The 129,179-nt window shown below is 35.2% G+C and overlaps 6 protein-coding genes and 1 pseudogene across 7 annotated transcripts; all 7 read right to left on the reverse strand.

Moving 5' to 3' along the window:
* Positions 1–9,074: 9,074 nt before the first annotated feature.
* On the reverse strand, positions 9,075–10,782 carry LOC110629448 (probable mannitol dehydrogenase). The gene is made up of 5 exons (XM_021776420.2): positions 10,621–10,782; positions 10,397–10,510; positions 9,792–10,305; positions 9,543–9,696; positions 9,075–9,456 (listed from the first exon to the last, which is right to left on the reverse strand). The coding sequence occupies exons 1-5, from the start codon at positions 10,719–10,721 to the stop codon at positions 9,251–9,253; spliced, it is 1,089 nt and encodes a 362-aa protein (XP_021632112.1). The 5' UTR covers positions 10,722–10,782; the 3' UTR covers positions 9,075–9,250.
* Positions 10,783–15,754: 4,972 nt separating this feature from the next.
* On the reverse strand, positions 15,755–17,374 carry LOC110630354 (probable mannitol dehydrogenase). Of its 2 annotated transcripts, XM_021777808.2 has the most exons (5): positions 17,183–17,374; positions 16,965–17,078; positions 16,360–16,873; positions 16,099–16,252; positions 15,755–16,013 (listed from the first exon to the last, which is right to left on the reverse strand). In XM_021777808.2, the coding sequence occupies exons 1-5, from the start codon at positions 17,281–17,283 to the stop codon at positions 15,808–15,810; spliced, it is 1,089 nt and encodes a 362-aa protein (XP_021633500.1). In that variant the 5' UTR covers positions 17,284–17,374; the 3' UTR covers positions 15,755–15,807. The 2 variants fall into 2 exon arrangements, with proteins under 2 accessions (XP_021633500.1, XP_043805835.1); XM_043949900.1 differs by lacking the exon at positions 16,099–16,252 and having other exon boundaries at positions 15,848–16,013.
* Positions 17,375–20,248: 2,874 nt separating this feature from the next.
* On the reverse strand, positions 20,249–22,529 carry LOC110629839 (probable mannitol dehydrogenase). Its single transcript, XM_021776993.2, has 5 exons — positions 22,359–22,529; positions 22,142–22,255; positions 20,957–21,470; positions 20,716–20,869; positions 20,249–20,632 (listed from the first exon to the last, which is right to left on the reverse strand). Exons 1-5 carry the CDS (start codon positions 22,448–22,450, stop codon positions 20,406–20,408), a joined length of 1,101 nt encoding a protein of 366 aa, XP_021632685.1. The 5' UTR covers positions 22,451–22,529; the 3' UTR covers positions 20,249–20,405.
* Positions 22,530–27,630: 5,101 nt separating this feature from the next.
* Positions 27,631–30,202, reverse strand: LOC110629837 (probable mannitol dehydrogenase). Its single transcript, XM_021776992.2, has 5 exons — positions 30,007–30,202; positions 29,790–29,903; positions 28,343–28,856; positions 28,071–28,224; positions 27,631–27,983 (listed from the first exon to the last, which is right to left on the reverse strand). Exons 1-5 carry the CDS (start codon positions 30,105–30,107, stop codon positions 27,763–27,765), a joined length of 1,104 nt encoding a protein of 367 aa, XP_021632684.1. The 5' UTR covers positions 30,108–30,202; the 3' UTR covers positions 27,631–27,762.
* Positions 30,203–40,500: 10,298 nt separating this feature from the next.
* LOC122721623 lies at positions 40,501–41,817 on the reverse strand (annotated as a pseudogene).
* A 3,508-nt stretch (positions 41,818–45,325) lies between these two features.
* On the reverse strand, positions 45,326–46,486 carry LOC122721518 (uncharacterized mitochondrial protein AtMg00810-like). The gene has a single exon (XM_043949372.1). The coding sequence runs from the start codon at positions 46,484–46,486 to the stop codon at positions 45,326–45,328; it is 1,161 nt and encodes a 386-aa protein (XP_043805307.1).
* A 9,797-nt stretch (positions 46,487–56,283) lies between these two features.
* Positions 56,284–97,034, reverse strand: LOC110629266 (probable rhamnogalacturonate lyase C). Its single transcript, XM_021776177.1, has 20 exons — positions 96,939–97,034; positions 96,802–96,841; positions 96,585–96,675; positions 96,390–96,506; positions 96,065–96,188; positions 90,847–90,960; positions 90,496–90,617; positions 90,311–90,361; positions 90,101–90,220; positions 89,840–89,959; positions 89,630–89,765; positions 89,365–89,535; positions 89,122–89,277; positions 87,617–87,723; positions 87,394–87,475; positions 87,171–87,312; positions 86,884–87,043; positions 86,627–86,743; positions 57,694–57,820; positions 56,284–56,535 (listed from the first exon to the last, which is right to left on the reverse strand). The coding sequence occupies exons 1-20, from the start codon at positions 97,032–97,034 to the stop codon at positions 56,284–56,286; spliced, it is 2,445 nt and encodes an 814-aa protein (XP_021631869.1).
* Positions 97,035–129,179: the final 32,145 nt, after the last annotated feature.

A 129,179-nucleotide genomic window follows, 5' to 3' on the forward strand; every position in this document is an offset into this window, starting at 1 on the left:
ATAAGCCAAAACCATCAAAACTAGCTTAAACCTCACTTGCTCTTTCCCAATCATGCATACACTCCCCCACATGCATAAACTAGCTCAACACTTCACCATTACATCACATAAACATACATTGGGCATAAAACTCTCAAAAATCCTAACATGCATATCTACCCATACTCAACCATTAAAACTTCATAGAACCTCATTAAAACACAAGGAAAGCAAAGATCTACACTTACCTCTTGAAGATCGAGGGTTGTGTGATCTCTAACTCGGAGGTGTGGAGAATCCAAGCTCCAAAAGCTCCAAGCTCCCAAAACTTCGATCTAAGCTTTAAAACTCTTCAAAATAACCATGGAACTCATGAAAACATGAAGGAGATGAAGGAAAAACAAGAAAACGGCCAAGGGAGGACAAAAACTCACCTGAGCTCGAGAATGGGGAGAAAACTCGCCCATTTCCGATCTGAGGGCCCTTTATAGGTGGCCTGGTCGAAGACCTTCGGCAGCCTAACGTGCCCCCTAAACTCATGCATGTTCGGCAGCCGAACTTGACTTTCGGCGGCCGAACCTTGGCTCGTTCAAACAAGACTTTCGGAGGCCAAAGGTGCTCCCGAAGCCTTTCCATGTTCGGCGACCGAACTTCACTTTCGGCGGCCGAACCTGGCAAATGCCTCCTTGGTCTTTCCTTTTCACAACTCAATTCTTTTCCATTTAAAACCATGAAATCAAGTAAAAACAATTTAGAAAACACATTATACCCCCCTAAAAGCCTCTGGCATCTTCAAAAATTCCAGATTCCAATGGAGATTCTGCCGGAAGGTCATAATTCCAATGCCGGAATCTAGCCGGGTATTACAGTTCCTCTGACTGATCTGCTTCTACCCAGATCCAAAGACCTTCTAGGGTCTCTCACTGCTCTTTCTCTGCCAGACCTACTAGACATTGCCCTAGGCAATGCTGGAGGACGGGCGCTCGTGCCCTCATCCTCAGGTGGTACTCCAGTCAATCTGGCTGATCGACGAGTTCCTCTCATCCTGTTTTCTGAAAACAGTACACATCACATAAACATTAGCATCATATGGTTCATGTGGGCACACATGAACCCCCATCACACATCATAGCATATCATTCATATCATAGCGTTTCACATCATCATGTAAGACAGGACTCCACATCCTATCCTAGTGGACATGACCTTTCCTACTGTGCTTGACCTTCTATAACATCTATGAGCCCGACACTCTAGGTCCGACCATATGAACCTAGGGCTCTGATACCATTCTGTAACGACCCGAAAATCGGACCACTACCGGCGCTAGGATCCAGATCGGCTTAAGGCCGCCGGGACCCGTAGCAAGCCTGACATGCAACCTGTAAACCTGTTTAATCCCATACATGATCAACAAACATACATAAAAATTTAAAACTTTTCTTTCATACATTCTATCAAACGCCAAACTCAACCTGTGCATGCACTGAACATATACATAATCATGAACTTGACCCCTCTGTGGGATCTCATCACTGCCCCCAATGGGTGGCAATACATGTGTTGAGTTAGCTAAACATGGACATCAATAACATTAAGATCATGATTCAAAAGGGATTACATCATGCCATGGTCAAGTACACTTCTAACCTCAATATCATTACATTACATATCTATACATCATTATACAATCTGTCATGTCCACATTCTAACTATTACATACATAAGACTTCATTACTCTTCTTGACTTCTCTGTCTAACCCGCACCTGCAAACCTGGGGAATTTGGGAGAGGGGTGAGCTACTAGAGCCCAGTGAGCAGAATAGTAAAGCATTTAAAAACATATGATAACATGAAATGCATCACATCACAACTAATCATATCAAGGATGAACTTGTTACCATGTAGCCCTCTACATAATCCAATCATGCCAGGGGCATAGTGCAGGCCACACCTGGTCTTTCTCTTATACATAACATAACATAACATACATAATCCATGATGCCGGGGGCGTAGTGCAGGCCACACCCGGTCTTTCTCTTACATAGTGCCAGGGGCGTAGTGCAGGCCACACCTGGACTTCCATATCATATCATCATGTCATAACATATGAGGGCTAATGGATCATTCAACATTCATCCACATCAACAACATATTATGCAATGCAACATATTTGTGATTTCTAATGCAAGCATCCTAAAATATCACATGGCATCCGTGATGCATGAACATGCTCAAAACTGATTTATTTATTTAAAAGCATAAGAGTCATTCCACTCACCTCTGGCTAGCTCTGACACTGACAGAAACAGCTGACTCACTGCTGGGGTCCTCAGTTCCTCGGGTCCAAACCTACACAGGTGGACTCAAATGAGGGACCAACATACTAGAACATAACTCTAAAATCATCCCCCAAAAACCCCCTAAAACATCTCAAAACATCCATGCAAAACATGCAAAGAAAGGCTGGACAGGGCACTTTCGGCGGCAGGTTCGGCGGCCGAAAGTCCCTCCAGAGCTGAAAGTCAGGCAGGTTCGGCGGCACCTTCGGCGGCCGAAACTCCCAGACAGAGGCGAAACTCATGCATGTTCAGCGGCACTTTCGGCGGCCGAAACTCCCAGACAGAGACGAAAGTCTCCTTTCGGGGGCAAGCTTCGGCAGCCGAAAGGCCTGCCTCCCCAGCCATGTTCGGCGGCCGAAAGTTCCTTCGGCTGCCGAACCTGGTTTCTGCCAAAGGGCAGAAACTTGGCTCTTTTATGCACATTTGCCTCCCACAACTTCCAATCATGCATATAACTCATCCAAAACCTGCAAATATACATACATTGGCTCCTAGGGGCTTCAAACTAACTTAAACCCCAACTACAACACACAACAACAACACAAATCCAACATACATGCTCAAAACATAACATTAACTCAAAAACCTAACTATGAGCTAAACATGCATTCTACCCCATAGATCTTGCATAAAACTTTCTTTAAACATGAAATGAGCTTAAGATCGGCTCTTACCTCTTGAAGATCGAGAGAGAGACGTCCTAAACTCGGAGGTGGGAGATTTTGAGTTCTTGAACCTCAAAGCTCCAAAACTTGCTCAAATCTCTTCAAAACGACATAAACCTTGTTAAAACATGAAGGATTGAAGGAAAATCATCAAAAACGAACCATGGAGGAGCAAGAACTCACCGTGGCCGAAAATGGGGAGAAAACTCGCCCGTTTCGGCCATGGAGCTCTTATATAGGGGGCTGGCCAGTTCACGTTCGGGGGCCGAACGTGCCCCCACATCTCATGCATGTTCGGCGGCCGAACATGAGGTTCGGCGGCCGAACATGAGGTTCGGCGGCCGAACCTGGTTTCTTTCAAACCAAACTTTCGGAGGCCAAAAGTGCTCCCAAAACCTATCCACGTTCGGCGGCCGAACATGACTTTCGGCGGCCGAACCTGATAAAGGTTCCATGGTCTTTTTCATTTGAAAACTCAAATTCATTCTTACTTAAAAATCATTAAAACATGAAAACATTTGTGAAAATATGATTCTACCCTACTAGAGGCTTCCGACATCCGAGATTCCACCGGACGGTAGGAATTTCGATACCGGAGTCTAGCCGGGTATTACAATATATAAATTTGAATTTATTTCTTTTATAATATTAATTTGAACCTATTTAATGAGACTGTTCACAAGTCTGTTCACAAATTTACTCATAAACTAAAAAAACGAGTCGAGCTTACGAGCCGAATACTATAGAATTTAAATTAAACTAACTCGTTTAGAAATCAAATCAATTATAATCAAAATTTTATCAAATCAAAACTCGAATAACTTATGAATGGTTTTGTTTAGATTTAAATCTATAGTAATAAACTATACATGGATTTAAATGGATTCTATGTACTTCTATTAAATTTTACATCAATTTCCCATGAAGTCAAGAAGATATGAATATGATCAAATGGAGATCAGTATTTTAAAGCATCCGTAATTTCTTTTTCATCTCTTTCCTTTTGTTCATCCGCACACCATATAGAAATCCAATCTTTTACAACTAGGACTGTGCAATTGGTCGGTTCGGTTCCGAACCGAACTGAAAAAATCGAAAATCGAAATATAAAAATATTAAAAATCGAAAAAATCGATTATAAAAATATAATCGAACCGAATCAAACCGATAAAAATCGGTTCGATTCGGTTCGGTTCGATTTAAACCGAAATCTGTAACTTTTTTTAATTTTCTGCTTTTAATTTCAGTAGAATAATTTAATAAATATTTCACATAAATTTATCAATAAATATTATTTGAATACATAATAATAATAATACTTAAAAAATTCATAAAAATCCATGTAAAATTTTAAAATATATATAAAATCAGTATTTTTATGTATAAAATCGATTTTTCGGTTATTTAATACGTTTAAACCGAATCGAACTGAAAACCGAATAAATTGAAAAATACTAACCGAACCGAACTGAACCTTCCGATTAACCGAACCATTAAACCGAAATTGATCGATTCAGTTCGATTTTTCGGTTCAGACCGATTTATGCTCTCCCCTATTTACAACCCTGTTTAAAATATAATTTTTGTAAAAAAAAAATCTATTAATAAAATTCAATTTATTTTCATTAATAAAAAAATTATTTGTTTAAAATATATTTTAAAGTAATAAAATTCAATTGTATTTTTATATTTCAAATAAATTAATAAGAGTTTCAAATTAATTTATTCACTTTATTATTCTTATTATTTTAAAACTAAATATAAATATTTATTTTATAAATAATAATCATTTTTATCATGAAAATTTTTTGGAAAACCATTATTAATATTCTTCACATATTTAAAATTTAAACTTTACATATTTCTATTCATTAAAAAATATAAATTAAAATGGTTTCTCCTTTTTTTTAAATTAATATAATAATATAATTAATTTTTAATATCAATTATAAATATATTAAATATTAATACCAATATTAAATAAAATTATTTTTTTAAAAGAATAAATAAAAAATCAAAGAATAAATGAAAAGGAAAAAAGAGTTTTTAAAGTTTAAATTCCTAAGTGATATATTTAGAAATTCTAATTCTAATAATAAAAATTTATTAAATCATAATTCCAAATGCAATGTTGATAGCGAGAGAAAATTTAATAGTGAAAACTAAAAACTATTTGCACTCCGAGGCTTAGCCTGGTGGAAAGTGTATCCTTGTAGCGTTGTGAGGTCAAAGGTTCGACTCCCCCACCCCTATTTCAAAAAAAAAAAACTAAAAACTATTTGAATTCTTTTATCTCTCTATTTGTCATAATTCATTTTATAAATAAAGATTTTAAATTAATTTTAATTATATTAAATTTTAATTTTTTAAAATAAAAAACTTTTAAATTAAAAAGAAATAAATTTTTTTATTTCATATAAGAAATTGCGCTGGAATATTAATAAAGGAGAAAAAAAATAAAGTTATCAGGGAATTTCTAAACTAATTTTACTATATTTTATTAATTACAATTTAATTGTTATCTAAAAATATTTAATTTAATTATTTAATTATATTAATAATCTATTTAAACATAAATTAATTAAAGAAATCTTTAATTAAATTTTATTATGGAAGGTTTTTTAATATTTAGATTCTATTTATTTAAATTTTACTATAATTTAAATTATTTTTAAAAAACAATTATAACTTAAACAAAGAAATCTACACTATATATAAAAATGGGAAGAAAAAAGAGAATATTAAAACTTTCTAAACTATCTTTATTATATTTTATTAATTATAATTTAATTATTATTTAAAAAATTTTAATTTAATTATTTAATTATATTAATATTTTATTTAAATTTAAATTAATTGAAAAAAATATCTTAACATTTAAATTATAATTTATTAAATTTCATCATTGAAGAATTCTCCTAACATTTAAATTATTTGTATTGAAATTTTATCATACATTAAACTATTTTTTTTAAAATAATTACAATTTTTTATTTAAAATTTTTTATTAATTATATTATTAGTCTATTTAAACTTAAGTTGAAGAAATTCTTAATTAAAATTTATTATAGAAGATTTTTTAATATTTAAATTTTACTGTAAGTTAAATTATTTTTAAAAAACAATAATAACTTAGAGAAAGAAATTCATATGTAAAAATATAAAAATTAGTATCTTAAATTGAGAATGAAAATTTGATGATGTATCATATTTATAAATAAAATAAAAATTATTGAATTAAATAATAATTTAATTCACTTATTATAATTAATAAATTCATATTTTTTATTATTTTTTATTTTACATATAATTTATGTATATTATATATAAAAATAGAAAGAGAGGAGAATATTAGAATTGTGAATAATGTTTCAATATTATTTATTTATTTACTATGTTTTAAATTTAAAAATAAATAATAATTTTATTATTTAAATAATTTTAAATTAATAAATTATTCCTATATCACATAAAACAGTTTTAAATATTTATCATTTAAAATTAATGCATGTTTAAATTTCTTAGTTATGAGTTTAATTAATTTTATTTATTAATTATGTAAGATAATTATTAAAAATTAATAATTTTGATAACATTTAAATTAATTTTTTTAGAATTTACTTATTAAAATAATTATCATAATAAAATATTAGATTTAAATTGTTAATTTTTGAGTTTAATTAATTTCATTTGGTAATTAATTAATATTTAAATATATTTTAATAATTATTATCTTAAATTTTTAACCTTAATGTATTTTGTATATTTAAATGTTTGATATTTTTTTAACATGTCTACCATTAAATTTATAGGTTTTGATTCATATATATATATATATATATATATATATATATAATAATAATAATAATAATAATAATTAAAATAATGAAAATTTTAGATATGATTATGAAAATAAAAAAACTTAAATATGATTTAAAAATATAAAATTAATTATCATAATATTAAAATAATAAATAATAAATTTAAATTTAAAAGATAAAAATGATAAAATATACAAAATAATTATCAACAAATTAATGATTTAAAAATAAATATTAGTAATTTTATTATTTTTTAAATATTAAAAAAATAAAAATATTTTAAAAAATATCTTATTATCTATTTTTTAAATTATATTTTTAATCACACAAACAAATATATATTAAAATAACATAATTTTAATATGACTTTTTTTTTTAGTATTAAAAATTGTAACAGTAAAATCTAAGACCAGATTTACTCAGATATATTTACAACCAAACTAAATCTAGTGATCTTTATTCCCCATAAAAAATTATAAAATATCATACTAAAAAATTCAAAAAAACTTCTTCATAGCTTCTGAAATTACAAATTTATTATAATCTTCATTTAGAGTAGAAAATACTTATAATACTATATGAGTGAAATTAATTTCTAATATTATTAATTTTAAATTAAGGGAATTAAATTAATTATTATAATAAAAATAATTTATTGAATATAATAAAATTTAATATTTAAAAAGTTTAAATATAAATCTATATTATGTAATCTACATTTATCTAATTAGTTACTAAGTATATAATTAAAATTTAAATAGACAATGATTTTATTATTTAAATTAATTGAAAGTTAATAAAATTTAAAATTTGTACATATTTAAATTTATGAGAGGATGGTAATTTTATAATTGAAATTAAAATTTAAAATTAGATAATAATTTCATTATTTAAATACTATTAATAAAAATTTATAAAAGCAAGTAGCTTTTCTATTATATTTTTTCTTCTTCAGGAGTTGTGCTTTAACAAGGTTTTATATTATTATAATCAATGGTTTTTTTTTTTTTTTCAGTGAAATTGAAATTTGAAATTATGAAAAAACCTTTTTTCTACTACAAAGATAAGAAATGTCATTAGTAATCGAGGTGATCATTTGGTCGGTTCGATTTAAAATTAAATCGAATTAAATAAATTAAAAATTAAAATTTTAGTATTTATGAAAATCGAACCGAATCGATTTTAATCAGAAATTGAATCAAACCGAACCAGTCTGATTCGGTTCGATTCGATTCTGTTTGATCGATTTTATTTTTAATAAATTTTTTTATTTTTTACACTTTATTTTTAATATTTTAAAATTTAATTAAAATATTTTAATCTTAATATGATTTAATTTCTCTATGTTATTAAAAATAACATATTATTATTCCTAATCAGTTCGGTTTAATTTTTTTAATTTTTTTCTAATTAAAATCGAACCGAACTGAAATAACTAAAATTTCTGAAATTAAAAATCGAATCGAACCGAATTAAATAAAAAATCAAACTGAATTTTTAAATTAATTCAGTTCGATCAGTTTTTTCAATTTAAACTAAATACTGCGCACCCCTAATTAGTAGAGACCTACGATCCGAAACAGTTCCAACTCAAATAAACCTGACTTGGAAAAAAAAAATTGTTGGAGGTCCAAAAATAAATTAATACACAAGACTCAAGGCCCACGCCATCTAAATCCCAAGGGATAGAAGAGTCCAGAAACTCCAAGAGTAGCATCGCAGCTAGTGGGATTGGTCCGCCGGTTGAAAAATAAAAAAAAAATTCACTTAGAGCCTCTAAAAGCCAATAAAACCAAAAAACCACCTTCGTGGCTACTAAAAGGGATCTTATCAATGCCTCGATTTCAAGAAAAGCAGCTTAGAAGGTCAGCCCTCCATGCAAGCAACAACAATTTTAGGACTTTAGGTACAACAGATTTAGCCATTAGAAAAAGCCAATTGATTCAAAAAAGTTCAATATTTATTTATATTTATCTTTTAATTTTAATTTTTTAATTTTAATTTAATTTACTTAATTTTTATATTTTAATAAATTTTAGTTAATTTTTAAATTTTTAAATTTAATAATCTACGTAATAATTTAATTGTTTCAGTTGACATGTCACGTGAATTTTTATAATTATTTTTTAATTAATCAATTCATAAAAAAATTTAATATTTATATTATTTTATATTTTATATACACCCATCCTTCCGGATGGCTCAAGTGAGAGGACTCCTATTCCTGAAAGGGGTAAGGAATAATCGATTGGAGTGACAGCAAAAGAGAACCTAGAACTCTCTCTAGGCTAAACTAGAGAGAAAACTTTATTCATTAAAATCCATTTTATTACAAATTGATACTCATGACTCATAATTCTTTCAAAAAAAGATACTTATTCTCATAATAATAGACTGCAAAATTCTAGAACCTATTTCACTAGCTATGTCAAATTAAAGAAATTCAGCTGCTGCATTGGATTGTATTGCCAATGTCAATAACAAATCGGTATCTAACATCAGCTTTCAGCATGCGCTCCATTGCAGTGTTCACATAATCCATCGAGATCACTTCAACATCCGACTTAATGCCGTGTTTTGCTGCAAAATCAATCATTTCTTGCGTCTCCTTCATTCCTCCGATACAACTACCACCCACCACCTTCCTCCCTGCACTCATTCAATAGTCACCTATCAGATTTTGTTTTGGTAAATTATGAGTGAGAAACAAAGGATAGAAATTGTCAATTCATTACCCATTAACAAGGCAAAAGCTGGGAGCTCAAGTGGCTTCTCTGGGGCTCCAACCAAAATCAGCTTTCCATGCGACTTCAATAAAGCAAGCAATGGAAGAAGAGGGTGTATTGCAGATACTGTGTCAATTATTCCATCCATTGTCCCCGTCGCAACCTTTGTATCATAAAAATTCCAACAAATTTTAACAAGAGTCATATTAAGATTGATTTCAAAATTGTAAAATTTCAAGTAAAAATCAAAGTTTATACCTTCATTTGATCTTGGTCACGACTGACCAAAAATGAATCGGCACCAAGACGCTCAATAGCCTCCTGCTTCTTGTTGGGTGAAGTGCTGATCACAGTGACCTTAGCTCCCATGGCTTTGGCAAACTTCACAGCCATGTGACCAAGCCCACCAAGGCCAACTACACCTACATGCAAACCAGGTTTGTCAAGCCCATAATATTTCAAGGGGCTATACACTGTGATCCCAGCACAAAGGAGAGGAGCAGTTGCATCAAGAGGCATGTTGTCTGGAATTCGAACAATGAAGTGCTCATCGGCAACCATGGTGTCGGAGTAGCCACCGTATGTGATGGTTCCGTCATAGTACTTGGCATTATAAGTAAGAATCATTTCTGGGCAATAATTTTCAAGATTGTTTGTGCAATTATCGCAGGAATGGCATGATCCCACCATGCAGCCCACACCCACTTTATCTCCCACCTTGAATTTTGCCACCTTGCTCCCCACTTCTGTCACCACTCCCACAATCTCATGCCTGCATTTCCATGCATATTCAGCATACAAACTCCATTGAAGCATCAAATTAATAGTGAAATTCCTCTAATATATATCATCAAAAAACATACCCAGGAACAAGAGGATAAATAGAATTGCCCCATTCATTCTTGACCATGTGAAGATCTGAGTGGCACATCCCACAGTACAGGACTTTAAAAGAAACGTCTTTCTCTCCTGTTGCTCTGCAGACAATATATTTCTATCAGATAAAGAACTGGGTATACTTTTCATTCTCAGAGATTCAAGAAAAAGAGAAACATTCATGGAAATATAAGAAGCAGAAGAATGGAACCTCCTGGAGAATTTGAAGGGAGAGAGGACGCCAGATTGGTCTCTAGCAGCCCATCCGAATGCCTCCTTGGGATGCTCTTCTTCTGGCAATTTGGCTACCATGTTTTCTCTTTTACAAACTTAGATTTAAAGCTTGAAACTTTTGTTGATGGATGAAGGAGGTACGTGCCAATCTGTGTATTTATATAGAGTGGAAATCGGAACAAAGCTGGTATTTGCTCAGTGATGACGTAATAAGTGAGTTTTATTTGATCTGTAATTACGTATTAGCTGACAATAATACGCGTAAAAAGAAGAAAATTGAAAAAAAAAAATTTCAAAAGAAAATTGCCAAACGCATTTTCCTCAATTTTGGCAAGTCCAACACAGTTTTTTTTTCTTGAGTTTCACATTCTTTTTTTTTTTTTAACTGTTGACAATGCCAACTAAAATGACTTAAAATTTATTGATTACATATCTTTTAATTTCTTCTCTTTTTTTTTTTTCTGTCATTTATATAATTTTTTATTCATTATGAAAAAAAAATAATAATAAAATTAAAAATTAACGAATTTGACTTTTATATATGTGAATGTCTGCTGGATGGTTCCAGAAAAGCGGCGACAGCGGACATGGACGTGTGAATGTAATTGGAAACAAGTGTACCATTTATGTGGTGGGTCATAGCAAAGGTCTTCTCCGGTGACGCCTGTGGACCTATGCTTCTAGGAATAATGTCGACCACAACTCCCAAAAATATTTTTTTTAAATTTTCTTTTACGACGTCGGATAAAATTTTAAAATTCATATACAACAGATTACATTATATTAGAGAAAGTTCATACTTTCAAACTTTAGAAAAAATTATTGAACGCAACCGTTATATTATACATTATATATACTTTTAATATATATATATATATATATGGATTTTATATAAATAATTATAAATAAAATATATTTAAAATGAAAATTTTGACATTAAAATTAAATTATCATATAAATTAATTCAAAATAAAATAAAATATAAAAAATGTAAACTATATATACATATTATGCAAGGAAAGAAATAAATTATTTCACATAAAACTTATAAAATTAATTTGGTAACCTATAAATGCTAATAGCTGGAATTTACGCTAATAATTTGAATATAATATTATTTTCCCTCATTATTTTTTTAATTAGGCAAATTTATCTTTCTATTATTTCTTATTATCATTATTACATTTTAAGATTTAGATAATATAAAAATAATGAACCTTCATAATATTTCTTTTTTGAAATTTAAATTTTATTAATTTAATCTAAAAAGTAATTAATTTTATAAATTGAAATATGTGAATTATGTAAAATTAATATATAAGTACTTATTTTATAAATAAGTATATTAAATTAATCCGCTTAATAAAATTTATATGGAAAATAATTGCATGTATAGATTATTTGACTGATGATTATATAAGTAATATTTTGACTTAAAATAAATAAATAATTTTATATTTCATATATTAAATATTAAATGAGAGATTTGTGATGAAGAGATAGATATTAATTATACTGAAAATTATGTATCGAAAGATTAAATTAAATTATTTTTAATATTTGTTTTATATATTGCTAGATAATATTTTTTATTTTTAAATTAATTAATTAATTATATTTATTGTAAATATATTTAAAACTTAATTATTAGGTATAGAATTAAATCAAAATACTCTTTTATTTACAACCGAAAAAATGGTTAATAAATTAATAGTTCTATTTTCTGTAAATTATAATTGTGGAAAGAAATTAAGGGCCAACCAAGACAGCAATTTATGATTATTATTGGCATACTTGCCAATCAACGAATTTGGCAGCTCAATAATCTTTTATGGGCACCAACCAATACCTTTTTTTTCCCCCAATTTTAGCATAATTAAATAAATTAAAAAATATTATATGAATTTACAAATTAAATTTAATCGCTGTACACCGCTCTTGAAGACCTTGAATTGAACTAAATAATCATTATCGTACTGGAACTAAAAAAAAAAATTATTATTATTAAAAAAAATATAATTTTTCATGATGGAAAACACCATAGATGCATGAGAATTTTAAAAAATATGCAGTGAGTTATAACTGTAAATTAGGATTATTTGATAAAATTTGATAAGTTGATAAACAGTCCCACCCATAGAAAAAAAAAATTGGATGACCGACTTCTAATTAAGATTCAGATGATCATTATACTCGGAACAAAAAGAAAAGATCCGGTCTTATGACATGTCGGCTTTAAATCGTACAGACTCATTCTCTCAGGGTAAGTCTCCATAAGGAAGTTATCATTAAACAACTACATTCCAGTAGATCCCTTTACGCTTGTAATCATGAGATTCTCTACCAATTAGCCGATAAAGATCCCTTACCAAACAGGCTGGCTACATCATCACCGAATTATCAGAAAATACTATATTTATTTTCATTTTTTTATAATATAAAATGGGAACGACCACAGAGGTAAATGTACGCTATTATCTCATACTAATACTCTAGATTTTCAACAATTCTTTACTCCCGTCTTGTTTTTCAGTTTACTAACTTAAGTGTTAGAGTGGCTGCTGTAGGTGCCAACCATCTCATTTTCTCCTTCTTGCAAGTCTAGCTAATCACAGTACAGCTCTAGTCCAGCTACATCACAATTTTAGTTCTAGCAATATCATTGATTCTGCTGTGGGAGTATCCATTTAATTCTCTTTGTTCATTTGAATTAAAAATCAGTCTCTTATCCTTTTTTCTTTTAGAAGAAAATCTCTCTTTTATCTTTAATGGCCGACAATTCATGAGTTGCTACCGATAATGATGTTATCATTTTTTCACTATTAATAGTGGATAAAACACGACCTCTATAGTCGCTGAAGCAGATTTCAACAATTTGAGCATTGAGCAAATACTTTAGTACATAAGAAGGTTATAGATTATGTTCGAGCAATACAAAGCTCGAGAAGAGGTGTTACTTGCGGCTCACAGGGGAAGGGAAGAATTCTTCAAAGGTACCCCAGAGACTCGGATGGAGGCAGTCCAAATATGGTCTAAAAGGAAGGACAAGTTCAAGGAAGGAGAGTCATCAGATGATGTTCTCCAAGACCTGGCTGAAAGCTAGGACGGCTGCCCAAAGGTGCCAGGAAGGATAGAAAGAGGACAAAAGGACGGATCAGAAGGAAGACCAAAAGCCAAAGAAGAAAGGGTATGAGGAAGACTACAGAAGTTACCCGATTTGCCGAGATAAGAATGACCGAGATAAGTATAAGAAATATATCTCATTGAACGACTCACGAACACATATACTAATATGAATTAGGAAAATAACAAAAGAATCAGGTGGCCTTTCGAACTCAACCCTCAAAAAACTAGAAAACAAGATAAATTTATCAAAGATTTAGTAGAAGTACAACTAAGAAGTGTAAAATTATACTATATTTATTTTATAAATAGTTTACACTATCAATCGTGGTGCTAATTGATCTACGATAAATAGTAGAGTTTCCATTCGAGGTTCAACATATAACAATAATTCCAATAACCATTATTAATATTTTGACTAAAGTGATTTAGTTAGAGTATCCTACATTACAAATGAAGAGAACAATACTCTTCAAGTATGAGTGATTTAATTTAATTCAAAATATTGATATCAGATCTCACAAGCATTATAATTTAATAAATGTCAATAATCAACGAAGCTCAGATGAATATGAATCGTTTATTTTTGCTTTTCAAGCTGAACAAGTAGTTTATATCTCTTATCCCAACATAAGAAGGGAAAAGGTGGACTAGTATACAATATGTAAAGTGAAGTTTAAATATGTTATCATATGATGCCTAAGTCAAATTTGATAAATCTAAATGTCAAATTTAGCATTTCAAGATGAAAAGGCATAAGTGTTTCAAATTGATACACATTTACAATGTTAAGTTGAAAATTTAGATCATCCATATAGTAAATCATTAGATCTTAAAACTATTGAAGAAGAGAGACAAGTTATATCTAAGTTCTTCAACAGAAAATAAAGATAAACTCGTGAAATATGATAATGACAGTGATAATAAATAAATACTATCATAATATTTATTAGAAATTTACTATCGATGATTTTTTATATTACATTTGTAATTATTGATTTTTAAAAATATTTAGAGGTAGAAAATTTTTCAATAAATATATGTAATTCGAATATAGAATTCTTTTGATATTTCAAGGTGAGTCCTTAACATCGTAATTATTTTCATCAATTTGCTTTAATTATCAGGAAATTGATACAAGAAATGTGGTGTGAAGGAATTATATTGTCATTTACTGTTAATTTTTTTTTAAATTCAATTAGTCCACTCAGTTATAGTTATGATAAATTGAAAAAAATTTAATTTTATTATTTAAAATTTAAAATTTTAAAAATAAATATAAATTTTCATAAATAATTAAATTTTTTTATTCAATAGACGGTTTAAAAAAAAATTCACATGCTGTGAAAATTTATAAACTTTTAGATTTTTTATTTAATAAGTCTTAATATTATTATATTAATACTTTTTTTTTTCAGTGAAATTGCAACTAGAAATTAAAAAAAATACCATTATTACAGATACTCATGTCTGATAATCAGGAGAGCATTCGGTCGGTTCGGTTCAAAATCGAACTGAACTGAATAAATCAAAAATCGAAATTTTAGTGTTTATAAAAATCGAATCGAACCGATTTTAGTCAGAAACCGAATCGAACCGAACCGGTCTGATTCGGTTCGATTTGATCGGTTTCGATTTTTAATAATTTTTTTATTTTTTACACTTTATTTTTAATATTTTAAAATTTAATTAAAATATTTTAATTTTAACATAATTTAATTTCTCTATATTATTGAAAAAATATATTATTATCACTAATCGGTTCGGTTCGGTTTTTTCAATTTTTTTCTAATTAAAACCGAATAAAACCAAAATAACCGAAATTTTTAAAATTAAAAATCAAATCAAACTGAATTATATAAAAAATTAAATTAAAATTTTAAATCAATTTAATTTCATGAATTTTTTTATTTTAAACCGAATATTGCTATTGCTTATGAATAATTCTTTCACAAAAAAAAGATACATCATGTCTCATAGTCTAATAATAGACTGCAAAATCCTCGAACATATTTTATTGGGCATGTGAAATTAAATAAATTTAATGGCTAGAATTGACTGTATTGCCAATGTCAATCACAAATCGGTATCTAACATCAGCTTTTAGCATGCGCTCCATTGCAGTGTTTACGTACTCCAATGGAATCACTTCAATATCAGACTTAATGCTGTGTTTGGCTGCAAAATCAATCATTTCTTGCGTCTCTTTCATTCCTCCAATACAACTACCACCCACCATCTTCCTTCCTGCAATCAATCAATAATCACCTGTTAGCTTTTGTTTTAGTAAATTGTGTGTGAGAAATAAGGATGGAGATCGTCAATGCATTACCCATTAACAAGGAAAAAGCTGGGAGCTCAAGTGGTTTCTCTGGGGCTCCAACCAAAATCAGCTTTCCATGTGACTTCAATAGACCAAGCAATGGAACAAAAGGGTGCATTGCAGATACTGTATCAATTATTCCATCCATTGTCCCCATTGCAACCTTTGTATTATAACAATGGCAGCAAATTTTAACAATAATCATGTTGAAATCAATTTCAAAGAATGTGAATTTTCAGGTAAACAATCAATCTAAGCATAAGTTTATACCTTCATTTGATCTTGGTCATGACTGACCAAAAATGAATCAGCACCAAGACACTCAATAGCCTGCTGCTTCTTGTTGGGTGAGGTGCTGATCACAGTGACCTTAGCTCCCATAGCTTTGGCAAATTTCACTGCCATGTGACCAAGCCCACCAAGGCCAACTACGCCTACATGCGTGCCAGGTTTGTCGAGCCCATAATATTTCAAGGGGCTATATACTGTAATCCCAGCGCAAAGGAGAGGAGCAGTTGCATCAAGAGGCATGTTATCTGGGATACGAACAATGAAGTGCTCATCGGCAACCATGGTATCGGAATAGCCGCCGTATGTGATAGTTCCGTCATAGTACTTGGCACCATAGGTAAGAATCAGTTGTGGGCAATAATTTTCAAGATTATTTGTGCAATTATCGCAGGAATGGCATGATCCCACCAGGCAGCCCACACCCACTTTGTCTCCCACCTTGAATTTTTCCACCTTGCTCCCCACTTCTGTCACCACTCCCACAATCTCATGCCTGCATTTCCATGCAAATTCAGCATACAAACTCCATTGAAGCAGCAAATTAATAATGAAATTCCTCTGGCATATATTATTAAAACGCATACCCAGGAACAAGAGGGTAAATGGAATTGGCCCATTCATTCTTGACCATGTGAAGATCTGAGTGGCACATCCCACAATATAGGACTTTAAACGAAACGTCTTTCTCTCCTGTTGCTCTGCAGAAAAGATATTTCTATCAGATCAAGAACTGAGTTATAGTTTTTATTATCAGAGATTCAAGAAAAAGAGAAAAAGATTCATGAAAGAAGAAGAATTGAACCTCCTGGAGAACTTGAAGGGAGAGAGAACACCAGATTGGTCTCTAGCAGCCCATCCGAATGCCGCCTTGGGATGCTCTTCTTCTGGCAATTTGGCTACCATTTTTCTCCTTTGCAAACTTAGATCTGAAGCTTGAATCTTTTGTTAATGGGTGAAGATGGTATGCGCCAATCTCTGCATATATAGAGTGGAAATCGGATCAAAGCTGGTATTTGCTCACACTGATGACGTAATAAGTGAGCTTAAAGAAAAGAAGAAATTGAAAAAAAAATAATAAAAAGAATTTCAAAAGAAAATAGCCAATCAAATTCTTCCACTATTTTGGCAAGTCGAATAAAGTTCTTTTCTTTTTTTGGGCAAATCCATTACAGTTTTTTCCTCTTAGTTCACATGCAATCTTTTTTTTTTTTTTTTTTTTTTTTCGCCTTGTCATTTCATGCAACACAAAAATAGGCAAGTAGGGACATGTTGTTCTTCAGTTAGATGTACGAGCAAAGCATACAACAGTAGAATAATAGCCTTTCCTAGAATATATCATGGTGAAATGGGTTTGCTTTGGGCCGGCATTTATTTAAAATCAAATTAAATTAATTAAATTAAAAATTAAAATTAAAATTAAAATTTTAAAAAGTGAATCTAATTGAATTTAAAAGGAAATTAATTTAAATCAAATAGGTTAATTTAGTTTAATTTAATTTAAATGATTAAATTTTTTAATAAAATTTTTATTTTAATATTTTAATTACAATAGAAGAATATCAATTTTAATTAGGATTTAATCTCCCTATATTATTAAAATGACATAATATTATTAACTAAATAATTTAATTTAATTTTATCAAATTTTTTTATGATAAAAATTAAACTGAATTAAAATAATTAATTTTTTTAAAAATTAAAATCAAATCATATTAAACTAAAAAAATATAAAATCGAATCAAAATTTTAAATTAATTTAGGTCTGTCGATTATTTCAATTTGAATTGAATATTATAATCCTTTTATTAAAAATTGAATTAATTTAATTATGCTATATATTTCTATTATATTATATTTTCTTAGAATATTAAATTTCAGCTTTTTATCTAATTTTATTATTGAAAAATAATAAATAAACTTTAATTTATCTATATTTAAGAGTGTGAATGGTGTTTTTTCCATTTATTTAATTTTATTTAAATTTTTAATAATAATTTATGGAAAAATAATAAATTCTTTTTATAATAAAACTCATACATATAAAATTAATTTTCAATATTCCCAAAGTGGATTCTTTTACCTTCTACGGTTTTCTTTCCTTTTTTACCTTTTTACTCCACACCTTGTATTTGGTAACCTATAAATAATAATAGCTGGATTTTTATGCTTATACTTTGAAAATAATTTTATTTTCCTTATTAGTTTATCTTTCCTTTATTATTATTATTATTATTATTATTATTATTATTAGAGTTTAGACAATATAGAAATAATAAATTCTCATAATATTTTTTAATTTAAAATTCTATTAACTAAATTTAAAAATATTTTAATAAATCAAACCATAACTAAATTTCTAGTGTTATCAAAACGGATTGTTCAGTCCGACTTAACTTGCAAGAACTCAATTCTAAAATAAATTGTTAAAAAGTAAATTTTTAACATTCAAAGTGCTATTCGACATTCAAATCCGTACAGATATTCTATTTTTTTAAAATTAAATTAAAATTAAAAAAAATAATTAAATTCATTCGATTAACTAAAATTTTATATTATATAAATTATTATATAAATGAATAAAAATATTATAATCAATAAATAAATTTTAATTTTTTTTAATTCAATCACTATAATTACCTACACTATAATTACTTACGATTCACGGCACATGAACTGATATTAATATAAAAAATAATAAAAAAAATCATAATTTTAACAACGTACGCAATTTAAAACCCTCAAATAAATAATTAAAATTTACGTGTTAAAATTATTTAAATAACAAAATAAACTTATTAAAAACTATACAAAATAAAAAAATTCAATTAATATCATTTTTTAAAAATTAATAATATTTAAATTTTATTTAAAAATTAAGTTTAATCCAATATATGCTGACTCGATATCAAAATGAGCTAGATGAAAAAATACTCATTTTAAAAATAAATTTTAAATTTCTTGTTTAAATTCGAAAAATATATGGGTGATTCCGAACACTATTCTTGATAAGGCATTCTTAAATTCTCATTCCTAAAACTTAAAATCTTAAGTAAAAGACACGAAGTAATATTAAAATGAAAAATGTTAAAAATAGAATTAAAAGTTCTAATTAAAATGAGGCTAATATATGAAATGAATATTATAGCAAAACTATGAATAATTATATTAATTTACGGCGAATCCAATTCTAACTCTAATTCAGTTTTTGCGAAAAAAACATGTATATAATCATTAACAAGTTAGCTAAATTTAAATAAATTATCCATATCAAAATTGATAGCGGTAACACAAATTCTCATAATATTATTATTTCTCTAATTTATTTATATATCGGCAATAACAATAAAAGATAAAATAGAGAATATTATCTAACTAAATTTATTAAATATCTCAAAAAATAAAGAAATATTTTTTCTTTTAAGTAAAAAGTATTTTTCACTTAAGCGAATGGTTTACGTTGTTATGTTATTAGTTTAACGGTAAAACATTTTATTGTAGCCTAAAAAAAATTTCAAAATAAAAGCCGAAAAGTGAAAATTAATTATTACCAAGTAATGAAATATAATTTTGTTTGTGAGTAATGTGTTTTTATACTAAAATTATCATATAGAAATATATATGGAGTGAAATGACGAATATAAAGATGATAGTAAACATTTACGTGTAAATTAATAAATAAATTTAGTAATAAATTATAAATTTCCGTTGCAATATTTAAAAAACACGGCCTTTCCCTTTAGAATTTATGGTGAATTTTTAATTATTATTAATTTAGCAATGAATTGGAAAATCCGACGCTAATTAAAGAATGCCTACGAAATTTTAATTCATTTCAATCAAAATTACTATTTAGAATTAACAAGCCAAATAGCCAACAAATTATAGGATCTTAAATTATCTCTTATTAATCATTTGAGAATATAAAGCAAACAACACTTAAACATCAAGTGCTTCCCATGATAGTTGAGCCAGAAATGGCTTTATTGTTCACAAGATTCAGCAAAGATAGAATTGGATACTCTCCTTCAAGGCTTAGAAGCAGCAGCAGCAGCAGCAGCAGCCAAGGTGTTTCCAATGTCAATAACAAATCGATATTTAACATCACCTTTAGCCAAACGCTCCATTGCTTGGTTCAGATAATCAATTGGGACAACCTCAATATCAGCTGTTATGTTGTGTTTGGCTGCAAAATCAATCATCTCTTGTGTTTCCTTCATTCCTCCCATGGCACTCCCAGCAACAAGCCTCCTTCCTGTTTTGCACTTCTTACCTCTAATTAATACTCCATTAATGCAGAATATTTACTAAGTAATATATATATATGTTATTAATTACCGGCAATCAGAGGAAATATAGGTAGCTCGAGAGGCTTTGCTGGAGCACCAACCAATACAAGCTTCCCTTCAGTCTTCAACAATCCCAGTAATGGCAAAATGGGATGAACTGCAGCCACTGTATCTAGGATTCCATCAAATGTTCCCATTGCCGCCTACACGTCACAATCACTTGTTAATTAAAAAAAACTTGCACATATTGCTGAAAAAAAAAGAACGGAGCATTATGTACAGATAGCTACCTGCATTTGGGCCTGGTCACGGCTAACCAAAAATGAGTCAGCACCGAGTTGGGTGAGTGCATCTTGTTGCTTGTCAGGAGATGTGCTAATCACAGTGACTTTAGCCCCTAAAGCCTTGGCAAATTTAACAGCCACATGACCAAGTCCACCTAGTCCAACAACGCCGACATGCTTACCAGGTTCTGCTAATCCATAATGCTTCAAGGGACTGTAAACTGTGATCCCAGCACAAAGGAGAGGAGCCCCAGCATCAAGTGGCAAATTTGCTGGGAAATTAACAATGTAACGCTGATCAGCGACCATGTGGTCTGAGTAGCCTCCGTAAGTGATTGTCCCATCATGGTAAATGGAATTGTAAGTGAATATCATTTTCGGACAGTAATTTTCAAGGTCTCTATTGCAGTTGTCGCAGGAATGACATGCACCCACCAAGCACCCTACGCCAACTTTGTCTCCTACCTTCACCTTCTTCACCTTGCTCCCTACTTCTGTTACTTCCCCTACAATTTCATGCCTGCTTATCGAATGCAATTTACTTCAATTAAATGGGATTTTGTTATTGTAATAGATTAAAATTAAATTATATTCGCACCTATTTAATTCATTAAAAAATAAAATATTTTTAATAAATATTTATTCTCTATATAAAAATTAAATTACTGATCTAATTTAAAAAAAAAAACCAATCAACCCTTATCGGTTGTTTAGACATTAACTTGCTGAGCCTGAGATGTGATACTTTCTTAACCGAAATAAAAACTGTCCCTCCCTTAATTTCCTGCTGCAATTTGATTTCCCCCTTTTTTGCTAAATTTTGTCTCTTTGTGGGCCTACACTTTATCTCTCTTATCTGCTTCCACTTAAATTCATTAATGTCATTGCAATTTTCAAGAAATTTCAAGCCTCAATTTATTTTCCAAATTAATTTTACTGATACCATTATATATAAATTTATTAATTTTTTTATTTTCTAAATTGAACTAAGTAATGAAAACAAATTAATTTGTATAAAAAATTAAAGATAAATAAACACTTATTTTAATTTTTTTTATTCAAAAATTCATAAAAGACAAAGAAGACTGATAAACAAACGTTAGATCTACCAAAAAAAAACTCAATTAATTTAATTTATTTTTAATAAATAAAATTATTCATAATAAAGGGGATATATAATTATGAACTCACCCTGGAACCATTGGGTAAACAGAGAAACCCCAATCATTCTTCAAGTTGTGAAGGTCACTATGGCAAATTCCACAGTACAAAACCTTAAATCTTACGTCTTCATCACCAGTATCTCTGCAGACAAGAGCATGATCATCATGATAATTAATATCCATCATCTAGCTAATTAAATAATTAAAAATTCAAAAGAAATTAATTAAAAAAATCATATAATAACCTTCTTGAGAAAAGGAAGGGAGAAAGATGACCAGATTCATCTCTAGCTGCCCATCCAAAGGCTTTCACTGGGTGTTCTTCTTCTGGTGCCATAGCTTTTGCTCTTTGGAAACTCTGTGAGATGAGAGAGAAAAGATCTACCCGAAGAAGAGGACTGAATTGAAGTGGACTGCACACTCATTGAAGTAGTGCCTATATAATGTTATTCTCATGTCCCACGACGATTGACTAATAATTATATTCTTAAAAATTTTGCTAAAATTATATATTTACTTTATTATCCGTTTACAAAAACTTTTAAAAAAATAATGTATAATTTGAAATTCAAATTAAAATGACATAGAGCAATTAAATTTAAATTTTACAATAAATTTGAACTGAATCTAATTTTTTGCTCGTATAATAAAAATTCAAAATAAGTTTTCAAAAAGAAAATTTCGAGACGTATAACTTTTAAACGTATAATAAGGTCACAAGTCTCGTTCTAAAATTTGTTATATAAATTCTATAGTTTAAAAGTTAATTTTACATTTTAATTATTTTTTCTTGATATTTTAGATACTTTTATAAGTTTACATATTAAAGTTTTGTTTCTATTATAAATAATCTCTCTTAATTATTTAGAAATTGACTTTTACAATTTTTGAATAATTTTAATAAAACTGTTAGTTTTTCAATTTATTTTTATACCATCTTAACTAAACGATATTAATTAAAACTCTTGACAGACTCTAATTAATATTTTATCATAAAAATTCTTCCAATTTTTTATGCATATATCACCTAACTTTCATCCTCCATTCTTGCCATTTTCATTATTATGATCCAATTTGATCAATTCAATCGATTTAATTAAAAATAAAATTATAATTCTATTACAATCTCTTTTACTTATAAATTGTTTGATGAAATGCTTTGAAAATATATAAAATGTTTATATATTTTAAAAAATTTTGTTTGCTAACTTATTTTGTTTTGATCAAATAATGGTAAAAATATTTGATTAATTTAATTATATTGATATTGAAAGTTTACTTTTTATATTTTTTACTAACACTAAAATTATTATATTATTTTTATTAATTAAAAAATAGATATTCCATTTGTATTAATATTTTAAAATATCTATTAATTAATATTTTCACTCGTTTTAATAGTTAAATATTATAAATAAATTTAAAATGTTTCTGATATTTGGAACTAATTAGAAATTTTTTTAAAAATTTAAGAGATTAATTAATAAATTTTTAAAAATTATAAAAATTAATTAGTAAAATATTTAACAATAAAATTAATAGAAAAGTTAATTTGTATATTTTTAAAATATTAAATATATTTTTAAAAAATGAGTTTTTCATTACGATTAATTTTTTAAAATGTCAAAGACCAAATAGTAATTTTCTTTTTCTTTTAAATGCATGCGCCATCTTATTTAAAATTTCAGTGGAATTGATTGTTAAAAATTTATTAATTTTTTTCGAAAAATTTATTAATTTTTTAATATTTTAAATTACTTAATTAAAATTTAACTCTTTATAAATATTTAATATTTATTTTTTAAAATTAATATTTATACTTTTAATCTATATAAATATAATAATATGTATTATTTAGTTTTTATAATTCTAAATATTTATATTATTTAATTAAATTAAAATATATTAATTAATACTTTTTTAACATGAAAAATAAAAAGTTTGATTTAATAAAATAAAAAGATATTTTAATTAAATATTTTAAAATAAAAATAAATGAATAATTTTTTTTAAAAAATTTAAAGACTTCACACTAATTCTCCTTTTTATATTTAAATGGACAGATTAAAATGTGATTTTGAACAAAATCAAACCAACCGATAATCATGGGTTGCAACGTCATAATTGTGGGGCCCAGATAATGCTGTCAGATATTGGACAAAGGTGATGGCTAAAAGCCTGTAAATTATAGCCACCAACATTTATGCTAATGGAAAATTATTATTTAGTGATGTAATTAATTTTTTAATTTAAAAAATATATTAAAATATTTTTAATATATTAAAAAATTTATTAATTCATTTTTTTATTAATTTTAATCATTAAATATTATAAAAAATTAAAATTTTCTTAATACGATAAATTAATTAATAATTTTTTTAAATATATAAGAATTAATTAATAAATTTTTTAAAATTATAAAAATTAAAGAGTAAAATATTTAAAAAAATTAATGAAATAGACTTTTAAAATATTAATAATGTTTTAATATATTTTTTAATTTTTATTTTAATATATTTTTTAAAATTAAAATATAATTAAAATTTTTTTTATATTATAGAAATTGAGTAATAATTTTTGTTTATGCTGATAATGGATGGATGGATGGATGGATGGATGAATGAGTTAATTACTGTTGGGATAACGTGAAAGAAAACTTCTGTTACTTCTCGCCTTTTCAATATATATGCTCAAAATGAAAAATTGTAACTAATATAACTAAAGAGATAATTGTAAAATAAAAAAACACCTAAATTTTATTAATTTTAATAATTATATCTTATTTTTTAAAAAAAATATATTCTAAAAGTTAATTTTTTAATTCTGTTTAATTTTTTAATTTGTTTCAATTTATTTATAATTTTAAATAATACATTTTTGAGAAACTGTAATTCATTTTTCAATATTTTTCATCAATAATTATAAATTTTTATCTCGTTATATATTATAAATATTATAAAGAAAATTATAATTTTCAATTTTCTAAATATAATGTCCGCATCATAATAAAATATCAGAAAATAAGTTACCAACTTTTCAAATTTTTTCATTTAAAATTACAAATAAATTGAATTGAATTTAAAAATTAAATTAAATTAAAAAATTAATTTTGAATATATTTATTAAGAAAAAGAATTTAGAGTATTATTATTATTAAATTATATTAAAATATTAATTTAGAGACCGACTAAAATTACAATGTGATATTTATATAAAATTATTCACTTGAGGAAGAGAGTAGCTACGACTCATTAATTATTATTTAATTTATTAAATTTTCCTTAAATATAAAATTTTTAAACATCTTTTACGGAAAAATTGACGTTATATACTTTAGATTAGTAAACTCCATAGGATAAAAAAAAACTTTATTTTATATTAGAATATCTTTTGATTAAGGATTTTATTTTTTACATTATAAATTATTATAATTATATTTAATTTTATTTTATTTTCAAAATAATTTTTCATTAATTATTATTTTTATAAATAAATATTCAAAACATCTCTTGATATCATAACTTTATTTCTATTAAAATAGAGTATATTTATTTAATTTTACTTGTATTCATTCATTTTTATATTTATGATGTAACTTTTTATATTCATTGTTATAGTTTATTAATTATTTTTTATTTTACTTATCATTTACCTATTTTATACTCCAATTATAAATCAGTTTTATGTTGTGGGTTTTATTTACTAATTCAATATTGTTTAGATTTAGATATATTTAATAATCACATTAATGAGTAATTAGTAAAAAAATATAACTACACATTTAATCGTGATGTAATACAATAATCGCTAAAAAAAGTTATGAGCTGTTATCATAAGACAAGGTTACGTGATGAGAGTTTGATAAGTCAATATGTAATTTTATCAGTGAAAAGGAAGATCCAGATATCATAGCACTCGATTTTTCATCAAGACTCGGCCTTCCCTGAAGAGAACGAGTATTCACATAAAATTATCATTAGCCGGTATAATCTGGTAGATTCTCATTACGCCTGTAATTACAGATCAATTAGTCGGTGTGTTCTTTATCAATTAGTCTACATCCGCCGGAGTTTTAAAAAATATTATAGTTAACTCTATCTTTTTATGGTATAAAAGTTAATGATCATAAAAATAAAAGTACGCAATTTCTACACAAATACTCTTAAGTTCTAAACAATTCATTATTATTTTTTTCAGTTTACTGACTTGATCGTTGGAGTGTCTGCCGTAGATACTAACCACCTAACGCTCTCTTTCTTGCAGATTGACTAATTACAGTATAGTTTCATTTCGACCACATCATTTAGTTTTACTGTCGGGAATTCTATTAAATTCTTTCTATTCAGTTGGATTAAAATCGGTCTCTTATCTTCTTTCTCTTAAAAAAAAAACCTTACATTTTCTTTTTCTTGAAATGATGGATAATTTACGAGAATAAGTAGCTACAATCTATTATATTTTTTAATAATAATTATTATTATACATATATCATAATAAGATAAAATAAGTAGCTAGTTTTTGGGAGAAAAAAAAAGAGAGCGAAGAAAATGAGGAGAAAAAATTGAGAGAATGTGAAGAAAATTAGAGGAAAAGAAAAGGAGAGTAGAGATAAAATGAGTTAAAGGTTAAGCAAATGAGAGAAAATATTAAATGCATGAAGAAAAAAAGAAAGAAATAATGAGTGAAAGGATAAAAAGAAAAGAGATATTAATTATTTATGCACAACAAATTTAGCAACAGAATCTGTTGGAAAATCCATTGCTAATAAAAAAATTTTGGTTATGAAATTTTATTTCAAAAAAATTTTGCTACTAAACATGCTTAATTCATTTTAATCAAATTGCTTTTTAAAATTTAATAAATCATAAAATATGAATTTTACCGAGATTTAGACACGTGCTTCTAATCATTTGACTACGACTTAAAGAACTCATTTTACTCAATCGGGCTCTATTATGCACGATCTATCGAGGATCAGGTCGAATATTAACACCCTTGATTTAATTATTCTATAAGATAAGACACCAATCTCCTTTTCTCTATATTTGTACAGAATTTTAAATGTATGTGTGCAAATAGTTCTGATATGGCGTGTATATTAAAAGGAGTATGAGTTTAACCGACTCAAAATTAATCGGCCATTAATGGATCGTCTTAAAAACCAACTAAAAATGCAATTGTCTTGTTAAAAGAGATATATTGTAGATGTACTACATAATTTACCCTTGTTGAATGAAAATAAAGATCATATTTTTCATCTTTCAACATTCTATTTGCAGATATGTAACCTTAGCTGCTCCAAACATAATACCCAGCTCCCTTTTACTTATTTACAATCTTCATTTGCTATCCCCTTCTGCTGAGCCCAGTTCATTGGCTCCTCCAAAATCAAACCTTCAAAGCCAAGTGTCACAGTATCATAACATCCGGATCTCAACCTCGTTAATTAGAATTAATATGCCAAATGTCCAACAAATTATAGGTTCTTAAATTATCTCTTCATTATTTCAGAACACATGAAAAAAAGATTTTCCCATAAGCAAACAACACTTTGAACATTTAAACATCAAATGCCTCTCATGATAATTAAGCCAGAAATGTCTTTATTGTTCACAAGATTCAGCAAGTGTCGAAATTGGATCTTATTCTTCAAGGCTCAGAAGCAGTAGCAGCAGAAGCCAAGGTGTTTCCAATATCAACAACAAATCGATATTTAACATCACCTTTAGCCAAACGCTCCATTGCTTGGTTCACATAATCAACTGGGATAACTTCAATGTCAGCTGTTATATTGTGTTGGGCTGCAAAATCAATCATCTCTTGTGTCTCCTTCATTCCTCCCATGGCACTCCCAGCAACAATCTTCCTTCCTGTTTTTCACTTATCATCTCTAATTAATACTCCATATCAACGCAAAATATTTATTAAGTATACATATGCATTATTAATTAAATTACCAGTAATCAAAGGAAACACAGGTAGCTCGAGAGGTTTTGCTGGAGCACCAACCAATACAAGCTTCCCATCAGTCTTCAACAATCCAAGTAATGGCAAAAGGGGATGAACTGCAGCCACTGTATCTAGGATTCCATCAAATGTCCCCATTGCCGCCTACGCGTTGCAGTTTATAAGTGAAAAATCCAACTTGAAACCTTAAGTACGTCAGGCAATTCTTGTTAAATGAATTAGTACCGAGTTGAAGAACATAGCATTATGTATAGATAATAACCTGCATTTGGGCCTGGTCACGGCTAACCAAAAATGAATCAGCACCGAGTTGGGTGAGTGCATCTTGTTGCTTGTCAGGTGTTGTGCTAATCACAGTGACTTTAGCTCCTAAAGCCTTGGCAAATTTAACAGCCACATGACCAAGACCACCTAGTCCAACAACGCCAACATGCTTACCAGGTTCTGCTAATCCATAATATTTCAATGGACTGTAAACTGTAATCCCAGCACAAAGGAGAGGAGCACCAGCATCAAGTTGCATATTTTCTGGGAATTTAACAATGTAACGCTGATCAGTGACCATGTGGTCTGAGTAGCCTCCATAAGTGATTGTACCATCGTGGTAAACGGAACTGTAAGTGAGTATCATTTTCGGACAGTAATTTTCAAGGTCTCTGTTGCAGTTGTCGCAGGAATGACATGCACCCACTATGCACCCTACGCCAACTTTGTCTCCCACATTCACCTTCTTCACCTTGCTCCCTACTTCTGTTACTTCCCCTACAATTTCATGCCTGCTTATCGAAATGGGATTTTACTATTACAAGCAATTCCAGCATTTAAGAAAAAAGAAAATTTATATGATATTAAAACTGATTTCAAATGGATTTTATTTATAAAATCAAATAATTGCTATTATTGAGAAATTTTTATCTAGATATCACCTTTCAATTTAAATTTTAACTAATTTTATTTTATAGAGATGCTACGTAGCTATTAAAAAAAGATAATCTATAATTTAATCCATAAAATTTAATGAAACAATAATATATTTAAAATATAAATCATTGGGTCTTTACAATTTAGAAAAATTAAAAAATAATCCATATAAAATGAAATTCTTTTATTTCATATATAATTTAATTCATATATTTTTTACACCCAACGATATAATCTCTATAACATAAAAATGGATTTGGCATTTTTAATACATAATTAAATTATTAAGATTTTTTTTTTATAAAAGTTATGAGATTGTATCTGTGTCTTCACTCCTATCTAAATTGGTATTCAATTTAAAATAATTTATAAATTAAAAATATAATTAATTCAATAATTTGTATTATCTCAAAATTAATGCAGACCCCAACTCTATTTGTATATTATCTCTTGATGCAGGTTTGGAAGCCCAAAATACTAATTTTAATTTTATTATTTAAAAAAAATGGTTTAAAAATATTGGAAAGAGTAAAAGCATTAGTAAAGCTAAAGCTAAATAAACATTTACTTTCATTTTTTTATTTTTAAAAAATCATTAAAAGATAAAGAAGATTGGTAAACAAATGTTAGATCTAAAAAAAAAAAGTTTGATTTATTTTTAATAAATAAAACTCTTCATAACAAAAGGTCCATATGATTATGAAATTTGAGAAAAATCAAATCTCCTTATATTTTATATTACGAATTTATATGAATCTAGTTTGGACAAAAATTTCCGATCAACTCACCCGGGAACAAGAGGGTAAACGGAAAAACCCCAGTCATTCTTCAAGTAGTGAAGATCAGTATGGCAAATCCCACAGTACAAAACCTTAAATCTTACGTCTTCATCACCAGTATCTCTGCAGAGAAGAACATGATCATCATGATAATTAATATCCATCATCTAGCTAATTAAATGATTAAAACTCAAAAGAAATTAATTAAGAAAAATAATATAATAACCTTCTTGAGAAAAGGAAGGGAGAAAGATGACCAGATTCATCTCTAGCTGCCCATCCAAAGGCTTTCACTGGGTGTTCTTCTTCTGGTGACAGCTTCGCCATAGCTTTTGCTCTTTGGAAACTCTGTGAGATGAGAGAGAAGAGATCTTGCCGATGAATAGTAACTTTCTCAAACGATGAAGAGGACTGAAGTGGGCTGCACACATTCATAGAAGCAGTGCTTATATAATATTTATACGGACTAAAAAAAATAGTTAAATTAATAATTATTATGAATGATATCAAAAAAATCCCAAAATTTTTTATTTTTATAATTATACCCTTAAATTTTTAATTAAAAATAAAAAATTTATTTACTATTACATTTTATATCCCATTCACTATTAAATAGTAACAGAAAAAATATTGTCATTTTTTTCATTTCTTTTTTTTTTTAATCGGATGTACTCAACTGATAAATTAATTAATAATTTTTTTTATAATTTATAAAGTTAATAATCAAATTAATATAAAAAAATTAATTTATAAATCTTAAAAATTTAAATTTATCTACATGAGGCATACGAGGATGATCCAAAGTGAGAGTATTCCAATCATCCCTTATATCCATTCGTATTTCTAGACCGAAAACATCCGTTTCCGCTAATAAACGCTTTATATTTAAGAGTTACATCAGTTAGATTTTGCCTGCTAATAAAAGCTCAAAGAAAATAAAAATGTCTGAAAACTCGCATCCCACAAATTAAAGGATTGTCCAAAAGCGGACACTGGTCCATGCTGGATTGCTATGTCATAATTGTAGAACCGAGGTGAGGTCCCACAAGGTGGGTGGTTGAATGATGCTGTCAGATATTCGACAAAGGTGATGAGCTAAGAGGCCTGTAAATTATCGCCACCTTTAGTTATGCTAATAATGGATGAGTTAATTATTATGCAAGTGGGGAAGCACACAAGGTTGGATATGACCCGCTAACAGTTCCCCCTTTTTATGGGAGTTTTAAAACTTTAATTTTTATATTTTATCTTTTTTAAAAAAAGAAACCAATTAGAAATAATTTAGTTAATATTTCTTTATTTTTAAGATACAGAGAATAGAAAGGTTTTAATATCTCTAATTACTTATTTTAAAACTTTATAATTGAGTGACTTACAGCTTGCTGTATAGTTTACTAATTATTATTTAATTTATCCATGGGATGGCAATGTATAAATTACATTTAATAATTTTTTTTTTCATGTAAAAATACATTACAAGGCTGCAATTGCAATAGACTAAGTTATTAAAATATTGATAAGTCTAAAAAAACAATAATATAATCATACTAGAAGTCGTAAAAACAACTCAGTAGCTAGATCAGCAAAACGCTTAGCCAATTTTAAAATCCAAAAAAAAGTAAACATTGAAAAAAAACCTAATAGAAAAATATAATATTCACAGTAAAACTAATATTTTAAGGTGGAAAAGAGTTACAGCTAGTAAAAGTGTCATATAAAAGCGAAAAATTAGTTTCACATTCAATTGCAGGCAAGCTAACTTGGAAAGCTCAAATAACCGCCTCAAGGATAGCATGAGCTTCTCTAGCAATAACGAAAGAGCACTAAACTGTCTTGAAAAAACCATGAATAACCAGATCCGAGCTATTAGTAGCAATAACTTCTATAACAGCCATAGACAACTGATCCTACCAAGCAATATCATAATTTAATTTGATTATACCATAGGAAGGAGGATGCAAACTAATAGGAAGAGGCGTTGAAGGAGGGGCAACCAAAACACTGCTAAACTGAAATTGCTAAAGATCCATCGACGTATGATGCGTAATAAGAACATAATTAGGCTGAAGATTATCAAAGATACACCTATTATGAGCTTTCCAAATATGTCATAATGTGACAACCAGTAGAGATAACAAATGAGATTCAACACCAGGTGCTTTTGAATGCACCAATACCTCATCCCACCATTGTAGAAAATTGGAAAAACCCACAATAGAGGGCTTATAACCTGATGGACTAACAAACCATATAGCTCGAGCAAAATTACAAAAGAAAAACATATGCTCTAGGGTCTTAGACTGAGAATGACACATTAGACAAGTTGGTACAGCGATAAGGTGGCGACTCACCGAATTAGCATAAACGGACAAAGCATTATGAAGACATCGCCAAAGAAAAAAATGTATACTTCTCCAGATGCGGGAGTGAAGAGAAAAGGAAGGAGAATGATGAGAAGCATTGTGTTGTAAGAAAATGATATCCGGTATGAACAAAATATTGCCCATTTCTTGTAAAATGCCAAACCTAAGAATCTCGGGTACCAAAAGGAGAAACTGGAATGAACAAAATAATAGGGACCTGAGATGCAGGAAATAATTAGCGTACTAATTGCTAATTCCAGGAAAGACTCTAGTGATCAATTAAATCTGCCACTTTTGTGATAACAACAGATCATTGAGCAGGTTGAGGAATAATAAAATTAGAAACTAGGGGGACTCAAGGGTCAATCCAAAGCTGAGTATCAGTACTATCACTAATATTCAACTGAGCACCTTGACGAAGAACATCTCGACCCACCAACATATTTTGCCAAATTCAAGAATTGCCTCTTTTAGGGGCAGCCTACCAAAAAGATGAATGAGGAAAATAAATCCCCTTCAATAAACGAGCCCATAGACTGTCCTGATTATGAAGAAGATGCTAATACTGTTTGGCTAAACAGACAAAATTAAATTTTTTTAAAATTATAAAAACCTAAATTAACCACCCCTAGACTTTGAAGAACATGATCTTTGCCAAATAACACAATGTAATTTACACTGGTGCACATCACCACCCAACTAGAATTGTGAAAGTAAGTCATTCATAAAAACAAACGGCTGCTTAGGATACAAAAATAAAGACATAGAATAGGAAGGGATGACAAATAAAATTGACTGAACCATGATAGCCCTGCCTGCCTAGGAAAGTAACAATTGCTTTCATATTTGAATCTTAGAATGAATTCTATCAAGTGCAAAGGACAAAAGATGCTGGCGTGAATGACCTAAGAAAACTAGTAAACCAAGTATTTACAGGACGAGGACTAATGGGCGTCGAAACCACCAAAAATAAATTCCTGCTTTAAAATAAAACTTGTGATAATGGTAAGCAGGGTCGATCCCACAGAGACTGGTAAATAGATTAATTCTATTGAATAAAATAAAATAAAATAAAATAAAATGGGGAGGATGGAATGTAGAGGAATAAATAAATTCAATTTAAAAGAAGAAACAATTTAAATTTAAAAGAGAGAATCAAGATGAGACACATTCAGTTAAAGGAATAATTTTAGTTTCAGTTTTTATAGGTTGATCACAGATACAAAATAATCTCAATTTAATTATTGATAAACTAGTTATAGATATCGAAAACGCTTCAAGTATCCAATCCTTTCTTAATTTTAAACTAGTTAAGAGACGCTCGTTAACTAGCTCTAACTCTTGGACAACCGTAGGAGACACTCCTAGAATTTAATCCGATTATTGCATTAAGAATTAAAAAGACCTGATTCTAACTAACAAACGCGAGACGCTCAATTCATTTAAGTTAGATTATATTATTCCTTAGAAAGGCCTTACGCAACCTAATTCACTACTTATTTTAATTTAATTAAACAATTATTAATTAACCTGAATAGTAATCTACCATTTTATCAATTGAGCAATGGTCCTTTAATGCAATAACCCACAGAATGATATTAAGCAATAAACACAGGAATAATAGAAATATCAATAATTGAAAAAACTATAAAATCACATAAATCTCACAACCGATTGAACTGGAACTTTAATTATCCTTGAACTGAAACTTTAATTATCCTTTAACTGAAAAGAAGAAATTTAGCCACACATGTTCATAGCTAAAAATAGGAGATGAAAGATAAGATGAGATGTCAGATACATCAAAATACCCCCTTCTTATAGTGCTAAGAGTCATAAATACAAGTAGCTAAAATCAAAAATCAAAATCGAGTACAGCTTGGCAGATGAGAGTTATCTGTTTGATTCCCGGATTTAAAGCTGGACTCTGTTCGTCAAGTATGTTTATACCCATAACGTAGTCCATAATACAGCTTATCTGGAAATTAAACTTTAAATATAACTCTGTCCCTTATCCTTCTATGAATTTGATTGTGTCCACTTTTAATCTCAGAATGTGGATTTCAAATTGAATTTTTCTCTTGTTATTCTCCAATCCTACGAAGATAACAAAATTTAAACGAATCAATTTGTTTTAAATGAAATTAAACTCAATATCTAAGTATTTTGTAATATTAAAGCTGCATAATTGTGCATATTATCAAGGACATTTCTTGCATATGAAAATTTTCAAAGATATCGTGTTTGAGAGCTGGAGGTGTATGCTTACTAAAGAAGACATGGGACTTCTGGAAATTAATCGCCTATCCAGAAGCTTGTGTATAAGATTGAAGAATGCCAGAAAGAGTATTTGATTTCTACCTTGTAGCACAAGCAAAACGTAAAGTGTCATCCGTAAATAATACATCAAGAAGAATAGGAGAAGAACGAGCCACATTAATACCCGTAATAAGTCCTTGCTCATGAGTAGATGATAATAAATAAGAGAGAACCTAGATAGTAAAGAGAAACAAGTAAGGTGACAAAGGATCTCCTTGCCTGATACCACGAGACGCCTGAAAAGAGGTAGTACGGGATCCATTAAGCAACACAAAAAAACTAACTGTAGAGACACATTGAATAACCAACTGAACCCACTGCGAGTCGAAGCCCATCTGTAATAAAACCTTGCAAAGGAAACACTAGTCTACCTAATCATAAGCTTTATACATGTCCAACTTTAGGGCTAGTATTTGCAACTTGCTATTCAAAACCTTGAGATGATGAACAAAATTCATGAGCGATAACCAGATTGTCCTGTATAGCCAGGCATGGAATAAAAGCAGATTGATCAGCCGAAATCAAAATAGATATCCATGGCTTCAAACGATTCACCAACATTTTAGCAGTAACTTTATAAGTAAAATTGCATAAGCTAATGGGTCAAAAATGTGAATACCAATTAGATTAGAACATTTAGGAGTGAGGACAATATTGGTATGATTAGTCTCTCGAACAAAAAAAACAGACTCATAAAAACTACGAACAAGTAAGCATAGAGACTGGCCCACAATATCCCAATTGTGTTGATAAAAGATGCAAGAAAAACTATCTAGTCCTGGAGCTTTGCCACCTCCCAACTGAAAACAACCTTATTAATCTCTTCATTTGTAATGGGAAGCAATAAAGCCTGATTAATATCAGGAGTGACCAAAGAAGGGACCAAGGCGAGAACATGATTTGTATGAAGCAGAGTGCCAACAGTGAAAATCTTGAAAAAATAGTTACAAATAAAAGCTTAGAGATCATCCTCATTATCCAACCATTGTCTTGAATCATTTTGAAGCTGAGCAATAGGATTATATTGACAACGGTGAACGGTAGACAGGTGAAAAAATTTGGTATTGCAATCCCCTTCCTGCAACCATTGAATTCGAGACTTTCCAATGCAGCTCCTCACATTGCCAGAGCACACTTAATTAAGAGAGCAAGACTGCTTCAATACTGGCATTATAAGGATGAAAAGCCAGACTGTAGAGATCCTGCAATTTACATTAAATATCCTGCACACGAAAAGATTCTTTACGAAAAATAGAATGGTGCCAGGAGCTCAAGGAAAAGCGACATGATTGCAACCGACACATTAAAGAAACATCGCAGAACCACAAGATTGAACAGACCAAGCTTGTTGAACAATGTGCGACAAATGGGGATGCGTCAACCACTTATGTTCAAAATAAAATAGAAATGAGAGTCTGACCATACCACTAGAAAGGTACAAAAGCAAAGGCCGATGACCAGAAGCCAAAAAGTCCCTATGCAATAACTGGGCTCAAGGAAGACAAGCTAGCCAATCAGTGGACACAAGAGCTCGTTCCAGACGCTAAAGAATAGCCTAATGCCCAAATCTCTTATTAAAACAAGTATAATCAAGTCCATTGTAAGGTAGCTCAAGTAAAGCCCAAGAATTGATAAAATCCTTAAAATTTGCAACTTGAGAGAAACGTACCACATTGCCACCAAGCTTATCAATTAAGCTATGAATAGCATTAAAATTACCAATACAACACCAAGTAAGAGAGAGATAGGCATGCAATTGTGTCAAATCATGCCATAATAAATCTTTAGAGCCTGGAATATGATAACTATATACAAAAGTAAGATGCCATTTTATTTCAGAGTCAACCATTTGTACAATATAGTTGATAAAATGTTAGGATGTCAAGGTGTAAGAGAAATGGATTCATTCCATCAAAGGGATAAACTACCTACTCTACCCATTGAATCTACAAAAAGAGAAAACGGGTAACCACACTGACGTTATAACCTACACATATATTTACAATGTTGCTTAGTTTCCATAAGAAACACCAAAAACGATTTATATTTATATAACAGCTCCTTAAAACCCTTACCTGTTAGGGCCTGTCCAATGCCCTGACAATTCCAAACTAAGGTAGTCATGGTACCTCTGGTGCTTTTGGCTAGCCACTCCAGCCTCAAAAGAGCTACCAATAAAAGTAATAGTGATGATAGCATCAGCCAAAAAACCTCGGACTGGTTGACAAAGCATTCTCCAAAATCGCAAACACGATGATCCAAGTATGAAGAGGACCCATCGATGAGACCTTTATAGAAAATAGGCAACCAAGCAGATAATGGGGAAGAGCTAGTAGTATTTAAAATCGTCTCAATTTGTGATATGGAAAGGCCCATTTAAAATATTCTCTGGCTGCAACAGATTACTAGCCAAATGGATCAAACAATCAAAAGGACGAGGTTCAAGCAGAGAAGGTCCAAAACCGGTTCTTCCAATAAAAAAGGATGAAATGGAGTCTTGAAGTCTCTAGATTTAGGTAGAGTTTCTCCAGAAGTCTCCAGATTCCAAAAGTAGTCTTTTCATAGATCACTTTTTTGAGAATCTGATCCGAGAGACACAAAACTACCAAGTTCCTGGCCTTTCTACTCCGTTCTCTTCTTGAACATTTGACCGGCTGCTCAATCTCTTTCTCTTTGAATCTTGCTTCTTAATTCGAGGTGATGATTGAAGCAGCCCCCAGAAGATTCCGTGGTTTCAGGAGTTAAAGAAAGAATTATTTTCTAGACTGAAGTTTTGATTTCTTTGATTCATTCTCTTCCTCAAGATTCCATGTTTCTGGATCATCATTAAGAGCATCTTGCAGCTCCAGGATCTTGAGACTCATCTCGATCTTTTCCTTCCAAAGCATGAAATCTCCTTTCTCATCAAACTTCTCAACATCAAGTTTCTATATCGTCGACGCCATTCCTTTCTCAACCAGACTTCAAGAAACCTAACTGGTGACAAACTTCCCTACTCATAAACCTTGCTCTAATACCACTTGTTATTACTTTGATACTGTAACTCCGATCTCCGGTGAGCGACGTAACATAAAATAAGAAAATAAAGAAAAGAAAGAGGAAAAATAGAGAAAAAGAAGAACACAGATAGTTTTCCAAGTTCAGATTGATCTTTTGAGAGGATCGTCCTACATCTCGGAAGAGGGAATACTTTATTTACGAAGAGTTACAGTGAGAGAGAGAACAACCACACATAAGCACAAACTTGATTACAGATTAACAAAAATAGCAGAGAAAAACAACAATCATAGCGCTTTTTCAATTTACACATTTTTTAAAACAAACGGACATCTGCTCTTTAAATAACAGTTTCAACGATCTTGGTCCCCTAATGTAAAAGACTGAAAAACCAGTAAGATCTTTTAAATGAAGGCGGGAAAACAAAATGCCATAGTTTCTTTTAATCCTTTTCAGACGTTCTGAACACTTTAAGAAATCTGTGCATTAGACCTTCTGAATACTTTGAAAGAATCTATGCACTTTGAGCTTCCGCATTGAGGCTACTTTCGCCCTCCAACCTTCTAGGCTTCCAAGTTCTCCAAGCCTTAGCGAGTCTTCGAGCCTCCAGACTTTCCTTTCTGCCTTGCAAGTTTCCGAGTATCTGAGCTCTCTTGGACAATTGGCGTGCCTTGATGAGCATCCGGCCTCTACCAGTCCTGCGAGCATCTCGGGCACTCCAACCCTTCTCTCATCAAGTCTGCCTTACTCGGCCTTGCTTCCATTAGATAAGTTGGCCCTTCCTTTTAGTAGGTTTGTCCTTCAGTAAATCACTCCGTCAATAGGTTGTCATATCTCGTCTAACCATCTACCAAGCCATTTACTAGTCGTTTAATTTCTCTTTCTGTTTTTACTCAGAAGTTTCGAGCTCTTTTAAAGAATTCGAGTATCAGTCCTACACTTATCCTTCACATTGTGGACGCTATTAAGCTCATAATTTCAAGAAAAATTAAATAATAATTAAGCTAATTTAGTTATAATTAGTTTTGAGTTAAAATATACATTAAATTAATATAAAATATCATTTATAATGAGTGCATATTCATTGCACCACCTCCGCTCAATGCAATATTCGAAAAAAATTGAGTTAAATCTTAAACTCTTAATTTATTTTTTTATTTTTAATTTTATTATAACAAATATAAAAAAAAATTAAATGAGTTAATAGTTAATCTCATTTTCAATATTAAATTAAATAACATGAAAGAAAAAAAAATTTTTTGTACATATAAAGTTAAAGAGTTGGAGTTATATATTATGGGGTAATAATTAACCTCATTTAGGTATAATTAATTTTTGATTTAATACTTTGAATGAGTGTATATTCTTCTTTTTAATATAACATTTAAAATAATGCACTCATAGATTTAATTTGATAGTAAGTGCATCTGAATAAATCTGAGAGGTCTCAGATTCTACTCTTCCAATCTCCAATCCCGATTTAAAAAAAATCATCTAAAATAAATATTATATTATATTAAATGAGTTAAATTTTACTTTCAATTTTTTTAATTCTCATTTCATTATATCAAATAAAACTTAATGGGTTAATAGTAAATCTCATCTTCAATATTAAACTAAATATCATAAAAAAAAAATTTTATTTTATGCCATTGGTACCTGGTTAAAGGGATTATATAATACGAACCTAATAGTTAACCTCATTTAGTTTTGATTGATTTTAAATTAAAATTTATATGAGGTTAATACATTACCCCTAATTAGTACATATTCATTTCACTGTCTTTTCCTATTCCACATTCAAGTTAAATAAGTTAAATTTTAATCTCTCAATTTTTTTATTTTTTATTTTATTATATAAAATATGAAAAAAAGTTAATAAGTTAATAGTTAATATTAAATTTGATTCAAAAAAAAATAGTTAATATTAAATTTAATATTGAACCAAATATCTTGAATTTTTTTTTAAAAGTTAAGTATATACACAATTAATCGTTAAATTTATTTTGTTAACTCTTTCTGTATAAAAGAATATACCACTAACCACTAATTTTATTTTAATAATTCATACAAAACATAACCTCTCTATATATATGGGAGTCTTACTCTCTCCATTAATACGATTCTTGCTTTTCTATTTCGGGTGAATATTAATCGATCTTAATCAATAAATTAAATGAAAAAGTGAAATAATTAAAATTTTTTAATTTAATTTTTTAGTTAATAGATTTACTCTCACTTATTATTTAAAAAAATTAATTTTTTAATTTAATTTAATTTATTTAAAACTTTGTATATACACGCATATCAAAGTTTAAAAACCTAAAAGGCTAACACTTGATTTCTATCCCGAAATCTAACGCTCTCTTTCAACTTATGCTTTGCCTTTTTATTAAAAAGGTGGAGAAAAAAAAAAAAAAATCTTCATGAGGTGGGTTTAATTTTTTTTTTTTTTTTTTTTTTTGAATCAAAGTAGAGATTTTTTTGCGAACATGGCAAAAGACCACCGCAATCCGTCTATGTAACCTGCCGAAAACCCTTCCGTCGGTTACAAAGGTGGAAGGGTACTTGAGTTTTTTTTTTTTGATTGATGGCTGGAAGCTTTCTGTCAGCCATTAATCAGTTTGCCGCAGGTTTATATATTCTTATTACTTTTATATAAATAGCTAATTAAATATACTTATATGTTTTTATAATAATACTTATACCTTTTTTTGTATATTACATATGAAATAAATAAAATATAAAATGTTATTTAATTATTAAAATTTTAAAGTAGAAATTAATCTTTTAAATAATATAATTTTATGTAATTTCTTAAACTAACAATTATAAAACTAAAAGGATTCTAGAAATTTTCAAGAGTAATCGGTTTTAGATGTAGTTTAGATTTTTTTAATATAAATTTGAATTGAATTTAAGAGGAATTTAAACTTATTAAACTAGTTTAAATTTAAATAAGATAATTTTTGTGAATACCCTATACCACTCCCATCCCTAATTTGGCAGCTTGGAAATGTGAAGACATTGAGAGGTAGTCTTCAAGCTTTTGTTGCAGACAAGGTATTTCCAACGTTGATGAGAAATCGGTATCTAACATCTCCTTTAGCGAGACGTTCCATAGCAGTGTTCACATAATCCATAGATATAACCTCAACCTCTGCTGTAATTTTATGTTTTGCTGCAAAATCTACCATCTCTTGCGTCTCCAGCTTCATTCTTCCAATGCCACTCTTCCTTCCTACGTTAATATTTTTTTTGCATGTTTTATTACCTCTGAGAGACCAGGGCAAGCATAAATCTTGCAAAGAAGGAAATTAAGGAAGATGTCTTTATATACTGACCTAGCAATTGAAGGACAGGTAGCTCTAGTGGCTTGTTTGGTGCACCCACCATGACAAGTTTCCCATGGGACTTCAATAAACCAATCACAGGCATGATAGAATGAAAATCTGATACTGTGTCAATAACACCGTCCATTGTATCCATAGCTGCCTATGAAAATCCATCAATGAATGAACTAATTAGTATTATGAACTACAATATAATTTTCTTCATATTTTCTTCCAAGGAAATAGCTCCTTAATGGACAGCTAATTCATAATATTTCAAGGCACTGTAAACCGTGATCCCAGCGCAGAGTAGAGGAGCACTAGCATCCAGTGGCATGTTTTCTGGGAAACGATCAACACCATGTGGTCGGAGTAACCTCCATAGGTGAGCGTTCCGTCGGCGTAAATGGAAGTGCAGGTGTATATCACTTTTGGACAGTAATTTTCAAGGTCATTTTTGCAGTTCTTGCAAGAATGTCATGCACCCACCATGCACCCTACCCCCACCTTATCTCCCACTTTAACTTTGTTCACTTTTCTCCCAATTTCTGCTACCTCTCCTACAATTTCATGCCTGCATGCAGTCGAGGAAAATTTTCTCAAATTAATTTAGTGAAAATGATCTGAGTTGGTTGACATACTAACTGCTTTAATAATTGTTTCATAGTGTATGAAATCAAAATTCAAATTCAGATCATTTTCATCTCTTAATTTTAAAAATTTCAGCAGTTAGAAAGGATCTATCTTACCCAGGAATCAAAGGAAAAATAGAGAAGCCCCAATAGTTCTTGATGATATGAAGATCAGAGTGGCAAATCCCACAATACAGAACCTTAAATCTCACATCTTCTTCACCAGTTTCCCTACACATTCAAGCACAAATTAATCAAATAGAAAATATCTTTGAATTGAAAGAAAGGCATATAATAATTAATTACCTCCTAGAGAATTTGAAAGGAGAGAGATGACCAGTTGAGTCCCTTGCTCCCACCCAAAGGCGTGCACTTCTTCTGGGAACTTTGCCATATCTTTTAGAGGATGGGAAAGCGAGAGCTTAGAGAAGACAAAATTTCTAAAGAAATAAGAAAAGACAGACCATGAAACAGTCAAACCGAAAATTGACCCAAATAACTTTTGGATCCAATTTCCACTTGATTCAAAATGGTTAACCTAAGTTATTTAATAGTTTTATGCTAAATATTATATACAATTTTGATTTGCCGTAAACCGCCGATGTAGGATTCTGTCTGCTTTCCGAAGCAGACAGCTGATCGTTACATTCTCCTCTACTAAATTTGCGACTCACTCCTTTGGGCCTGGGTATGCGCTAGGCCATACGTGGGTGTCGGTATTGCCTGCAAACAAGCTTGTTAGCCCCCTCTCCACCTTTACCTCTCGATTCGACGTTGAAAAAAATCTTGGGCTTGGTGGGCCCAGTGTGTTAGGGTCCTAGAATCCCAGGGATCAAAACTATAATTTTTCAACAGTAGAGTTTTTGAAAAATAATATTGAGATAAATTAGTATAAAATATTAGTAACCTAAAGGTCGTGTAAGATATTTGAAATTCCTTTTAGATTATTTATTTAGGGGTGTGTGTTATCTGAGACATATTGATATCTCCTCCTACCACAAGCCAAGTTGTTCCTAAGGCTCTTTAGGGGAGAGTGACTTGTCGGCAACCAGCAGGGGCTTGGCTCAATTGGCTACCGTAGGCTTATGAAGATTCTGAGATGTGTCTTCACTCCTTGTAGACCGTCCCCCTGTCTATAAGGGAGGTGAGAATTATTATAACGATGGTATCGATGATAATGTATAATTACTATTTTGCCATTGGAATAAAATAAGTAGCTTGTTCATGAATTCTCATGTTCAGTTCTTATTTCTTGTGCCTACTATGAGACTTCTTATTGAATACTGTCTGTTGACTTCGTTGTTCGCTTATATAACCTTGATTAATCAGGGTGTTCATATTCACAGAATATCGGGGGATCCTGAAGGCTGACTTGGCTTGAAGGTGTTTAAACTAAGTGCCGCAGGGTTCCAGGCAAGGGCTAAAAAATAGGATACAATTCGTTAAATCAGGACCGAACCCTCGAGTATTGTGGTTCGCTAGTAGCTCGGGCGACTCCACCTCGTCTCACACGGGTAGCCCTTTCCTCGCAGGCCCACTAGCTCTGCACAATTTGTCTGACCCAGGGTGGCTCTGATACCAATTGAAACAATCTGGCCCAAACTGATCCAAATAACTTTTGGATCCACTTTCCATTTGGTCCAAAATGGTTAACCCAAGTTATTTGGTAGTTTCGTGCTAGCTATTATATACAATTTCAATTTACCATAATCCGCTAATGTGGGACGTCTTCCACATCCCAAGCAGCTGACCGTTACATTCTACCCCGCTAAATTTGCGACGTCCTTGTCGCCACTGAATCGAATACAGTTGCTAAATCAGGACCGAACCTTTAGGTATTGTGGTTCGCTAGTATCTCGGACGGCTCCACCTCGTCTCACACAGGTAGAATCGAATATGATTGCTAAATCAGGACTGAACCTTTAGGTATTGTGGTTCGCCAGTATCTCGAGCGATTCCACCTCGTCTCATATGGGTAGCCCTTTCCTCACAGTCTCACTAGCTCTGCATAATTTGTCTGATCCAAGGTGGCTTTAATACCAATTGAAATAACTTTTGTGGGATTCTTTTCCAAGCAGGCAGCCCGCTAATTTTGTGACTTCCTTGTCGCAACTGAATCGAATACAATTGCTAAATCAAGACCAAACCCTTAGGTATTGTAATTCGCTAGTACCTCGGGCGGCTCCACCTCGTCTCACACGGGTAGCCCTGGCCCACTAGCTCTTCTCAATTTGTCAGACCATGGTGGCTCTAATACCAATTGAAATAAATTTTAGACCCACTTTTCACTTGACCCAAAATGTACTGATTTCGATTTGCAGTAAACCGTCGATATGAAATTTTTTTCAAGCAGGCAGCTAGCTTTCACACTCTCTTTTTTTGGGCCGATTTCGATTTGCCGTAAACTGTCGATATGGAATTATTTTCCAAGCAGGTAGCTGGTTTTCACACTCTCTTCTGCTAAATTCAAATCAAAATCTGTCAATGTGGAATTCTTTCCCAAGCAATCAGCTGGAGGTCCAAAATATTTAACTCAAATTATTTAATAATTTTGTACTAATTATTATATATAATTTCAATTTACGTGGACGTGGAAAGTCTGTGCATGCAGCTGAGGGTCTCCTTGATAGATATGAATGAGAGTTCAAAAGCAACAAGAAAAGACAGCATTTGAATCGTGGACAGGCAATAAGAAAATGGCGTTGAAAACCTTAGATAATTAATGTATTGCTGTTGGCAATGCCATTGTGGACAGGCAATAAGAAAATGGCGTTGAAAACCTTAGATAATTAATGTATTGCTGTTGGCAATGCCATTGGCTTAATCAAATTGGTATAATATTATATTATACCTTTATGCCTCCGCATTTAAATTATACGAATTATATAAAAAAAATTACTATTTAATTTATGTGATATAAAAAAATTCACTAATTAATCCATTGATTTTAAAAAATATATTATAACATTGCTAAAAAATTTTAAAAATCTATTAATTAATCCCTCCCTCAACTTTAGCTATTAAGTCTTATTAAAAAATTTCAAATATTCTTAATATGAACGAACTAATTAGTAGACATTTTTATAAAATTGAGAAATCAACTAATAAATTTTCTCTTACTATAGAGACTAAATAGTAAAATATTTAATAGATAAAACTAATAAAAAGACTAATTAGTATATTTTTAATAATTTAAGAACACTTTAATATATTTTTTTCAAAATAGAAAAAAACTAAATAATAAAATTTCTTGTAAAAAAGTCTAAATTACCTTAATATTTATAATTTATAATTTTTCGTTTATTTTTCAATTTCAAAAATATTTTTTAACAAGTAAAAATAAAAATGCAACATGAAGAAGTTTTGAGTTTTTTTAATAAAATAAAAAATAAAAAACCTCAATGATAACCAATGTACCCTAAAAATATGATTTATCAATTAAGTTACATGGGTTCACAAGCAAATGGCATAAATAGCCTTGTATTATCTACCTCCTTATTTCATGTTTGTCTAATTTGTAGGTTAAAGGAAAACTCATCTGGATAGATTCTATATGGTTTATACCCTAAATATTAGGGTTTCATGCCAGCATTTTGTATCCATGTAAATCAGGTCTATACAAAAATTATCTTCTCTTTTTTATCCCAATTAGCATCACCCATTCACAATTCCTGTTCAAGAACGAGAGAGAGAGAGAGAAAACATATTGTTTTTTTTATTTCAGAGAGAAAAATATCGCTACACATGTTCTGGAAGCTTGTAGCTTCCTTATAAACTAAATAACAGCTCGTGCACGTCATGTGCAAAGAGATCCAACACATCTGTCCTAAAACGACATAGTTTAAACAATATACATATGCAAACTGAAACAACACAAACGATGTAGTTTTGACACCCCCTCCTCAAGTTGAAGCTAGTAAAGGCAAAAGGTTCAACTTGTGAGTGAGATTACTATGACGACATGCAGGCAAGGCTTTTGTAAAAATGTCTGCCAACTGTTCTTCAGTGGGAAGATAATGAGGCAGTATGAATCCCTGCTGAAGCTGATCTCTGACCAGGTGGCAATCTATTTCGATGTGTTTGGTACGTTCGTGAAACACCGGGTTCGCAGCTATGTGCATGGCCGCCTTGCTGTCACAGTGCAGTGGGATTGGCAATGGGACAGTAACCTGCAAATCCTGCAAAATGTAGCTAATCCAGAGGAGCTCACATACTGTGTTAGCCATGGCACGATACTCAGCCTCAGCAGAGGATTTAGAAACAGTAGGTTGTTTCTTAGTCTTCCAAGAGATAAGGCAAGGTCCCAAATATATACAATAACCAGAAAGTGACTTTCTGGAATAGGTACAAGCAGCCCAATCAGAGTCACAATATGCATTTAGTGACATATCAACACTTACAGGAAAATAAAGGCCTTGATATAAGGACCCTTTAAGATAACGAAGCACATGTAAAGCAGCCTCCCAATGGGGCTTTTGGGGCATGCTCATAAACTGGCTTAAGTGCTGGAAATCATAGCAAATATCAGGCCTTGTGAGATTAATGTAAAGCAATCTGCCAAGGAGCCTTCTATACAGGTCACGTGTATTAAAAGGCTCCCCTGTATCAGGAGATAAGTGTAAACCTTGAGGTAAAGGGCAGGAGGCAGGCTTACAATTAAACATGCCTGCATCCTTCAATACATCTGAAATATATTTAGTTTGACTAATGAAGGTTGCTTGATTGGATCTAGCAATCTCTAGACCCAAAAAATATTTCATGGGTCCCAAATCTTTAATAGTAAACTTCGAGTGTAAAGCAAGCTTGCACTTAGTTATAGCATCAATAGAGTTTCCAGTGAGAATGATATCATCAACATAGACAAGTAATATCAAAGTTAAAGTTCCAGTATGTTGTGTAAACAAGCAGTGATCATGGGGAGATTGCACAAAGCCTAAATTTTTTAGAAAGCTGGTGAATTCAATGTTCCATTGCCTAGAGGTTTGTTTAAGCCCATATAAAGATTTTTTTAGCAAACAAAAATCCCTTGGCTGGGCTTTGTGATATCCTTGTGGAGGTGTCATGTACACCTCCTCATCCAAATATCAATGCAAAAAGGCATTATTTATGTCTAGTTGAAAAATTGGCCACTGTCTAAAGGTGGCAAGTGCAATAAAAATTCTCACAGTGGTAAGTTTGGCCACAGGAGAAAATCTGTCCTTATAATCCAGGCCCTCTATTTGGTTGTATCCTTTAGCTACCAGCCTGGCCTTATACTTTTCTACATCCCCATTTGGTTTAAACTTCACTTTATAGACCCACTTACAGCCTATTGCTTTCTTACCCTTAGGCAGGCTAGTAAGAACCCATGTGTTATTGCTTTCCAAGGCCTGAAGCTCTTGCTTCATGGCCTCTACCCATTGTGCATCCTTGGATGCTTGAGTATAGGTACTAGGCTCAGTAATTTTGTTAACATTACAAATATAAGACTTATGCATAGGATGAAAAAACATAGAGGACGTTTCTAAAGAGTTAACATAGTCTTTCATCCAGGCAGGGGCCTTTCTTGGCCTTTGCATCCTTCTAATGGAAGGGCAATTTTGAAGATCCTCACTGGTGTGACTGGGAGGTGAGGAATCTGGAACTACTTTATCATCCTCAACCACAGGAAGAGGAACTACAGGTCTTTCTATCATATCAGTCCCTTGAAAGGGAAAGATATTTTCATGGAAAATGACATCCCTACTCACAAAGAAAGACTTATCATTCATGCTATACAATTTATAGGCTTTGTGTGTGTTAGCATAACCTATCATTACAGCTTTAACAACTCTTTCTTGAAATTTATCCTTTTATGTTCCCACAGAGGTTGCAAAGCATAAACAGCCAAATTTTCTCAAATGAGAGTAGTTAGGTGACGTCCCATAGAGTCTCTCATAGGGAGTGGTCCAATCAAAATGTTTCATGGGCATTCTATTTATCAGGTAAGTGGCAGTAAGAATGCATTCTGACCAGAATTCAATGGGAACATGTGATTGCATTTTCAATGCTCTGGCAGTATCAAGAATGTGTCTATGTTTCCTTTCCACAACCCCATTTTCTTGTGGGGTGTATGGGCAGGATCTTTGGTGTATTATCCCTTTGTTCATAAGCAAAGATCTATAATTGTGACTTAGAAATTCTTTCCCATTATCAGTTCTAATGACCTTAATGGCAGTATCAAATTGGTTCTCTACCATATGAATGAAGTGTTTAGTTAAGCTAAAAGTTTGACCTTTTAAGTGCATCATGAAAGTCCAGACAGCCCTACTATAGTCGTCTACAATTGTGAGAAAAAATTTAGCTCCAGTAATAGAACTGGTCTTATAAGGTCCCCATATATCGATGTGTATTAATTCAAAAGGTCTTGAAGCCAAGGTATAACTTCTGGGAAAGGGTAATCTCGCCTGCTTTGCTAGAGGACATACAGGACAACATTGCATAGACTCATTGCTCATATTCATCCCTTTAATGTGTTTGAGCTTACTAACAGATGCATGTCCTAGTCTATCATGCATGTCATTCATTGTTACTACACAATTATGTGCTTGTTCATATTGCATTGAGCATTCTTTATTTAATTCCATTAGAGAAAGAGTACTATTTATAAAGCTGTAAAGACCAGCATTAGATTTCATGATCTCAAGTAAGCAATGTCTGATATCAGAATGAGAAAAGCTCATCTGGTTTAGTCTGAAAAGACCTCTCTATTTCTTGCCTATGGCCACCACCTTCTTATTCAGTGGGTCCTGTATGAGGCAGTAATGATGACATATCATTATACAGTAGCCATGGCTACTTATTAATTGACTAACAGAGATCAGATTATACTGAAAGTGAGGCACATATAAGACATCATCTAGAAACAATTTCCCAAAAAGATTTACCTTTCCAGATTGAGAAACCTGAGTTGTTTTTCCATCTGGAAAGCAAATAGATATGTGCTTGTGTGATGATTGTAGAGTAGTGAAGAGAGTACTATCTGAACACATGTGGTTTGTGGCTCCAGTGTCTAAGATCCAACTAACATTGTTGTGCACTTGTGCATTACATGGCTCATAGATAGTAGATTTACCTGCAAAGTCCATGAAGTGTGGTTCTGGTCCATGAGATGTGCTTGGGCCAAGAACTCCTTTCCCCTTTGCAAGTTGGGAGACTTCTTGTTTCAGGGAACTCAGCATAGAAGACAATTCAAGTATTCTATTTAATGTATCCAGATATTCCAGAGGACTGTTCTCTTCTGGCTTATTTCCATCAATAGCAGCCATAATTTTGGTGCTTCTAAAACCTTTGACCGGTTGTGTCCCAGCCTTGCTCTTACCCTTGAACCAATCAGGGTACCCAATCAACTTGAAACACTCTTCCCGGGTGTGACCATTCATGTTACAGAAGGTGCAATGTCCCTTCTTATTTTCAGACCTTCTTGGTCTATTTAGGTTTTCAGATTGAGTTTTGTTTAGTAAGGCAAGGATTTAGTGTTGTCATTCATTGCTCCTAAGATTTCCCTTTGAGACTCAAACTTCACTACCATAGAGTAAGCTTTGTTTACTGTTGGCAGAGGATCCATCCCTAACACTTGGTCCCTTACAGACCCAAAGACTTCGTTCAGACTCATTAGGAATTGCATGAGCTTATTTCTGTTGGCTATGTCAGCTATAGCCCTAGATGCTCCACAGGTATAGGTTGGGAGCGTTTCTACTGACCCAAGTTCATCCCATAACCTCTTCAACTTAGTGAAGTAGACAGACACAGATGCATTTTCCTGAGATATAAGAGAGATCTTCCTGTGCAACTCATAGATCATAGGTCCGTTGCACTCTCCAAATCTCTCACAGATCTCTAACTAGAGATCTCTGGCAGAGGCAGTGTATATGAAGCCATCAACCAACTCCTTAGAGATGGAGTTAAGGATCCAAGATGTGACTATGAAGTCACATCTTTTCCACTGTTCATAGTTCTCAGAACCCTTACTATTTGCCGAAGTTGTGCCTTCGATAAAACCTAATTTCATCTTGGCACTTAGGGCTATTCTAATAGCCCTGCTCCAAGATCTGAAATTAGAATCTACGAGAGGAGCAGAGACCAGACTCATACCTGGATGGTCGGAGGTTTGAAGACTCAGCAGATCTTCCATCCCAGCATTGGCGATCTGCGCTTTCTCGGGTGGTCCCGTCGCCTTCTGATCGTTACTACTGCTTCCTCGCTCCGCCATCATCAGATCTTTCAAAGGAGCAGAGGATCGCCTTCATGCAACCAGCAACGCGCCGGCGTGAGCTAGAAACCTAGCTCTGATACCATGTTCAAGAATGAGAGAGAGAGAGAAAACATATTGTTTTTTTTATTTCAGAGAGAAAAATATCGTTACACATGTTCTGGAAGCTTGTAGCTTCCTTATAAACTAAATAACAGCTCGTGCACGTCATGTGCAAAGAGATCCAACACATCTGTCCTAAAACGACATAGTTTAAACAATATACATATGCAAACTGAAACAACACAAACGATGTAATTTTGACAATTCCAACTTCAAATATTAAAGAAAAAGTTAGTAAAAATCTTACATATCATATTTCAAATTTTACTTGTCATATTTTTTTTAATAAAATAACAAAATCATTACTATCAATGACTTTATTATTTAATAAAAATTCAGAATTTAGTAAGAAGAATTTGTAGTATAATCAATAATAAGATATTTTTTTTTACAATACATGGCTAATTTGTAATTTAATTATTATAATTTGTATTAATTAAAGCGTTTAATAGGTTATAATTTTAGTTTAAGAGTTTGATATACTAATTCCAAATAATAGAAGAGAATAAGCATGTCTGATCAGTGTAGAGCATTTAAGTTGGTTTACTAAGATAAGTGACCTCCAAATTTTGTTGATTATAAAACTTGAATTTTGGATATATTTTTTATGAGTTGAATTTTCATGTTGCCATTCGAATTGGAGGAAGAACAAGAGAGCCGATAAACTAAAGCTCTGATAAATTATATCATATTATTTTTCATCATAGTGAGACTTTATCCCTATATTGTCTGTGGTTATAAATCTTATTATCAAACTTATGATTGAACTATTTTAAATTTCAATGTTGATAACATATTACATACACTACTTTCTAAGATCATGATACGTATATCGTAACATTGCTATCCAATAGATGATGGCCAAGCATATAGACAGAATATCAGATTATTCAGGGTTCTCTTACCCATGTCTCAGAAAAATAGTTCGACTAATATAGTGCCCAATCCAAATGTATTTAGATCCTTGTAGTGTATATCACGAGTAGCGTGGCCTCAACCGACATAGCATTTAATGAGCCATTTGAAAAAACCTGTCAAAAGTGCAATAGTCCATGTCAAAAGGACATGTGCGAAGCTTATACCCTGTAGACATGGGCATATATATACCCATTTCACCATTGAAAAAGGGGACTCCACTTTGTCTTTTTCAACTTCCTAATTTTCTCTGCAACTCCAACCTTAACATCTATGAAAGATTTACTTAGGTACTTTACTACTCTCATTTACTAAGTCAAGCTTAGTTATTATCCTAAACCTTTAATCTGATCCACATGTCGCCATCTTGTTGATTCTTGGATCTTAATTTCATTAGGTGTCTATTCTATTTCTTTTTCTCTTGTATTGTGATTGAGAATGTATATGTGCCCTTAGTACTATGTATTTATTTCAACAAGATTATTCTTGAAACTATGTAAAATTTACTTCCAATGCATACTAAATCAGATCTTATAAGTTGATTTTATGTTGAATTATACGATAGTATTTGTTAAGAAGTTGACTTCGCTACTGCTACAATTTCATTCTTGGTCACTAAGTTGCTGAAATTTTGTTTATTTTTCTATTTCTTAACTTTGACTTGTTTAATGATATGTCATCTATTAGTTCCAGTTTTTTAGCTTTGTTGTTAAATATGGAGACATGTTCCATGTAGTTGGTTGTTTTTAGCTATTTCAGTTTCTATTTCTATTGTATTTAAGTTAATGTTCCAGTCAATAAAAATTAGATTTTGCACAACATTCGCTTTTCTTGCTTTATTAAAATTTTCTTCCAACAAATTGTGGTATTAGAATCCTCTTCTTAAGGGACCTATGATTAAAAGAAAGTTTCTGTTTCTTGTTTTTCTTTCCATGGATTCAATAAAAGTTCCATTTACTTCACTAGCACCACTTGCCTTCAATGGAGAAGGCTATCATGTTTGGGTAGCAAGAATGGAGGCCCATTTGGAGGCAAATGATCTCTGGAAAGCTGTCGAAGAGGACTATGAGATTCTTTCATTATCTAAATCCAACAATGGCATAGATCAAAAGTCACAATGAGAAGAAGACAAGAAAGTTGAAGGCAAGAGTTACTTTATTTGCTACAGTCTCACCAGAAATCTTTCTCAGAATTATGAAAATGAAGTTAGCTTTTGAAATCTAGAAATTCTTGAAGGAGTATGAAGGAGATGAGAGGATCAAGAGCATGCAAATTCTTAATCTAATAAGAGAATTTGAGCTTCAGAAGATGAAAAATTCTAAAATGGTGAAGGAATACTTTGGTAGATTGCTTGGGATAGCAAACAAAGTAAGGGTACTTGGTTTCGAATTTCTTGATTCTAGATTAGTTCAAAAAATACCTGTAAGTTTGCTTGAGAGGTTTGAAGCAACCATTTCCTCTTTGAAAAATACTAAAGATCTGTCAGATATTAGTTTGGTAGAATTGATGCAAGCTTTACAGGCATAAGAACAGAGAAGGCTTATGAGGTCTAAAGGGTCAGTTGAAGGTGCATTAGCTGCAAAAGTTCAGTCCAGTCAAGGAGGAGCATGGAAGAAGAATGAGAAAGATAAAAAAGAAAACTCAGGTAAGGGAGCAAATCTGATTTCCCTCTTTTGCAAACACTATGGAAGGAAGGGACATCCTCCCTCCAAATGCTGGAGAAAGCCAAACCAGAAGTGTGAGAAATGTAAGAAGATGGGACACCACCAAAGATTTTGTAAAAGCAACACTCAACAGAAGACTATAGCACAAGTAAACTTGCAGAAAAAGAATGTTGCTCAAGTTGCTAATCAAGAAGAGGAGGAGCAACTCTTGATAGCTATTTATTTTTCAACCTGTCATTTAAGTGAGAAGTGGCTCATTCATAGTATGTGTACAAATCACATGACCTTTGATCGTGATCTCTTCAAAGAATTGGATACTTCAGTAGTCTTCAAAGTGAAGATTGGCAATGGGCAGTACATTTTAGTCAAAGGAAAAGGAACTGTAGCAATTGAAAGCATCTCAAGTACAAAGTTAATTAAAAATGTGTTATTTGTACCTGATTAAATTAAAATCTCTTGAGTGTTGCACAGTTGCTTGAGAAAAGATTCAAAGTTCTCTTTGAAACAAATCAATGTCTCATCAAAGATTTAGAAGGCAAAGAGGTTTTTAGAGAAAAACTAAAAGGAAAAAGTTTTGCATTGGATCCATTGGAGAAAGAACAATAAGTGTTTTCTGCAACAAAAATTAATGGAGAAATCTGATATAAGAGAGTTGGCCACTTCAATCACACTTCAATAGTAAATCTGCGGAGAAGAGAATTGGTGGGAGGTCTATCTCAACTTGACACTGAAATTTCAAATTGCAAAACCTGTCAACAAGGAAAGCAATCAAGGCTTTCATTTAAGAAAGCAACCTAGAGAGCTATGGAGAAATTGTAGCTTATACATACTGATATAGCAGGACCTCATAGAACTCCATATTTAAATGGGAGCAGGTATTTCCTCATCTTTATTGATGATTATTCAAGAATGTGTTGGATATATTTTCTCAAGTTCAAAACAGAAGTTGCTGGTGTGTTCTTAAAATTCAAGAACTTGGTCCCAAAAATAAAGTGGACATCACATTCAAGCTTTAAGGTTAGATAATGTTAGGGAGTACATCTCAAACCAGTTCAATCTTTTTTGTGAAGAGACTAGGATTGAGTACCAACTCATTACTCTATACACTTTACAACAAAACGGAGCCGGTGAAAGAAAAAATCGAACTATAATGGAGATGGCCAGATGTTTATTGCTTGAGAAGAGTTTGCCAAAAGAATTTTGGGCGAAGGCTGCAAATACTGCAATTTTCTTACTCAACAGGCTTCCAACAAAGGCAGTAGAAGGAAAGACACCATTTGAAGCTTGGTATGGTTTTAAACCTTCCTTGAAAAATCTTAAAATATTTGGATGTTTATGCTTTGTTCATGTTCTATAGATCAAGAGAGACGAGCTTAAAAAAAGAGCAGAACTTGGTGTATTTATGGTTTACAGCACAATCTCAAAGGCTTACAAAATTTTTCAACCAAACACCAAGAAAATTTTGATAAGCAAGATGTGTACTTCATGTAGAAGGACAAGTGGGACTGGAAAGGAAAGCAATCATATTTCCTAACTTTCTTCCAAAACCACAGCTCATAGATAATGAGTTGATTGATGATGTTCCTATAAGAGGTACAAGAGCACTTTCTAAAATTTATGAGAGGTGCAATGTTGTTGTTCTTGAACTAGAGAATTTTTAAGAAGCTGAGAAAGATCCGAAATGGATGATTGCAATGAAGGAAGAGCTGAACATGATAAAAAAAATAAAATGTGGAAGTTGCTTAAAAGGCCTATAGACAGGAAAGCCATTAAAGTGAAGTGGGTGTTTAGGACAAAGCTTAATGTTGATGGCTCCATCAACAAGCACAAAGTCAAACTTGTTGTGAAAGGTTATGCTCAAATTCCTGGTGTTGATTTTTCTGACACGTTTGCTCTTATTGCTAGAATTGAAAAAATCATATTGTTGGTGACCATTGCTACACAAAAGGGTTAGAAAGTTTATTAGCTAGATGTCAAGTCAACATTTCTCAATGGCTTACTTAATAAAGTGATTTATGTTGAACAACTATGGGGGTTTGTTGTGAAAGAGCATGCAAAAGGAAGATGCATACTTGATAAAAAAAAGCTTTATGTGGCCTAAAGCAGGCTCCAAGAGGGTATAGCATAATTGATGAGCACTTGATGCAGCTGGGATTTAAAAAAAAAAAACCTTAATGAGAATATCCTCTACATTAGAGGTGATGAAATCAATTTTATTGTTGTTTCACTGTATATGAACGATTTACTTGTTACAGGAAGTAGCCTGGAACTTGCATATAAGTTCAAGAAAGACATGTAGCAGACATTTTAGATGACTGGTTTAGGACAAATGGCATTTTTTTCTTTGGAATGGAAGTTCAACAAAAGCAGCAAAAAGTGTTTATTTGCCAAACCAAATATGCCAAAGAAATTCAGAATGGATAAATGCAAGATTACTACAACTCCTATGGGTAAAAATGAAAAGTTGGGCAAGGAAGATGTAGCTGAGAAGGTTGATAAAACTCTCTACAGAAGTCTAGTGAGTTGTTTGATGTATTTAACAGCCACAAGACTTGATATCGTACACTCTATAAGTATGCTATCTAGACTCATTTTATTACTGCTAAAAGAGTTTTAAGATATGTGAGAGGAACATTAGATTATGGGATCAAGTTCAGTGTTAATCAATATTGTGTTCTGCTGGGCTATTCTAATAGTGATCATGGTGATTATGATGATATGAAGAGTACTTCAGGTTATTATTTTAATCTGGGGCTAGGAGTGTTCTCTTAGTATTGTGTAAATCAAGAGGTGCTCAATCATCTGCAGAAGCTAAATTTATTGTAGCTACAGCTGCTGAAAATCAAGCCTTATGGCTTAGAAAGGTATTGTTTGATCTGAACTTGAAGCAAAACGAATGCACAAATATGTTTGTGGATAATCAGGCTGCAATAGCTATCTGCAATAATTTTGATTTTCATGAAAAAATAAAATACTTTAATATCAAGTTATTTTTCCTCAGAGATGTGCTTCTATTAGTCTGAAATATTGCAAAATAGATCTTAATATTATAGACATCTTCACCAAACTTTTGCCAAGAAACAAATTTGAGTTTTTAAGAGAAAAACTCAGAGTTTGCAGCATCAAAGCCAATGAAGAGTGTTAAGAAGTTGACTTAGTTGCTGCTGCAATTTCATTCTTGGTCTTTAAGTTGTTGAAATTTTGTTTATTTTTCTGATGTTTCTTAACTTTGACTTGTTCAATGACATGTCATCCATTAGTTATGACTTTTGAGCTTAGTTGTTAAATATGGAGATATGTTCCATTTAATTGCTTGTTTTTAGTTATTTTGGTTTCTATTTCTATTGTATTTAAGTTAATGTTGTAATCAATAAAAATTAGAATTTGCACAATATTCTCTTTTCTTGCTTAATTCAAAATTTCTTCCAACAGTATTTGCAGCATTTGTTTTGCTTGAATGCTTAGTTGTTTGTTGCACAAAATCTTCTAAAAGGTGAGTCTTGTGGGGTAGATCTATTTATGCTACTCTCCATTATCTATTCATTTGTTACTCTCCATTGCCGAGCTTGACCTCATGGTTTTGGTTGTGAAGAGCTGGGAGTTCGCAAATTGGTTTTGTATTCCAAAGCTGATATTTTGCTACTGTTTTGCTGCCTCTGCCAATTTGCTTCAAAGTCCTCTATTTTCTTATCATCATTGCTCCTGTTTTTCAGCTGTAGAACCTATTTTTTCGAATGATTTTACCTCCCTTAACGTATATTTATTTTCTCTAGTACTGCGTTGTTGAAATATCCTTTTAGATCTTTTCACTTTTTATCTTTTATCATGTATTTCTTCATGTCTTTTTATTTAACATATTTTATTTTAGATCGGATATTTTTCAAAATATCCAATGATAATAGGAACATAAACAAGAAAACCACAACAAATATAAAAATATGTATAGCATTCAATTAACAATTTTAATTTTTGGTGGTCCTTCAAAGCGAATATAATCATACATTACACCACAAAAAGGAGAGTAAGCTTTGGACTGAGTAAGATAAATTGTGTTGGGTCCATTAAAAAGAAAAGAACTAGGAACGTTAATGGTAAATAACCAATATAGTCCATGAATTCCATGTCTTGCAATTGCATCATCCCTCCCTATTTGCCCTGTCAAGAATACTGGTCTTGTGGCTCTTGGATTGTTGACCCTCACCTTTTCAACACAATTTAAACTTTCCATTAGCTATGAATTCCAAACTATATGAAACATTTTACATGTATTTAATATGTAATTATTTTGAAAATTTTATTAATAATAACCATACAAATATTCTTAAACTTTTATGTATTTTTTGAAAATAATTAAGCATAATGAGCTTAACATTTATGCACTCTCACAATCTAGCTAATTCAAATATTTAAATCATAATATAATTAGTTAAAATTTTATCCAGTTTTCTGTAATTAAATCACAAACTTTATTTTTTAATTTGTTTACAGATACTCCCAAGTATCTAACTTTATTATTTTCATAAACTCTTTCATAATTTCATTTTTATTTACATTATCCCTCCATTTGGAATGAAAGATTTCATAGAAATTAAATTTAATTAAATTCTTTTAATAGTTTTCTTGTTTAGAATGAAGAAATTCAATTCAATTGAATTTTTTTTAATAATTCTCTTATATTTTATTTAAAAATAATGAAATTATTTTTTCTCTTTGTTTATTTCTCTCTTATTTTTATAAAATTTATAAAATATTTTATTATATTTTATTATATTTGCCAATAAAATTAATTATAGTTAATTATTACTTTTATTATTAACATAAAATATTATAATTTTTATATTAATTTATTATTGTTTTGAAAATTTATTAAAAATCTCAATATATATTTATTTACGTAATATTTTAATTAAAATTTTTAATACTTTAATACAAATTAATATTAATACTTTTAGTAAATTAATATTAATAATCTTAATTAAAATATTACCAAAATAATATTATAAAATAAGAGATAGAAATAAAAGAAAAGAGTAGAAAAACTTGCAAATCTATTATTACAAGTAATAAAGACAAATAAAAAAATTGAGGGATATTTTGGTGAAAAAATAAAGTTAAGGGACGGAAATAAAATTATCATAAAATTGAGGGATGGATCATATAATTTACCCGCAAAATTTGGGCATTTTTGTGACCATACCATTTTTTTAATTTGATGAAGAGACTTTGTATTATTATTTAAAAATTATTTTATCACCAATTATTTATTTATTTAGTGTATAAATTAAGCTGCACTCCAATATAAACAAGAATTCCAAAAAAAAAAAAAAAGATAAAATTAAAAAGAAAAGAAAGTATAAACCTGTATATCAGCTATATTGGCGGATGCTAAGGCTATTTGGAGTGTATAATTTCCCTTTTGGACAACATTTTTCAGCTCAAAAATAATTCGCCATGTGGTTGGTTGAAGCATGATATTGTTTTTACGCCTGCAATAGAAACAATATTAAATCTACCTAGCTTTGGAAAAAAAAAAAATTTCAAACTCAAATTATCTGAAAGCATGTAAGAGGGCAATATATGTTGGATATTGATTATGGCCTGACGTCTGGCCTTGGCAAAGTCTATACTAGAAAGACCGAACCTTAGTTCTATTAGAGTTCAATACGTGGATCTATTTCTTATACAAGTTCAAGACTTGTCCCGATAAATTGGATTGAGCGCGGACTTGCACATGGGGCCCTGACCTCAACAGGAAATTATACTGAAGAAGTTCATTGTAACGACCCGGAAATCCGACCCGTTACCGGCGCTAGGATCCAGATCGGCTTAAGGCCGCCGGGACCCGTAGCAAGCCTACATACCTCCTGTAAACCTGTGGAATCCCATACATAACAACATATACATGATCTGTAAAAATTTTTCTTTTCTCTTATCCAAGCAAAACCTGTGCATGCACAAAATCATACATAAACCCCACACTGGAGTCCTCATCAAATACTCCAATGGGGTATCATCATCATACATATCAGCTTGGATAATCATGGTCATTAACATCATTACTCATTAAACACTCTGTACATAATGGGGATTCACACACCTCTAGGTCAAGCACTACTATAATCCTCAATACATCATCAAATCATTCATTACATTACATTACATGGTCATAAATTCTCGTTACATCATGTTCATGTCCACTACTATCTATTACAACATACATGACTTAACTTCACTCTAGCCGACTTCCCGATCTATCCTGTACCTGCAACTCTGGGGATAAAGGGAGTGGGGTGAGCTACTAGAGCCCAGTGAGCAGAATAATAAAACATCAATTTAAATCATGCTTTCATGTATGCGCCATAACACAAACATTTCACAACAAGGATGAACTTGTCACCATTTAGCCCCTATCTTTCTTACTTATACATGCCGGGGGCGTAGAGCCGTAGCAGGCACACCCGGACTACCATAATCAATCATAGTGCCAGGGGCGTAGAGCCGTAGCAGGCACACCTGGACTCACATAGGCTATCATGACATAAAAGGGCTAATGGATCATTCAACATTCATCCACATCAACAACAAGGTATGCAATGCAACATATTCGTGAATTCTAATGCAATCAACCTGATATATCTCATGGCATTCATGATGCGTGAATCATGCTAAAATATTTCATTAATTTGCTTTAAAACTTAAAGTTTATTCCACTCACCTCTGGCTAGCTCTGAAGAGACTCTGAAGCAGCTGGCTCACTGCTGGGGGTCTCGGTTCCTCGGGTCCGAACCTACACAGGTGGACTCAAATGAGGGACCAAACATACATGAACATGACTCTATAATACTCCCAAAAACCCCCTAAAACATCCTGAAAACATCACATGAAAACATGCAAGGAATGGCTGAACAGGGCACTTTCGGCGGCAGGTTCGGCGGCCGAAAGTCCCTGTGCAGCCGAAAGTCATGCAGGTTCGGCGGCACTTTCGGCGGCCGAACCTCCCAGACAGAGACGAAACTTGAGTTTCGGGGGCAGGCTTCGGCAGCCGAAACTGCCTCCACAAGGGGGTTCGGCGGCCGAAAGTCACTTCGGCGGCCGAACCTGAGTTTCTGCCGAAGGGCAGAAACTTGGTTCCCTTGTGTCCACAGCCTCCAAAACGCCTCAAAACATGCATAAACTTGCTTCTACTCATGCATACACATCATACATCACACCTAGGGGTCTCAAACTATAATATACCCCAACTACAACACTTCAAACCACACATTTCCAACATACATTGTTCAAATCACAACATAAACCCATAAACCTAACAACAAGCCTAAACATGCATTCTACCCCATCAACTTGCATAAAACTTTCATAAAACATAAAAGAAGCATAGATCGAAGCTTACCTCTTGAAGATCGAGAGGAAGAACGACCCTAGCTCGGAAAAATGGAGGGATTTAGCTCCAAGACTTCCAAGCTCCAAAACTTGTTTCAAAAGCTTAAATCTTCAAAACCAAGGGAAAACAAGTGAAAATCTTGAAAGATTTTGAGGAAGAACATCAAAAATGGGTGAGGGGCGGCGGAAAGCTCACCTTGGCCGAAAATGGGGAAAAACTCGCCCGTTTTCGGCTAAGGGACCCTTTTATAGTGGCTGGCCAGACCACGTTCGGGGGCCGAATGTGCCTCCGCATGCATGCAAGGTTCGGCGGCCGAACATGAGGTTCGGCGGCCGAACTTGGACTTCCCTCACTCAAGCTTTCGGGGGCCTAACATGCCTCCAAAACACATGCATGTTCGGCGGCCGAACTTGACTTTCGGCGGCCGAACCTGGGTTTTCCTCCAAAGACTTTTTATGTAAAAACTCATTTAATTTCTTACTTAAAAACATGAAATACATGAAAACATTTCATAAAATCATAGTTTTACCCTTCTAGAGGTTTCCGACATCCGAGGTCCCACCGGACGGTAGGGATTCCGATACCGGAGTCTAGCCGGGTATTACATTCTCCCCCCCTTAAGAACATTCGTCCCCGAATGTTCCTCAACTAACATACAAGGCATGGCATCTATCATAACATAGAATATAGCATACAATATATCATACATGCAACACATAGAACAACTAACACTCACCTCAAAACAGATGGGGGTATTGCTGGAGCATGGACTCCCGTGTCTCCCAGGTGCATTCTTCAATATTGTGGTGGTTCCAAAGGACTTTCACCATCGGGATTTCCTTGTTCCTCAGCTTTCTGATCTGAGTGTCGAGGATCCGCACTGGCTGCTCTACATAGGTGAGATCCTCTTGGATCTCTACATCAGGCTCACTAAGAACCTTTCCAGGATCCGACACGTACTTCCGTAACAGAGAAACATGGAAAACCGGATGGATTCTCTCCATCGAAGTAGGCAAGTCTAGCTTGTACGACACATTACCGATCCTCTGAAGCACCTCGAAAGGACCGATGTACCGTGGAGCTAACTTACCCTTCTTCCCGAACCGAACCACTCCTTTCATAGGAGACACCTTGAGCAAAACCAAATCCCCCTCCTGAAACTCTAGCTGTCTTCTGCGGATATCTGCATAACTCTTCTGCCGACTAGCAGCAGTCTTGATCCTCTCTCTGATTATGGGTACCACCCTGCTGGTAAGCTCTACCAACTCCGGACCCGCAAGAGTCCTCTCTCCTACCTCCTCCCAGCAGATTGGTGATCTGCACTTCCTCCCGTACAAAGCTTCATATGGAGCCATCCCTATGCTAGCATGATAGCTGTTATTGTAGGCAAACTCCACCAAAGGTAGATGCTGCCTCCAAGAACCGCCAAAATCTAGCACACACATTCTGAGCATATCCTCTATTGTCTGGATGGTCCTCTCTGACTGTCCGTCCGTCTGTGGGTGGAATGCAGTACTGAAGTCTAATCTGGTACCCATAGCGTTCTGCAGACTCCGCCAAAACCTGGAGGTGAACTGGGGCCCTCTATCTGACACTATAGATACCGGGACCCCATGCAATCTGACAATCTCATCTACATACACTTGCGCCAACTTATCCACAGAGTAGCCACTCCTGACAGGGATGAAGTGAGCAGATTTGGTGAGTCTGTCCACAATCACCCATATGGAGTCTAATCTGTTGGACGTCGCCGGTAACCCCACTACGAAGTCCATAGCTATGTTCTCCCATTTCCATTCTGGAATCGGTAGTGGATTCAACATTCCAGCCGGCTTCTGATGCTCTAGTTTCACCCTCTGACACACATCGCAGGCTGACACGAACAGTGCCACGTCCTTCTTCATAGCTGGCCACCAATACACTCTCTTCAGATCCTGATACATCTTGGTGGCTCCAGGGTGAACACTATACCTGGTATTATGGGCTTCCCCCATAATATCTCCCTTCAGACCAATGTCATCTGGCACACATAATCTGTTCCCGTAGCGGAGGATCCCCTTATCATCAAATCTGAACTCATTACTCTGGCCTGACTGAACCGTTCTGGCTATCCTGACCAACTCTGGGTCCTCATGCTGTTTCTGAGCTACCTGCTCCAGAAACACGGGTGTCACTCTCATCTGAGCCACTAAGGCACCTGTGCCAGACAACTCCAACTGTAATCCCTCACTCATAAGTCTGTGGAACTCCTTCACCACCGGCCTCCTCTCTGCTGAAATGTGGGATAGGCTGCCGAGTGATTTCCGGCTTAGGGCGTCTGCCACAACATTCGCCTTACCCGGATGGTACTGAATCTTGCAATCATAGTCACTCAACAGCTCTACCCATCTCCTCTGCCTCATGTTCAGTTCTCTCTGACTCAGGATGTACTGCAGGCTCTTATGATCTGTGAAGATCTCACATTTTACCCCATAGAGGTAGTGCCTCCACATCTTGAGTGCAAAGATTACCGCTGCCATCTCTAGGTCATGTGTGGGGTAATTCAGCTCATGCTTCTTCAGCTGTCTAGAAGCATAAGCGATCACCCTCTCATTTTGCATTAGCACACAACCCAGTCCCACACGGGACGCATCACAATATACAGAGAAGTCATCATCACTTTTTGGCAGAGCTAACACCGGTGCTGAAGTCAACCTCCTCTTAAGCTCCTCAAAGCTTTCCTCACACTGATCGGTCCATAAGAACTTCTGATTCTTCTTTGTCAATTTGGTCATAGGAGCAGCAATCTTTGAGAAGTCCTGAACGGACCTCCTGTAGTAACCTGCTAAACCCAGAAAACTCTTGATCTCGGTTACTGTGGTGGGTCTAGGCCAGTTAGCTACAGCCTCTACCTTCTTGGGGTCTACTTCAATACCCTGTTCTGACACAATGTGCCCCAAGAATGATATGCTCCTAAGCCAAAACTCACACTTGGAGAACTTGGCATACAAGCCATGCTCTCTCAAGGTCTGCAAAACTGTCCTCAGGTGATGGGCATGCTCCTCTGCATTTCTGGAATACACTAAGATATCATCTATGAAGACAATAACGAAGTGATCCAGATACTGACTGAATACTCTGTTCATGAGGTCCATGAATGCTGCAGGGGCGTTGGTCAACCCAAACGGCATCACAAGGAACTCATAGTGCCCATACCTGGTCCTGAAAGCTGTCTTTGGTACATCTTCATTCCTTATCCTCAACTGATGGTACCCTGATCTCAGATCTATCTTGGAGAAACAACCTGCTCCTGATAGCTGGTCGAATAGATCGTCGATCCTCGGCAAAGGGTACTTGTTCTTGGTAGTGACCTTGTTCAACTGTCTGTAGTCGATACAAAGTCTGAGGGATCCATCCTTCTTCCTCACAAACAAAACCGGAGCACCCCAAGGTGAAGTACTCGGTCGGATGAAACCCTTATCTACCAGTTCTTGCAACTGTTCCTTCAGTTCTTTCAATTCAGCTGGTGCCATCCTGTAGGGAGGGATAGAGATCGGTCTGGTACCAGGCATTAACTCAATCTCGAACTCTATCTCCCTAGCAGGTGGTAACCCTGGCAGCTCGTCTGGGAAAACATCTAAGAACTCACTCACCACAGGCACTGAGGCGGGCTCTCTGACATGACTATCTAACTCCCTCACATGAGCTAGAAACCCCTGACATCCCCTCCTAAGCAACCTACGAGCCTGAAGAGCTGAGATCAGACCTCTAGGTGTACCCCTCTTGTCTCCTCTGAAGACGACCTCTGACCCATCCTGATCTCTAAATCTGACTACCTTGTCTCTACAGTCCAAGGTAGCACCATGGGTCGATAACCAATCCATCCCTAGAATGACGTCAAAATCTGTCAAGTCTAGAACCACGAGGTCGGCGGAAAGGCATCTTCCCTCTATGAAAACTGGACTACATTGGCAGACTGCCTCTGCCACTGATGGGTCACACTTGGGTCCACTGACCCATAGGGGACACTCTAACCCAGAGACCATCAATCCTACCCTCTCCACGACTCTCGGAGCAACAAAAGAATGAGATGCACCCGGGTCCATTAAGGCATACACATCAGAACAACCAATGATGAGATTACCTGCCACCACGGTGTTGGATGTATTGGCCTCCTGCTGAGTCATAGTGAAGATCCGTGCCGGAGCTGATGGACCTTCACCTCTGTATCCTGCTGATGAAGAGGCTGACCCTCTCCCTCTGCCTCTGCCACTGGCCTGTGTTGCGGCTGGAGCTACTGGCTGCACCACACTGCCGGAGGCTGTCTGCTGAGACGGTGCTGCAAAGGCTGCTCTAGGACAATCCCGAGCCAAATGACCCGCCTGTCCACATCTGAAACATGTGTTTGTCCCTGCCAGACATACTCCCTTGTGTGGTCTCCCACATCTCATACATGCTGTAACCTCTGCGCCAGAGCTTGAGCCACTGCCTAAACCCAGACCTGACTTAATCTTGTTCCAGAACTTATTCTTCTTAGATTTTCTGTGGCCTCTGTCCCACTTCTTACTGCCTGCAACTGCTGCACTCAGAGAAGAAGAGTCTAACCTTTCCCCACCTGGGGTCTTGGAACCAGAAGACTGTGCCACTGACTGTTTTACCTTCCCCTCAACGATGGCACAAGCCTCCATTCTCCTAGCCATATCCACTATGGCATGGAAACTCTCCCTCTCTGCTGACTGTATCAAAGAGGAATACCTGGAGTGCAGCCTCATAATATATCTACTTGACTTCTTTTGATCTGTGTCCAAATTCTGCCCAGCATATGGCAACAACTCCAGGAACCTGTCTGTGTACTCCTCCACACTCATCTGATCAGTCTGCCTCAACTGCTCGAATTCTATTATCTTCTGCTCTCTGGAGCTCTCAGGGAAAGCCCATCCTGCAAACTCATTTGCGAACTCCTCCCAGGACATACTGTCCGCTCTCGGGTTCACATAGTTCTTAAACCAACCACGTGCCTTCTTGCACTCCAGTGTGAACCCAGCCATCTGAATGGCTCTACTATCATCAGCCCCTATCTCATCTGTAATAGTCTTGACCCTGCTCAGATACTCGAATGGGTCATCGCCTGTTCTGTACTGAGGAGCACCCAGCTTCATGTAATCGGTCATCTTGACCTTGCTCCCTCCAGATGAGGTAGGTTTGGGTACTTGTGTTTCCGGGACAGTAGGCACTGGTGGTGGTGGAGGTGGAACATCCCCTGGGGTAGGGTTTGCTGTACCGGTATAGGGAGGTGGAGGTGGGTACATGGGGTACTGAGAGTATGGTGGGTAGTAAGGTGGGTATGGCATATGTGGAGGATAAGGGCTAAAACTGGGGTTATCCGATGTACCTCCCATCGAATACCCTGGATGGTGTGAATAGGGTGGGTAGTGATGTGGCTGGACATAACTCGAGGCCTGAATGCCTCCTTCTGATTCTCCCATGCCCTCTTCCGGCATACTCACACCAAGATTGCCATCCCTCCTCTGATCTACCTCCATATCCTCAGACATTCCTCCTTGCACTGTTCCCCTTACTGATCTGCTTCTACCCAGATCCAAAGACCTTCTTGGGTCTCTAGCCACTCTGTCTCTATTGGACCTACTGGACATTGCCCTTGGCAAAGCTGAAGGACGGGCATCAGCGCCCTCGTCCTGAGGTGGCACTCCAGTCAATCGTGCAGATCGACGAGTTCCTCTCATTCTATTTTCTGAAAAACAACACATAGCATAAACAATCATTAGCATCATATGGTTCATGTGGAAACACATGAACCCTCATCACATACATAGCATCACATCATAGCATTTATGCACATGCATATCATCATGGCATATCATATCATCATATAGACAGGACTCTACATCCTATCCTAGTGGACATGATTTTCCTAGTGTGCTTGACCTTCTAGAACATCTATGAGCCCGACACTCTAGGTCCGACCATATGAACCTAGGGCTCTGATACCACTCTGTAACGACCCGGAAATCCGACCCGTTACCGGCGCTAGGATCCAGATCGGCTTAAGGCCGCCGGGACCCGTAGCAAGCCTACATACCTCCTGTAAACCTGTGGAATCCCATACATAACAACATATACATGATCTGTAAAAATTTTTCTTTTCTCTTATCCAAGCAAAACCTGTGCATGCACAAAATCATACATAAACCCCACACTGGAGTCCTCATCAAATACTCCAATGGGGTATCATCATCATACATATCAGCTTGGATAATCATGGTCATTAACATCATTACTCATTAAACACTCTGTACATAATGGGGATTCACACACCTCTAGGTCAAGCACTACTATAATCCTCAATACATCATCAAATCATTCATTACATTACATTACATGGTCATAAATTCTCGTTACATCATGTTCATGTCCACTACTATCTATTACAACATACATGACTTAACTTCACTCTAGCCGACTTCCCGATCTATCCTGTACCTGCAACTCTGGGGATAAAGGGAGTGGGGTGAGCTACTAGAGCCCAGTGAGCAGAATAATAAAACATCAATTTAAATCATGCTTTCATGTATGCGCCATAACACAAACATTTCACAACAAGGATGAACTTGTCACCATTTAGCCCCTATCTTTCTTACTTATACATGCCGGGGGCGTAGAGCCGTAGCAGGCACACCCGGACTACCATAATCAATCATAGTGCCAGGGGCGTAGAGCCGTAGCAGGCACACCTGGACTCACATAGGCTATCATGACATAAAAGGGCTAATGGATCATTCAACATTCATCCACATCAACAACAAGGTATGCAATGCAACATATTCGTGAATTCTAATGCAATCAACCTGATATATCTCATGGCATTCATGATGCGTGAATCATGCTAAAATATTTCATTAATTTGCTTTAAAACTTAAAGTTTATTCCACTCACCTCTGGCTAGCTCTGAAGAGACTCTGAAGCAGCTGGCTCACTGCTGGGGGTCTCGGTTCCTCGGGTCCGAACCTACACAGGTGGACTCAAATGAGGGACCAAACATACATGAACATGACTCTATAATACTCCGAAAAACCCCCTAAAACATCCTGAAAACATCACATGAAAACATGCAAGGAATGGCTGAACAGGGCACTTTCGGCGGCAGGTTCGGCGGCCGAAAGTCCCTGTGCAGCCGAAAGTCATGCAGGTTCGGCGGCACTTTCGGAGGCCGAACCTCCCAGACAGAGACGAAACTTGAGTTTCGGGGGCAGGCTTCGGCAGCCGAAACTGCCTCCACAAGGGGGTTCGGCGGCCGAAAGTCACTTCGGCGGCCGAACCTGAGTTTCTGCCGAAGGGCAGAAACTTGGTTCCCTTGTGTCCACAGCCTCCAAAACGCCTCAAAACATGCATAAACTTGCTTCTACTCATGCATACACATCATACATCACACCTAGGGGTCTCAAACTATAATATACCCCAACTACAACACTTCAAACCACACATTTCCAACATACATTGTTCAAATCACAACATAAACCCATAAACCTAACAACAAGCCTAAACATGCATTCTACCCCATCAACTTGCATAAAACTTTCATAAAACATAAAAGAAGCATAGATCGAAGCTTACCTCTTGAAGATCGAGAGGAAGAACGACCCTAGCTCGGAAAAATGGAGGGATTTAGCTCCAAGACTTCCAAGCTCCAAAACTTGTTTCAAAAGCTTAAATCTTCAAAACCAAGGGAAAACAAGTGAAAATCTTGAAAGATTTAGAGGAAGAACATCAAAAATGGGTGAGGGGCGGCGGAAAGCTCACCTTGGCCGAAAATGGGGAAAAACTCGCCCGTTTTCGGCTAAGGGACCCTTTTATAGTGGCTGGCCAGACCACGTTCGGGGGCCGAATGTGCCTCCGCATGCATGCAAGGTTCGGCGGCCGAACATGAGGTTCGGCGGCCGAACTTGGACTTCCCTCACTCAAGCTTTCGGGGGCCTAACATGCCTCCAAAACACATGCATGTTCGGCGGCCAAACTTGACTTTCGGCGGCCGAACCTGGGTTTTCCTCCAAAGACTTTTTATGTAAAAACTCATTTAATTTCTTACTTAAAAACATGAAATACATGAAAACATTTCATAAAATCATAGTTTTACCCTTCTAGAGGTTTCCGACATCCGAGGTCCCACCGGACGGTAGGGATTCCGATACCGGAGTCTAGCCGGGTATTACATTCATGATGCCAACTTTGGTAGCTTATGATGGAATAGAAAATCCCCGAGAACATATTTTGAACTATAAGACATTCATGGAGTTGTAGACTCATTCAGATGCCCTAATGTGTAAGGTCTTTCCGACCACCTTAACAGGACCAGCCTGAGCATAGTTTAACGGCCTGGAGTCAGGGAGTATCAAGAACTTCATAGATCTAGCCAATGTATTCATCAGTAGATTCATTGTCGGAGTTCCTACGGAAAGAAACATGAGCTACTCAAAGACCATTCGCAGAAGAGGAATGAATCCCTGAGAGAGTATGTTGTCAGATTCAGCTCTGAGGCTTTGCAGATACTTGAACAGGATGAGAGAAGAGCAGTAGAAGCCATGTAGAAGGGCACAATCACCCCGGAATTCTTTGGGTTGCTGTGCAAAAAGCCCCCTGCTACCCTGTCAAAGCTAATGAAAAGGGCAGAGAAATACACAAGGCAGAATGATACCTTGACAACTAGCCAATTTTCCAGGTATGACAAAGAAAGAGGAAGAGTTGGGGAGGATAAGAGACAAGACAGGTCAGAAAAGAGATAGGACCAAGGACCGAAGGCACTAAATAAACACCAATGGAAAAAAAAGGAACAAAGACCTTATCAGCCCCAGCTCCCCACTGAAGTCACTCCCCTGAACATATCCAAAACCAAAATGCTCATAGCAGTCCAAGATAAAGATTTCATACAATGGGCCAAGCCCATGAAAGCAGAGGCAAGCAGAAGGGACCCAGATAAATACTGCCAATACTATAGAACACACAACCATAACACAACGACTGCTATTAGCTAATAAACGAGATAGAAAGGCTGATTAAAAGAGGTCATCTTCGGAATTTTGTGAAGAAGCCAGAGGGCCAGAGACAACAATAAGGTGCGACTAGGGAAAGGCCCAAAAGGCATATCGAAGCACCAATAAATGATGGCTCTAGTGGAACAATCAATATGATCGTAGGAGGGACTGGAGGCCGTATGAGTAGGAGGGGGAAGAAGAGAGATAGAGATGAAAATGAAAGCGGCGTAGAGGTGATGCAAGTCGCTGAGCACTCTCCAATAACTATCTCCTTCTCCCTAGAGGATGCGCAAGGAGTACAGATGCTCCACGATGATGCTCTGGTTATCGAAGCAGTCATCCATAACTTTAGGGTTCGTAAGGTGCTAGTCGATGACGGCAATAAAGTGAACCTACTACCCTACTGGGTCTTCCAACAGATGAAAATACCTAAAGAGTAGCTTGTCAAGGACCAACCCCGATCAAAGGGATAAGGGGAACCCGGGTAGCGATGGAAGGAAAAGTGAAAGTAGCTCTCGCTCTAAGAGAACTCCCCTCTCGCGGACTCATTATGCAATATTCCTGGTGGTGAAGTCACCTCTGAGCTGCAATGCTATCCTGGGAAGACCAATGTTGTATGACAGACATCGAATCCATCAATTAAAACTGATTTTTCTTTTTTGAATTAAAAGATTTTGTAGATATGGTAAATGAGTGTTGATCCCACAGAGACTTTAAAGTTGTTTAAATTAAATATAACTAGAATAAGAAGAACAGTTTAAAACAAAAAAAGAGAAAAAGAAAATTGCTATTTGGAAAAGTTGAGTTTAAGAAGAATTAAAGAATAAATAAAATAATACAATTGGAATTATAAAACAAATAAGAAAACTCAGCTGAAAGTAATCAAAATTGAGAGGTTTGCAGTTGATTATGAATTAAAAAGATAGTTTATTTAATTATATATTATTTAGTTACAATGTTCAAACAAGCAAATCTTACCAATTCTTTCTTATCATTAAATCAATCCGTATAGTATTTAAATTAATTTTTAGTTAATTAATAATCTCATCAAGCATATAAATTTAATTAATTAACTGCTTTAAGAGAGAAAAGTCCCAACTTGATCAATAATTGCAAGCGAAATTATGTAAACCAAATCAATTAATTACTTAACATAAAAAAAATATGTTAATTGCTACTTGTATTAACCTAATTAAACAATTACATGTTTATTTGGGTTAATTAGTAATGTGATGTTTTACTAGAAGATTCAATAGGCCTCTTGAATTTCTAAAAGGACAACAATGGAGGTGATGTTTCTCAAAAACAGAAATTAATTGAAAATAAAAATAAAATGAACAAAATTTAAGAGTACAATCTCACAACTTTAAATAAATCTCAATTTAATTAACCTTCAATTGAATAAAAGAGTTTAGCCTCTAATAGTCATAATAAAATTGCAGAAAATAAAAAAAAAAAAAAGAGAAGAAGAATTCAATAAAGAGGGAGTAAAAAAGAGAGAGAGGAGGTGAAGATATGATACGAGATATGTAGAGAGATATATTTTTATTTCTAGGACAGCCTTTATATAGAATTTTTCCAAATAAAAAATAATTATTCACAATTTAAAAGAAAAAATAGAATAAATCTACTACTCCTATGATGACTCTTATCCTAATCCTGATCTGATTGTATTTGCATCTATCTGAAACTGATTTGAATTATGTACAGCTAGTAAAAACTAAAATTCTGGAGTTTGTCCGTCGACTTGGGTTACAACCTTAGGCAAGACTGTATCCTCCAGTCAGAAAAAACTCTAAAACAGCCTTTTTTAGTTCCTATTTTCATTTTTAGCTCAAAATCTGTCCAAAATAAAAATCCACGTAAAAGCTAATTGTTTACATTAAAATCATATCAAAATTATGGAATTTAGTATGAAAAAAAATGGTGAGTTTTGCAACTCATTACTGTATGATTTTGAAGTAGTGACTAGTATTCGGTATCTGACCATAAAGTTTCCAACGAAGGCAAGAGTCAGAATTGTCTGCAGCAGACAAGAAGAGGCCAAAGCAGTATACCTGGCTACTGTAGAGGAGCAATGCACCCAAGTAGAGGAGGTGAACCTTGAAGCTATGAAAGTTAGGGACGAAAGGAAGGAGGCCAAGATTGAACCAGTTGACAAGCTGGAGACCTTCCCTCTATCCGGAGAAGAAAGCGACAAGATCTTCAGCATCAACTCAAGCCTAGAAGAAGGCTAGAAAGAAGCTGCAAAAGCCTTAATCAGGAGGCATACCTCGAGCTTTGCTTAGAAACCCTTGGATATGCTAGGGATTGACCCCGAGATGATGACCCACAAGCTAAATATCTTCCCTAATGCCAAGCCCAGGTTTATTAGGAAAGTAATATACCCACAGTGGTTAGCTAACCCTGTATTAGTAAAAAAGGCCAATGGGAAGTATATGATGTGCATAGACTTTACCGACCTAAATCAGGTTGGTCCAAAAGATTGTTATCCCCTCCCTGATATTAATAAAATGGTCGATTTTAGGTTCGATTTTGATTACTTATTGTCTCTCAATGCTATGTTGGGGTATCACCAAATCCCTATAGATAAATCAGATGAAGAGAAGACCTCCTTTATAACTGAAAATGGGATGTATTGTTATAAGACTATGCCTTTCAAGTTGAAAAATGCTGGTGCTATATACTAGCGTCTGATGAATAAAGTTTTCAAAGACCAAAGAGGGAGAAATATAGAAGTGTACATTGACGACATGGTAGTTAAAAGTCAAACTTTCCAACAACATCTGATTGACCTAGAAGAAGTCTTTTAGGTATTGCAGTGATACAGAATGAGGTTGAATCCTGCAAACTATGCCTTTTTCATCAGAGGAGGGAAATTTTTAGGTTACATGGTTAGTGGGAAGGGTATAGAGCCAAATCCAGAAAAGTTAGAAGCCATATTAAACATGCCTGAGCCGACCTACGTAAGGGATGTATAAAGGCTCACATGAAGAGTAGTAGCAATTAACAGGTTCATGTTCAGGTCTGCAGAGAGATGCCTACCTTTCTTCAAGAACTTAAGGAAAGTCTCGAATTTTGAATTGTCAGAAGATTGCCAAGAGGCTTTCAAAAGGCTTAAGGAATATCTCAGCTCCCTACATGTACGTAGTAGCCCCTTGGCAGGGGAAGATCTATCTATCTACTTAGTTGCATTAGAATAGGCAATAAGTGCCATACTGGTAAGGGAAGAGGCAGGGATCCACAACCAGTCTTCTATGTCAGCAAAGTACTCAAAGACGCCGAGGTCAGGTATATAAACATAGAAAAATTGGCATTCGCTTTGTTGCTAGCAGTAAGAAAATTCAGGATGTATCTGAAAGACCATCAAGGAGTAATGATGACTGATCAGCCTTTGAAAAAGATCTTAACACAAGTCTGAGACTTCAGGGCGGATACTAGCATGATCAATAGTGTAATACCCGGCTAGATTCCGGCATCGGAATCTCTACCTTCCGGCGGAATCTCTGTTGGAATCTGGAATTTCTGAAGATGCCAGAGGCGTCTAGAGGGGTAAAAGGTGTTTTCTAAAATGTTTTTACTGATTTCATGGTTTTAAATGAAAAAGGATTTGAGTTTTGAAAAGAAAAGACCAAGGAGGCGTTTGCCAGGTTCGGCCGCCGAAAGTGAAGTTCGGCCGCCGAACATGGAAAGGCTTCGGGAGTGCCTTTGGCCTCCGAAAGTCTTGTTTGAACAAGCCAAGGTTCGGCCGCCGAAAGTCAAGTTCGGCCGCCGAACATGCATGAGTTTAGGGGGCACGTTAGGCCGCCGAAGGAGGTTTAGCAGGCCACCTATAAAAGGCCCTCAGATCGGAAATGGGCGAGTTTTCTCCCCATTCTCGAGCTCAGGTGAGTTTTTGTCCTCCCTTGGCCGTTTTCATGTTCTTTCTTCATCTCCTTCATGTTTTCATGAGTTCCATGGTTATTTTAAAGAATTTTAAAGCTTGGATCAAGTTTTGGGAGCTTGGAGCTTTTGGAGTTTGGATTCTCCACACCTCCGAGTTAGAGATCACACCACCCTCGATCTTCAAGAGGTAAGTGTAGATCTTTGCTTCCCTAGTGTTTTTATAAAGTTTTATGAAGGTTTTAATGGTAGAGTATGGGTAGATATGCATGTTAGGATTTATGTGGGTTTTATGCCCAATGTATGTTATGTGATGTTTATGTTGATGATATGTTGTTAGTTTATGCTCCTTTATGCTTGTGGGAGTGAGTATGCATGATGGGAAGAGAGTATGTGAGGATTTGGGTTGTTTTGATGGTTTTGGCCTATGTGGGTCATAAGCTATCCATGTATGTTTTGATGTTGTTTTTGGAGTTTAATCAAGTTGTTAAGCTCCTTTATGCATGGTTTAAGGTTTATGCATGTTTTGGTAAGGTTGGGTGCTTGTTTTGGGGTGTTTGGAAGGTTTGGGAGGCTTGAATGCATGTGAAGCTGAGTTCTGCCCTTCTGGGAAGAACTCAGGTTCGGCCGCCGAAAGTGGCTTCGGCCGCCGAACCTGCCTTTGGATGCATGGTTTGGCCGCCGAACCTGCCTTTGGATGCATGGTTTGGCCGCCTAATCTTGCCCCCGAAAGCTGAGTTTTGGCTTGAAAGCAGACTTTCGGCCGCCGAAGGAAGGATTCGGCTGCCGAAAGTGCCTGACTTTCGTCTCTGGAGTGGGACTTTCGGCCGCCAAAAGTGCCCGACTTTCGTCTCTGAAGGGAGGGTTCGGCCGCCGAAGGTGCCGCCGAAAGTGCCCTGTCCAGCCTTTTCAAGGTTGTTTTCTATGCATGTTTAAGTGATGTTTTAGGGGGTTTTTGGGGAGTTGTTTATGAGTTTTTTAGAGTGTGTTGGCACCTCATTCGAGTCCACCTGTGTAGGATCGGACCCGAGGGATCGAGGAGGCCATCAGCGTTAGCAGTTGCAGAGTCGGTCCAGCGTCTGCCAGAGGTGAGTAGAACTAACTTAATCTTTTATTTTATGAAATCAAATGCCTAGAGCATGTTCATGCATCATGTTTATATGTAATAGGTTGATTGCACTAGTTACACGAATATGAAGCATTGCATTATTTACTGTTGATGGAGATTGGACCAAGGACGACCCCACTAGCCCTAGAGATGTTGTGAGACCTGGCCGGGCCAGGCATACATATACAGTTGCTGTAAGACCTGGCCGGGCCAGGCATACGAAGGTTGTGAGACCCGGCTGGGCCGGGCATACTGAGACTGGAAGGGATGTTTTGGGGTTGGGTCCAATCCGTGATATGACTTGTTTGTGCTGTGACGCATTTCATGAAAGCATGTAATTAATGAATTGTTTTCTTTGTTTCTACTCACTGGGCTTTTTAGCTCACCCCTCTCCCCTAACCCCAGTTTTGCAGGTCAGTGGTAGGCCAGGAAGACGTCAAGAGTAAAAGTTTTGCTTATGTAATAGTTTTAGATTAGCACTTTCAGTGTGGACATGTATTATAATTGGTATAATGTTTTGTAAGAGAATGTAATGTAAAATTATGTTTATGGATTAGTACTGTGCTTGGCCCTGAGACTTGGTTAGTCCCTGTTTAATACATGATGTATGTTATGCTAGATGTTGAGTTATGTTTGAACTAATCTTGTGGCATGTGTTGTGTACCACGCTATGGTAATGGATGAGGACCCTAGTGGAGGTCTTGTGTTGTGGCTTGATGCATGCACAGGTTAGGTTTGGTTCTCTGGATGTGACTCCGGCTTGATGTATGCTATGTAGACCCAGCTAGAGTTTTGATGAGGGCTCTAGTAGGGGTCCTTTTATGTTTTCAGTTATGTCGCATACAGGTCAGGTTCGGTTTGTACTTCAGATGTTTGAGTTTTTATGTTAAAGTTTTGATCATGTATGGGATTTGACCAGGTGATAGGAGGTATGTTTGGCTTGCTACGGGTCCCGGCGGCCTTAAGCCGATCTGTATCCTAGCGCCGGTGGCGATTCGGGCCGTTACGATAGGGTATCGGTTTCCGGGTCGTTACAGAGTGGTATCAGAGCTTTGGGCCTCGAGAGTACGGTGTGTTGCACATCGGAAAGAGGTTGGTTTAGAAGTCATAGAAGGGCAAGCACAGTAAGAAAGATCAAGAGTAGAATCATGTCCACTAGGATAGGATGTTGAGTCCTGTCTTGTATGAATGATGATGTGATATGCCATGATGTTATGCTATGTTATGTATGTATGATATGTATATGGGTTCATGTGTTTTCATATGAACCGCATGATGCTAATGATGCATGTATGCTTGTGTGTTTTTCTTCAGAGGAGCCAGAATGCGAGGTGGTCGTCGATCTGTGGAATCGACTGGAGTTCCATTTGAGAGGGAAGGTATGGACACCTTTCCCCCTGCTCTGCCTAGAGCGCAGTCGTGGGGAGTCAGCAGATGGGGAACATCAAGGGACCCTAGTAGGTCTTTTGATGCAAGCAGAGAAGGAATGGCTCCAAGAAGGATGTCAGCTAGTATGAGGGAAGTAGAGATGGAGGTTCAGAGAAGAGATGTCAGTTTGGGAATCAGAGTGCCAGAGGAAGGCATGGGAGATTCTCAGGAGGAAGCTCAGACTCAGGATTCCAGAATCTCAGGTTCAGGAGGGATTGATCCCTCCACTTTGAGTACAGCTGCCTCAAAGGATAAAAGGTGGGGAAACACCACTAAAAAGGGGAACAGAGGCCTGAGAAGGTCGAAGAAGAGCAAGTTTTGGAGTCGGTTGAAGGCTAGTCTAGGTTTTGGTGGCTCAAGCTCTGGCTCAGGCAGTTCGAAATGCATGAGGTGCGGAAGGCCGCACAAAGGAGTCTGTCGAGTAGGGACTATAGCTTGTTTCAGGTGCGGACAGGAGGGGCACATAGCACGAGAGTGTCCCACTGCACCCAGGTTGGCTCCGTCCCAGCAAGCAGCTTCAGGTAGAACAGCTCAGCCAGCAGCTTTAGCCATGTTTCAGGTTAGTGGTCGAGGCAGAGAAAGAGGGTCAGCCTTTTCTTCTGAAGGTTTCCGTGGAGAAGGTCCGTCAGCTCCAGCTCGGATCTTCATCCAAGCTCAGCAGGAGGCAGACACGTCGAACATGGTGGTGTCAGGTACGCTCACTTTTGAATGTTCTGATGTGTATGTTTTTGTGAACCCTAGTGTTTTTCTCTTTCTTTAGTTGCACTAGGAGCCGTCGAGAGGCTGAGTTGATAGCTTCTGGGCTAGAGTGTTCTCTTTGGGTTAGTGGACCCGAGTGTAATCCATCTGTGGCAGAGTCAGTCTGCCGGTCCAGTTCTGTGTCAGTTGAGGGTAGATGCCTTCCACCCAACTTTGAGGTCCTAGACTTGACTGTCTGGACGTCAGTTTAGGGTTGGACTAGGTTTTACTGCTCGTGGTGCTATCTTGGTCTGTAAAGACAAGGTAGTCAAGTTCAGAGGATAGGATGGATCAGAGGTAGTCTGTTGAGGGAACACAGTAGGGATGCCTAGAGGTTTGATGTCAGCCTATCAGGTTCGTAGGGTGCATAGGAGGGGTTGTCAGAGAGTTCTTAGTTGTTTTTCCCAGGCGAGTTGTCAGGTTTACCACCTGTCAGGGAGTTAGAGTTTGGAGTAGGAGTGGTGTCTGGAACCAGAACCATTTCTTTCCTTCCCTACAGGATGGCGCCTGCATAGAGAGAGGTAGTAGTCCGAGTAGAGGCGAGACTTGGTAGACAAGGGGTTTTATCCGACCTAGTACCTTACCCTGGATTGCCCCAGTATGGTGGTGGAAAAAGAAGGATGAATTCTTGAGACTTTGTAACAACTGTAAGCAGTTAAACAAGGTCACTACCAAGAGCAGGTATTCCCATGCAGGATGGATGATCTATTGGGACAGCTAGTAGGATCTGTTTGTTTTCCAAGATAGATCTGAAATCCGGGTACTACCTGTGAGAGTTAGAATTAGTTTTGGGTTAGCAGTGAGAAGGAGCCAGTTAGTGAAGATGAGAAGAGAAGAGGAGAGTAAGGATCAGAGTAACGCAGTGGAAGCGTGTCGAGTTTCAGGTGAAGGTTGGGTATTGCTAAGGTGTTTCTTTTGGGAAAAGTGTGCCTAGAAGAACCGGGAGTTTTACTCCAGCGGTACCTGTGTCTCTCTTTCAGGAGAGAGATTTTTAGGTTTTGCTTGCATGTTTATGTATGATTGAAGTTATGTTCTATGCTATGCCTGTTTGTTTGTGGAACATTCGGGGACGAATGTTCTTAAAGGGGGGAAGAATGTAATACCCGGCTAGATTCCGGCATCGGAATCTCTACCTTCCGGCAGAATCTCCGTTGGAATCTGGAATTTCTGAAGATGCCAGAGGCGTCTAGAGGGGTAAAAGGTGTTTTCTAAAATGTTTTTACTGATTTCATGGTTTTAAATGAAAAAGGATTTGAGTTTTGAAAAGAAAAGACCAAGGAGGCGTTTGCCAGGTTCGGCCGCCGAAAGTGAAGTTCGGCCGCCGAACATGGAAAGGCTTCGGGAGTGCCTTTGGCCTCCGAAAGTCTTGTTTGAACAAGCCAAGGTTCGGCCGCCGAAAGTCAAGTTCGGCCGCCGAACATGCATGAGTTTAGGGGGCACGTTAGGCCGCCGAAGGAGGTTTAGCAGGCCACCTATAAAAGGCCCTCAGATCGGAAATGGGCGAGTTTTCTCCCCATTCTCGAGCTCAGGTGAGTTTTTGTCCTCCCTTGGCCGTTTTCATGTTCTTTCTTCATCTCCTTCATGTTTTCATGAGTTCCATGGTTATTTTGAAGAATTTTAAAGCTTGGATCAAGTTTTGGGAGCTTGGAGCTTTTGGAGCTTGGATTCTCCACACCTCCGAGTTAGAGATCACACCACCCTCGATCTTCAATAGGTAAGTGTAGATCTTTGCTTCCCTAGTGTTTTTATAAAGTTTTATGAAGGTTTTAATGGTAGAGTATGGGTAGATATGCATGTTAGGATTTATGTGGGTTTTATGCCCAATGTATGTTATGTGATGTTTATGTTGATGATATGTTGTTAGTTTATGCTCCTTTATGCTTGTGGGAGTGAGTATGCATGATGGGAAGAGAGTATGTGAGGATTTGGGTTGTTTTGATGGTTTTGGCCTATATGGGTCATAAGCTATCCATGTATGTTTTGATGTTGTTTTTGGAGTTTAATCAAGTTGTTAAGCTCCTTTATGCATGGTTTAAGGTTTATGCATGTTTTGGTAAGGTTGGGTGCTTGTTTTGGGGTGTTTGGAAGGTTTGGGAGGCTTGAATGCATGTGAAGATGAGTTCTGCCCTTCTGGGAAGAACTCAAGTTCGGCCGCCGAAAGTGGCTTCGGCCGCCGAACCTGCCTTTGGATGCATGGTTTGGCCGCCTAACCTTGCCCCCGAAAGCTGAGTTTTGGCTTGAAAGCAGACTTTCGGCCGCCGAAGGAAGGATTTGGCCGCCGAAAGTGCCTGAATTTCGTCTCTGGAGTGGGACTTTCGGCCGCCGAAGGTGCCGCCGAAAGTGCCCGAGTTTCGTCTCTGGAGGGAGGGTTCGGCCGCCGAAGGTGCCGCCGAAAGTGCCCTGTCCAGCCTTTTCAAGGTTGTTTTCTATGCATGTTTAAGTGATGTTTTAGGGGGTTTTTGGGGAGTTGTTTATGAGTTGTTTAGAGTGTGTTGGCACCTCATTCGAGTCCACCTGTGTAGGATCGGACCCGAGGGATCGAGGAGGCCATCAGCGTTAGCAGTTGCAGAGGCGGTCCAGCGTCTGCCAGAGGTGAGTAGAACTAACTTAATCTTTTATTTTATGAAATCAAATGCCTAGAGCATGTTCATGCATCATGTTTATATGTAATAGGTTGATTGCACTAGTTACACGAATATGAAGCATTGCATTATTTACTGTTGATGGAGATTGGACTAAGGACGACCCCACTAGCCCTAGAGATGTTGTGAGACCTGGCCGGGCCAGGCATACATATACAGTTGTTGTAAGACCTGGCCGGGCCAGACATACGAAGGTTGTGAGACCCGGCTGGGCCGGGCATACTGAGACTGGAAGGGATGTTTTGGGGTTGGGTCCAATCCGTGATATGACTTGTTTGTGCTGTGACGCATTTCATGAAAGCATGTAATTAATGAACTGTTTTCTTTGTTTCTACTCACTGGGCTTTTTTGCTCACCCCTCTCCCCTAACCCCAGTTTTGCAGGTCAGTGGTAGGCCAGGAAGACGTCAAGAGTAAAAGTTTTGCTTATGTAATAGTTTTAGATTAGCACTTTCAGTGTGGACATGTATTATAATTGGTATAATGTTTTGTAAGAGAATGTAATGTAAAGTTATGTTTATGGATTAGTACTGTGCTTGGCCCTGAGACTTGGTTAGTCCCTGTTTAATACATGATGTATGTTATGCTAGATGTTGAGTTATGTTTGAACTAATCTTGTGGCATGTGTTGTGTACCACGCTATGGTAATGGATGAGGACCCTAGTGGAGGTCTTGTGTTGTGGCTTGATGCATGCACAGGTTAGGTTTGGTTCTCTGGATGTGACTTCGGCTTGATGTATGCTATGTAGACCCAGCTAGAGTTTTGATGAGGGCTCTAGTAGGGGTCCTTTTATGTTTTCAGTTATGTCGCATACAGGTCAGGTTCGGTTTGTACTTCAGATGTTTGAGTTTTTATGTTAAAGTTTTGATCATGTATGGGATTTGACCAGGTGATAGGAGGTATGTTTGGCTTGCTAAGGGTCCCGGCGGCCTTAAGCCGATCTGGATCCTAGCGCCGGTGGCGGTTCGGGCCGTTACGGTAGGGTATCGGTTTCCGGGTCGTTACAGAAATCAGTCCGTACTTTCTCATTTATCGACCTCGAACAGCAATTAAAGAATAGGCCTTGGCCGACTTCATAACTGAATACTCCTTCAGCACGGTTGAGAAATAATAGAGTGATGTGATGCTGAACTCAGTGGAAAAAGGGGTGGGGAGCAAACCCTAGCATGAATTTGTATGGAATCTATTTGTAGATGGGGCATCAAGTTCCACAGGTAGCGGGGCAGGAATCATTTTAAAAGGGCTTGATGAGTTCAAAGTATGTTATGCCTAGCACTTCAGGTTTCCAGCATCCAATAACATGGCCGAGTACGAAGCTCTTCTAAGAATGGAATACAAATAGTTTTAGAAGTGGAGGCAACTGACCTTAGAATAAATAGTGATTCACAATTGGTGGTGAACCAAATAACAAGGATATACCAGGCGAAGGACCCGATCATGCGAAAATACGTAGCTAAAGTATGAGTCTTAGAAGCTGAGCACAGTAAGTAAGGGATTATGGTTAAATATAGACGAATACCTCGAGAGGAAAATGAAGAGGCAGACCTGTTTAGCAAATTGTCTATAAAAGAGCTAGAGCAACTCCAGGACGAGGTGTATGTACAGCAAATCTATGTCCCTACTTTTAAAAAGCTAGCCTCCATCATGCAGTTTGATGAAGAACGAAGCTGGATGACCCCTTACCTTGAGTATCTCAAAGTCGAGAAATTACCAAAAGACAAAGCAAAAGCTTGGAGAATCGCGACCAAAGCCACTAATTACCAGGCAGTAAGAGGGACTATATATCGAAGAGAGAAGTCCAGCCCGTGGTTAAGGTGTGTAGGGCCAGAAAAGGCATCTAGGATAATCTAAGAAATATATCAAGGGGTCTGCGGAGTTTATAAAGGAGCTACCACACTGGCGAATAAGGTTTTCCAGCAGGGGTACTATTGGCCAACAATAAAGAAGCAAGCTAGAGAATTTGTGAAGAAATTTTAATGTCTGCCAAAAGTTCACCAATGCAATCAATAGCCCGGTTACACCACAGTCAAATATATGTAGTCCATGGCCATTCTCGCGGTGGGGGATAGACATTCTAGGACCATTCCCTAAGACTGTGGGGTAAAAGAGGTTCATGATCGTAGCTGTAGAATACTTCTCCAAGTAGCCCAAGGCAAAGGCTGTGCCCACCATCACAGCTCAAAAAGTGATAGATTTTGTGGGGCAACATCATCTGCCCATTTAGGATACCCAAGACACTTATATTGGACAATGGGAAGCAGTTCGACTGCAACTCTTTCTGAAATTTTATGAGAAACATGGGTATATGGCATAAATATTTCTCAGTAGCTCACCCATAGATGAATGGCCAAACCGAGGTAACGAATCAATTTATCCTTCAAGGGCTGAAGAAATGGTTAGACGGTGCTAAAAAGAATTGGGCATCTGAGCTGCATAGTATTATATGGGCATTTTGGACTACGCCTCAGACATCGACAGGGGAAACCCCACTCACACTAGCCTTTGGGACAAAAGTTGTAGTTCCTATAGAGCTACAAATCCCCACACATTGGGTTCAGTTCAATGATGAAGACCTTAATGGTGAGAAACTGAGGAGTAACCTAGATGCCCTAGAGGAAATCAGGGATGAACCACAAGTGCGAACAGTTGCTTATCAGCAGAAAGCGGTTCGACACTATAACCACAAGGTTCGTGAGAAGAATTTGAAAGTTGGGGACCTCACCCTATAAAGGCTTGAAGCCACAGGAAAAAAGAGCTATTGTTGGAAAGCTAGCACCGATTTGGAAAGGACCATTTAGAGTCACCAAAGTCATCAGATCGGGAGTGTACAAAATTGAAAACTTATAAGGGAATCCAGAACCTCACGCCTGGAACATACAATATTTAAAGGGGCATTTTCTATAAGATGTACAATGTAACTGTTATATTGAGAATAAGAATAAAAAAACTCTTTTCTACTCCTTAAAAACTTCTAACAAGCAATAAAGACCTCAATGAGGTGAGTGATTGGTCTAAAAAATAAGACCACCGGCACCACAAAATTGGCTGAAGAAATGAAGATCTCAATGAGTTGGGTGATCGATTTTGGAAACAAGACTACTGGCACCACAAGATCGGTTGAGGAAATGAAGATCTCAATAAGGTGGGTGACTGGTCTCGAAAATATGATCGTCGGCATCACAAAACCAATTGAGTAAATGAAGACCTCAATGAAGTAGGTGATCAGTCTCGGACATATGACCGCCTGTACCACAAAATCGATTGAGAAAATAAAGATCTCAATAGGTGAGTGATCAGTCTCATAAATAAGACCGTCGGCACCACAAAACTAGTTGAGAAAATAAAGACCTCGATAAGGTGGGTGACCGGTCTCAGAAATATGACCGCTGGCACTACAAAACTGGTTGAGAAAATGAAGACCTCAATGAGGTGAGTGAACGACATCAAAAATAGACCACCGGCACCATAAAACCGGTCAAAGAAATGAAGACCTCAATAAGGTGGATGACCAATCTCGAAAACAGACCGCTGGCACCACAAAACTAATTAAAGAAATGAATATCTCAATGAAGTAGGTGACCAGTGTCAAAAACAGACCGCCGGTACTACGAAACTGGTTAAAGAGATGAAGGCCATGTTAAAGGCTCACACTAGCAAAGATATAAGCCAAAAGAAATGAAACAGAGGCATGGTGCCGACCTCAAAAAAGGGACTTTGACACTCTCAACGCCTTAATAAAATAAAGCTAAGGCATGGTGCCGACCTCAAAAAGGACCTCGGCACCCCCAAGACCCAAATAAAAATAATGCTAAAGTAGGATGTCGACCTCAAAACTAGACCTCGATACTCCCAAGGCAAAACCAAAATAAAACTAAGGCTAGGTGCTGACCTCATAAATGGACCTCGGTCCCACGAATATCGAATTACAAATAAAGAAAAATTAAAACCTTGGAACAATATGAATTAAGATAGAAAGTCATATGAAAACTAGGGGCAATTATAGGAAATGCCGACCTCATAAAATTTGCCTCTAACGTTAAATCAACTCGGCCATCTAAAGGGTTTAGAGAGCCAGAAGGCATAAAAAACCAAGACATTCAACAAACAGAATTCAAAACGCAATAAGTTAGACAATATACAAACGAGTAGCTCAGCATTGTTCACCGACAATATATACAAAAAATAATCTAAGTATAGGAATACAAATGAAATTCAAACAAATAGGAAAAATAAAACTGCCAACCAACTGAAAAATAATAGAAAAGGTTAAAAAATTTATCAATTTACTTATTCTTTACCTACATCATTCGAGTGTGTTACAGAAGCAGCAGGGGAAGGGGGAACAGAGCTAACTTAATCATTTACAAGGTTGTCCTCTTACAATTCAAGGGGCAAGGAAAGGAGGTTCTTAGGAAGGGGATTATCATCCTCTCCGTAGAAGACCTCATCGCTATTAAGGGCTCATAAGTCAGCTAACAGAGCGGAGGGGCCAACACGAGCAGCTTTGAGGCCTTGGTTGAAGCCTGAAGCGAACATGCGAAAGGCCTCCTTATATATTTTCTCCTTTAGCTCCATCGAGCCCTTGTACTCCTCCAACCGCACTTCGTAAGCATGTTGAACCTTTTCCTTCAGCTTTATGGAGTCCTTGTACTCCTGTAGTCGCGCTTCACAGGCCAGCTGAACTCTGTCCTCTGCAGCCCGGACATCCCTCAGTAAGGAGGCAAACCTCTCCTCTAAGACAGAAACCACTTGGCGAAGTTGTTGCTGCTAAAGTCAAAACTCCTCTACTACCAAAGTCATGCCTTTTAGGTCCTTAATGTGCTTGTTAAGTACTTTCTGGAGGACATAGCACAAGCCAAGGCCATGTCGCACTAGGCCCAAGCCTCATCGTGCTAATGGCGGGTCTCCTCCAAAACAAATAGTTGCGAGAGGGCTTCTTTTTGTTGAGACTCCGCCGCAGAAGCCCATTAGAAAGACCTGGCGACCTCCTCCCTCATCTCTCCCAATTGCTTGATGAGGTCTTTAATTTGCCCCTGGAACTCGATAATGTGCCTGCAAGCCTTATTAGGAGCAACCAGATTCTCGTTCTGGCGTACCTTAGCTATGTGCTGGTCCATCGAGCTCTAGAGAGATCGATTTTGGGCATCGATCTCTGTGAATATGCTAAAGGACTATCATAGAAAAGAAAAAGTAAAGTTAGAAAAACTAGAAACTCAAAAAATCTTTAAAGAAAGACAAACGACTTACCATGAGGAACATCTCCCTCAAACTATCCCCGAGATCCTCATATCCTCGAGATCCTCCAAGGAGTGCAAGCTAAAAGTCGTCTGCTATTTGGTAGCACAAGCTAGATGGTTGACCAGGGCCAAAAAGTGGGGGTCAAAAGCATCTGCCCCCCCCCCCAAACATCCCCTTACACAGCATCTTAGCTACAGAGGCTGGCATGGACTCAACAGTCACCTCGGCAGCGCTCAGAAGCTCATTGTCTGGGGCAGACAACAAGTGCTCTACTGCTTTTTTTTCCCTTATCAAAGGGAGGGGAAAGGGCTACCCCTGCGGGTTCTGAAGTTCGAGTGCATTGAGCAGCCCTATCTTTGATGGTGATAGTACCAACAACTTGAATGGATGGGACATCTAAAGGAGGGGAGCTAGTGCTCTCTTCTGAACTGCTCTCAGTCGATCCGCTGACCACAATAAGCTCCTTAGGAACTTCCTTTGGAGCAGGGGGAGCCTTAAAAGAGGCCAACACTTTAGGAGGGACCGACGTTCTGGAAGCTACTGAATGAGAGCTCCCTAACACCGGCACCAAAGCTGGAGAAGTTGGGGGGTAGGAGTAAAGCGACGAACTGACAATGTGGGAGCTGCCTGGAAAACCTCTCGAGTCACGTCAACAACAGACTTGTTGGCCTTAAAAGCGACCAGAGTCTCCTTCATGCTCTCCCTAGACAGAGTGAAGTTCTTAGGGAGCTTGATGGAACCCATTGGCATGGTGAAAGTTGAAAAGGAAATATCAATTTACTTATAGCTCGAAACAGCAAAAGAGGAAGAAAAAAACTGAAAAATACCAACTTTCCGGCAGTCCCACAGGTTAGACATAAATATGCACTTCTCGATGTTATATTTCTTCTTTACAGAGGTCAATCGGAGAAGGTAAATTTGGTCCACTAGGCTTAATCTAGGGAAGTCATTACAGCTTAAGGGATTTCCCTCCAGAAGAGGTCGATATCCCAGTTAACCCCTAAGCATTCCTTTAGCTCCACAACCACAAAAATTTCTGCCAACCTTTAATCGAGTCTTTGTACCCTGTGAATATAGACAACCCAGCCCGGGGACCGAAATAATAAAACTCATAGTTAGACCTAACAAGGTGGAATAAAGTACAAAACAACTCGATAGAAGGGGCAAAACCCCAACACAGGCAGATGGACTCGAAATAACACATGAACAAGATAGAGTTAGGGGACAATATTCGAGGAGTTACCCTAAAATAACAGAAAATCTCAATGAAGAAAGGGGTAAAAGGGAATATCAGCCCAAAGTCGTGCTGTTTGACGAAAAAATCTAGGTTACACCCCTGCTGAGCATCTATCAGGCCTGCCGGCGGTGGGTAAGGGAGAACAATTTGTTCATTGGGCAAAGGAGCCTAATTTTAAAGATGGTGGTGTCAAAGTAGTCATAGGAAAAATAGTGGGAGAAGGAGGAAGGAGTAACAGAGGACACCATACCCACTACATCGGGAATCCTAGTAGAAGCCATGAGAGGAGTAAGATGTACCTCGGATTGGAAAATCAGGGATTACAGAGAAGAGAAATAGCAAGATAGCAGAAACAACGAAAGAGGCAGAGCAATGAGTGAAAGCAAGAGCATAAGTTTGAAATGGGTAAAGGCAAAGAAGGGACATTTTGACAGAACTTTCCTAGAGTCGCGGGGTAGTAATTGAGATCTCGAAGTCTACCCCTCGTAAATTATAGAATAATTAATGAGGGGGTAAAGGGGCACTTTATGACAGTCGGGCTCTAGATGCCCGGGCCTTAGCAAAGCCTGCGCTAGAAAGACTATGCCTTAGTTCTATTAGGACCAAATGCAAGGGCCTATTCCTTATATAAGCCTAGGACTTGTCCCGACAAGCTGGGTTGGAGGCGAACCTGCACGTGGGGCCTTGGCCTCGAATATCTGTTAGTTCCGTGGGACAACAACTCCATGATGCTTGAGATCGTGTCCAAGTGGCACCGGATGGAATTAAATGGTCATCTGATGGAAGAAAATGACGCAATACGAGCGCAGAATAGCGATTACACTTACTAATGGACAAAAGAAAAAAGGAATAAAAGAAAAACGAGGAAGAGAGACGAGTCAAACTTATCAAAACATACTTTGAGCCTAATCCCTTATTAGATCTCAAACATCATATATAATTAGTAAAATTAAATAATCCTATCCCAATCCCACAATTAAAGTTTATGGGAGAATCCTATATTAATAAGATTTTAACAATTATATGAGAATAACTTATCTTTAAACTAATTTAATATTTAAAATGTCAAAAAAAGGCATTTGGACTCAATCTCCCAAAAAATTGTGTTTATTGTCTTAATAACTATTATAAACAGTTATATGTTTCGAAAGACATGTCTGTTGACCTTATAACTGTTAATGACAGTTATATCCAAACTAAGACTATAAATACATATATTGATTATATTATTTGATATAAACTATTTTTATCAAATTCATCTTTCATTTACCATTTATATTTTACAACAATCAAAATATTTTTTATTCCGTTCATAAGCAAATTTCTATAGTTATTGTATAGAATTTTATTGATTTTATATTAATTTTAAAAAAAATTCTGCCATATTTTCAAACTACAACACAGCGAAACATAATTCTTTAAAGATCATTGATTTGAAGTACAAAATATTTTTTTATTATCTTTTTATTATTTATTCTAACAATATATACCCTATAATAATAAGATCAATTTTAAGAAATTATAGAAGAAACTATTATCTTTAAAGAAATAAGGATAAAATTAAGAAATTTTCAAAATAAAAAGGGACAAAATTAAGTAAATTAAAAACCTGGGGACATGAGCAAAGAACCAATCTTGAGTATAATTGCCTTTGCCTACATGGTATATGAGATCATTCGAAGGAAATAAATTACTGTACCGATCCCATAATCCATATTGCCTAAACCTGTCCATTAAAAATAACTTTTTTAAAAAAACTATAAGAGAGATGACTCTTTAAATATAATAATCTAAAAAAATAAAAAAAAATCAAAACATGAAAATTATTGAAGAGGTATTGATGAGTCGAGAGTTAAGAATATGTACTTATCATGCGGTTTATTAATGAATAATTTATTTTCGAGTGTAGGCTTAGGATCAGGTATAAAAAATTCGGTAGCAGACCGATTAGGAATGCCTATTTCCCAAAGCGTAGGACCATTTCTTGGAGGAATATACTTAAGGACACCTAGTATTATCTTGCTTCCTGCAGAAAAAAAAATTATAATGAATCAAAATTAAATTAATAAAATTTATTTTTAAATTTATATTTAAAAATAATTATTTAACTAAAAATGACTTATAAATATTCCAAAAAGAAAGCAACAAAATACCTTGTTTAATGGAAATTCTCCATTTGTACATATAATTTCCAATAAAACCAGGAACCCATGCATATAAATTATAAATTCCAGCTCTGACATTTTTAATTGAAAAGAATCCCTTCTTATTGGCTCTTGTCCAAAACTGATAACCCTAAAAAGAAATTTTTGAAAGAGAAATAAATAAAATAATTAATTAGAAGTTGAAGTATTTTACAAATTGGAGATAACAAACCTTGGATTCAAATTGCCAAGAGCCTGCATCTCCTGGGGCTGCTAAGCCTACATGTGCAGAACTTGCCAATTTTGAGACACCTCTGTAAATATACTAAAAGCTTTTAGGATGAATATAAGAGTTCATACTAATTTTTTTATTGAATTTTATAATAATCCAAATATTAATGATTTTTTTTAAAAAAAGAAAACTTATAGGAAAAAAAGGAAATTGAAGATTTTACTCATCGTGTATGATCAATTGGCCTTCAACAGTTGCTCGATTATTTGAATGAGGAAAATCTTTCGATTGAGGGAAATCGTACGGCCAACTTTCCACTTCTATTGACATCTAATTATAAAGAATTAATAATTGACAAAACATCATCATCCATCAATCAATTAATTTATGTTGGCTAAAGTCTCACAATTTTTAACAACATATATTTCATAATATTAAAAATATAACAATAAAATTAAAAAATAAAGAAATTAAATATATAAAATAAATTGAAATGGATTAAATTAATTATATAATCATTTTTAAAATATGAAAAAAAATATTTTCTTAATATTATGTATATACACACGCCCAAATATATATATATATATATATATATATATATATATATATATATATATATATGTTATTAATTTTTCAGTAACTGATATCTAATTTAGGGAGAGGTTATGATAAATAGGGTCAACAGTATTTGGTTTAAATTAAAAAAATCGATCGAATTGAATTAATTTAAAATTTTGGTTTGATTTTTTATTTATTTCAATTTGATTTGGTTTTTAATTTTAAAAATTTCAATTATTTTGATTCGGTTTGATTTTGATTAAAAAAAATTAAAAAAACTAAACCGAAATGATTAGTGATAATAGTATATTATTTTCAATAATATAAAGATATTATATCATACTCAAGTAAAATATTTCAATTAAATTTTAAAATACTAAAAATAAGTGTAAAAAATAAAAAATTTATTAAAAATTCAAATTGAACTGAATCAGATGGGTTCAATTCGATTTGATTTCTAATCAAAATCAGTTCGTTTTGATTTTTAAAAATACTAAAATTTTAATTTTCAATTTATTTAATTCAATTTGATTTTAAATCAAACCAACCGATTGATCATCCGAAAAATATGTACTTTTATAAATAATAATTTTTCAGTCATTGATTATGTATAAGATCAATATATTTATAATATATATAAATTCATTCATCTCATGCATAATTAATGGCTATAAAACATGTGGTTTCCTTTAGTCTTATTTTATAATTGAAAGTGTGTATTCGATTTATTTAGATTAAAATATAATTAAATAAATCTAAAATCAAAATTTCAGTATTTATGAAAATCAAATTGAAATGAACTAAGAGATAAATCGATCTAAATCACACCGATTCAATTTAATTTGGTTCAATCGAATGGATTTTTTTTATTTTTTTATATTTTATTTATAAAATTCTATAATTTCATTGAAATATTTCAACTTTAACTATGTGTTTAATTTTTTTATATTATTAAAATGATATAATATTGCTAATTAATTAGTTAAGCTTGATTTTATTATATTTTTTAATTAAAATCAAATCGAACAAAAATAACTGAATTTTTTAAAATTAAAATTGAATCAAATTAAAATTCTAAATTAATTCAATTTGAATGAAATACTAAACCCCCAAATGCCACAAAATGTTATCCAAATGGGCAAAAAAACAGGAGTTAGAAAGATATACCTGTCTTTTAGCATCTTTCCAAAGTGTTTTATAAGCTCCATTAGCCCTATTAGAGTTGAGATAAATAAAGACAGGCCCAAAAACCTTTTTCCATTGCTCTTCTTTTCGATATTGTGTATTGATATCCTTCCCACCATAATGAGTGCTTGTAAACATCTACGCATACATCAACATCAAAAAAAAAATCAACAAATTTGCCTTATTTACTATGAATTAATAAGAAAATATGAGCTTTGAACTTACAGATAGAACAATAGGACCAGCATGAGAAGTCAAGTCTTGTTTGATTGGTCCACCATTACAGAACTCATCACTTGGTCTGATCATCCAAAACCCTACTGATTTATCATCTGATATCCACCCATATAACTTACTCTCTTTGTGTTCCATAGAGTATTCGTACTTGTCATCCACCTAACTTACAATTACACAGCCAAATTAGGCAAAAGATCAAACCAAAATTATTGATAGCCCAAAAGAAAACAAAGTACTTGCTAATAAATCATACCTCTCCAGTAAGCTGAGGGTTGCTGGGATGAGTTAGGAGAACAGCTTCAGGGTATGCTAGAGGTTGGCCTCTTGCACGGTCTTCAAGTGTTGGCATGATCCTTTGTTTCTTATCCGATATCGCCATGTAGTTAAACCTACATGTCTTATGCCCCTCATCAATGAAATGCTTTAATAAAGAAAAATAAAACTAAGTATTTTTGGTTATTACTTGTTAGTTTGAAGTTTGAAAACAATCCGAATTTGATCCATATTCACATCAGGCCATCCTTCTAAACGTTCTAATATAGCATAGGCATAAAATCCTGAGCTTCCACGCCGCATTATGAACCTGAGAAATCTCAAATTTGTAAGAACCACAACTAACATTATGAATCTATTTGGTTGAAAATTCTTAAATTTAAAGAGAGTGTCGAGATATTAATCATTAATTCATTTACGGGTTTATACTTAATCCAAAAACTCGGTTTACCTTTTGTCTATGTTGAGAGGAACTATGTTACTATCAATAGAAACATCCCATCTTCTGGTGAATGAAACTTCCACTTGGTTTTCGTCTGCCATTATAACTGTGTAATTTGTTCCTTCCATCCTGTGAATCATTCAAATAATGCAAACTTCAATTTTTGAAGCAACACAAATATTTAACTCATAAAATTATCAGTTGTGGGAGATAGCTTACCTGTCAAAGATGTCAACCCTTCCTGGCTTGTACCAGACAACATCCCAGTACCTTGATAAGTACGTACATTTACAAGTTTATCAAATTTGTATTGCATTAGGTTTAGCAGATGCAAAATTTAAAAATATTCTTAACTAATGAGCTCTTGCATTCAAATCTCAGTCTGAAACAAAGTATATCCATACCCTCGATTATCTTCTGAATCTTGGATATCAAGTACATTATTAATTCCTTTATATTTTACTCCTGTCACAAAACCCTTCGGTTTTGATAGAGTAACTTCGACAATGCCATTATCGATCACCACCTAAACAATATCTTCAATTAATATTAATTAAAATAGCAAGAAATGATTTAATTTGCATTTCAAAAATAGATAATTACATGCTTAGAATCAGCTTCACGTAGTTGTACTCCAGGAGATGATGAGTTGTTGATCAAAATTGATCTCCTACAATAATAATTATATTTAAAAAATTAGCAAGAAAATTAATTATGAAGTAATATTTGCAATATCCATGCAAGTTAAGTCTTACCTCTGTGATGTTAATCGAGAACAAAAACTCACTTGCATGATATTTGGAAGCCATATGCATCCAAATATCCCCAAGTACAGACATGGAGAATAGTTTTTCATTTTCTTCTGGAAGCTATAGAAAGAGAAGTTTGTTCACAAGCAAGTTAACCAATAAAAACTAGAAAAGTTTTTTTTTTTTTTTTTTTTTTAAATAGTAACTGCAGAATTTAGCTTGGTTTTTCTATATTTATATTCAATGCATTCGAAAATTATGGAAATGGAGTAGAATAGATCAATATATTTATTTATTAAGAAAAATATAGAATTTTTATGTTTTCTAATTATGGAATATTAACTTACTGAAGTGAAAAAAGCAAAAAATCCAGAGAAGCACTTGATTATCTTACATTCAGACAGCACCTGGTACACGAGTTTTATCAGTGGCTGATGTAAGAATTAGTTAGTTAGTTGTAACGATTTCTGTTCTGTTAGTTGAGTTGTTACACAAGAGTTTACTATAATCCAAAGCTGTAACTGTCATAATTGTATTGATTAATTGTACAACAAATTAAAATTCAGAATTATTACACAAGTGCTATTATTTTCTCTATTTTCTTTCCTCTATCTTAGTTACTTACAAGAAAAGTACAAAATTTGGTTTCTCAGACTTTTATATCTAACATTATTAATAAATACCGATGTGACACTTAAAAATTAATTAAAAATAATTTTTAATTAAAATAAATTACATTTTAATTTTTAAAATTTTATAAAATATATAATTTAATTCAAATATTTATAAATTTATTTATAAATTTTTATTTTATAATAAAATAATTCTTTTAATTATAATCTATTCTTATATTCTTACAAATTGATCCATAAATATTATAGTTATTTATAAGTACTTTTATACTTTTTTTCAAATTAATCTCACATATTTATTAAATTTAATATTTTAAAATAAATTAATAAAATAAAAATTCTTGGTACAATATGTATTTAAATTCAAATTGAAAGAGTTCTTTTTACTCTATCTTTTCTCTTCTCAATAATTTATTTTATTAATAGGACGAACAGGAAATATTTAATTTTTTTATTTTATTTTTATTTTATTATTTTTAACATGTAAAATATTAAAATTTAAAAAATAAAGAAATTACATTATTTAAGACCAATCTAGAAAAATATATAGATTAATTTCAATTAAAAATATAAATTTAAATTAAGGAATTATGTTATTAGTCAAACAAAATTCAAAAATATATAGACTAAAATATAGTTTTTATTAAATATTAGAGAATAAATTATAATTTTTCAGTGATATTTAACCATATTAGAAGAAAAATCTCACAAAATTATAGAATTTTTTTTTATTACAAATTAAAATATAGGTCCTACTTAAAAATATGCTGAACCATAGAATAATTTTTTATAATTATCCCTTAATTTTACTACATTAATCACATGGAGGACATATTAAATATTTCCAAAAACTATATATGTATTAAAAGTCATCAGGTTAAAAAATAGGCTTGTTTATTTTGCATTTATGATTATATATCTTTTTATTTTTATTAATTAATTATAATTACAAATATATTTATCCACATCCATTTTCAGAAAAAAAAAAAAAAAAAAAAAAAAAAACTCCATGCATACACCTTTATGTCTTGCTCTGAAGCAATCTATCTGATGAGAGATACGATTAGGGTATACAAGCCATATACTATGGGCCCTGTTTTCAGAATAATGAGTCCATATTTTGTTGGACATGTGTACGGCCCAATGCAGAAAATTATTTTTTCATTTTTGAAATATAATATAATTAATAGATTTATTTTTTTATTTTTCAAATTTAATATTTTAATTTTTAAAGTTTCATTTCATTAAAATTAGATATTTTTCTATAAAAAAAATATCATTAGTGATGAGATAAATAGCCGAAATACTCTCTTTAGAACTTAATGTTTTAATTTCTGAAATTTAATTTCATCAAATTCAAAGACTTTTATATTAAAAATCAATTTATTTATAGTCATATTACAAGAATCGATATATAGAAATAATTCAGGTTCAAGAAAAATTCAGATTTAAACTCAACCTTTACAAATAAAAAAAGTTAATAATTAAAATTAAACGAGGAACATATGCATTGAAAAATTAATATCTCTCTTCAGCAATGGTCATAACTTCTAGTTGAATTTTTTAGTTCAATTTAATTTTTTTATGTGATTTTCTATTTATTTTTTGAGAAAATTGAGAGAGAGCGAGAAATGAAAGAGATAGAAGATGAAAAAGGAGGAGGAGGAAGGATAATGATAAGGATAAGGCATTGCATGTGGGAGATTGTAGAGAGAAAATTGAATACGTAGACGAAGAAAAAGCCGAATGTGGGAAATTATAGAGAGAAAAAATAAAAAATGTGAAAGAAGAAGAGAAAAAAATAAAAAATGTGAAAGAAGAGGAGAAGAAGAAGAGGGAGCAGAGACAAGGAGGGAAGAAGTATGGTTACTTTTAATTGATAGAGATGAATCCTATTAACCATATTATGTGCTGCAACTTAACTTTCACACGTACTTTATTCGTTTCAAATTGGTTACTTTTTAAAAAATTCAGTAATTTACTTTCTCTTTATAAAAAAAAAAGTACTTTTAATTTCTCAAAAAATCAAATAAAAATATCAATTAAATTCACATAATTTTAATATTTTTTAAAAAATTAAAATTTTTTAATTGAATTATCCCAACAAAATAAAAAATTAGCTAAACTGCTGCCTTTGTACTCATTCATATCTCATGATATTTTGTATATACGTGTAGCTGACAAACGCTAATAAAACATCTCCTTCAGGTCTTTTATTTATTAATACGGTATGTTTAGATAGGGCTGTGCAATCCGTCGGTTCGGTTTCGAACCGAACCGAACCGATAAAATTGAAAATCGAAATGTTAAAATTTTAAAAATCGAAAAAATTGAAGATATAATCGAATCGAATTGAATCGATAAAAATCAATTCGGTTCAATTCGATTCGGTTCAAATTGAAATCTGCTGGGTTGGGTTTGGGGCCGAAAGGGATGGAGGGGTTGGGGTGCTGGGTTGGGTACGAGAGGCCAGAAGGAGGACTTGGGCTCGGGCCTATCCACTAAATCGGTTTTTCGGTTTGATCGGTTATTTAATATGTTTAAATCGAACCGAACTAAAAATCGAATAATTTTAAATATAATAACTGAACCAAACCGATTATTCTGAAAAACCGAATTGAAAAACCGAAATCAACTGATTCGGTTCGGTTTTTCGGTTTAGACGCTCTCCCCTATGTTTAGATTAGATATAATGAAAAAGTCTGACGGCTGGATTTTAATTATGTCTAGATTTGTAAATATAAAAAAAATATATAATTATTTGAGATAATTATTATCGTGTGCCTTAATTTTTCTTAAATAATTAAAATATTTTTTTTAATTTTAAAATTATAGAACATTATAGATATATTTTAATTATTTAAAATAAATTTAACGATAAAAAATAAATAAAAATTAATGGATATCTTTTTTAGATAACACAATAAAATATAAGAGTATTTTAATATAATTTTAAAATTAAATATATTTTAATTAATTAGGCCAAATTACAGAGTATGACATTAATTATCCCTAGCTTTTATCTATTTTTATGGTTAATTTATTCGGCAAAATCCAAAAAAGTTTTGGATATAAGTTTAATTAAATCATTATATTTTTACTTAAGGGTCATATAAATTCACTTTTTTTTCTTACACTTTTATTTAAAGGAAAAATAAGTCAACACATAAAATAATAGTATTTTCTTAATAAAAAAATATTTTTTTGATATTATATCGCTCATATTCTAGTAATATCGACTTATTTTGAGTCAGGTCAAGGAGTTTGAGTTAATGTCTCTGTTCCTCATATTGTTTCTCTCCTCTCTTTGAATTAATGAAATTTTTTTTTTTTCAAAAAAAACATATTATTTTTATTAATAAAATTTTATTTTTAAAATTTAAAAATTATTTAATTTTTTTATATATTTTTTAATAATTTTATATTAATTAAAATACTTATTTCAAATTAAAAAAAATTATTATTAAAAAAAATATTATATCAAATCAAAATTTATTTGACTATTGGATAAAAATACAGGAGCTAAATTGATAAAAAGAAAATCAAATTGAGTTTAGTTGACCTTTGAACAAAAATATAGAAATTTAATTTGACTTATTTTTTAAAAAAAATTTCACACGTAATTATCCTACTCATCAAATTAAACTTACCACCACCTTTTTTGATCCGTTTCTATATTTTCTTGTATATTTTTTTACATTTTTTTTTAAAAAGTAGAAATTTAATTGTGAGCTAACTGATAAGACCCATATATAATGGGAGAGTGATAAGTTTTATTTAATATGAAATCAATTTAGATATTCAAAAAAAAATTCAATTGACCAATAGACTAATGAGAAAAATTAATAAAAATTAACGAATACTTTTTTAGTTAATAAAATAAAAATATAAAGATATTTTTAACATAATTCTAAAAAATATAATAATCACTGTTTCTATAAATTAATTTAAGTATAAATCTAAAATAATTCTGTTGCTATTATGACTATTGTCTCGTCACTAAATTTTCAAACATTTCCGTCGCTAACTTCTTTTGCGACAGAAATTCTTCTGTCACTAAATTTATCACAATGCCTTTTTTTATGTGTTTATTATTAATAATATTTGATTAAATTAAAATATTAAATATTATCTTTAAAATGATTATTAAAAAAAATACAATGATTAGTTTTATTTATAAAAATAAATTAAAGACGTCACAAAATATTGCCACAAACAAAAAAAAAATAAAGATCAATATTTTTTATTTATATTGTAAAATTTTAATTATTTATAATTTTAAATAATAAATAAACCAAGTAATTAAAAAAACCTTCTACACTTAATAACTCAATTTTCATGCGTATATATAGTTTCCAAGTTTTTCATAAATTCTCAATTTTAAATAGAAAAATTTTCCTTTTTTTCACACATAAACCATCCAAATAAAAATAACATGAAAAATTATACAACTTAATAGTTTTACTAATAAAAATAAATCAAAGGTGTCACAAAGTATTCCTCATCAAAAAACAGTGAAGATCAATAATCTTTCTTTAATATTACAATTTTAATTAAGATAAAAAAAATAATAAAGAAAAGAAAGTTCAAACCTGCAAATCTGCTCTATTGGCAGCTGCTAGGGCTGCTTGGAGCGTATAATTTCCATTTTGAATCACATTTTTTAGCTCAAAAATAATCTGCCACGTGGTTGGTTGATTCATATTGTTTGTACGCCTACAATGCAAATAAGCTAATAATTTTAATAAATTTTTAGTAAAATTATTCAAAGATTTAATTTCTTTTAAAACAAAATTTTTCCAAACTAAAAAGAGTTTATTTTTTTTCCATTTTAAATTATTAAAAAATTAAATTTTTATAAAAATTTTTATATTAAACAGAAAATATAAAAATAAAAGAAAAAAAAAATAAAAATACCTAGGAACGTGAGCAAAGAACCGGTCTTTACTATAATTGTCTGTGGCCACATTGTGAACGAGATCATTGGTAGGAAATAAATCAGTGTATCGATCCCATAATCTATATTGTCTAAACCTGTGCATTAAAACATGAAATTAGGGTTAAATTAAATCTTGAGTAATTCTTAGAGTTTTGATGACTTAAGATACGTACGTATGACTTGGTTTACCAACTAATAATTTATTTATGAGATTAGGCATAGGGTCAGGAATGAAAAATTCAGCAGCAGAGCAATCTGAAATGCCTATTTTCCAAAGTGTAGGACCATTTCTAGGAGAAACATACTTGAGAACACCTAGTTTGATGTCGCTGGGTCTGATTATCCAAAATCCCACTGACTTATCATCTGTTATCTATCCATACAACTTACTGTCTTTGTGTTCCATGGAGTATTGGTACTTGTCATCCACCTACCAAACAATTACATCATCAAATTAAGAAAAATCAAATGGCCCCAAGAGAGGAAAAAAAAAATTGGTAATAGATTTCAGTGGCACAAAATCATACCTCTCCAGTAAGCTGAGGCTTGCTAGAATGGATCAAGAGAACAGCTTCTGGGTATGCTAGAGGTTGGCCTTTTTCACGATCTTCAGGTGTGGGCATGATCCCTTGTAGATCGTATGATAAGGGATTATATGTTTAGAGGAACTCTGTTACCATCAACAGAAGCATCCCATCTTCTACTGAATGAAACTTCCACTTGGTTTTCGTCTGCCATTATAACTGTGTAATTTGTTCCTTTCATCCTGCAAATTATACATAACTCCTAACTTTTGTTTGGAATTAAAAATTTTATAAAAATTCGACTTAATTTATTTTTTTTCTATTAAATTTTATGTTTGAAAGATAAGATTTTTTTTTAATTTATAAAATTTTTATTTAAAAAAGTAAATAAAATCATACATGATTTTATAAAAATTTTTAAATTTTTTTTTTTAAATGTATCAGTTCAAACATAGAAATAAAGTGATTAATACGAGATAGCTCACTTGTTGAATATGCTTTGAGTTTCTGGCTTGTGCCAAACGAGATCCCAATACCTTGATAAAAAGTTGAAAGAAAATTTTCAGAAACAAGCGAAATGGAAAAATTTTCAGTTTCAGTTACGATTGATTTTTTTTATCAATTTTGTCCCAGTTTTATAGTTTTATATTAATTGTAACATTAGATAAAAATGCATTTATGAAAATTATTTTAAAAAATAAATAAAATTATATGAAGTAATTAATCTTAAATTTTATGAAAAATTTAAATTAGATTTAATTTCTATCATTGACGTTTGTTTGTTGAAGTTTACAGTAACTTTTCGAAAATAAAATTTTAAGATGAACGACTTTTAAAGATGTGATAAAAGCTATAGACTTATTACAAAATTTCAGACTTAAATTTAATTATTAATTTTATATTTTAATTATTTTTTATAATTTTTTATAATTTTTCACATTAGAGATTTTATTATTATAAATGACTATTCTTTGATACTTTTTCATTTTTAAAAATTTAATAAAAATTTTAATTTTTAACTCTTTATTTTCTGAATTTCGTTTGACTACGTTATTAATTAAAATAAAAATTTTTAATTTTTAAAATTAGCATTATCTAAATTAATTTTTATAAATATAGCGTAGACATAAAATTTTTAATTTATATGAAATTTTCATGTGCACAATAAAATTATATATAAAATGTAATTAGTATACATAAAATATAATTTTATATATAAATTATATTATTATTTTTTAATATATTGAGAATATAATTCATATATAGTATATATATATATAAATGGAAGGAAAAAAAATAATGAGTTATCAATATACATAACAATTTCATAGAATAATCATAAAAAACTCATTTATTTTATATTAATTATTTATTAATATTAATATTTATTTTTGTACTATAGCCTTACTTAGAATTTCATTTATTTTTATTAATATTATATATATAAATAGCCAGTTTAATAGTATATATATAAATAGAGATTTTAGGATGGTACTAAAAAGTTATTAATAATATTAATTGCAATTTTAATTAAATTTAAATATATATATATATAATTAAATATGACACCATATAATTTTTTGTGGATAATATTATTATATGAAATTTCTTCTACAATTTTTATTAATACAAATAATTTATAAATAATATTATCTATAAAAGTTAAAAAATATGTATATAAATAAAATAAATTATGATAAAATTTTAAAAATATATTAAAATAAATATTAAAAAAAATTATCCATACCTTCGATTATCTTCTGAATTTTGGATGTCAAGCAGTGGCGAAGCCAGGAGCTTTCTTTTGGTAGGGCACCGGTTACGCCGCTGCAGCACGTTCATTCCCCTTCAAAACATTTTTCGGTCGCCGGTACGGCACATATCCCCCTTACCGTACCTTCCCTCCGCTCCGATGTGAAGGACATTATCTATTCCAGTATATCTTACTCCTGTCACAAAACCAGTTGGTTTTGACAGAATAACTTGAATAAGGCCATTGTCGATCACCACCTGAATCGAATTTCCAATTAATATCAATGAATAAAAATTAAAATTAGCAACAGCATCTTATGATAATCAAAGGGTTACTAAAGACTGGACTTTGCAAATAAAATTTGAAAAATATTTTTTTTAAATTAAAATTAAATAATAAAATCAATTTAATTTGATTTTTATAAATATTAAAATTTTAATTTTTAATTTATTTAATTAAATTTAATTTTAAATCCAACCGACTCAATACACATTCCTAAATATACTATAGCAAATTTGACAAAGGATCCACTTAACCAAAAAAATTATAAAATATTATCGTCATACTATATAAATAATTCTATATAATATAATAAATTAATAAAATTAAATAAATAAATATAATATAATCTATAAAATCTAAAAAAATAGTAATTAAATAATAATTTTTTAAAAAATATTATTATTATTATTATATAAATATTTATATTTTATTTATTTATTATATCATGTAATTATTTTACACAGTCAGTTGTACTGAATAATGTTTTTTTCAACATGAATAATATATTAGCAACTTCCCAAATATTGTGTAAAATTTTTTTAAAAAAAATTCCTAAAGATTTATGGTATTTTTTTTTTGTTTTTGTTAATTTTTTAATTCAAAATTAGTAATAGATTTATTTGGTAAAAATGCTTAAAAATACTTAAATAGCAAAGTCTATATATATCAATTAATATATATTATTTTTGAAAAAAATAGCTTTTTATTTTTTATCTTCTATTTTTTAAGAAAATCTAGTTTTTATTTTTATTTTTATGAGGAATATGGGAGAACATGAGAGATGCATTCACCTATCAATAATAAGAAATAATTTTTTAATTCAAAATAAGAAAAAAAAAATATTCATAACTATCATAACTAAAAATAAAATATTAAAATTATATTTAAAAATCTTAATTTTTTTTTAAATCTATTACCATATATTATTTATTTATACTTAAATTTTTTAATTATAGATAAATATTTTTAAAATAATTTTTAAATTTTAGTTACAAAAATTTTTTTAAATAATTTTTGTTATAAAATAATAGCTATTGTTTCCATATTGAAAATAATTAAGAAACAATTTTTCAAAAATATATATATAAAAAAAAATTTCTCTAAATTTTAGATACTTTAAAATTTAATTTTTTTCAGTTCTCCATTTAGAAAACTAATGGATGTTAACATAAAATTTTCTTTTATAATTTTTTTTAAAAATTTTTTCTATAAATGAACATATTGATATTGAAAATTTGAGAATCAAATTAACAAAAATTAAAAAGTTTAGTAAAAACTTTATATTACGAAGATTTAGATCTTGTTTTTCTTGGTCATTTGGGCCATTTATTTATGGAGCAAAGTTCGATTCTGCCCTTAACTTTAATTTATTCTTATATAATTTCTTACTAATTTTTGTATAAATATAATATTACCCCTTGTATTATTAAAAATTTAGGAAAATAATTAATATAATATCAGTAATAATATAAAATCATTTATTACATTATAGATTATAAAATTATACATAACAAATGAGAAAATGATACTATTACAAAATATTATATGATAATTTATTTTATTTATAAATTTTTAATTAAAATTATTTAATTAATAATACTGTTGAAAAATAGAATTATGTTGTGATTGATTAAATCTGTAATAAATAGAACGTAAAAGGGTGAATGTTCACGACCGCCGTTCTAACAATTAAGTCGAAAACTTGAGAGTAGTCGTGTAATGGAATTGTATATTTTTACTTTTGTGATTATTCTATTTTATATCATAAAAAAAAATATAATATTTTTTGATAATTAGGTTATGATATAATCGGCTGTTTGATAAGAGATCTTATCAGCTAATAAGTCGATAATTTCACAATTACAAGCGTAATAGAAATATATTAGATTGTATCTGATAATAGTAATATTATGCCGATACTCAATTTATTTATAGGAGAACGAGTTTTGATAATAAATCGAATATTTAAAGTGTTCGGATCTTTATTTTCTCGAATGAAACCATATTATTTACTTATCAGACTTTTGTTATGTGACTCTATTTTAGATCCATCACTTATTTTAGTGATTTTAGTGATCGTAATATTAATATTTAAATTATAATTTATTAATATATAATTTTATTTCATTTAGAATTCAATTAATATAAAATGAAATTCTTAATTTCTTAATTTTATTTTCATTAGGAAGGTAATTAATCTTTTTTTTTTAATTTTACCTTATTAAGATTTTTTTTGTTCTTTTTAGAAATTCAATTAATATAACAGTGTGTAATTTTATCATATATAACTTTTTGTAATTTTTATTTTTATTAAGAATCCAATTACTATGAATTTTTTTCTAATTTATAATGTTGACAGTTGTTTTTAAAATTTAATTTAATAAATTAATAAATAATCACTAATTTATTTTAAATGTAAATTATAAATTTCAATTTTCAATAAATTAAATTTTAATCAGTATTATACCTTTCAATTTTTTTTTTAAGAGTTCAAATAATTTATAAAAACGAGTTGTTTTTAATCTTATTTTATTTTGCATAACTCCATATATTTAGTTGCATAGTGAAGACGTAGTTTTCCTTTTAAAAAATTAAATTAAAATAAAAGGAGTTTAAAGAATATAAAGAGAAAAATATTTTTAAGTCCATGATATTATAATTAATAAATTTATCTGTAACGACCCGAAAATCGGACCGCTACCGGCGCTAGGATCCGGGTCGACTTAAGGCCGCCGGGACCCGTAGCAAGCCAAACATATATCCTGGAAACCTGTTTAATCCCATACATGATCAAGAAAATACATAAAAATTTAAAACCTTTCTTTCAAACATCCAACTCAACCTGAACATGCAAAAATACATACAATGGTTCCTAGGGGCCTCAAACTAACTTAAACCCCAACTACAACACACAAGGACAACACAATCAACATACATTGTTCATCAAAACATCAAAACCCATAAACTCATCAATAAGCCTAAACATGCATCTCTACCCATAAAATAACTTAATTGTAAGACCCCGCTCGTTCAGACATCGGAATTCCTACCGTCCGGTGGAATCTCGGGTGTCGGATCCTCTTTGGGGGGTAGAGCAAGGGTAAAGGAAAGGTTTTCTAAAATGTTTTTAAGTGTTTTATGGTTTTAAATAGAAAAGAGTTGAGTTTTTGAAGAGAAAAGACCAAGGAGGCATTTGCCAGGTTCGGCCGCCGAAAGTGAAGTTCGGCCGCCGAACATGTGAAGGCTTCGGGAGCGCCTTTGGCCTCCGAAAGTCTTGTGGGAGCAAGCCAAGGTTCGGCCGCCGAAAGTGAGGTTCGGCCGCCGAACTTGCATGAGTTTAGGGGGCACGTTAGGCTGCCGAAGGTTGATGACCAGGCCACCTATATAAGGCCCTCAGATCGGAAATGGGCGAGTTTTCTCCCCATTCTCGAACTCAGGTGAGTTTCTGCCCTCCCTTGGTTGCTTGTGTGTCTTCTCTTCAAAATCCTTCAAGTTTTCATAAGATCTACCCTTGGTTTGAAGTTTTGAAGCTGAAATAGAAGTTTTGGGAGCTTGGAGCTTTTGGAGCTTGGATTCTCCACACCTCCGAGTTAGGGATCGCACCAACCCTCGATCTTCAAGAGGTAAGTGTAGATCTTGGTTTCCCTTGAGTTTTCATGAAGTTTTAAGTAAGTTTTATGAAGGTTTTATGTTAGAATGGGTAGATATGCATGTTAAGGGTTTATGTGGGTTTTATGCCCAATGTATGTTATGTGATGATGTGTTGAGGAGTTTAAGCTAGGTTCTTTGCTCTCTATGCTTGTGGGAGTGTGTATGCATGCTTGGGAGAGAGTATGTGAGGTTTGGGGTGTTTTGTGAGGTTATGGAGGCTGATGTGCACGAAGGCTGAGTTCTGGATGAACCCAGGTTCGGCCGCCGAAGGTGGTTTCGGCCGCCGAACATGCCTGAGGATGCATAGGTTTGGCCGCCTAACCTTGCCCCCGAAAGTTGAGTTGTGGCTTGAAAGCAGACTTTCGGCCGCCGAAGGTAATGTTCGGCCGCCGAAAGTGCCTGACTTTCGTCTCTGGAGTGAGGGTTCGGCCGCCGAAGGTGCCGCCGAACCTACCCGAGTTTCGTCTCTGGAGGAGACTTTCGGCCGCCGAAGGTGCCGCCGAAAGTGCCTGTCCAGCCTTTTCATGGCTGTTTTCCTATGCATGTTTAAGTGATGTTTAGAAGGGTTTTTGGGGAGTTTCTTATGAGTTGTTAGCATGTGTTTAGTACCTCATGTGAGTCCATCTGTGTAGGATTGGACCTGAGGAGAGGTGTCTAGCTTCAGTGCTAGTTGACCCTGAGTTTGTTGAGCAGTGGCTTCAGGTGAGTAGAACTAACTCAATCTTTTACTTTAAGAAAATCCAATGTTTAATGCATCTTTTATTTTAAAGAATTCAAATGCCTAAAGCATATGCATGCATCATGTTTATATGTAATAGGATATTTGCACTAGTTTCACGAAGGTGATGCATTGCATTATTTGATGTTCATGCTGAGGTAGGGTGGACCGAGGCGACTTCAATAGCCCATATCTGTCACGAGTCTTGTCTTAGTCCTTTGAGAGCCGGACGAGTACATATAGGAAAGTCCATGTGAGCTCTCTGTGGATCAGACACCATGTCATGTATGTTTCAGGCCTTTGTGAGCTCCTATGGGGGAGCCGGGCACCGACAGAGGGTATTTTTGATGTCATGTCCATCCTCTGAGAGGAAAGATGCATGCAAACAGACAGACTCTCAGAAACCAGGGTCCGTGGGGAATAACTATAGCATGAGCCCCGAGACGGACAAGATGATGTGATTTCTCTGTGTTATGACGCATTTCATGAATGCATGAATAAGAGGAATAAAATGTCTTTATAATAAAATGAATAATAATATACCTAAAAATGGAGGAACTAAATCAAATGTTTTTCCCTGTTTCTACTCACTGGGCTCTTGTAGTTCACCCCATTCCCTTAACCCCAGTTTTGCAGGGCCAGAGTAAGTAAGCCAGAGTTCAGTCAGAAGAGCTATGGGATAGAAGAGGTTCAAGCATGGGTTGCCATGTTTGGTTGTATTAGCTTGTTTTGTTATGTTTATGTATAAGGAGAGATGCTTATTGTATATGTTTATGGAGATAGTATGTAATGTAAGGTTGTTATAAAGAGATGATATGTTATGTAATGCTTTGTATGCTTGTATAGTTTAGTTGTGGACATGATGATGATATTTGGACTTTTGTATTTTAAGGATGAGTATGAATGGATAGGGTATGGTTTATGAAAGAGCTTATTAAAGAGATAGAGCCAAGTAAGAAAAGTATAGATATGTCATGTGTTGTAGCATGAGATGTATAGAATTGTGCTTTGCCTAGAGTTTGGTAAATCCCTTTTTGTTATGCATGATCTTGAGAAAATGTTTTAAATGTTATGAGTTTTGAATGGCCCGTGAGGGAAGAAAGGGTTCCAATCCCTTGACCCAAAGCGGATATGTTTTAAAGCAAGCTTGATGACCCATCTAGTATGAGGTTCTATGTTTTCATGCATAGGTCAAGCTGAGGTAAGGAAAACAAGTTTAAAGGTTTTTATGAGACCAAAGCTTAAGTTTTCAAGCAAAGCTTGATCATGCACGGGATTATACCTAGAGTTTCAGGATGTTTTGAGGCTTGCTACGGGTCCCGGCGGCCTTAAGCCGATCTGGATCCTAGCGCCGAACAGTTTGGAGCCGTTACGGCAGGGTACCGGTTTCCGGGCTGTTACAGATGGTATCAGAGCATCGGTTCCTCGAGAGTACGGTGTTTTGATGCGAAGGTGCTCAGACATCGGAAAGAGGTTGTGCTAGATGTTAGTGAGGCAAGCACATTAAGAAAGATTGAGAGTAAGATCATGTCCACTAGGATAGGATGAGGAGTCCTGTCTTGCTTGATGATGTGTAATGCCATGTGTGATGCGTGTGCATTTATGTTGTATTATGGATGTTGATAGTCCCTTAGCTACAAGATGGCATGATATGTACTGATATGAGATGAGCTGAGCGACCAAGAGTGGCCCTTGGCACAGTTGGTCATGGCATGTTCTGCTATGTTGTAGACTGTAGGTGACAGGTTCATCCATGATATATGTTGCATGAGAGGTCATGTGTTTATCACATGGACCATATGATATGATGCTATGCTATGTGTTGTGAGTTCATGTGTTTGTCATGGACCACATGATGTGATGTGATGCTTATGTGTGCTTGTGTGCCTGTTGTGTTTCAGACAAGCTGAGATGCAAGGTGCTAGGAGCTCTATGGAGTCAGATCCATCTGAGTGGGAAAGTGAGCCTTTTCCCCTTGCGAGGTCAGGTGGAGATGACAGAGCCAGAGACCCTGAAAGGTCTGTTGAAGTCAGCAGAGAAGTTATGGTGCAGAGGAGGGATGTTAGTTTGCAAGTGAACATGGATGAGGAAAGTATGGAAAAGTCTAAGGATTCTAAGAGTTCAAGTTCAGGAGAAGTTGATCCCTCCATGCTGAGTACAGCTACCAAGAGAGGTAGAAAGTGGAGAAGAACCAGAGCCCTTAAGCAATGGGGCAAGACTAGAAAGGGTAGGCTGTGGAAGAGGTTTAGGCTTGATGCTGAGGATGGTTCGAGTTCTGGCCGAGGTCCTACAAGATGTTTGAGGTGCGGAAGGTTGCACGGAGGGCCTTGTCGAGTTGGGACAACGGCATGCTTCAGGTGCGGACAGGAAGGGCACTTCGCACGTGAGTGTCCTACTGCGCCCAGGAGAATGTGGTCCCAGCAGCGAGCTGCAGGTGATGTGGCTCAAGCCAGTGATCGAGAAAGGGGAGCAGACACATCGAACGCAGTGATGCCAGGTACGCTCACTTGTTCATGTTCTGATGTGTGTGTTTGTGCTCTAGTGTGTTTCCCTTTTCTGTTGTTGCTCTAGGAGCCTTTGAGAGGTTGAGTTGATAGCTTCTGGGTGTAGAGTGTTCTCTTTGGGTTAGTAGACCGGGTAGGATCCATCTGTGGCTAAGATTCAGGCCAGTGTCCGATGAGGGTAGATGCTTTCCACCCGTGCATGAGGTCCTAGACTTGAGTGTCTGGATGTCAGCCGGGGGATGGATTGGTTTTCTGCTTGTGGAGCTGGTAAGACTTGCGTCTGCAGCGCAAGGTGGTCGGGATCGAAATGCAGTGGGTCTGAGGTAGGCTTCAGAGAGGACCGTGTAGGATGCCTAGAAGGTTGATGTCAGCTGTCAGGCTCGTAGAGTGTATAAGAATGGTTAGTAGAGAGTTTTAGTTGAGTTTGAGAGGGCAGCAGGCAGGTCTAGGAACCAGCCCTGGTGCCATAGATAGAGCGAGTGTTCAGAGGTTTCAGGCTAGTGTCAAGTTGGCCATCAATCAGGGAGGTAGAGTTTGGTTCAAAGGTGGTGCTTAGTACCCATAACCATTTCTCTCTTTCCTTTCGGGATGGTACCTGCAGAGAATAAGAGTATAGCAGAGAAGAGTAAGAGTAGAATAGAAAGCAGAAGAGAAGAGTAAGATCAGTGAAGAAAGAAGAGAGAAGGATCAGAGTAGCGCAGCAGAAGCTTGTGGCGTTCAAGCGCAAGTTTGAGGTTTTGATTGTTTGTTTGTGTTTTTGTTTGAACATTCGGGGACGAATGTTCTGTAAGGGGGGAAGAATGTAAGACCCCGCTCGTTCAGACATCGGAATTCCTACCGTCCGGTGGAATCTCGGGTGTCGGATCCTCTTTGGGGGGTAGAGCAAGGGTAAAGGAAAGGTTTTCTAAAATGTTTTTAAGTGTTTTATGGTTTTAAATAGAAAAGAGTTGAGTTTTTGAAGAGAAAAGACCAAGGAGGCATTTGCCAGGTTCGGCCGCCGAAAGTGAAGTTCGGCCGCCGAACATGTGAAGGCTTCGGGAGCGCCTTTGGCCTCCGAAAGTCTTGTGGGAGCAAGCCAAGGTTCGGCCGCCGAAAGTGAGGTTCGGCCGCCGAACTTGCATGAGTTTAGGGGGCACGTTAGGCTGCCGAAGGTTGATGACCAGGCCACCTATATAAGGCCCTCAGATCGGAAATGGGCGAGTTTTCTCCCCATTCTCGAACTCAGGTGAGTTTCTGCCCTCCCTTGGTTGCTTGTGTGTCTTCTCTTCAAAATCCTTCAAGTTTTCATAAGATCTACCCTTGGTTTGAAGTTTTGAAGCTGAAATAGAAGTTTTGGGAGCTTGGAGCTTTTGGAGCTTGGATTCTCCACACCTCCGAGTTAGGGATCGCGCCAACCCTCGATCTTCAAGAGGTAAGTGTAGATCTTGGTTTCCCTTGAGTTTTCATGAAGTTTTAAGTAAGTTTTATGAAGGTTTTATGTTAGAATGCGTAGATATGCATGTTAAGGGTTTATGTGGGTTTTATGCCCAATGTATGTTATGTGATGATGTGTTGAGGAGTTTAAGCTAGGTTCTTTGCTCTCTATGCTTGTGGGAGTGTGTATGCATGCTTGGGAGAGAGTATGTGAGGTTTGGGGTGTTTTGTGAGGTTATGGAGGCTGATGTGCACGAAGGCTGAGTTCTGGATGAACCCAGGTTCGGCCGCCGAAGGTGGTTTCGGCCGCCGAACATGCCTGAGGATGCATAGGTTTGGCCGCCTAACCTTGCCCCCGAAAGTTGAGTTGTGGCTTGAAAGCAGACTTTCGGCCGCCGAAGGTAATGTTCGGCCGCCGAAAGTGCCTGACTTTCGTCTCTGGAGTGAGGGTTCGGCCGCCGAAGGTGCCGCCGAACCTACCCGAGTTTCGTCTCTGGAGGAGACTTTCGGCCGCCGAAGGTGCCGCCGAAAGTGCCTGTCCAGCCTTTTCATGGCTGTTTTCCTATGCATGTTTAAGTGATGTTTAGAAGGGTTTTTGGGGAGTTTCTTATGAGTTGTTAGCATGTGTTTAGTACCTCATGTGAGTCCATCTGTGTAGGATTGGACCTGAGGAGAGGTGTCTAGCTTCAGTGCTAGTTGACCCTGAGTTTGTTGAGCAGTGGCTTCAGGTGAGTAGAACTAACTCAATCTTTTACTTTAAGAAAATCCAATGTTTAATGCATCTTTTATTTTAAAGAATTCAAATGCCTAAAGCATATGCATGCATCATGTTTATATGTAATAGGATATTTGCACTAGTTTCACGAAGGTGATGCATTGCATTATTTGATGTTCATGCTGAGGTAGGGTGGACCGAGGCGACTTCAATAGCCCATATCTGTCACGAGTCTTGTCTTAGTCCTTTGAGAGCCGGACGAGTACATATAGGAAAGTCCATGTGAGCTCTCTGTGGATCAGACACCATGTCATGTATGTTTCAGGCCTTTGTGAGCTCCTATGGGGGAGCCGGGCACCGACAGAGGGTATTTTTGATGTCATGTCCATCCTCTGAGAGGAAAGATGCATGCAAACAGACAGACTCTCAGAAACCAGGGTCCGTGGGGAATAACTATAGCATGAGCCCCGAGACGGACAAGATGATGTGATTTCTCTGTGTTATGACGCATTTCATGAATGCATGAATAAGAGGAATAAAATGTCTTTATAATAAAATGAATAATAATATACCTAAAAATGGAGGAACTAAATCAAATGTTTTTCCCTGTTTCTACTCACTGGGCTCTTGTAGTTCACCCCATTCCCTTAACCCCAGTTTTGCAGGGCCAGAGTAAGTAAGCCAGAGTTCAGTCAGAAGAGCTATGGGATAGAAGAGGTTCAAGCATGGGTTGCCATGTTTGGTTGTATTAGCTTGTTTTGTTATGTTTATGTATAAGGAGAGATGCTTATTGTATATGTTTATGGAGATAGTATGTAATGTAAGGTTGTTATAAAGAGATGATATGTTATGTAATGCTTTGTATGCTTGTATAGTTTAGTTGTGGACATGATGATGATATTTGGACTTTTGTATTTTAAGGATGAGTATGAATGGATAGGGTATGGTTTATGAAAGAGCTTATTAAAGAGATAGAGCCAAGTAAGAAAAGTATAGATATGTCATGTGTTGTAGCATGAGATGTATAGAATTGTGCTTTGCCTAGAGTTTGGTAAATCCCTTTTTGTTATGCATGATCTTGAGAAAATGTTTTAAATGTTATGAGTTTTGAATGGCCCGTGAGGGAAGAAAGGGTTCCAATCCCTTGACCCAAAGCGGATATGTTTTAAAGCAAGCTTGATGACCCATCTAGTATGAGGTTCTATGTTTTCATGCATAGGTCAAGCTGAGGTAAGGAAAACAAGTTTAAAGGTTTTTATGAGACCAAAGCTTAAGTTTTCAAGCAAAGCTTGATCATGCACGGGATTATACCTAGAGTTTCAGGATGTTTTGAGGCTTGCTACGGGTCCCGGCGGCCTTAAGCCGATCTGGATCCTAGCGCCGAACAGTTTGGAGCCGTTACGGCAGGGTACCGGTTTCCGGGCTGTTACATTAATGCTCGTTTAAAACACATAACAAGGGTGGATCCGAGCTTACCTCTTGGAGAAACGAGAGGAAAGGCGATCCTAGCTTGGAGATGGAGAGATTGAACTCTTTGAAACTCCAAGTACCCAAAACTTGCTCTTTACTCACAGATCTTCAAAACAGAAGTTAAATCCCGTGAAAACCATGGAAGATCTAAGGAAAACACTTAAGATCGAGGGAGGGGTGGCGGAGACTCACCTTGGCCGACAACGGGGAAGAAAAAGCTCGCCCGTGCGGACCTAAGGGACCCTTTTATAGTGGTTGGCCAGGCCACGTTCGGGGGCCGAACTTGCCTCCGCATGCATGCCATGTTCGGCGGCCGAACTTGCCTTTCGGCGGCCGAACCTGAACTTCCCTCACTCATGCTTTCGGGGGCCTAACGTGCCTCCAAAACGCATGCATGTTCGGCGGCCGAACTTGACTTTCGGCGGCCGAACCTGGGTTTTCCTCCAAAGACTTTTCATGCAAAAACTCATTTAATTTTCTTACTTAAAACCATTAAGAACATGAAAACATTTTTATAAAACATGATTCTACCCTTCTAGAGGCTTCCGACATCCGAGATTCCACCGGACGGTAGGAATTCCGATACCGGAGTCTAGCCGGGTATTACATTCTCCCCCCCTTAAGAACATTCGTCCCCAAATGTTCCTCACTAGCACACATAGCATGGCAAAGAACATAACATACATACAAGGCACATAAACACATAGGGATCTAACCTTAAAAGAGATGAGGGTACTGCTGGAGCATAGACTCCCGTGTCTCCCAAGTGCATTCTTCCAAGTTGTGGTGGTTCCACAGGACTTTCACCATCGGGATTTCCTTATTTCTTAACTTTCTGATCTGGGTGTCTATGATCCGTACTGGCTGTTCAACATAGGTGAGATCCTCTTGGACCTCCACATCAGGCTCACTAAGAACCTTGCTCGGATCTGACACAAACTTCCTCAACATTGAAACATGGAAAACCGGATGGATTCTTTCCATTGAAGCAGGTAAATCCAGCTTGTACGACACATTCCCAATCTTTTGCAAGATTTCAAAGGGTCCGATGTATCGTGGGGCTAGTTTACCTTTCTTCCCGAAGCGAACCACTCCCTTCATAGGAGACACCTTGAGCAATACCAGATCCCCCTCCTGAAACTCTAACTGTCTCCTGCGGACGTCTGCATAGCTCTTCTGTCTGCTCTGAGCAGTCTTGATTCTTTCTCTGATTATGGGTACCACCCTGCTGGTGATCTCTACTAACTCAGGCCCTGCCAAGGCCTTTTCTCCAACTTCCTCCCAGCAAACAGGTGATCTGCACTTCCTTCCGTACAAAGCTTCATATGGAGCCATCCCGATGCTAGCATGATGGCTGTTGTTGTAGGCAAACTCCACCAAAGGTAGATGTTGCCTCCAAGAACCGCCAAAGTCCAGCACACACATTCTGAGCATATCTTCAATAGTCTGGATGGTCCTTTCTGACTGTCCATCAGTCTGGGGGTGGAAGGCAGTACTGAAATCCAACCTGGTACCCATGGCACTCTGCAGACTCCGCCAAAACCTGGAGGTGAACTGGGGCCCTCTATCTGACACTATCGAAACAGGAACCCCATGCAGTCTGACGATCTCGTCCACATACACCTGCGCCAACTTGTCCACAGAGTATCCACTCCTGACAGGGATGAAGTGAGCAGATTTGGTGAGTCTGTCCACAATCACCCATATGGAGTCTAATCTGTTGGACGTCGCCGGTAACCCCACTACGAAGTCCATAGCTATATTTTCCCATTTCCATTCTGGAATAGGTAGCGGGTTAAGCATTCCAGCCGGCTTCTGATGTTCCAGCTTCACCCTCTGACACACTTCGCAGGCTGACACGAACTGTGCCACTTCTTTCTTCATAGCTGGCCACCAATAAACCTTCTTTAGATCTTGATACATCTTGGTGGCTCCGGGGTGAATGCTGTATCTTGCATTATGAGCTTCTCTCATAATGTCTCCTTTTAGCCCAATGTCATCTGGTACACATAGTCTGCTCCCATAGCGGAGGATCCCCTTGCTGTCGAATCTGAACTCACTATCATTGCCTGACTGAACAGTCCTGGCAATCTTCACTAACTCCGGGTCCTCATGCTGTTTCTGAGCCACCTGCTCCAGAAACACGGGTGCTACTCTCATCTGGGCCACCAAGGCACCTGTACCAGACAACTCCATCTGTAGACCTTCCTCAAAAAGCTTGTAGAACTCCTTCACCACTGGCCTCCTCTCTGCCGATATGTGGGATAAACTGCCTAGTGACTTCCGGCTTAGGGCGTCTGCCACAACATTCGCCTTACCCGGATGGTACTGAATCTTGCAATCGTAGTCACTCAGCAGCTCCACCCATCTCCTTTGTCTCAGATTCAGATCTCTTTGACTCAAGATGTATTGCAGGCTCTTATGATCTGTAAAGATCTCACATTTTACCCCATAGAGGTAGTGCCTCCACATCTTGAGTGCAAAGATTACTGCTGCCATCTCCAGGTCATGTGTGGGGTAATTCAACTCATGCTTCTTCAGCTGCCTAGAAGCATAAGCGATCACCCTCTCATTCTGCATCAGTACACAACCCAGTCCTACACGGGACGCATCACAAAAGACTGTAAAGTCCTCCTCACTAGATGGCAGAGCTAAAACTGGTGCTGAAGTCAACCTCTTCTTAAGCTCTTCAAAACTCTCTTCGCACTGGTCGGTCCATAGAAACTTCTGATTCTTTCTGGTCAACCTGGTCAGAGGAGCTGCTATCTTTGAGAAGTCCTGAACGAACCTCCTGTAGTAACCTGCCAAACCCAAGAAACTTCTAATCTCTGTCACTGAAGTGGGTCTAGGCCAGTTAGCCACAGTTTCTGTCTTCTTGGGGTCCACCTCAATCCCATTCTCTGACACTACATGCCCCAAGAACGAAATGCTCCTCAGCCAGAACTCACATTTAGAGAACTTGGCATACAAGCCATGTTCCCTCAAAGTCTGCAAGACCAACCGCAGATGATGGGCATGCTCCTCTGCATTCCTGGAATACACCAAGATATCATCTATGAAGACAATAACAAAGTGATCCAGGTACTGGCTAAACACTCTGTTCATGAGATCCATGAATGCTGCAGGGGCGTTGGTTAACCCGAACGGCATTACAAGGAACTCAAAATGCCCATATCTGGTCCTGAAGGCTGTCTTCGGCACATCCTCATCCCTTATCCTTAGCTGATGGTACCCAGATCTCAGATCTATTTTGGAGAAACAACCCGCTCCAGCTAGCTGGTCGAATAGATCGTCGATCCTTGGCAGAGGGTACCTATTCTTGGTAGTGACTTTGTTCAACTGCCTATAGTCGATACAAAGTCTAAGGGATCCATCCTTCTTTCTCACAAACAAGACCGGAGCACCCCAAGGTGAGGTACTCTGTCGGATGAAACCCTTTTCTACCAGCTCTTGCAACTGCTCTTTCAATTCCTTTAACTCGGCTGGAGCCATCCTGTAGGGAGGGATAGAGATCGGTCTAGTTCCAGGCACCAACTCTATCTCGAACTCTATCTCCCTAGCAGGTGGTAAACCTGGAAGCTCATCCGGAAAGACATCCTGAAACTCTCTGACAACTGGCACCGAGGCCGGCTCCCTGACCTGACTGTCTAGCTCTCTCACATGAGCTAAGTACCCCTGACATCCCTTCCTAAGCAACCTACGAGCCTGAAGAGCTGATATCAGACCTCTAGGTGTGCCCCTCTTGTCTCCTCTGAAGACGACCTCTGACCCGTTCTGATCTCTGAACCTGACTACCTTGTCCCTGCAGTCCAAGGTAGCACCATGGGTAGATAGCCAATCCATCCCTAGAATGACGTCAAAGTCTGTCAAATCTAGAACCACAAGGTCGGCGGAGAGGCATCTTCCCTCAACAAAAACTGGACTGTACTGGCAGACTGACACTGCCACTGACGGGTCACACTTGGGTCCACTGACCCATAGGGGACACTCTAACCCAGAGACTATCAGACCCAACCTCTCAACGGCTCTCGGAGCAATAAATGAATGAGATGCACCTGGGTCCATTAATGCATACACATCAGAACACCCAATGACGAGATTACCTGACACCACGGTGTTGGATGTGTTAGCCTCCTGCTGAGTCATGGTGAAGATCCTGGCTGGAGCTGATGGACCTTCACCTCGGGAACCAGAAGAAGAGGCTGCCCCTCTCCCTCTACCTCTGCCACTGCCCTGAGTCGTGGCTGGAACTGCTGGCTGTGCCACACTACCAGAAGCTGTCTGCTGGGGCTGGCCCATAAAAGGTGCTCTAGGACAATCCCGAGCCATGTGTCCCTCCTGTCCACATCTAAAACATGTGTTAGTCCCAGCTCGACACACTCCCCTGTGTGGTCTTCCACATCTCTGGCATTCTGTACCATCTGAGCCTGAGCTCGAGCCACCGCCAAAACCCAGACCGGATTTCAACTTGTTCCAAAACTTATTCTTCTTCGGCTTCCTGGTGGTGTTATCCCACCTCTTCTTTCCTGAGCTCTGAGAAGAGAACCCTGGTCCTCCTCTGCCTGGGGTCTTAACCCCTGAAGACTGGGTCATTGACTGCTTCACTGACCCCTCAACTATAGCACTTGCTTCCATTCTTCGAGCCATATCCACCACAGTGTGGAAACTTTCTCTCTCAGCTGACTGAACCAACGAGGAGTACCTGGAATGCAGCTTCATAACATATTTCTTGGCTTTCTTCGTATCTGTATCTAGAGCTTGCCCTGAAAAAGGCAATAGCTCCAAGAATTTATCCGTGAACTCCTCTACACCCATGTGCTCTGACTGCCTCAGTTGCTCAAACTCAATCATCTTCAGTTCTCTGGAACTGTCTGGAAAAGCCCATCCAGCAAACTCATTCGCAAATTCTTCCCATGTCATACCGTCTAGTCTCGGGTCCACATAACACTTGAACCATTCCCGTGCCTTCTTGCACTTTAAAGTGAACCCTGCCATCTGAATGGCCCTGCTGTCACTTGCCCCTAGCTCATCAGTTATTGTCTTCACCACTCTCAGATACTCAAAGGGGTCATCCCCTGACTTGTATTTGGGAGCATCCAGCTTGAGGTAATCTGTCATCTTTACCTTGCTCCCATCAGCTGAGCTAGGTCTAGGAGGTTGAGTAACTGGGGCTGCTGGTTCTGTAGGTGGTGGAGGTGGAGGTGCAGCATTCCCCGAGGTGGGGTTTGCCGGGTTTGGATAGAAAGGTGAGGGTGGATAAGCTGGGTACTGTGTGTAGGGTGGATAGAAAGGTGGATAGGGCATGTAGGTAGGGTAGGGGTTAAAGCTGGAGTAATCCGATGTACCTCCCATCGGATACCCTGAACCCTGTGGGAAGGGTGGATAATGGGGTGGAAAACCATACCCCGAGGCCTGAACGCCTCCCTGAGACTCCCCTGTCCCTTCTTCCTGCATGCTCACATCCAGGTTCCCATCCCTCCTCTGATCCTCTTCCATAACCTCCCTCACATCTGAAGAACTTCCTCCTCTATCAGTCCCCCTTCTGCTAGCATCAAAAGACCTTCTAGGGTCCCTTGACACTCTTTCTATGTTGGCTCTACAAGACATTGCCCTAGGCAATGTAGGAGGACGGGCGCTCGTGCCCTCATCCTCAGGTGGCACTCCAGTCAATCGCGCAGACCGACGAGTTCCTCTCATCCTATTCTCTGAAAAACAGCTCGTAACAAGCAAACATTAGCATCATATGGTTCATGTGGGCACACATGAACCCTCATCACATACATCACATAGCATAGCATATCATCAATGCACATGCACAAAATCATGGCATTTCACATCATCATGTAAGACAGGACTCCACATCCTATCCTAGTGGACATGACCTTTCCTATTGTGCTTGACCTTCTATAACCTCTATGAGCCCGACACTCTATGTAACAGCCCGGAAACCGGTACCTCTCTGTAACGGCTCCCAACTGCTCGGCACTAGGATCCAGATCGGCTTAAGGCCGCCGGGACCCGTAGTAAGCCTCTATACATCCTGAACTCTAGGTATAATCCCATACATGATCAAACTTTTCTTGAAAACTTAAGCTTTGATCTCATAAAAACCTTTAAACTTATTTTCCTTACCTCAGCTTGACCTATGCATGAAAACATAGAACCTCATACCAAATGGGTCATCAAGCTTGCTTTAAAACATATCCGCTTTGGGTCAAGGGATTGGAACCCTTTCTTCCCTCACGGGCCATTCAAAACTCATAACGTTTAAAACATTTTCTCAAGATCATGCATAACAAAAGGGATTAACCAACACTCAAGGCAAAGCACAATTCTAAACATCTCATGCTACAACACATGGCATATCTATACTTTTCTTAACTTGGCTCTATCTCTTTACACATTTCTCTTTCTACTCATTCATATGCTCACAACATGTCCATACATCGTCATCATCATCATGTCCACAACTAAACTATACAAGCATACAAAGCATTCATAGCAGTACATAACGTATCATCTCTTTAGCAACTTACATCACATACTATCTCCATAAACATATACAAAAAAAGCATCTCTCCTTATACATAAACATAAACAAAACAAGCTAAGCTATTACAACCAAACATGGCAACCCATACTTGAACCTCTTCTATCCCATAGCTCTTCTGACTGAACTCTGGCTTACTTACTCTGGCCCTGCAAAACTGGGGTTAAGGGAATGGGGTGAGCTACAAGAGCCCAGTGAGTAGAAACAGAGAAAAACATTTGATTTAGTTCCTCCATTTTTAGGTATATTATTATTCATTTTATTGTTCCACCCTTTTTATGTATTTTATTATAAAGACATTTTATTCAATTCTATTATTCTTCTTATTCATGCATTCATGAGATGCGTCATAACACAATTATATCACAACAAACATCTCACCCCCGCTTGAGTTCATGCTAGCAAATCTCTTCCTCTTGCGGGTGATTTTAGAGGGTTCACGTAACGTCCTTCCCCTCAGGGTTAGACATGACCCCAACATTCCCTCTGTCAAAACTTGGCCCCGAAGGAGCTCTCATGGGGCTTTCCTATATGTACTCACCCGACTGACAAAAACTCATTGACAGACTTGCGGGCTATTGAGGTCGCCTTGGTCCACCCATCACATCATATACATAGCACATTATGCAATGCATCACCTTCGTGAAACTAGTGCAATCATCCTATTACATATAAACATGGTGCATGGGCATGGTGAACTAGTGCAAACATCCTATTACATAACATGATGTATGAGTATGCTTTAGGCATTAGATTTCTTAAAATAAAAGATTAAGTTTAGTTCTACTCACCTGAAGCCACTGCTCAACAAACTCTGGGTCAACTAGCACTGAAGCTAGACACCTCTCCTCAGGTCCAATCCTACACAGATGGACTCACATGAGGTACTAAACACATTCTAACAACTCATAAGAAACTCCCCAAAAACCCTTCTAAACATCACTTAAACATGCATAGAAAACAGTCATGAAAAGGCTGGACAGGCACTTTCGGCGGCACCTTCGGCGGCCGGAAGTCTCCTCCAGAGACGAAACTCGGGTAGGTTCGGCGGCACCTTCGGCGGCCGAACCCTCACTCCAGAGACGAAAGTCAGGCACTTTCGGCGGCCGAACATTACCTTCGGCGGCCGAAAGTCTGCTTTCAAGCCACAACTCAACTTTCGGGGGCAAGGTTAGGCGGCCAAACCATGCATCCAAAGGCACGTTCGGCGGCCGAAACCACCTTCGGCGGCCGAACCTGGGTTCATCCAGAACTCAGCCTTCGTGCACATCAGCCTCCATAACCTCACAAAACACCCCAAACCTCACATACTCTCTCCCAAGCATGCATACACACTCCCACAAGCATAGAGAGCAAAGAAACTAGCTTAAACTCCTCAACACATCATCACATAACATACATTGGGCATAAAACCCACAAAAGCCTAAACATGCATATCTACCCATTCCAACATAAAACCTTCATAAAACTTACTTAAAACTTCATGAAAACTCAAGGGAAACCAAGATCTACACTTACCTCTTGAAGATCGAGGGTTGGTGCGATCCCTAACTCGGAGGTGTGGAGAATCCAAGCTCCAAAAGCTCCAAGCTCCCAAAACTCCTTTTAAGCTTTAAATCTTCAAACACAAGGGTAGAAATCATGAAAAACTTGAGAGATGGGTAGAGAAAACATGAAAACGACCAAAGGAAAGCATAAACTCACCTGAGCTCGGGAATGGGGAGAAAACTCGCCCATTTCCGATCTGAGGGCCTTATATAGGTGGCCTGGTCAACAACCTTCGGCAGCCTAACGTGCCCCCTAAACTCATGCAAGTTCGGCGGCCGAACCTCACTTTCGGCGGCCGAACCTTGGCTCGTTTAAACAAGACTTTCGGAGGCCAAAGGCGCTCCCGAAGCCTTTCCATGTTCGGCGGCCGAACTTCACTTTCGGCGGCCGAACCTGGCAAATGCCTCCTTGGTCTTTCTCTTCAAAAACTCAACTCTTTTCTTTTTAAAACCATAAAACACTTAAAAACATTTTAGAAAACCTTTTCTTTACCCTTGCTCTACCCCCCAAAGAGGATCCGACACCCGAGATTCCACCGGACGGTAGGAATTCCGATGTCTGAACGAGCGGGGTCTTACATTCTTCCCCCCTTACAGAACATTCGTCCCCGAATGTTCAAACAAAAACACACAAACAAACAATCAAAATCTCAAACTTGCGCTTGAACGCCACAAGCTTCTGCTGCGCTACTCTGATCCTTCTCTCTTCTTCCTTCACCGATCTTGCTCTTCTCTTCTGCCTTCTAGTCTACTCTTACTCTTCTCTGCTATACTTTTACCCTCTATTCTGTCACTAATCTCATCTCTAAGCTTCACAACCTAAAACCGAATCTCAGATCTAGAAAACAACCGACTCTTGTTAGCTGATCCCGTAGATCATCAATCCAAGGTAGAGGTTACCTACTCCCAGTAGTAACCCTGCACAACTGCTGACAGTCGCTACAAGGGTTCAAGGATCCATCCTTCCTTTCCCTCACAACGCTGAAGCGTTCCAGGGTGAGGTACTGGGTCGAATAAAAACCCTTGTCTACCAAGCACTCCACTGCTCCTACACTCCTCCTATAACTTTACAGGTACCATCCTGTAAGGAAAGAGAAATGGTTCTGGTACCAAGTACCACCTCTAAACCAAACTCTACCTTCCAGACCGATGGTAAACCTGACACTAGCCTGGAACCTCTGAGTACTCGCTCTAACTATGGCACTAAGGCTGGTTCCTAGACCTGCCTGCTGCCCTCTCGAACTCAACGAGAACTCTCTACCAACCACTCTTACACACTCTCCGAGCCTGACAGCTGACATCAAACTTCTAGGCATCCTACTTGGTCCCCTCTGAAGTCTACCTCGGACCCACTCTGCATTTCGATCCCGACCACCTGGCGCTGCAGACGCAAGTATCACCAGCTCCACAAGTAGAAAACCAATCCATCCCCCGGCTGACATCCAGACACTCAAGTCTAGGACCTCATGCACGGGTGGAAGGCATCTACCCTCATCGGACACTGGCCTGAATCTCAGCTACAGATGGATCCTATCCGGGTCTACTAACCCAAAGAAAACACTCTACCCCCAGAAGCTATCAACTCAACCTCTCAAAGGCTCCTAGAGGAACAACAGAAAGAGACACACCAGAGCATAAACACACACATCAGAACATGCACAAGTGAGCATACCTGGCATCACTGCGTTCGATGTGTCTGCTCCTCTTCCTGGAACACTGGCTTGAGCCACATCACCTGCAGCTCGCTGCTGGGACCACACCCTCTTGGGCGCAGTAGGACAATCACGTGCGAAGTGCCCTTCCTGTCCGCACCTGAAGCATGCCGTTGTCCCAACTCGACAAGGCCCTCTGTGCAACCTTCCGCACCTCAAACATCTTGTAGGACCTTGGCCAGAACTCGAACCATCCTCAGCATCAAGCCTAAACCTCTTCCACAACCTACCCTTCCTAGTCCTGCCCCATTGCTTAGGGGCTCTGGCTCTTCCCCACTTTCTACCTCTCTTGGTAGCTGTACTCAGCATGGAGGGATCAACTTCTCCTGAACTTGAACTCTTAGAATCCTTAGACTTTTCCATACTTTCCTCATCCATGTTCACTTGCAAACTAACATCCCTCCTCTGCACCATAACTTCTCTGCTGACTTCAACAGACCTTTCAGGGTCTCTGGCTCTGTCATCTCCACTTGACCTCGCAAGGGGAAAAGGCTCACTTTCCCACTCAGATGGATCTGACTCCATAGAGCTCCTAGCACCTTGCATCTCAGCTTGTCTGAAACACAACAGGCACACAAGCACACATAAGCATCACATCACATCATGTGGTCCATGACAAACACATGAACTCACAACACATAGCATAGCATCATATCATATGGTCCATGTGATAAACACATGACCCCTCAAGCAACATATATCATGGATGAACCAGTCACCTACAGCCTACAACATAGCAGAACATGCCATGACCAACTGTGCCAAGGGCCACTCTTGGTCGCTCAGCTCATCTCATATCAGTACATATCATGCCATCTTGTAGCTAAGGGACTATCAACATCCATAATACAACATAAATGCACACGCATCACACATGGCATTACACATCATCAAGCAAGACAGGACTCCTCATCCTATCCTAGTGGACATGATCTTACTCTCAATCTTTCTTAATGTGCTTGCCTCACTAACATCTAGCACAACCTCTTTCCGATGTCTGAGCACCTTCGCATCAAAACACCGTACTCTCGAGGAACCTATGCTCTGATACCATCTGTAACAGCCCGGAAACCGGTACCTCTCTGTAACGGCTCCCAACTGCTCGGCACTAGGATCCAGATCGGCTTAAGGCCGCCGGGACCCGTAGTAAGCCTCTATACATCCTGAACTCTAGGTATAATCCCATACATGATCAAACTTTTCTTGAAAACTTAAGCTTTGATCTCATAAAAACCTTTAAACTTATTTTCCTTACCTCAGCTTGACCTATGCATGAAAACATAGAACCTCATACCAAATGGGTCATCAAGCTTGCTTTAAAACATATCCGCTTTGGGTCAAGGGATTGGAACCCTTTCTTCCCTCACGGGCCATTCAAAACTCATAACGTTTAAAACATTTTCTCAAGATCATGCATAACAAAAGGGATTAACCAACACTCAAGGCAAAGCACAATTCTAAACATCTCATGCTACAACACATGGCATATCTATACTTTTCTTAACTTGGCTCTATCTCTTTACACATTTCTCTTTCTACTCATTCATATGCTCACAACATGTCCATACATCGTCATCATCATCATGTCCACAACTAAACTATACAAGCATACAAAGCATTCATAGCAGTACATAACGTATCATCTCTTTAGCAACTTACATCACATACTATCTCCATAAACATATACAAAAAAAGCATCTCTCCTTATACATAAACATAAACAAAACAAGCTAAGCTATTACAACCAAACATGGCAACCCATGCTTGAACCTCTTCTATCCCATAGCTCTTCTGACTGAACTCTGGCTTACTTACTCTGGCCCTGCAAAACTGGGGTTAAGGGAATGGGGTGAGCTACAAGAGCCCAGTGAGTAGAAACAGAGAAAAACATTTGATTTAGTTCCTCCATTTTTAGGTATATTATTATTCATTTTATTGTTCCACCCTTTTTATGTATTTTATTATAAAGACATTTTATTCAATTCTATTATTCTTCTTATTCATGCATTCATGAGATGCGTCATAACACAATTATATCACAACAAACATCTCACCCCCGCTTGAGTTCATGCTAGCAAATCTCTTCCTCTTGCGGGTGATTTTAGAGGGTTCACGTAACGTCCTTCCCCTCAGGGTTAGACATGACCCCAACATTCCCTCTGTCAAAACTTGGCCCCGAAGGAGCTCTCATGGGGCTTTCCTATATGTACTCACCCGACTGACAAAAACTCATTGACAGACTTGCGGGCTATTGAGGTCGCCTTGGTCCACCCATCACATCATATACATAGCACATTATGCAATGCATCACCTTCGTGAAACTAGTGCAATCATCCTATTACATATAAACATGGTGCATGGGCATGGTGAACTAGTGCAAACATCCTATTACATAACATGATGTATGAGTATGCTTTAGGCATTAGATTTCTTAAAATAAAAGATTAAGTTTAGTTCTACTCACCTGAAGCCACTGCTCAACAAACTCTGGGTCAACTAGCACTGAAGCTAGACACCTCTCCTCAGGTCCAATCCTACACAGATGGACTCACATGAGGTACTAAACACATTCTAACAACTCATAAGAAACTCCCCAAAAACCCTTCTAAACATCACTTAAACATGCATAGAAAACAGTCATGAAAAGGCTGGACAGGCACTTTCGGCGGCACCTTCGGCGGCCGGAAGTCTCCTCCAGAGACGAAACTCGGGTAGGTTCGGCGGCACCTTCGGCGGCCGAACCCTCACTCCAGAGACGAAAGTCAGGCACTTTCGGCGGCCGAACATTACCTTCGGCGGCCGAAAGTCTGCTTTCAAGCCACAACTCAACTTTCGGGGGCAAGGTTAGGCGGCCAAACCATGCATCCAAAGGCACGTTCGGCGGCCGAAACCACCTTCGGCGGCCGAACCTGGGTTCATCCAGAACTCAGCCTTCGTGCACATCAGCCTCCATAACCTCACAAAACACCCCAAACCTCACATACTCTCTCCCAAGCATGCATACACACTCCCACAAGCATAGAGAGCAAAGAAACTAGCTTAAACTCCTCAACACATCATCACATAACATACATTGGGCATAAAACCCACAAAAGCCTAAACATGCATATCTACCCATTCCAACATAAAACCTTCATAAAACTTACTTAAAACTTCATGAAAACTCAAGGGAAACCAAGATCTACACTTACCTCTTGAAGATCGAGGGTTGGTGCGATCCCTAACTCGGAGGTGTGGAGAATCCAAGCTCCAAAAGCTCCAAGCTCCCAAAACTCCTTTTAAGCTTTAAATCTTCAAACACAAGGGTAGAAATCATGAAAAACTTGAGAGATGGGTAGAGAAAACATGAAAACGACCAAAGGAAAGCATAAACTCACCTGAGCTCGGGAATGGGGAGAAAACTCGCCCATTTCCGATCTGAGGGCCTTATATAGGTGGCCTGGTCAACAACCTTCGGCAGCCTAACGTGCCCCCTAAACTCATGCAAGTTCGGCGGCCGAACCTCACTTTCGGCGGCCGAACCTTGGCTCGTTTAAACAAGACTTTCGGAGGCCAAAGGCGCTCCCGAAGCCTTTCCATGTTCGGCGGCCGAACTTCACTTTCGGCGGCCGAACCTGGCAAATGCCTCCTTGGTCTTTCTCTTCAAAAACTCAACTCTTTTCTTTTTAAAACCATAAAACACTTAAAAACATTTTAGAAAACCTTTCCTTTACCCTTGCTCTACCCCCCAAAGAGGATCCGACACCCGAGATTCCACCGGACGGTAGGAATTCCGATGTCTGAACGAGCGGGGTCTTACACTCTAGGCCCGATCCTATGAACCTAGAGCTCTGATACCATTCTGTAACGACCCGAAAATCGGACCGCTACCGGCGCTAGGATCCGGGTCGACTTAAGGCCGCCGGGACCCGTAGCAAGCCAAACATATATCCTGGAAACCTGTTTAATCCCATACATGATCAAGAAAATACATAAAAATTTAAAACCTTTCTTTCAAACATCCAACTCAACCTGAACATGCAAAAATACATACAATGGTTCCTAGGGGCCTCAAACTAACTTAAACCCCAACTACAACACACAAGGACAACACAATCAACATACATTGTTCATCAAAACATCAAAACCCATAAACTCATCAACAAGCCTAAACATGCATCTCTACCCATAAAATAACTTAATGCTCGTTTAAAACACATAACAAGGGTGGATCCGAGCTTACCTCTTGGAGAAACGAGAGGAAAGGCGATCCTAGCTTGGAGATGGAGAGATTGAACTCTTTGAACCTCCAAGTACCCAAAACTTGCTCTTTACTCACAGATCTTCAAAACAGAAGTTAAATCCCGTGAAAACCATGGAAGATCTAAGGAAAACACTTAAGATCGAGGGAGGGGTGGCGGAGACTCACCTTGGCCGACAACGGGGAAGAAAAAGCTCGCCCGTGCGGACCTAAGGGACCCTTTTATAGTGGTTGGCCAGGTCACGTTCGGGGGCCGAACTTGCCTCCGCATGCATGCCATGTTCGGCGGCCGAACTTGCCTTTCGGCGGCCGAACCTGAACTTCCCTCACTCATGCTTTCGGGGGCCTAACGTGCCTCCAAAACGCATGCATGTTCGGCGGCCGAACTTGACTTTCGGCGGCCGAACCTGGGTTTTCCTCCAAAGACTTTTCATGCAAAAACTCATTTAATTTTCTTACTTAAAACCATTAAGAACATGAAAACATTTTTATAAAACATGATTCTACCCTTCTAGAGGCTTCCGACATCCGAGATTCCACCGGACGGTAGGAATTCCGATACCGGAGTCTAGCCGGGTATTACATTATCCCTTTATTTTTTGAATTTAATATTTTCACTTGATATTTAATTTCGTTAAAATTCAAGACCCCTCCATCAAAAATTTCTGTTAAGTCAATAATTTTCACTCAGTCAAATGAAAGAAAATAAATATAATTTTAAAAATATCTTTATCAATAATAAAATAATAATTACTATTTAATCCCTATAGTATGGAAAAATTCGCTTCTTAGTCTCTCAATTTTAAAAAATATATTAAAATGTCTTTGATATTTTAAAAAGTCTACTAGTTAATTTTTCTATTAATTTTATCACTAAATATTTTACTATTTAGTCTATATAGTTTAGAAAAAATTATTAATTTGTCATTTAAATTATTTAAAAAATTTACTAATTAGTCCTTCTTTATCAGATGTGTTTTAGATTTTTTTATAATACGTAACGACTAAAATTAACGGAAAGACTAACTAGTAGATTTTTTAAAATGTTAAAGATATTTTAATGAATTTTTCAAATGGCAAGCAGTGGTTGACAGCGAACTACATCATAAAAGCAATTTATAACGAGTTTTAACTTTTTATTTTTAATAATTTAAATTTTATATATTTTAATTTTTATTATTTTTGCTGAATTTGAATCTTAAATTTATTGAATTTTTTATTTGTTTATAGAGATTGAGTTTGAAAATTTTTTTTCTTGAATTTTAACGAAATTAAACTTCAGGGACTAAAGTGTTGAATTCGAAGTATAGAGAGATAAATCTGTTAATTATGTAATATCTTAGTGATTAAAATGTATTTTTTTCTTCAATTCTTTAAAGGAGGGACCTATAAATTTGTAGTAATTAAATTTCAAGAACTAAAGTGTTGGGTTCTAGAAAGGGTAATTCAGTCATTTTCCTATCACTAACGATATTTTTAACGGAGGGACCTCTAATTTTGAAGCAGGGACCTCTAATTTTGACGGAATTAAACTTCAGGGATAAAAGTGTTGGGTTCTAAAAATAGAAGGATGAATCCGTTAATTACGCTATATTTCGGAAACTAAAAAATAATTTTTTTTCAATATAAAATATAAATAGAATCATAGAATTTAGATTTATATAAATTTTAAAATTAATTTAATAATAAAATTAAAAAAAAAATAGATTTAACATCAAATAAATTTAACATTTATATTTAAAAAAATAGTATTTAATTAAATAAAAAATTTTGATAAAAATTTAAATTTTAGTATCTAAAATTGAAATAAATAGTATTTAAGGAAGGACAAATAATTCTAAATATTTAATGAACAAATATAAAATATATTAATTTTAATAGTGAATAAAATTTAATTTTTTATTCTAAATAATATAAAGGGAGATCTATTGTAATTTCTAGGTATTACCATTACTAATAAATCAGTCCCTACATTTTCAGAAACCTATTAAAACATCCTTAACTTTTCTCTCCGTCAACGAAATAGTTCTTATGTCATCTTTTCCATTAAAAATAGATAAAGGATGAGAGAGAAAATTTTTAAAATCCAATTTTGCCCTCAAATAAAACTTTTTATTTAGTCATTGGATATTGCTATTATTAACAAGTCAGTGCCTACATTTTAAAAAATCTATTAAAACGTCATTATCTTTTATCATATCTATTAAAAGGTCTTTATCGTTTATTTCCGTCAACGAAATAATCCCTCCTCCTCCTCTTCTTTAAAAAAGAAGAAAAAAAATAAAGAATAAGATGATAGTAATGAAGGAGAAGAATAAGAAAAAGAAGAAAAAAACTCTTCTTCCTCTTCCTTAAAAAAGAAAAAAAAAAGAAGAAGAAGATGATGATAAAGGAGAAAAAGAAGAAAAAAGAAGAAGAAGATGATGATGATGATGATGAAAAAGAAGAAGAAGAAGAAGAACAAAAATCTCCTTTTTCTCCTCCTTGAAAAGGAAGAATAAAAAGAAAAATCGAAGAAGAATCAAAGAAGAAGAAGAGGAGTTCAAGGAAGAATAAAAAGAAAAATCGAAGAAGAATCAAAGAAGAAGAAGAGGAGGAAGAATTAATGAAGAAGAAGAAGAAGGAGGAGGAGGAGGAGGAGGAAAAGAAGAAGGATAATTTGGTTTTTTGCTATATTTTTAACGGTAGAAATAAACGGAATGGCTATTTTGTTGATAAAAAGAAAAGATAATAACGTTTTAATAGATTTTTGAAAATGCAAGAATTAACTTGTTAATAATGACAATACCCAAAAACTAAATTATAAATCTCTAATATAAATAACCAAGAGTATTTTTGAAATTACTATTATTCCCCTCCTCTTCTCATTATATATATTATGGAAAAATTAAAATAATATAGATTAAAATTTTTAATAATAAAATATTAATTTCTTATTTTAAATAATTAATCAAAACAAAAAAAAAATTTGAAAACCGAAAATCGAACACAATTCCATATCACATTTAATCAGGAGATGAAATGATCAATAGGCATGAAGACTACCTTAATCTTCAGTTATCATAATCTTCAGAGACCCTGCTCAAATGATTGATTAGAGAGTTTGATCTAAGAGATAGAAAAAATATATATATATATATATATATATATATATAATTTCAATTACCAATAGTTCTTCTGTTTATGTAACATTTTGTCTATCAACTAAGACTATACTCGATAATATTAATTATTTTTAATAATTATATGTCTTCAATTTTTTATGAAAAAAATATTAAATATTATTTTTAAAATTATTATAAGAAGCAATATCAAAATCAAAAACTGAAGGGAGAAAAATTTGAGCTTTTTGAGTTCTGGATTTTTATTAATTTTTAGATTTGCGTTGTTGGTGTTTATGTGTTTGGATTTATTTTGATTTTATCATTTGTTTAATTTAATTAATTATTTAAAATATGAAAACTCATATTTTCTTATTAAAAATTTGAGAAATATATATATATTTATTTTCAAAAATTGAATTATTTTGAGCTTAAATCAAAAGGTACGGGTTCATTAATTTGAAGCAAAACTTGAAAATAGTCTGATTTGACCATGAGCATAAAGTTTAAGGGTTAAAATTGAATTTTCATCCAATTGTTCATCACTAATGTACTTATAAGGATAGTTTATAACATAATTCATAAAATTTAATAAAATCTATAATTTAGTGCATGAGAAACAATTTAATTTCTAAGATTTCATTTTCTTAGCAAAATAATTATTCTGTTAAAATTTAATATTAGAATAATTGGGACCACCCAACAAGACTAATTATGTAAATTAAGATCGTATAAAAATACAAAAAAAATGTAAGGAAATAGAACATCAAACACAAGTAGAGAAAACAAGATTTACGTAAAAAATCCTCTAGTGTAATGGGAAAAATCACGGATCAAACTCCGAATTAAAATTCACTATTGAAAAAAAGCAGTACAATCACGCTCTTGTTACTTATAAACAAGAGATATTTGATATAAAGAATACCCAAACTATTTTTTCATCCACAACACAGTAGAAGAATAGTTTTTTTAAATATACTTGAATACTAATACTAACTAAACTCAATAGTAACGAGAATAGTTTTTTTAGATATACTTGAATACTAATACTAGTTAAACTCAATAATAACAAGAAATATTACAGCTTAAACTTTTTTGTAATCTTTGTACAAAAACTCCATAGAAAAGAATCCCCTCTCAAAAGGTATGCATACTCTCTCTGAATGAATCAATCCGTCTTTGATTGAATCAATCCCATATATTCTTTTCTTCTCATCCTCTCTTATATATATCTTATCTTTGGAGCAAATAAGTAAAAAACAAAGGACTTGTGGAAAAAAAGTCTACTTACTTTCAAGTTCCAATAGCACATTAATGCATTTTGCAAGTTTCAAGGTATGCTTGCACACTTTTCCATTTTCATTAATTTCAATGGCACGCTTGCAAATTTATCTATATTCACTAGTTTCAATGGCACACTTGTACATACACTTTTTTACTTTCTCTTCTTCTTTTATTAATGAGTTGACTCCACTTTTCAATCAACAATCTCCCCCTCTCGTTCATAGGGAAAATATTTTGTATTTTAGCAAGTGGAAACAAGTCTTGTTGCCTTGGAGTAGAACTGATATTTGTCTCGAGTACTACCTTAGTTAACATATCAGTAGCATTATTATCAATGTGAATCTTCTTCAATTCAATTTCTTTTGTATTCATCACATCACGAAACTAGTGGTACCTTACATCAATATCTTTGGTACGACAATGATATGTGGCATTATTGCTTAAATCCAAAATATTTTGACCGTCTCATTTAACCATATACTCATCTTATTTTAAACTCAACTCCTAGAGAAATCTTTTTAATCATAATAACTCTTTTATAGCTTTTATAGCTTCAATGTATTCTGCTTCAGTTGTAGACAAGGCAACACACTTATACAATTTAGATTGCCACGATATAGCTCTCCTTGTAAAAGTAAACTCATATCCAGAAGTAAACTTTCTACTATCAAGATCACCTGTTATGTTTGCATTTGTAAATCCCTTCAAAATTGTGTTTGAACGGCCAAACTACAAACACATTTTTGAACTACTTCTCAAATATTTAAAGATCCACTTTACAGCTTCCCAATACTCTTTTTCTAAATTAGAAAGAAATTTGTTGATTAAGTCAAGTACAAACCAATTTATATATTAAACTCCCAACTGCAAAGGAGTAAATAATAGCTATCATCGGCTTCTTCTCTTCTTGAGTAGAAGGACAACTTTTTCTTACTAAGTTTGAAGTGATTAGTTAGAGGAGTGTTAAATGATTTAGCATTCTTCATATTAAATCTCTCTTATCACTTTTATTTCATTATCATATTTTATTTTTTAAAAACATATATAATTTTATAATAATTTTCAATAATTAAGTAAAAAATAAAAGAATTTTAAATCATATTTTATTTAATAAATAAAAAATATTATTTCTAAAAAATCAATATAATTTTATTTCATTATCATATTTTATTTTTTAAAAACATATATAATTTTATAATAATTTTCAATAATTAAATAAAAAATAAAAGAATTTTAAATCATATTTTATTTAATAAATAAATAATATTATTTCTAAAAAATCAATCTAATTTTATTTAAAATAA

This window comes from Manihot esculenta, chromosome 13 (assembly GCF_001659605.2).
Source record: "Manihot esculenta cultivar AM560-2 chromosome 13, M.esculenta_v8, whole genome shotgun sequence".
Classification (NCBI taxonomy): Eukaryota; Viridiplantae; Streptophyta; class Magnoliopsida; order Malpighiales; family Euphorbiaceae; genus Manihot; species Manihot esculenta.

Coding starts and splice junctions, on each gene's coding strand:
- LOC110629448 (XM_021776420.2), bottom strand. CDS start 10,721: ATGGTAGCCAAATTGCCAGAAGAAGAGCATCCCAAGGAGGCATTCGGA. Junction 10,306..10,396: donor ATTTATCCTCTTGTTCCTGG/GTATGTTTTTTG, acceptor ATGGAAATGCAG/GCATGAGATTGTGGGAGTGG. Junction 9,697..9,791: donor GTGACCAAGATCAAATGAAG/GTATAAACTTTG, acceptor TATGATACAAAG/GTTGCGACGGGGACAATGGA.
- LOC110629266 (XM_021776177.1), bottom strand. CDS start 97,034: ATGCCCACACCTGAAGATCGTGAAAAAGGCCAACCTCTAGCATACCCA. Junction 90,362..90,495: donor GATTCAGAAGATAATCGAGG/GTATGGATATAC, acceptor GTACTTATCAAG/GTACTGGGATGTTGTCTGGT. Junction 86,744..86,883: donor ATTAATAAACCGCATGATAA/GTACATATTCTT, acceptor TTTAATGGACAG/GTTTAGGCAATATGGATTAT.
- LOC110629839 (XM_021776993.2), bottom strand. CDS start 22,450: ATGGCACCAGAAGAAGAACACCCAGTGAAAGCCTTTGGATGGGCAGCT. Junction 22,256..22,358: donor CCCTTCCTTTTCTCAAGAAG/GTTATTATATGA, acceptor TCTTGTCTGCAG/AGATACTGGTGATGAAGACG. Junction 20,870..20,956: donor GTGACCAGGCCCAAATGCAG/GTAGCTATCTGT, acceptor TGTGACGTGTAG/GCGGCAATGGGAACATTTGA.
- LOC110630354 (XM_021777808.2), bottom strand. CDS start 17,283: ATGGTAGCCAAATTGCCAGAAGAAGAGCATCCCAAGGCGGCATTCGGA. Junction 17,079..17,182: donor CCCTTCAAGTTCTCCAGGAG/GTTCAATTCTTC, acceptor TCTTTTCTGCAG/AGCAACAGGAGAGAAAGACG. Junction 16,253..16,359: donor ATGACCAAGATCAAATGAAG/GTATAAACTTAT, acceptor TATAATACAAAG/GTTGCAATGGGGACAATGGA.
- LOC110629837 (XM_021776992.2), bottom strand. CDS start 30,107: ATGGCGAAGCTGTCACCAGAAGAAGAACACCCAGTGAAAGCCTTTGGA. Junction 29,904..30,006: donor CCCTTCCTTTTCTCAAGAAG/GTTATTATATTA, acceptor TCTTCTCTGCAG/AGATACTGGTGATGAAGACG. Junction 27,984..28,070: donor TGTGTTTCCTTTGATTACTG/GTAATTTAATTA, acceptor AGTGAAAAACAG/GAAGGAAGATTGTTGCTGGG.
- LOC122721518 (XM_043949372.1), bottom strand. CDS start 46,486: ATGACACCTCCACAAGGATATCACAAAGCCCAGCCAAGGGATTTTTGT.